This window comes from Arachis ipaensis, chromosome B1 (genome assembly GCF_059453495.1).
Source record: "Arachis ipaensis isolate K30076 ecotype BB chromosome B1, ASM5945349v1, whole genome shotgun sequence".
In the NCBI taxonomy this organism is placed as follows: Eukaryota; Viridiplantae; Streptophyta; class Magnoliopsida; order Fabales; family Fabaceae; genus Arachis; species Arachis ipaensis.
The window spans coordinates 64,132,376-64,276,554 of NC_142436.1; the positions used below are offsets into that span (position 1 = coordinate 64,132,376).

General features: G+C 37.2%; 3 protein-coding genes and 4 non-coding genes across 7 annotated transcripts; 4 read left to right on the plus strand and 3 right to left on the minus strand.

Annotated features, from left to right (window-relative positions):
* Nucleotides 1-11,189: 11,189 nt before the first annotated feature.
* LOC148576837 (small nucleolar RNA R71) lies at nt 11,190-11,297 on the plus strand. The gene has a single exon (XR_015903939.1). It is a non-coding gene; the product is annotated as a small nucleolar RNA R71 (small nucleolar RNA).
* A 16,184-nt stretch (nt 11,298-27,481) lies between these two features.
* On the minus strand, nt 27,482-27,589 carry LOC148576838 (small nucleolar RNA R71). The gene has a single exon (XR_015904666.1). It is a non-coding gene; the product is annotated as a small nucleolar RNA R71 (small nucleolar RNA).
* A 15,477-nt stretch (nt 27,590-43,066) lies between these two features.
* LOC148576839 (uncharacterized) lies at nt 43,067-44,253 on the plus strand. The gene is made up of 3 exons (XM_088502793.1): nt 43,067-43,482; nt 43,563-44,044; nt 44,144-44,253. Exons 1-3 carry the CDS (start codon nt 43,076-43,078, stop codon nt 44,251-44,253), a joined length of 999 nt encoding a protein of 332 aa, XP_088358919.1. The 5' UTR covers nt 43,067-43,075.
* Nucleotides 44,254-51,190: 6,937 nt separating this feature from the next.
* LOC107607309 (uncharacterized) lies at nt 51,191-52,612 on the minus strand. The gene is made up of 3 exons (XM_016309280.1): nt 52,574-52,612; nt 51,695-51,829; nt 51,191-51,613 (listed from the first exon to the last, which is right to left on the minus strand). Exons 1-3 carry the CDS (start codon nt 52,610-52,612, stop codon nt 51,191-51,193), a joined length of 597 nt encoding a protein of 198 aa, XP_016164766.1.
* A 6,931-nt stretch (nt 52,613-59,543) lies between these two features.
* On the plus strand, nt 59,544-59,624 carry TRNAL-AAG (transfer RNA leucine (anticodon AAG)). The gene has a single exon. It is a non-coding gene; the product is annotated as a tRNA-Leu (tRNA).
* Nucleotides 59,625-95,974: 36,350 nt separating this feature from the next.
* LOC148576840 (uncharacterized) lies at nt 95,975-96,550 on the minus strand. The gene has a single exon (XM_088502794.1). The coding sequence runs from the start codon at nt 96,548-96,550 to the stop codon at nt 95,975-95,977; it is 576 nt and encodes a 191-aa protein (XP_088358920.1).
* A 23,998-nt stretch (nt 96,551-120,548) lies between these two features.
* Nucleotides 120,549-120,655, plus strand: LOC148576841 (small nucleolar RNA R71). Its single transcript, XR_015903419.1, has one exon. It is a non-coding gene; the product is annotated as a small nucleolar RNA R71 (small nucleolar RNA).
* Nucleotides 120,656-144,179: the final 23,524 nt, after the last annotated feature.

Consider the following 144,179-nt stretch of genomic DNA (forward strand, 5'->3'; position numbering starts at 1 on the left):
GTCACCGCACGGCTAATCATCTGTCGGTTCCCGCTAGCGTCGAAATAGGACCATTGTCCTTTTGCACACTGTCACTTGTGCCCCCACATTCGCAGGTTTGAAGCTCGTCACAGTCATCCCTTCCCAAATCCTACTCGGAATACCACAGACAAGGTTTAGACTTTCCGAATCTCAGGAATGCTGCTAATGGTTCTAGTCTATACCACGAAGACTCTGATCTCATGGAATGGAATGCTCTGTTGTCAGGAGAGGCAACCATGCGTCGTGAACTAGGAGGCCAAGAGATACACACTCAAGCTATTGCAGATAGAACGGAAGTGGTTGTCAGGCACGCGTTCATAAGTGAGAATGATGATGAGTGTCACGGATCATCACATTCATCAGGTTGAAGTGTGAGTGAATATCTTAGAGAAGAAGTAGGCTTGAATTGAATAGAAAAACGATAGTACTTGTATTAATTCATGAAGAACAGCAAAGCTCCACACCTTAATCTATGGGGTGTAGAAACTCCACCGTAGAAAATACATAAGTGAAAGGTCTAGGCATGGCTGTGAGGCCAGCCTCCAAACGTGTACAATAGCATAAGATTCAACAAAAACTCGAAGAATATAAAATAAATCTCTAAAAGTAGTTTTTATACTAGACTAGTAGCCTAGGGTTATAGAAAATGAGTAACTAAGTGCAGATAGTGCAGAAATCTACTTCCGGGGCCCACTTGGTGTGTGCTTGGGCTGAGCATTGAAGCTTTCACGTGCATAGGCTGTTCCTAGAGTTAAACGCCAGCTTTGATGCCAGTTTGGGCGTTTAACTCCAATTCTGGTGCCAGTTTAGGCGTTTTACGCCAAGATATTTTAGGCTGACTTTGAACGCCAGTTTGGGCCATCAAATCTCGGGCAAAGTATGGACTATATTTCTAGAAAGCCGAAGATGTCAACTTTTTAACGCAATTGAGAGCGCACCATTTGGGCTTCTGTAGCTCTAGAAAATCCACTTCGAGTGCAGGGAGGTCAGAATCCAACAGCATCTGTAGTCCTTTTTCAGCCTCTGAATCAGATTTTTGCTCAGGTCCTTCAATTTCAGCCAGAAAATACCTGAAATCACAGAAAAATACACAAACTCATAGTAAAGTCCAAAAATGTGATTTTTGAATAAAAACTAATAAAAATATAATAAAAAGTAATAAAAACATACTAAAAACTATGTAAAAACAATGCTAAAAAGGGTATAAATTATCCGCTCATCACAACACCAAACTTAAATTGTTGCTTGTCCCCAAGAAACTAAAAACAAAATAGGATAAAAAGAAGAGAATATACAATGAATTCCAAACTTATCAATGAACTTAGTTCAAATTAGATGAGCAGGACTTGTAGCCTTTTTGCTTCTGAACAGTTTTGGCATCTCACTTTATCCTTTGAAGTTCAGAATGATTGGCTTCTATAGGAACTCAGAATTCAGATAGTGTTATTGATTCTCCTAGTTCAGTATGTTGATTCTTGAACACAGCTACTTTATGAGTCTTGGCCGTGACCCTAAGCATTTTTTTTCCAGTATTACCACCGGATACATAAATGCCACAGACACATAACTGGGTGAACCTTTTCAGATTGTAACTCAGCTTTGCTAGAGTCCCCAATTAGAGGTGTCCAGAGCTCTTAAGCACACTCTTTTTGCTTTGGACCACGACTTTAACCGCTCAGTCTCAAGCTTTTCACTTGACACCTTCACGCCATACACACATGGTCAGGGACAGTTTGGTTTAGCCGCTTAGGCCAGGATTTTATTCTTGTGGGCCCTCCTATCCATTAATGCTCAAAGCCTTGGATCCTTTTTCTACCCTTGCCTTTTGGTTTAAAGGGTTACTGGCTTTTTCTGCTTGCTTTTTCTTTCTCTTTCTCTTTTTTTTTTATATATTTTTTTTGCCATGTTTTTTTTTTCGCAAGCTTTTTCTATTCACTGCTTTTTCTTGCTTCAAGAATCAATTTTATGATTTTTCAGATTATCAATAACATTTCTCCTTTTTCATTATTCTTTCAAGAGCCAATAATTTTAACATTCATAAACAACAAATTCAAAAATATGCATTGTTCAAGCATTCATTCAGAAAACAAAAGGTATTGCCACCACATCAAAATAATTAAACTAATTTCAAGATAGAATTCGAAATCATGCACTTCTTGTTCTTTTGTAATTAAAACATTTTTCATTTAAGAAAGGTGATGGATTCATAGGACATTCATAGCTTTAAGACATAGTCACTAAACACTAATGATCATGTAATAAAGACACAAACATAAATAAAACATTAGGCATAGAAAACAAAAAACAGAAAATAAAGAACAAGGAAATTAAAGAATGGGTCCACCTTAGTGATGGCGGCTAGTTCTTCCTCTTGAAGATCTTATGGAGTGCTTGAGCTCCTCTATGTCTCTTCCTTGCCTTTGTTGCTCCTCCTTCATGGCGCTTTGGTCTTCTTTAATTTCATGGAGGAGGATGGAATGCTCTTGGTGCTCCATCCTTAGTTGTCCCATGTTGGAACTTAATTCTCCTAGGGAGGTGTTGATTTTTTCCCAATAGTTTTGTGGAGGAAAGTGCATCCCTTGAGGCATCTCAGGGATTTCATGATGAGGAACTTCCTCATACTCTTGTTGAGGTCCATGAGTGGGCTCTCTCATTTGCTCCATCATTTTCTTAGTGATGGGCTTATCCTCTTCAATGAGGGTGTCTTCCTCTATGACAATTCCAGCTGAATTGCATAGGTGACAAATGAGATGAGGGAAGGCTAACCTTGCCAAAGTAGAGGGCTTATCCGCCACCTTGTAGAGTTCTAAGGATATGATCTCATGAACTTCTACTTCCTCTCCAATCATGATACTATGGATCATGATAGCCCGGTCTACAGTAACTTCAGACCGGTTGCTAGTAGGAATTATAGAGCGTTGGATAAACTCCAACCATCCCCTAGCCACGGGTTTGAGGTCAAGCCTTCTTAGTTGAACCGGCTTGCCTCTTGAATCTCTCTTCCATTGAGCGCCTTCCACACAAATGTCCCTAAGAACTTGGTCCAACCTTTGATCAAAGTTGACCCTTCTAGTGAAAGGGTGAGGATCTCCTTGCACCATTGGCAAGTTGAATGCTAGCCTCACATTTTCCGGACTAAAATCCAAGTAGTTCCCCCAAACCATTGTGAGCCAATTCTTTGGGTTCGGGTTCACACTTTGATCATGGTTCTTAGTGATCCATGCATTGGCATAGAACTCTTGAACCATTAAGATCCTGACTTGTTGAATGGGGTTGGTGAGGATTTTCCAACCTCTTCTTCGAACTTTATATTGGATCTCTAGATATTCACTCTTTTTGAGCTTAAAGGGGACCTCGGGGATCACCTTTTTCTTGGCCACAACTTCATAGAAGTGGTCTTGATGGACCTTTGAGATGAATCTCTCCATCTCCCATGACTCGGAGGTGGAAGCAATTGTCTTTCCTTTCCTCTTTCTAGAGGTTTCTCCGGCCTTAGGTGCCATTAGTGGTTATGGAAAACAAAAAGCTTTAGCTTTTTCCACACCAAACTTAGAATAGTTGCTCGTCCTCGAGCAAAAGAAGAAAGAAAATAGTAGAAGAAGAAGAAACAGAGGAGATGGAGGGTTGGTGTAGGTTCGGCCAAGGTGGGTTGTAGTGTCTATGTTGTGTGAAATTGAAGGTAGTGAGGAGGGGTATTTATAGGGTAAGAGAGGGGGGGTTTGATCATGAAGGGGAGGGTTTGGGAGGAAAATGGTTTGAATTTGAATGGTGAGGTAGGTGCGGTTTTATGATGGATGGATGTGAGTGGTGAAGAGAGTATGGAGAAGAGGGTAAGATTTGATAGGTGAATGGTGTTTGGGGAAGAGGTATTGAGGTGATTGGTCAAGGATATTTGGGGAAGAGTGTTATGAAAAGGTGTGAAGAGGAGAGAAGAAGAGGTGGGGTAGGTGGGGATCCTGTGGGGTCCATAGATCCTGAGGTGTTAAGGAATTTGAGTCCCTGTACCATTCTGGCATCTAAACACCCATTCTGTGCCAATTCTGGCATTTAACGCCAGCTATGCTACCTTTCCTGGCGTTAAACGCCAGCCCTGCTATCTTTTCTAGCGTTAAACGCCACTCTGCTGCCCATTTCTGGCGTTAAACGCCAGCCAGATGCCTATTTCTGGCGTTAAATGCCCAGAGTGCTGCCCATTCTGGCGTTTAACGCCTAGAATGCTGCCAGGCTAGGCGTTAAACGCCTATTCTGCTATCCTTACTAGCGTTTAAACGCCAATAAGCCTGTCCTCCGGGGTGTGCTCTTTTTAATGCTGTTTTTCATTCTGTTTTTGATTTTTTCCTTTGTTTTTGTGACTTTACATGATCATCAACCTAAAGAAAACATAAAATAACAATGAAAAATAATTAAATAACATTGGGTTGCCTCCCAACAAGCGCTTCTTTAATGTCAATAGCTTGACAGTGAGCTCTTAGAGAGCTTCGTAGAGACTCAGAGCTTAATGTTGGCCTCCTGGTGCGCAGAAATTGTGATTACACTTTGATTATGTAAAATTCATCGCTCTTTCTTTCCCTGGTAATGGCGCCAAAAATATGATGCCAATACCATGGTTCACAACTTTGCACAACTAACCAGCAAGTGCACTGGGTCGTCCAAGTAATACCTTACGTGAGTAAGGGTCGAATCCCACGGAGATTGTTGGTATGAAGCAAGCTATGGTTACCTTGTAAATCTCAGTCAGGCAGATATAAAATAGTAATGGGGTTTTCGAAAATAATTAATAAAATAGTGATAGAAATACTTATGTAAATCATTGGTGAGAATTTCAGATAAGCGAATAGAGATGCTTTCGTTCCTCTGAACCTCTGCTTTCCTGCTATCTTCATCCAATCAGTCTTACTCCTTTCCATGGCTGGCTTTATGTAATGCATCACCATTGTCAATGGCTACTTTCGGTCTTCTCTCGGGAAAATGATCCAAATGCCCTGTCACGGCACGGCTAATCGTCTGGAGGCATCACCCTTGTCAATGGTTACATCCTATCCTCTCAGTGAATATGGTCAACGCACCCTGTCACGGCACGACTATTCATCTGTCGGTTCTCGATCATGCTGGAATAGGATTTACTATCCTTTTGCCTCTGTCACTACGCCCAGCAATCGCGAGTTTGAAGCTCGTCACAGTCATTGAATCATTGAATCCTACTCGGAATACCACAGACAAGGTTTCGACTTTTCGGATTCTCTTGAATGCCGCCATCATTCTAGCTTACACCACGAAGATTCTGATTAAGAGATCTAAGAGATACTCATTCAATCTAATGTAGAACGGAAGTGGTTGTCAGGCACGCATTCATAGGGAATGATGATGATTGTCACGTTCATCACATTCAGGTTGAAGTGTGAATGAATATCTTAGAAGCGAAATAAGATGAGTTGAATAGAAAATAGTAGTACTTTGCATTAATCTTTGAGGAACAGCAGAGCTCCACACCTTAATCTATGGAGTGCAGAAACTCTACCGTTGAAAATACATAAGTGAAAGGTCCAGGCATGGCCGAGAGGCCAGCCCTCAAAACGTGATCAATAGTCTCCTAAGATGAACAATGGATTAAAACTGAGACCAAAGATCCATAATACAATAGTAAGAGGTCCTATTTATAATAAACTAGCTACTAGGGTTTACAGAAGTAAGTAATTGATGCATAAATCCACTTCCGGGGCCCACTTGGTGTGTGCTTGGGCTGAGCTTGAGTGTTGCACGTGTAGAGGTCCTTCTTGGAGTTGAACGCCAGCTTTTGAGCCAGTTTGGGCGTTGAACTCCACTTTGCAGCTTGTTTCTGGCACTGGACGCCAGAATTGGGCATAGGGCTGGCGTTGAACGCCAGTTTGTGTCGTCTAAACGTGGGCAAAGTATGGACTATTATATATTTCTGGAAAGCCCTGGATGTCTACTTTCCAACGCAATTGAAAGCGCGCCATTTTGAGTTCTGTAGCTCCAGAAAATCCACTTTGAGTGTAGGGAGGTCAGAATCCAACAGCATCAGCAATCCTTCTTCAACCTCTGAATCTGATTTTTGCTCAAGTCCCTCAATTTCAGCCAGAAAATACCTGAAATCACAGAAAAACACACAAACTCATAGTAAAGTCCAGAAATGTGAATTTAACATAAAAACTAATGAAAACATCCCTAAAAGTAACTAGATTCTCCTAAAAATATACTAAAAACACACCAAACTTAAATTGTTGCTTGTCCCCAAGCAACTGAAAATCAAATAGGATAAAAAGAAGAGAATATACTATAAATTCCAAACTATCAATGAAACATAGCTCCAATCAGATGAGCGGGACTTGTAGCTTTTTGCCTCTTGAATAGTTTTGGCATCTCACTTTATCCATTGAGGTTCAGAATGATTGGCATCTATAGGAACTCAGAGTTCAGATAATGTTATTGATTCTCCTAGTTCAGTATGATGATTCTTGAACACAGCTTCTTTATGAGTCTTGGCCGTGGCCCTAAGCACTTTGTTTTCTAGTATTACCACTGGATACATAAATGCCACAAACACATAATTGGGTGAACCTTTTCAGATTGTGACTCAGCTTTGCTAAAGTCCCCAATTAGAGGTGTCCAGGGTTCTTAAGCACACTCTTTTTTTTTGCTTTGGACCTTGACTTTAACCGCTCAGTCTCAAGTTTTCACTTGACACCTTCACGCCACAAGCACATGGTTAGGGACAGCTTGGTTTAGCCGCTTAGACCAGGATTTTATTCCTTTAGGCCCTCCTATCCACTAATGCTCAAAGCCTTAGGATCCTTTTTAATTGCCCTTGCCTTTTGGTTTTAAGGGTTATTGGCTTTTTTGCTCTTGCCTCTTGGTTTTAAGAGCTTTTGGATTTTTCTGCTTGCTTTTTCTTTCTATTTTTTTCGCCTATTTTTTATTTTTTATTTTTTTATTTTTTTTTTCTGCAAGCTTTGTTCTTTGCTGTTTTTTCTTGCTTCAAGAATCATTTTTATGATTTTTCAGATAATCAAATAACATGTCTCCTTGTCATCATTCTTTCAAGAGCCAACATATTTAACATTCTCAAACAACAACTTCAAAAGACATATGCACTGTTCAAGCATACATTCAGAAAACAAGAAGCATTGTCACCACATCAATATAATTAAACTAAGTTCAAGGATAAATTCGAAACTCATGTACTTCTTGTTCTTTTGAATTAAAACAGTTTTTATTTAAGAGAGGTGATGGATTCATAGGACATTCATATCTTTAAGACAAAGTTACTAAATACTAATGATCATGTAATGAAGACACAAACATAGATAAGCACTTAACATAGAGAAAACGAAAAACAGAGAAAGTAAGAACAAGGAATGAGTCCACCTTAGTGATGGTGGCGTTTCCTTCTTGAGGAACCAATGATGTCCTTGAGCTCTTCTATGTCTCTTCCTTGTCTTTGTTGCTCTTCCCTCATTGCTTTTTGATCTTCTCTTATTTCATGAAGGATGATGGAGTGCTCTTGATGTTCCATCCTTAGTTGTCCCATATTGGAACTCAATTCTCCTAGGGAGGTGTTGATTTGCTCCTAATAGTTTTGTGGAGGAAAGTGCATTTGAGGCATCTCCGGGATCTCATGGTGATGAGCTTCATACGCCTCTTGAGCTCCATGAATGGGCTCTCTTGCTTGCTCCATCTTTTTCTTAGTGATGGGCTTGTCCTCTTTAATGAGGATATCTCCCTCTATGTCAATCCCAGCCGAATTGCATAGGTGGCAAATGAGGTGAGGAAAGGCTAACCTTGCCAAAGTGGAGGACTTGTCAGCCACCTTGTAGAGTTCTTGAGGTATAATCTCATGAACTTCCACCTCTTCTCCAATCATGACGCTATGGATCATGATGGCCCGGTCTATAGTAACTTCAGAACGGTTGCTAGTGGGAATGATTGAGCATTGAATGAACTCCAACCATCCTCTAGCTACAGGCTTAAGGTCCAGTCTTCTTAGTTGAACCGGTTTGCCTTTTGAGTCAATCTTCCATTGAGCTCCTTCTACACATATGTCCATGAGGACTTGGTCCAACCTTTGATCAAAGTTGACTCTTCTTGTGTAGGGGCGTGCGTTCTCTTCCATGTTTGGCAAGTTGAACGCCAACCTCACATTTTTCGGACTAAAATCTAAGTATTTCCCCTGAACCATTGTAACATAGTTCTTTGGATCCGGGTTCTTACTTTGATAATGGTTCTTGGTGATCCATGCATTGGCATAGAACTCTTGAACCATTAGGATGCCGACTTGTTGGATGGGATTTGTTAGAACTTCCCAACCTCTTTTTTGAATTTCATGTCAGATCTCCGGATACTCATTTCTTTTGAGTTTGAAAGGGACCTCGGGGATCACCTTCTTCTTGGCCACAACATCATAGAAGTGGTCTTGATGGGCTTTGGAGATGAACCTTTCCATCTCCCATGACTCGGAGGTGGAAGCTTTTGTCTTCCCTTTCCCTTTTCTAGAGGATTCTCTGGTCTTAGGTGCCATCAATGGTAATGGAAAAACAAAAAGCTTATGCTTTTACCACACCAAACTTAGAATTTTGCTCGCCCTCGAGCAAGAGAAGAAAGAATAGAGGAAGAAGAAGAAAAAATGGAGGAGAGGGAGAAGGGGTTGTGTTTCGGCCAAGAAGAGAAGAGAGGGTTGTGTTGTGTGAAAATGAGGAAGAATGGAAGGCTTTATATAGGGGAGGGAGGGGGTTAAGTTTCGGCCATATAGGGTGGGTTTGGGTGGGAAATTGATTTTGAATTTTGAAGGTAGGTGGAGTTTATGAGGTAGGTTTATGGGGAAGAGTGGATGGATGTGAGTGGTGAAGATGTGATGGGGAAGAGGGATGGAGGTGATTGGTGAAGGGTTTTAGGGAAGAGTGTTTATGGAATTGTGTGAAAGAGAGTGGTGAGGAATGAGAAGAAGTGAGTGGAGGTAGGTGGGGATCCTGTGGGGTCCACAGATCCTGAGGTGATCCTGTGGGGTCCTGTGGGGTCCACAGATCCTGAGATGATCCTGTGGGGTTCACAGATCCTGAGGTATTCAAGGATTTACAACCTTGCACCAAATTAGGCATGTAAAATGCCCTTGCACACAACTCTGGGAGTTCAGCGCCAGGTTGGTGCCCATTTTGGGCGTTCAACGCCCATTTGTTGCCCATTTCTGGCATTGAACGCCAGAACCATGGTTGTTCTGGGCGTTCAGCGCCCAGATACTACCCATTTTGGGCGTTCAGCACCAGAACCATGCTCTGTTCTGGCGTTGAACGCCAGGCAGATGCTTCCTCCAGGGTGTGATTTTTCTTCTGCTATTTTTGATTCCGTTTTCAATTTTTATATTTATTTTGTGACTCCACATGATCATGAACCTATAAAGACATATAACTAAGAAAAATATAGTTAGATAAATAAAAATTGGGTTGCCTCCCAACAAGCGCTTCTTTAATGTCAATAGCTTGACAGTGGGCTCTCATGGAGCCTCACAGATGTTCAGAGCATTGTTGAGACTCTCCAACACCAAACTTAGAGTTTGGATATGGGGGTTCAACACCAAACTTAGAGTTTGACTGTGGGGGTTTTGTTTGACTCTGCTTTGAGAGAAGCTTTTTATGCTTCCTCTCCATGGATGCAGAGAGAGATCCTTGAGTTGTAAACACAAGGTTGTCCTCATTCAATTGAAGGATTAATTCTCCTCTGTCCACATCAATCACAGCTCTTGCTGTGGCTAGGAAAGGTCTTCCTAGGATGATGGATTCATCCTCTTCCTTTCCAGTATCCAGGACTATGAAATCAGCAGGGATGTAAAGGCCTTCAACCTTTACTAACACGTCCTCTACTTGTCCATAAGCCTATTTTCTTGAATTGTCTGCCATCTCTAATGAGATTTTAGCAGCTTGCACCCCATAGATTCCCAGTTTCTCTATTACAGAGAGGGGCATGAGGTTTATTCCTGAACCAAGGTCACACAGAGCCTTAAAGATCATGGTGCCTATGGTACAAGGTATTATGAACTTTCCAGGATCCTGTCTCTTCTGAGGCAATGTTAGTTGATCCAGATCACTTAGTTCATTGGTGAACAAGGGAGGTTCATCTTCCCAAGTTTCAATACCAAATAATTTGGCATTCAGCTTCATGATTGCACCAAGAAACTTGGCAGTTTGCTCTTCAGTAACATCCTCATTCTCTTCAGAAGAGGAATACTCATCAGAGCTCATGAATGGCATAAGGAGGTTCAATGGAATCTCTATGGTCTCTGGATGAGCCTCAGAGTCCTTTGGTTCCTCAGAGGGAAGCTCCTTATTGATCACTGGACGTCCCAGGAGGTCTTCCTCCTTGGGATTCATGTCCTCTCCTTCCCTTACAGGTTCGGCCATGGTGCTTATGTCAATGGCCTTGCACTCTCCTTTTGGATTCTCTTCTGTATTGCTTGGGAGAGTACTAGGAGGGATTTCAGTGATCCTTTTACTCAGCTGGCCCACTTGTGCTTCCAAATTTCTAATGGAAGACCTTGTTTCATTCATGAAACTCACAGTGGCCTTAGATAGATCAGAGACTAAATTTGCTAAATTAGAAGTATTTTGTTCAGAGTTCTCTGTCTGTTGCTGAGTGGATGATGGAAAAGGCTTGCTATTGCTAAACCTGTTTCTTCCACCATTATTAAAGCCTTGTTGAGGCCTTTGATCCTTCCATTAGAAATTTGGATGATTTCTCCATGATGGATTATAGGTGTTTCCATAAGGTTCACCTAAGTAATTCACCTCTGCTATTGCAGGGTTTTCAGGATCATAAGCTTCTTCTGCATAAGAAGCCTCTTGAGTACTGTTGGATGCAGCTTGCATTCCATTCAGACTCTGAGAAATCATATTGACTTGCTGAGTCAATATTTTGTTCTGAGCCAATATGGCATTCAGAGTATCAACTTCAAGAACTCCCTTCTTCATAGGCGTCCCATTACTCACAGGATTCCTCTCAGAAGTGTACATGAACTGGTTATTAGCAACCATGTCAATGAGTTCTTGAGCTTCTGCAGGCGTTTTCTTTAGGTGAATGGATCCACCTGCAGAAGTATCCAATGACATCTTTGATAGTTCAGATAAACCATCATAGAATATATCCAAGATGGTCCATTCTGAAAGCATGTCAGAAGGACACTTTTTGGTCAGCTGCTTGTATCTTTCCCAAGCTTCATAGAGGGATTCACCTTCTTTTTGTCTGAAGGTTTGAACATCAGCTCTAAGCTTGCTCAGCTTTTGAGGAGGAAAGAACTTGGCTAAGAAAGCCGTGACCAGCTTATCCCAAGAGTTCAGGCTATCTTTGGGTTGAGAGTCCAACCACACTCTAGCTCTGTCTCTTACAGCAAAAGGGAAAAGCATGAGCCTGTAGACTTCAGGATCTACTCCATTAGTCTTAACAGTATCACAGATCTGCAAGAATTCAGTTAAGAACTGAAAAGGATCTTCAGATGGAAGTCCATGAAACTTGCAGTTCTGCTGCATCAGAGAAACTAGCTGAGGTTTCAGCTCAAAATTGTTTGCTCTAATGGTAGGAATGGAGATGCTTCTTCCATGTAAATTAGAATTAGGTGCAGTAAAGTCACCAAGCATTCTCCTTGCATTATTGTTGTTGGGTTCGGCTGCCATCTCCTTTACTTGTTTGAAATTTTCAATAAGGTTGTCTCTGGATTGTTGTAATTTAGCTTCTCTTAGTTTTCTCTTCAGAGTCCTTTCAGGTTCTGGATCAGCTTCAACAAGAATGCCTTTTTCTCTGTCCCTACTCATAAGAAAGAGAAGAGAAAAAGAAAAGAAGAGGAATCCTCTATGTCACAGTAAAGAGGTTCCTTATTGTTAGTAGAAGAAAAGAAGAAGAGAAAAATCTGAACTCAGAAAGAGAGAGAGAGAGGGTTCGGATTTTTGGTGGGTGGGGGAGAGATGTTAGTAGATGAATAAATAAATAGAATAAGATGAGAGAGGGAAAATTTCGAAAATAATTTTTGAAAAAGAGTTAGTGATTTTTGAAAATAGTTTTTGAAAAAGGTTAGTAATTTTTGAAAATAAAAAATTAAAATAATTAGTTAGTTAAAAAGAATTTTTGAAAAAGAGGGAAGATATTTTTGAAAATTAGAGGAGAGAGTTAATTAGGTAGTTTTGAAAAAGATAAGAAACAAACAAAAAGTTAGTTAGTTAGTTGAAACAAATTTGAAAATCAATTTTGAAAAGATAAGAAGATAAGAAGTTAGAAAAGATATTTTGAAAAAGATAAGATAAGAAGATATTTTTGAAAAGATATGATTGAAGTTAGTTTTGAAAAAGATTTGATTTTTAAAATCACAATTAATGACTTGATTCACAAGAAATCACAAGATATGATTCTATAACTTAAAGTTTGAATCTTTCTTAACAAGCAAGTAACAAACTTGAAATTTTTGAATCAAAACATTAATTGATGATGTTATTTTCGAAAATTATGTGAGAAAGATAAGAAAAAGATTTTTGAAAAATATTTTTAAAATTTTCGAAAATAACTAAGAAAAATGAAAAAGATTTGATTTTTGAAAAAGATTTTGAAAAAGATAAGATTTTCAAATTGAAAATTTGATTTGACTCATAAAAATAACTGGATTTATAAAAATTTTTGAAAAAGTCAAATCTAATTTTCGAAATTTTAAGAGAGAAAAAGGGAAAGATATTTTTTTGATTTTTGAAAAAAAATTTTTTTGATGAGAGAGAAAAACAGAAAAATGATGCAATGCATGAAATTTTTAGATTAAAACAATGAAAGCATGCAAGAATGCTATGAATGTCAAGATGAACACCAAGAACACTTTGAATGTCAAGATGAACACCAAGAACATATTTTTGAAAAATTTTTAATGCAAGGAAAACATGCAAGACACCAAACTTAGAATTCTTTAATGCTTAGACACTAAGAATTCAAGAATGCATATGAAAAACAAGAAAAGACACAAAACATGCAAATGCAAAGATCAAACAAGAAGACTTACCAAGAACAACTTGAAGATCATGAAGAACACTATGAATGCATGATTTTTTCGAAAAATGCAAGATGCACATGCAATTGACACCAAACTTATAACATGACTCAAGACCCAAACAAGAACACAAAAAATATTTTTGATTTTTATGATTTTCTAATTTTTTTGTATTTTTTTTTTCGAAAATTATTTGAAAAACAAAAATAAGGATTCCAAAATTTTTAATATGAATTCCAGGAATCTTATGCTCTTTAGTCTAAAGCTCCAATCAAAGGGTCAGGCATGGCTTAATAGCCAGCCAAGCTTTAGAATGGATTTACATCCATTGAGGTGCTTAGTTGAAGACCAATCCCAAAGAAGTTTGGGTATGGCTTTTCAACCAGATAGGATTCAACATGTTACCATGAAACTCTAGAATTCATTCTTAAAAATTTTGAAGCCATAGAATAATTTATTTTTGAAAACATTATATTTATTATTATTTTTTATTTTCGAAAACAAAAGAAAAATTTTTGAAAGATTTTTGAAAAATTTTTGAAAACAAAACAAAAAGAAAATTACCTGATCTGAGCAAAAAGATGAACCTTCAGTTGTCCAAACTCGAACAATCCCCGGCAACGGCGCCAAAAACTTGGTGCGCAGAAATTGTGATTACACTTTGATTATGTAAAATTCATCGCTCTTTCTTTCCCTGGTAATGGCGCCAAAAACATGATGCCAATACCATGGTTCACAACTTCACACAACTAACCAACAAGTGCACTGGGTCGTCCAAGTAATACCTTACGTGAGTAAGGGTCGAATCCCGCGGAGATTGTTGGTATGAAGCAAGCTATGGTCACCTTGTAAATCTCAGTCAGGCGGATATAAAATAGTAATGGGGTTTTCGAAAATAATTAATAAAATAGTGATAAAAATACTTATGTAAATCATTGGTGAAAATTTTAGATAAACGAATAGAGATTCTTTCGTTCCTCTGAACATCTACTTTCCTGCTATCTTCATCCAATCAGTCTTACTCCTTTCCATGGCTGGCTTTATGTAATGCATCACCATTGTCAATGGCTACTTTCGGTCTTCTCTCGGGAAAATGATCCAAATGCCCTGTCACGGCACGGCTAATCGTCTGGAGGCATTACCCTTGTCAATAGTTACATCCTATCCTCTCAGTGAATATGGTTAACGCACCCTGTCACGGCACGGCTATTCATCTGTTGGTTCTCGATCATGCTGGAATAGGATTTACTATCCTTTTGCGTCTGTCACTACGCCCAGCAATCGCGAGTTTGAAGCTCATCACAGTCATTCAATCATTGAATCCTACTCGGAATACCACAGACAAGGTTTAGACTTTCCGGATTCTCTTGAATGCCGCCATCATTCTAGCTTACACCACGAAGATTCTGATTAAGAGATCTAAGAGATACTCATTCAATCTAATGTAGAACGGAAGTGGTTGTCAGGCACGCGTTCATAGGGAATGATGATGATTGTCACGTTCATCACATTCAGGTTGAAGTGCAAATGAATATCTTAGAAGCGAAATAAGATGAGTTGAATAGAAAATAGTAGTACTTTGCATTAATCTTTGAGGAACAGCAGAGCTCCACACCTTAATCTATGAAGTGCAGAAACTCTACCGTTTGAAATACATAAGTGAAAGGTCCAGGCATGGCTGAGAGGCCAGCCCTCAAAACGTGATCAATAGTCTCCTAAGATGAACAATGGATTAAAACTGAGACCAAAGATCCATAATACAATAGTAAGAGGTCCTATTTATAATAAACTAGCTACTAGGGTTTACAGAAGTAAGTAATTGATGCATAAATCCACTTCTGGGGCCCACTTGGTGTGTGCTTGGGCTGAGCTTGAGTGTTTCACGTGTAGAGGTCCTTCTTGGAGTTGAACGCCAGCTTTTGTGCCAGTTTGGGCGTTGAATTCCACTTTGCAACTTGTTTCTGGCGCTGGACGCCAGAATTGGGCAGAGGGCTGGCGTTGAACGCCAGTTTGCGTCATCTAAACTTGGGCAAAGTGTAGACTATTATATATTTCTGGAAAGCCCTGGATGTCTACTTTCCAACTCAATTGGAAGCGCGCCATTTTGAGTTCTGTAGCTCCAGAAAATCCACTTTGATTGTAGGGAGGTCAGAATCCAACAGCATCAGCAGTCCTTCTTCAACCTCTGAATCTGATTTTTGCTCAAGTCCCTCAATTTCAGCCAGAAAATACCTGAAATCACAGAAAAACACACAAACTCATAGTAAAGTCCAGAAATGTGAATTTAACATAAAAACTAATGAAAACATCCCGAAAAGTAACTAGATTCTCCTAAAAACATACTAAAAATAATGCCAAAAAGCGTATAAATTATCCGCTCATCACCTCCCAACATCAAACTTAGAAGTTGAGTGTGGGGGCTCTGTTTGACTCTGTATTGAGAAAAGCTTTTCATGCTTCCTCTCCATGATTACAGAAGAAGATCCTTGAGTCTTAAACACAAGGTAGTCCTCATTCACTTGAAGGACTAACTCTCCTCTGTCCACATCAATCACAGCTCTTGTTGTGGCTAGGAAGGGTCTTCCAAGGATGATGGATTCATCTTCATCCTTCTCAGTCTCTAGGATTATGAAGTCAGCAGGGATGTAATAGCCTTCAACCTTCACTAAGACATTCTCTACAAGTCCATAAGCTTGTTTACTTGAATTGTCTGCCATCTCTAATGAGATTCTTGCAGCTTGCACCTCAAAGATCCCTAGTTTCTCCATTACAGAGAGGGGCATGAGGTTTATACTTGATCCAAGGTCACATAGAGCCTTCTTAAAGGTCATGGTGCCTATGGTACAAGGTATTAAGAACTTTCCAGTATCCTGTTTCTTCTGAGGTAATTTCAGTTGAACCAGATCATTCAGTTTATTGATGAGCAATGGGGGTTCATCCTCCCAAGTCTAATTACTAAATAACTTGGCATTCAGCTTCATGATTGCTCCTAGATATTGAGCAACTTACTTTTCAGCAATATCTTTATCCTCTTCAGAGGAAGAATACTCATCAGAGCTGATGAATGGCAACAGTAAGTTCAGGGGAATCTCTATGGTCTCTGTGTGTGTAACGACCCAATTTTCAATATGTCTAGATCATACCAGAAACTGAGCGCTACCAATTTGTCTTCCTAATTATTATCTACTATTTATCATATGAGCCTGATTCGTTGTTAAAAACGTAGTTAATTTGCGGGGTATTTTTTTTTTGAAAACGTTTGGATTAATAGACGGAATCATTCATAATCAATTCAGAACTGATAACAGATAAAACAGTTATAAACAACCACACATAAATACATCACAAGCAGTTAATAACATTCCGTGATCCAGCTTTTATTTAAGTATAAGCTTTTAGTTAGAACACCCCTAGATATAACTAGATAATAACTATATACATATATATACATACAACATCCCAGGGCCTGACCTGTTCAAGAAGTCCCTAAGCTGGCGCCAAGGCTAGCCTAGACTCTATACTCACCTAGTCCCTCTAAACAACTAAGGCGAGGGAAAGTATGTTCTAAGCCATCAAAATTCGAGTCGGGTCGAATGTCATCAAAGGGTGGAACATCATATACTACTCCTCTGCACGATCAGTCATTGCCATATGACGTCTCTCTGGTACTTCATCAAGTAGCTACATAACAGGAGTCTCGTACACAGGATTTAAGTTAAAGTTTGCATACAAACGGGGTGTAGACGTTGGCTGGCCTCACAGTATATACATATAAATAGGTAACGGAGTTCACTCTAGTCTCAGAAGACTACCTAGAGCGGAATCCTTTTTTTTTTTTGCGTACGATCGTCAGCGAATTACGGAAGGGAACTCTTGCTTCCATCTGAAGGGGGAAGGGAGAGAGAAGGGGTAAGAACTGGGGAGTTCTTAGTAGGGTCGGGGTTATTAGTTAAGTTCATTAATTCCGTGTTGTTTAGCAGACGAATAGCAAAACACCGAGAAGTAGTGAACAGAAAATATAGATAAATAGAGAAAATAAAAAAAAAACAGAAAGCAGAACGCAAACAAAAGAATACAAGGAAATAAAACACAAATACAAAGAATAGAATACAAACAAACAGAGCATACATTCATTCAATAATCATAACAGAGGAAATGCACAACCAAGTATGATGCATGTCTTTCCTATGCAGGCCATGAGCTCACGTGTCGGTTTACACCCTATAGCCCGACATTACCTAAGAACCAGTCTTAGATATGGTTTCCCTTTGTGTCCTTAGTGCATACGTGTCGGTGGTAAGAATACCACTCTTTCGTGACTACCAGCAGTCGGCACAAAGCTCGACCCCATAATATACACACAAGGGAAAATAGTGATCCTCAGTTCGTGGGCGTCCCCGAGATCAATTCACAAACAAAACAATGATCCTCAGTTCGTGGGTTTCCCCGAGATCAACATACAACAACAAACACGATCCTCAGTTCGTGGGCTATACCCGAGATCAATACTCAACATTACAGTAATCTTCAGTTCATGGGTTATACCCGAGATCAACATACAACAACAAACACGATCCTCAGTTCGTGGGCTATACCCGAGATCAATACTCAACAATACAGTAATCTTCAGTTCGTGGGTTATTCCCGTAATCAATGATTATCAGTTCGTGGATTTTTCCCACCTATAAAATAGTTAACAGTTTGTAGGTTTCCCCGAGATCAATGATCATTCAGTTCGTGGGTACTTCCCGTATTTAACCAATTATCCGTCCGTGGGTTTTACTACTCTTTTCGCTTTGTTTGTTTACTCTGCTCTGATTACTCTTTTCTCTGTATCTGTTTCCTCTGCTCACATTACTCTTTTCTCTATATCCCTATTACTCTTTTTTTTCTTTATCTCTTTACTTTACTCTGGTTACTCTATTCTTTGTGTTACTTTATTCTGCCCTGATTTCTCTGTTTAACATTTGTTTTTAAGGCTTATGTAAATTTCGGAATGAATAGTTAGCCTGTCCCAAGTATAGGTTCATTAAGTCTATACTGAAGTAGTTTAACTTTTCATATTATACCTAATCCTAGTTGCAACTCAAGTACTAACTAAGTTGCCCTAGTTCGTTCACTAGTCTCTGTCTGTTTTTCTGTCATTAAAATTTTACAGACTTTTTCTTTGATTTTTATCTTTTCTTTAACTTCTTATCTTTCCTTTATCTTTGCCTCACTAACATGTTATTACCACTCCCTAAGTGTTTTATGAAGGTAATTATGAGATTCTACGCTTAAAGTTTTCTTTCTAAAGCTTTTACAGAAAACTGCCTTTTCCGCATTATTTTATTAATTTTATTAAAATATTATTTTTAATTAAATATTATTATTTAATATTTTATTATTATTTATTATTTTATCATTAAATTTTCGAAAATTAACTTACTTTTACTTTTAACCTTTAAAATTCACTTTTTACCACTCGTAACTTTTAATATTTCTACTTTTACCACCCTAACTTTCAGAAATTACCAAATACCCCCCCCAAACACCAAAATATTTACTTCCTTGCCCTTTTATGGATCAAAAAGGTGTTCTTCATTGTTCTTCATCACACTCAAAGTGTTTTTCATGTTCTTCATAAATTCTTCCGATTCTTTCTCTGTTTTTACCCGTTTTTCAGTCTTTAATTTTCAGCAACCGATTTTTACCATAATTCAAAATAAAATTTCAGCCACTAAAATCCCATCTTTTCTACATGATTTCAACCCAAATTGATCCTCAATTTAAGCTTAGGGTTTCATTTTTCCAGCTGCCCATGTACATGAACTTTAAAGCTTGAATTTCATCAAATTTCATCAAAATTTCACCAAATTTTCACTAAGAATCAATCATATATGAAACCAATTTTTAGCACAGCCAATTTATACAACATTCACACAACTCAAACACAAATAATCAAGATTAATTTTGTGACACCCTACCTGGTTTTGCTGCTCCTCATTCAATTAAACTTTCAGGTGGTCCTTAAGTACTTTTTCCTCCTAAATCACATCAGGAAAATACATATTTAAGTATGTTTCCTTGAAACCGAATCAAAAGAGAGATGGTGCAGCCAACTCACCTTGATTCTAGCCTTGATAAGTCATATGATTATGTAGAGAAAGAAGAGAGGATCATTTTGGTCGGATTGGAATTTTGATTTGAGTTTTAGTTCAGCAGAAATCAAGCTTTGAAGATTTGGAACTAAGAACTTTTCTCTCTTTTTCTCTCTTGAGAATTTCGGCCACAAGGTGAAAATGAACCAGACTTGGGGGTTTTGGGGGTGTAGGGTGAGTTGTGATTGGTTGGCTTGGAGGTGGATTAAAATAATATTAAAATATCTCATGTGTATAACTACTAAAACTAGATGTATCGGAACACTTGTAAAAAATCTCTAAAAATTATTTTCTGAGCTACTAGCATAAATGACACTAGTAACATATTTAATATGAGAATAAAATATGAATAATGAGGCCTTAGCATTGCTAAAGTCATCAGAGAGTGCTGGTGCTAAGCTACACCAGTAAATTGTGAACCCAATTAAACCAGTTTTCTGTTTTTAACTAAAACAGACTAGGTAACCTTATAATATCATTCAAGAAGCTTCTAATACTAATATAATGATAATGTTATCTTATTATCTCGCTTCTCTCATAAATCAAGTCCGGTTCATCAAACTGAGATTATTTACGAAAAATAGGATCAAAACTCCAAACCAATACGGTTTAAAAACTAGGTTCTTCGTGATTGCATTATCGAGCTTGCCTCAAAAAGTTCTAGCTTAAAGAAGACGTAACGACAATGAGGATCAAGATACTTGATGATATAGAAGTGGTTCTCCCCTTACTGATCTTCCGGAGAAATCAGTACTTTCAGAAAAGATCTCACGTACTCGAAAATCAGGGTTGTTACAATGTGAGCCTCAGATTCTTTTGGTTCCTCAATAGGGAACTCCTCAGAGGCCAGTGGATGTCCATTAAGGTCTTCCTCATTGGAAATCATTGCCTTTTCTTCCTCTCCAGGTTCGGCCATGTTGGTTATAGTTATGGCCTTGCACTCTCTTTTTGGATTCTCTTCTGTATTGCTTGGGAGAGTACTAGGAGGGAGTTCATTAACTCTTTTACTCAGCTGACCCACTTGTGCTTCCAAATTTCTAATGGAGGACCTTGCTTCAGTCATGAAACTGAGAGTGGTCTTAGATAGATCAGAGACTACAGTTTCTAAGTCAGAATGGCTCTGCTTAGAATTCTCTGTCTATTGCTGAGAAGATGATGGAAAAGGTTTGCTATTGCCAAACCTATTTCTCCCACCATTATTATTATTGAAGCCTTGATTAGGCTTCTGTTGATCCTTCCATGAGAGATTAGGATGATTCCTCCATGAAGAATTGTAGGTGTTTCCATAGGATTCTCCCATGTAATTCACCTCTTCCATTGCAGGATTCTCAGGGTCATAGGCTTCTTTTTCAGAGGAAGCTTCCTTAGTACTGCCTGTTGCAGCTTGCATTCCAGACAGACTCTGAGAAATCATGTTGACTTGTTGAGTCAATATTTTATTCTGAGCCAATATGGCATTCAGAGTATCAATCTTAAGAACTCCTTTTTTCTGAGTTGTCCCATTATTTACAGGATTATTTTTCAGAAGTATACATGAACTGGTTATTTGCAACCATTTCAATGAGTTCATGGGCTTCTGCAGGCTTCTTCTTCAGATGAAGAGATCCCCCAGCAGAGTGGTCCAATGACATCTTGGACAATTCAGATAAACCATCATAGAATATACATATGATGCTCCATTCTGAAAACATGTCAGAAGGACACCTTCTGATCAATTGCTTGTATCTTTCCCAAGCTTTATAGAGGGATTTACCTTCCTTCTGTTTGAAGGTTTGGACTTCCACTCTAAGCTTGCTCAACTTTTGAGGTGAAAAGAACTTGGCCAAGAAAGTATTGACCAACTTTTCCCAAGATTTTAGGCTATCTTTAGGTTGTGATCAGTCCAACCATGTCCTAACTCTGTCTCTTACAGCAAAGGGAAAAAGCATAAGTCTGTAGACCTCAGAATTAACCCCATTGGTCTTAACAGTGTCACAAATTTACAAGAATTTAGCTAAGAACTGATGAGGATCTTCCAATGGAAGTCCATAAAACTTGCAATTCTGTTGCATCAGATAAACTAATTGAGGCTTAAGCTCAAAGTTGTTTGCTCCAATTGCAGAAATTGAGATGCTCCTTCCACAGAAGTCAGAAGAGGGTGCAATAAAGTCACCAAGCATCTTCCTTGCATCTCCACCATTGTTGTTGGGTTCGGCCATCTCTTCTTCTTTTTCAAAAAATTATGTCAGGTCCTCTCTAGAGTGTTGTGCTTTAGCTTCTCTTAGCTTCCTCTTTAGAGTCCATTCAGGTTCCGGATCAGCTTCAACAAGAATGTTCTTATCCTTGCTCCTGCTCATATGAAAAAGAAGAGAACAGAAAAAAATAGGAATCCTCTATGTCACAGTATAGAGATTCCTTTATGTGAGTAGAAGAATAGAAGAGTAGAATGAAGAAGAGAGAAGTTGAAGAATTCGAACACAGAGAGGGAGAAAGGGTTCGAATTATAAGAAGAAGAGAAGTGTTAGTAAATAAATAAATAGATAGAAAGAGATGAGGGAGAGAGAATTCGAATTTTAAATTAAAATAAAAGGAAAATATTTTTTTTTATTTTAATTATTGGTTAGTATTCAAAAATTAAGGGAAGAAATAAAATAAAATTTGAAAACTAAATAAATTAATTAATTAAAAAGATTTTTGAAAAAGTGGTTAGTGATTTTCGAAAATTGGAGAGAGAAAAGTAGTTGGGTCGTTTTGAAAAAGATATGATTGAAATAGTAAACTTTTAAAATCAAACAAAAAGTTAAGTGGTTAATTGAAAAAGATTTGAAAAGGAAATTAAAAAGATTTGATTTTTTTTTAAATTAAAGTTGATTACTTGACTAATAAGAAACTAAAAGATATGATTTTAGAATTTAAAGATTGATCCTTTCTTAATAAGCAAGTAACAACTTGAAAATTTTTGAATCTAAACATTAAATGTTAGCATTAATTTCGAAAATATGAAGCAAAATTAAGAAAAGATTTTGAAAATTGATTTTGAGAATTTTCGAAAATAATTAAAAAAAATGAAAAAGATTTTATTTTTGAAAAAGATTTGAAAAAGATAGGATTTTGAAGTTGAAATTTTGACTTGACTAATAAGAAACAATCAAATTTTAAAACTTTTGACTAAATCAATTCAAAATTTTGAAATTTATGAGCAAAATAAAGGGAAGGATATTTTTTTATTTTTGAAATTAATGAGGAAAGAGAAAAACATAAAAATGACACAAAACATAAGAAATTAAAATCAAAACAACTAATGCATGCAAGAACACTTTGAATGTCAAGATGAACACCAAGAACTTATTTTTGAAAATTTTTAAGAAAAGAAAAATATGCAAGACACCAAACTTAAAAATTTTTAAACTTTAGACACTAATAATTCAAGAATACATATGAAAAACAAGAAAAAAATACAAACAAGAAAAATATAAAGATCAAATAAGAAAAATCATCAAGAACAACTTGAAGATCAATGAAGAACGAAACTCAATGCCTAGATTTTCGAAAACTTTTGAAGAAAGATTAAAAAGATGCAATTGACACCAAACTTAAAATTTGACACAAGACTCAAACAAGAAACACAAAAAATTTTTTTAGTTTTTATGATTTTATTAAATTTTTTTTTATTTTTCAAAAATTAATTTGGAAAAAGAAAATAAATAAATTCAAAATTTTTAATAGGAATTCCAGGAATCATGCAATGTTAGTCTAAAGCTTCGGTCCAAAAATTTAGACATGGCTTAATAGCCAGTCAAGCTTTATGTGAAAGCTTCGGTCCAAAAGATTAGACATGGCCAAATGGCCAGCCAAGTTTCAACAAACAAATCAGACATACAACAGCCAATTAGATGGGAATCCAAAGGCTCTTGCAATGATAAGTGGAAGCCTCAGTCCAAAAAAAAAATTAGACATGGCTTAACAGCCAGGCTTCAACATATCATCTGAAACTCTAGAATTCATTCTTAAAAATTTTGAAGAACAAATATAAATTATATGTTATTTTTATTTTTATTTTTTTGAATTTTTCGAAAATAAAAAGCTTAAAATTAAAATAAAATCACATAATCTGAGCAACAAGATGAACCGTCAGTTGTCCAAACTCGAACAATCCCCGGCAACGGCGCCAAAAACTTGGTGCACGAAATTGTGATCTCTAATAATGGCGTCAAAAACTTGGTACACACAATCTTAATCTCAACTCTTTTTCACAACTCCGCACAACTAACCAGCAAGTGCACTGGGTCGTTGATGAGCGGATAATTTATACGCTTTTTGGCATTATTTTTACATAGTTTTTAGTATGATTTAGTTAGTTTTTAGTATATTTTTATTAGTTTTTAAATAAAATTCACATTATCTGGACTTTACTATGAGTTTGTGTATTTTTCTGTGATTTCAGGTAATTTCTGGCTGAAATTGAGGGACTTCAGCAAAAATCAGATTTAGAGGCTGAAGAATGACTGCAAATGCTGTTGGATTCTGACCTCCCTGCACTCAAAGTGGATTTTCCGGAGATACAGGAGTCCAAATGGTACGCTCTCAATCGCTTTGGAAAGTAGACATCCAGGGTTTCCAGCAATATATAATAGTCCATACTTTGCCTGAGTTTAGACGATGCAAACTGGCGTTCAACGCTAGCTCTCTGCCCTATTCTGGAGTTAAACACCAGAAACAGGTTATAAACTGGCGTTTAACTCCAAAAAGATCAGAGTCTCTACACATGAAAGCTTCAATGCTCAGCCCAAGCACACACCAAGTGGGCCCGGAATTGAATTTCTGCATCATTTACTTAATTCTGTAACCCTAGTGACTAGTTTAGTATAAGTAGAACTTTTTACTATTGTACTAGGGGTCTTTTTCCCTATTTTCGAATTCATATGCCATTTGGGGAGGCTGGCCATTCGGCCATGCCTAGACTTTGTTCTTATGTATTTTCAACGGTAGAGTTTCTACACACCATAGATTAAGGTGTGGAGCTTTGCTGTTCCTCATGAATTAATGCAAAATACTATTATTTTTCTATTCAATTCAAGCCTATTTCTTCTATAAGATATTCATTCGCACACAAGAACATGATGAATGTGATGATTATGTGATGCTCATCACCATTCTCACTTATGAACGCGTGCCTGACAAACACTTCCGTTCTACATGCAAACAAGCTTGAATGCATATCTCTTAGCCTCCTGATCGTGAGATAAGAGTCTTCGTGGTATAGGCTAGAATTATTGGCGGCCATTCTTGAGATTCGAAAAGTCTAAACCTTGTCTGTGGTATTTCGAGTAGGATCTGGGAAGGGATGGTTGTGACAGACGCAAAAGGATTACTGAATCCTATTCCAGTATGATCGAGAACCGACAGATGATTAGCCGTGCGGTGACAGCTCATTTTGGACCATTTTCACTGAGAGGACAGGAAGTAGCCATTGACAACGGTGATTCCCTACATAAAGCTTGCCATAGAAAGAAGTATGAAGGATTGGATGAAGACAGTAGGAAAGCAGAGATTCAGAAGGAACAAAGCATCTCCATACGCTTATCTGAAATTCTCACCAATGAATTACATAAGTATCTCTATCCTATTTTACGTTTTATTTATCTTTTAATTATTAAAACTCTATAACCATTTGAATCTGCCTGACTGAGATTTACAAGGTGACCAGAGCTTGCTTCAAGCCGACAATCTCCGTGGGATCGACCCTTACTCATGTAAGGTTTATTACTTGGACGACCCAGTGCACTTGCTGGTTAGTTGTGCGAAGTTATGACAAAGAACTGAAATTATGAACGTGCGCATGAAGTTTTTGCCGCCGTTACCAAGGAATGAACTATCACGATTTTGCATATCAAGTTTTTGGCGCCGTTGCCGGGGATTGTTCGAGTTTGGACAACTGACGGTTCATCTTGTTGCTCAGATTAGGTAATTTTATTTTAATTTTAAGTTTTTGCTTTTATTCTTTTTATTTTTGAAAAAAAATTTCAAAAAAAATTTAAAAATTAAATTATTCTATGACTTCAGAATTTTTAAGAATGAATTCTAGAGTTTCTTCATGATCTGTTGAAGCCTGGCTGGCTGTCAAGCCATGTCTAAATTTTTGGACTGAGGCTTCCACTTATCATGGCAAGAGCCCTTGGACTCTCATCTAATCAACTGTTATATGCCTGATTTGTATCTGCTGAAGCTTGGCTGGCCATTGGCCATGTCTAGTGTTTTGGACCGGAGCTTTCACTGAAAGCTTGGCTGGTTAGTAAGCCATGTCTAATTCCTGGACCGGAGCTTTAGACTAACACTGCATGATTCCTGGAATTCTCATTAAAAATTTTGAAATCCTTATTTTTCTGTTTCCAATTAATTTTTGAAAAATTTTCAAAAAAGAAAATTTTAAAACCATAAAACCAAAAATAATTTTGTGTTTCTTGTTTAAGTCTTGTGTCAATTTTTAAGTTTGGTGTCAATTGCATCTTTTTAATTGTTCTTTAATTTTCGAAACTCATGCATGGTATTCTTCATAATCTTCAAGTTGTTCTTGATGATTTGCTTTGTTTGATCTTTGCATTTTTATGTTTTGTGTCTTTTCTTATTTTTCATATGCATTTTCAATTTGTTAGTGTCTAAAGTTTGAAAATTTCTAAGTTTGGTGTCTTGCATGTTTTTCTTTTCTTAAAAATTTTCAAAAATAAGTTCTTGGTGTTCATCTTGACATTCAAGGTGTTCTTGGTGTTCATCTTGACATTCAAAGTGTTCTTGCATGCGTCATGTGTTTTGATCTTGAATTCTCATGTTTTGAGTCTTTTCATTGTTTTTCTCTTGCATCATTAAAAATTCAAAAATCAAAAAATATCTTTCCCTTTTCTTCTCATAAAATTCGAATATTTGAGTTGACTTTTTCAAAAATTTTTAAAATCTAATTGCTTCTTATGAGTCAAGTCAAATTTTCAATTTAAAAATTCAATCTTTTTCAAAAATCAAATCTTTTTCATTTTTTCTTTCATAATTTCAAAATTTTCAAAATTTATTTTCAAAATATTTTTCTTATTTCTATTTCATATTTTCAAAATTAATGCTAACAATTAATGTGATTGATTCAAAAATTTTAAGTTTGTTACTTGCCTAGTAAGAAAGGTTCAATCTTTAAATTTTAAAATCATATCTTTTTGTTTCTTGTTAGTCAAGTAATCAACTTAAATTTTCAAAATAAAATCTTTTTAAATTTTTTTTTCAAATCTTTTTCTAAATAAATTTCAATCACATCTTTTTCAAAATCAATTTCAAAATCTTTTCTAACTTCTTATCTTTTCAAAATTGATTTTCAAATCCTTTTCAATTAATCTTATCTTTTTGTTTGATTCTTATCTTTTTCAAAACTACCTAACTAATTTTCTCTCTCTAATTTTCGAAAATCACTAACCTTTTTTTTTCAAAATTCTTTTAATTAACTAATTGTTTCAAATTTTAATTTTAATTTTATTTCTACTCTTAATTTTTGAATTTTAACTAATAATTAAAATAAAAATAAAAATATTTTTTTCTTCTTCTAATTTTCGAAATTCTCTCCCCCTTATCTCTTTCTAATTATTTTATTTATCTACTAACACTTCTCTTCTTCTTAAAAATTTGAACCCTCTCCCTCTTTCTGTGTTCGAATTCTTTTTCTTCCCTTCTACTCACATAAAGGAACCTCTCTACTGTGGCAAAGAGGATCCCTATTATTTTCTGTTCTCTTCTTTTTCATATGAGCAGGGACAAGGATAAGAATATTCTTGTTGAAGCTGATCCTGAACCTGAAAGGACTCTGAAGAGGAAGCTAAGGGAAGCTAAAGCACAACTCTCTGGAGAAAATCTGACAGAAATTTTCGAAAAAGAAGGAGACATGGCCGAAAATAATAACAATGATGGAGATGCAAGGAAGATGCTTGGTGACTTTACTGCACCAAATTCCAACTTACATGGAAGAACCATCTCAATCCCTGCCATTAGAGCAAACAATTTTGAGCTAAAGCCTTAATTAGTTTCTCTGATGCAACAGAATTGCAAGTTTCATGGACTTCCATCAGAAGATCATTTTCAATTCTTAACTGAATTCTTGCAGATCTGTGATACTGTTAAGACCAATGGAGTTAATCCCGAGGTCTACAGGCTTATGCTTTTCCCGTTTGCTGTAAGAGACAGAGCTAGAATATGGTTGAACTCTCAACCTAAAGATAGCCTGAACTCTTGGGATAAGCTGGTCACGGCTTTCTTAGCCAAGTTCTTTCTTCCTCAAAAGCTTAGCAAGCTTAGAGTAGATGTTCAAACCTTCAAACAGAAAGAAGGTGAATCCCTCTATGAAGCTTGGGAGAGATACAAGCAACTGACCAAAATATGTCCTTCTGACATGCTTTCAGAATAGACCATCCTGGATATATTCTATGATGATCTGTCTGAATTATCTAAGATGTCATTGGACTTTTCTGCAGGTGGATCCATTCACCTAAAGAAAATGCCTGTAGAAGCTCAGGAACTCATTGACATGGTTGCAAATAACCAGTTCATGTACACTTCTGAAAGGAATCCTATGAGTAATGGGACGCCTCAGAGGAAGGGATTTCTTGAAATTGATACTCTGAATGCCATATTGGCTCAGAATAAAATATTGACTCAGCAAGTCAATATGATTTCTCAGAGTCTGAATGGATTGCAAGCTGCATCCAACAGTACTCAAGAGGCATCTTCTGAAAAAGAAGCTTATGATCCTGAGAACCTGCAATAGTAGAGGTGAATTACATGGGGGAACCCTATGGAAATACCTATAATCCCTCATGGAGAAATCATCCAAATTTCTCATGGAAGGATCAACAAAAGCCTCAACAAGGCTTTAATAATGGTGGAAGAAACAGGTTTAGCAATAGTGAGCCTTTTCCATCATCCACTCAGCAACAGACAGAGAATTCTAAGCAGAGTCCATCTAGCTTAGCAAATATCGTCTCTGATCTATCTAAGGCCACTCTAAGTTTTATGAATGAAACAAGGTCCTCCATTAGAAATTTGGAGGCACAAGTGGGCCAGCTGAGAAAAAGGGTCACTGAAACTCCTCCTAGTACTCTCCCAAGCAATACAGAAGAGAATCCAAAAAGAGAGTGCAAGGCCATAACCTTACTTGGTGTGGCCGAACCCAGAGAGGAGGAGAAGGACGTGAATCCTAGTGAGGAAGACCTCCTGGGACATCCATTGACCTATAAGGAGTTTCCCTTTGAGGAACCAAAAGAATCTGAGGCTCATCTAGAGACCATAGAGATTCCATTGAACCTCCTTTTGCCCTTCATGAGCTCTGATGAGTATTCATCCTCTGAAGAGGATGAAGACATTACTGAAGAGCAAGTTGCTAAATACCTTGGTGCAATCATGAAGCTGAATGCCAAATTATTTGGTAATGAGACTTGGGAAGATGAACCTCCCTTGCTCACCAATGAACTGAATGCATTGGATAGGCAGAAATTACCTCAAAAGAAACAGGATCCTGGTAAATTCTTAATACCCTGTACCATAGGCACCATAACCTTTGAGAAGGCTCTGTGTGACCAGGGGTCAGGCATTAACCTTATGCCACTCTCTGTAATGGAGAAACTTGGGATCTTTGAGGTACAAGCTGCCAGAATCTCATTAGAGATGGTAGACAACTCACGAAAACAGGCTTATGGACTAGTAGAGGACATGTTAGTAAAGGTTGAAGGCCTTTACATCCCTGCTAATTTCATAATCCTAGACACTGGGAAGGATGAGGATGAATCCATCATCCTTGGAAGACCCTTCCTAGCCACAACAAAGGCTGTGATTGATGTGGATAGTGGAGAGTTAGTCCTTCAACTGAATGAGGACAACCTTGTGTTTAAAACTCAAGGATCTCCTTCTGTAACCATAGAGAGGAAGCATGAAAAGCTTCTCTCACTGCAGAGTCAACCAAAGCCCCCACGGTCAAACTCTAAGTTTGGTGTTGGGAGGTCCCAATAATGCTCTGAACATCTGTGAGGCTCCATGAGAGCTCACTGTCAAGCTATTGACATTAAAGAAGCGCTTGTTGGGAGGCAACCCAATGTTATTTAACTATATTTAATTATTTTCCATTTCTATTTTATATTTTTTTAGGTTGATGATCATGTGAAGTCACAAAAACTACTGAAAAATCAAAAACAGAATGAAAAATAGCATTAAAAACAGCTCACCTTGGAGGAAGAACTTATTGGCGTTTAAACGCCAGTAAGAAGCATCAAACTAGCGTTTAACGCCAGAAAGAAGCATCAAGCTAGCGTTAAACGCCAGAAACAAGCACCAGACTGGCATTTAACGCCAAAACAGAGCATGGAAGTGGCATTAAACGCCAGAAACAAGCAGCAAGGTGGCGTTTAACGCCAGACATGCACTATAAGGGCGTTTTGCACGCCCAATTGGAGCAGGGATGCTAAGTCATTGTCCCCACTGGATCTGTGGGCCCCACAGGATCCCCACCTACCCCACCTTTTCTTCTCTCCTCTTTACACCTTTTCATAACTCTCTTCCCCAAATACCCTTCACTAATCACCTCCATACATCTTCCTTAAATACCCTTAACCACTCACATTCATCCACTCTTCCCCATAAACCCCACCTACCTCCAAAATTCAAATTCATTTCCCACCCAAACCCATCCTATGACCGAACCCTAAACCTCCCCCCACTCCTATATAAACCCCTCATTCCTTCTTCATGTTCACACAACACAACCCTTTCTTCTTCTCCTTGGCCGAATACACACCCCTCTCCCTCTCCTCCATTTTTCTTCTTCTTCTCCTTCTTTCTTTCTTCTTTTGCTCAAGGACGAGCAAACATTTTAAGTTTGGTGTGGCAAAAGCATTGCTTTTTGTTTTTTCATAATCATTAATGGCACCTAAGGCCAGAGAAACCTCAAGAAAGAGGAAAGGGAAAGCAATTACTTCCACCTCTGAGTCATGGGAGATGGAGAGATTCATCTCAAAGGTCTATCAAGACCACTTCTATGAAGTTGTGAACAAGAAGAAAGTCATCCCTGAGGTTCCTTTCAAGCTCAAAAAGAATGAGTATCCGGAGATCCGACATGAGATCCGAAGAAAAGGTTGGGAAGTTCTCACCAACCCCATTCAATAAGTCGGGATCTTAATGGTTCAAGAGTTCTATGCAAACGCATGGATCACTAGAAACCATGATCAAAGTGTGAACTCGAATCCAAAGAATTGGCTTACAATGGTTCGGGGGAATTACTTAGATTTCAGTCAGAAAATGTAAGGTTGGCGTTCAACTTGCCAATGATGCAAGAAAACGCACGCCCATACACTAGAAGGGTCAACTTTGATCAAAGGTTGGACCAAGTCCTCATGGACATATGTGTAGAAGAAGCTCAATGGAAAGTTGACTCAAGAAGCAAGCCGGTTCAATTGAGAAGACTGGACCTTAAGCCTGTAGCTAGAGAATCGTTGGAGTTCATTCAACGCTCAATCATTCCTACTAACAACCGATCTGAAGTTACTATAGAGCGGACCATCATGATCCATAGTATCATGATTGGGGAGAAAGTGGAAGTTCATGAGATTATACCTCAAGAACTCTATAAGGTGGCTGACAAGTCTTCCACTTTGGCAAGGTTAGCCTTTCCTCACCTCATTTGCCACATCTGCAATTCGGCTGGAATTGACATAGAGGGAGACATCCTCATTGATAAAGATAAGCCCATCACTAAGAAAAAGATGGAGCAAACAAGAGATCATGGACCTTAACAAGAGCATGAGGAAATTCCTCACCATGAAATCCCTGAGATGCCTCAAGGGATGCACTTCCCTCCACAAAACTATTGGGAGCAAATCAACACTTCCCTAGGAGAATTAAGCTCCAACATGGGACAACTAAGAATGGAGCACCAAGAGCACTCCATCATCCTCCATGAGATTAGAGAAGATCAAAGAGCTGTGAGGGAGGAGCAACAAAGACAAGGAAGAGACATAGAGGAGCTCAAGAGCACCATTGATTCTTCAAGAAGAGGAAGACGCCACCCTCACCAAGGTGGACCCGTTCCTTAATCTCCTTGTTCTTATTTTTCTATTTTTTGTTTACTATGCTTTATGTTTTATTTATGTTTGTGTCTTTACTATATGATCATTAGTGTCTAAGTGTCTATGTCTTAAAGCTATGAATGTCCTATGAATCCATCACCTCTCTTAAATGAAAACTGTTCTAAAAACAAAAGAACAAGAAGTACATGATTTCAAATTCATCCTTGAAATTAGTTTAATTATTTTGATATGGTGACAATAATTTTTGTTTTTTGAATGAATGCTTGAACAGTGCATATGTTTTTTGATATTATTGTCTATGAATGTTAAATATGTTGGCTCTTGAAAGAATGATGAAAAAGGAGAAATGTTATTGATAATCTAAAAAATCATAAAATTGATTCTTGAAGCAAGAAAAAGCAATGAATACAAAAGCTTGCGAAAAAAAAAAGAGAAAAGAAAAATGGCGAAAAAAAAGAGAAAGAAAAAGAAAAAGCAAGCAGAAAAAGCCAAAAGCTCTTTAAACCAAAAGGCAAGAGCAAAAAGCCAATAGCCCTTAAAACCAAAAGGCAAGGGTAATAAAAAGGATCCAAGGCTTTGAGCATCAGTGGATAGGAGGGCCTAAAGGAATAAAATCCTGGCCTAAGCGGCTAAACCAAGCTGTCCCTAACCATGTGCTTGTGGCGTGAAGGTGTCAAGTGAAAACTTGAGACTGAGCGGTTAAAGTCAAGGTCCAAAGCAAAAAAAAAAAAAAAAGAGTGTGCTTAAGAAACCTGAACACTTCTAATTGGGGACTTTAGCAAAGCTGAGTCACAATCTGAAAAGGTTCACCAAGTTATGTGTCTGTGGCATGTATGTATCCGGTGGTAATATTGGAAAACAGAGTGCTTAGGGCCACGGCCAAGACTCATAAAGTAGCTGTGTTCAAGAATCAACATACTGAACTAGGAGAATCAATAACACTATCTGAATTCTAAGTTCCTATAGATGCCAATCATTCTGAACTTCAAGGGATAAAGTGAGATGCCAAAACTGTTCAGAGGCAAAAAGCTACTAGTCCCGCTCATTTAATTGGAGCTAAGCTTCATTGATATTTTATAATTTATAGTATATTCTCTTATTTTTATCCTATTTGATTTTCAGTTGCTTGGGGACAAGCAACAATTTAAGTTTGGTGTTGTGATGAGCGGATAATTTATACGCTTTTTGGCATTATTTTTACATAGTTTTTAGTATGATTTAGTTAGTTTTTATTATATTTTTATTAGTTTTTAAATAAAATTCACATTTCTGGACTTTACTATGAGTTTTTGTGTTTTTCTATGATTTCAGGTAATTTCTGGCTGAAATTGAGGGACTTGAGCAAAAATCAGATTTAGAGGCTGAAGAAGGACTGCAAATGCTGTTGGATTCTGACCTCCCTGCACTCAAAGTGGATTTTCTGGAGCTACAGAAGTTCAAATGGCGCACTCTTAATTGCGTTGGAAATTAGACATCCAGGTTTTTCCAGCAATATATAATAGTCCATACTTTATCTGAGTTTAGATGACGCAAATTGGCGTTCAACGCCAGCTCTCTGCCCTATTCTGGAGTTAAACACCAGAAACAGGTTACAAACTGGCGTTTAACTCCAAAAAGATCAGAGTCTCTATATGAAAGCTTCGATGCTCAGCCCAAGCACACACCAAGTGGGCCCAGAATTGAATTTCTGCATCATTTACTTAATTCTGTAACCCTAGTGACTAGTTTAGTATAAGTAGAACTTTTTACTATTGTACTAGGGGTCTTTTTCCCTATTTTCGAATTCATATGCCATTTGGGGAGGCTGGCCATTCAGCCATGCCTAGACCTTGTTCTTATGTATTTTCAATGGTAGAGTTTCTACACACCATAGATTAAGGTGTGGAGCTCTGCTGTTCCTCATGAATTAATGCAAAGTACTATTATTTTTCTATTCAATTCAAGCCTATTTCTTCTCTAAGATATTCATTCGCACACAAGAACATGATGAATGTGATGATTATGTGATGCTCATCACCATTCTCACTTATGAACGCGTGCCTGACAAACACTTCCGTTTTACATGCAAACAAGCTTGAATGCATATCTCTTAGCCTCCTGATCGTGAGATAAGAGTCTTCGTGGTATAGGCTAGAATTATTGGCGGCCATTCTTGATATTCGAAAAGTCTAAACCTTGTCTGTGGTATTTCGAGTAGGATCTGGGAAGGGATGGCTATGACGAGCTTCAAACTCGCGAGTGTTGGGCGTAGTGACAGACGCAAAAGGATTACTGAATCCTATTCCAGTATGATCGAGAACCGACAGATGATTAGCCGTGCGGTGACAGCGCATTTTGGACCATTTTCACTGAGAGGACGGGAAGTAGCCATTGACAACGGTGATGCCCTACATAAAGCTTGCCATAGAAGGAGTATGAAGGATTGGATGAAGACAGTAGGAAAGCAGAGATTCAGAAGGAACAAAGCATCTCCATACGCTTATCTGAAATTCTCACCAATGAATTACATAAGTATCTCTATCCTATTTTACGTTTTATTTATCTTTTAATTATTAAAACTCTATAACCATTTGAATCCGCCTGACTGAGATTTACAAGGTGACCATAGCTTGCTTCAAGCCGACAATCTCCGTGGGATCGACCCTTACTCACGTAAGGCTTATTACTTGGACGACCCAGTGCACTTGCTGGTTCGTTGTGCGAAGTTGTGACAAAGATCTGAAATTATGAACGTTCGCATGAAGTTTTTGGCACCGTTACCAAGGAATGAACGATCACGATTTTGCATACCAGTCGTCCAAGTAATAAACCTTACGTGAGTAAGGGTCGATCCCACGGAGATTGTCGGCTTGAAGCAAGCTGTGGTCATCCTTGTAAATCTCAGTCAAGCAGATTCAAATGGTTATGAGGTTTTGATAATTAAAATCATAAATAAAATATAAAATAAGATAAAGTTACTTATGTAATTCACTGGTGGGAATTTCAGATAAGCGTCTGGAGATGCTTTGTTGCTTCTGAACCTCTGCTTTCCTATTGTCTTCTTCCAACCATGCGTTACCTCCTTCCATGGCAAGTTGTATGATCCTCTCGGATGAAAACAAATCCATATGTGCTGTCACCGCACAGCTAATCATCTGTCGGTTCTCGCTAGCGTCGAAATAGGACCATTGTCCTTTTGCACACTGTCACTTGTGCCCCACATTCGCAGGTTTGAAGCTCGCCATAGTCATCCCTTCCCAGATCCTACTCAGAATACCACAGACAAGGTTTAGACTTTCCGGATCTCAGGAATGCTGCGAATGGTTCTAGCCTATACCACAAAGACTCTGATCTCACGGAATGGAATGCTCTGTTGTCAGGAGAGGCAACCATGTGTCGTGAACCAAGAGGCCAAGAGATACACACTCAAGCTATTGCAGATAGAACGGAAGTGGTTGTCAGGCACGCGTTCATAAGTGAGAATGATGATGAGTGTCACGGATCATCACATTCATCAGGTTGAAGTGCGAGTGAATATCTTTGAGAAGAAGTAGGCGTGAATTGAATAGAAAAATAATAGTACTTGTATTAATTCATGAAGAACAGCAGAGCTCCACACCTTAATCTATGGGGTGTAGAAACTCCACCGTAGAAAATACATAAGTGAAAGGTCTAGGCATGGCCGTGAGGCCAGCCTCCAAACGTGTACAATAGCATAAGATTCAATATAAACTCGAAGAATATAAAATAAATCTCTAAAAGTAGTTTTTATACTAGACTAGTAGCCTAGGGTTACAGAAAATGAGTAACTAAGTGCAGATAGTGCAGAAATTCACTTCCGGGGCCCACTTGGTGTGTGCTTGGACTGAGCATTGAAGCTTTCACGTGCGTAGGCTGTTCCTGGAGTTAAACGCCAGCTTTGGTGCCAGTTTGGACGTTTAACTCCAATTCTGGTGCCAGTTTGGACGTTTTATGCCAAGATGTTTTAGGCTGACTTTGAACACCAGTTTGGGCCATCAAATCTCGGGCAAAGTATGGACTATTATATATTGCTGGAAAAACCAGGATGCCTAATTTCAAATGCAATTGAGAGCGTGCCAATTGGGCTTCTGTAGCTCCAGAAAATCCATTTCGAGTGCAGGGAGGTCAGAATCCAACAGCATCTGCAGTCCTTTTTCAGCCTCTGAGTCAGATTTTTGCTTAGGTCCCTCAATTTCAGCCAGAAAATACCTGAAATCACAGAAAAACACACAAACTCATAGTAAAATCCAGAAATGTAATTTTTGAATAAAAACTAATAAAAATATAATAAAAAGTAATAAAAACATACTAAAAACTATGTAAAAACAATGCCAAAAAGGGTATAAATTATCCGCTCATCAGTTAGATTACCCATTTTATATGTTAAGGTTTTATATAATTATGCTTATTTGTTTTAGAATGCTTTATGTTGAATCATGTGATGGATATGAAGTCTAGGATTGCCTTTGGCATCCCGGGGTCTTATATCCTACATCACTGGGCACTGTTACCATACTGAGAACCTCCGATTCTCATACCATATTTCTGTTGTGTTTTTCAAATGCAGGTCGCAACCCACCTCGGTGAGTTGCTTAGATGGTGACAGAAGCGAAAGATCCGGATATCTTTTGAGTCTTTTTAATTTATTTTGCATCTGTCTCTCACTTTTGTATTTTGTTTGCCTAGAGGCATGTATTGAGAGAACAAAACTTGTATAAACTATTTTTACTGTCTAGTTCTGTATATCTGTATATGGCTAGCCGGCTTAAACTCCGCGAGCCGTGGCTAGATTCTTATGATATTTTACTATTATATTTTGATATATCTTATCAGTTTCTTGTGCTTTAAGTTAGAAGCTTCGTTAGTATGTTTTGCGCTTTTCAAATCCTCTTTTTGAGATATATCCTTCATCGGGCTTCTAGATTATATTATTTCTTCTTTATATTTTATGTATGAGCTTTAGAACTATTGTAACCTCTGATTAACTTTTGTTTTACGGCACGAGATAAGGCTTAGGTTAATTAGGGTGTTACAAGAGCCGCCATCACTGTCGAGTTACTGAGAGAGAGAGATAGAGGCTGCCGCGTTTTGCTGTTGCCGCCACCGTCGCCTCATCGTGAATCACCGTCGTCGCCGTCGTGGGGAGAAAACCGGAGCTAAAGTAGAAAACAGCGTGAGGAGGGGGAGTTGCTGCTGTCGAAGACGCGAGTTGAGGAGCTGTATCCAGTCACTGTCGTCGCGCTAGTCACCGCTGCTGACGTAGATAGAGGCCGTTGCCGTCGTCGTACACGTTGTCGCCAGAGGACTAAAATTCAATGGAGGGGAGGAAGCCGTTCTGGGTTCGCAGTCACTGCCGAGTGTTCTGTAGCCATCGTCGTTCGGCTGTCTGCTGCGGGCACTGCCATCGTTGCTGGTAACCGCCAATGGAATCCCTGTCTCATCGGTAAGCATTTCGTTCTTAAGCCCTTGAAATCAATATTCTGTTATAGCATGGTAGATTTTCTGAGATTTTGATAACGTAGGGTTGAGTTACAATCATTACACGTTGCGATTAGAGTTGCCGTGGTTGCTACAAAAGTGGTATGGAGTTGTGGTTGCGGCTGCCGCTGATTGCGGGCTGAGAGAAAAGGGTTTCTTAACGCGTTTGGTTTATGGGTTTCAATTATTCGAGGTAGGGGCGCTTTTCTTAAACTTATTTTACTTTCAAGAATTGTTACATGTCAATATTAATGTGAAATGTATATTTTTGTGATTTCGTAAGTTACATCAAAGAGTGCATGACACCAGCAAAGTTCAAGACATGCACCGAGTAACCTCGAGAGACAACTTCTATCATTCCCGAAACCCGTGATATGTGTTACCTATAACTCATATATCATATATAATAATCCATTAGTGTTCCTATATACATAACCATTAGTGTTAAGCTGGCCAAACTTAATACTATGAAGTATGCAATGATAAACTAACGACTTTAATCAATAGACCGTCATGTACATAAAGCTCTAACTCTTGTCATCCGAACAAGACCTACTACACGACAGATGCTCAAAGTATGCAATTGAAGCATAGTCAGTCCATTCCTCAGGCTCTACAGGAAAGATTGCTCTAATACCATAATGTAACATCCTTACTATCAGAATGACACGCTTCCAGCTGCGCCACACTGATAACAAGGATATTACGATTACTTCTATATATTTAGTATTAAAATAGGAGCCTTTTACTCTAAACCGTATCGCTGTTTTCTTTGAAAAACCAAAAGTTCTTTTCACTTCTTAGTTCTTACACACATGCATATACAGATATACAAACACTTCTTACACGAGTAACTTAAAAATATTATATACATACATATCATTACAACTCCTATCCTTCTTACAAAAATATAGTAATAACAAAAGTTAGGGAAAAACTATAATTAATATATCCAAACAAAATCAGCATAGGCTAAAACTTAGCAAAAACTTCATAAGCTTCTTCGTCCGTCCTAAAAAGAGAAGTCTATAAGGGGAGAACATCGTCTTCGCAGGTTTTCAGTAGAGTGTCTAAGAATTGTAATAAGAGGATATATATAAAAAGAAGAATGAATTTCAAAAGCAATGATCATTATTCGTCTTATGAATCTTTCTCAAAGATCACAACAATTAATTATTTAAAGTTAATGTTCGAATTGCACCTATAAGAACCCAAACAAGCTACCATTCCATGACATTTCAATTACAAGGAGTTCAGTCTCCAGTACTATCCCATAACCAAAGCAATACATACCTAACTTACCAACCACGGCCTCCAGCTCAAATAAAACAAACCATGGCCTCCGACTCAAATAAAACAAACCACGACCTCCGGTCCAAATAAAACCAACCACGGCCTCGGGCCCAACATATAATCAATCAACCACCATAATTTTGAACCAACAGCCATAATCACAAGTAACAAAGTTCAAACACAATCAAGAGCAATTACAGCAAGTATGACAATTAGCAGTTAAACAAAAATATTCACATAGACAAACCAAATATAATATACACACCCAAATAATGTCACATAAATGCATATGAAGCATGCTTGTCCTACTGGCCTTGAGCTCACGCGTCAGTTATCTTGTCAGAACCCGACACATCTAGTTTCTGACCCAGATATGGAACACCATAACACGAAGTAAGTGGGACTAACCCACAACCTTACATCTTACCTGCTTAACCTGGAGCAAGTAGGACAAATCTCAACCCTTGCATCTTACCCAGACGACTGTTCACGATCTCAATTTGGAGCAAGTGAGAATACGCCACAACCTTTGCATCTTATCCAGGTGTCTCAAAACTCAACCCGAGCAAGTAGGATAAAGACACAACCCTTGCATCTTACCTAGGTATTTCGAAACTCAACCCGGAGCAAGTGGGACTATGCCACAATCCTTACATCTTACCCAAGTATCTAAAAACTCAACCCGGAGCAAGTGGGACAATGCCACAATCCTTGTATCTTACCTAGGTATTTCAAAACTCAATCCGGAGCAAGTGAAACTATGCCACAACCCTTGCATCTTACCCAAGTGTTTCAAAAGTCTCTATCTTATTCTATCATAATCACAATTCAAATTCATCAATTTTACCAATCATATCATCAATCATAATCTCATCATTATCATAATCAACATCAAGCATAATCAATATCATAATCAACCCCACAATACTATGTAATCCTATCAAACATAACCCAACCAGAATCAAAACTAATTTCAACTCGATTCTCAAATTTCAGGCCTTTACAAAGTCTCGAAACTCATTACATTCCGCCAAAATGAATCTAAATACTTTAAATTCACTAAACTTGTTCTAAAAGATTCAAAAGTCATTTTATTCTTAAATACACATTTACTTCACTTTATTTTTAGCTTGAAACATTCCAAAATATAATAAATCCTTTTCAAAGTTAATCAAACCAAAACAAATTAAATCTTCAATTCACTTCCAATACTTTAGTTTGATCTAAATTACTCAAAACATAGTCTTTAAACCAAAATTAATCAAACAAACTCATTTCATTTTTCCGATCAATTCCAATTATTCAAATTCATTTAAATGCTTTTAAAAATTTCGACAGCATCTTCTCTAAAACTCTTACTTTGCCACCCTTCAAGGATTCCCTCACTTTCATAAATTCTCAAATTCATTTTTATCCAAAACAGAAGTCAACCCAGAAATAACCAACTCAAGGAATTCAGGTAACCAATCCCATTAATCCCAACAATTCAGCCGCAATTATCATAATGCATTCAAACACTCGATAATCATTCTATCATAATCCAAAAACCAATTTAAAGAAAATAGACCAACAACGACCAACTCAACAAACAATCAACAAATTGGAATAACCAACCTTCTCAATAATTCAATAACCAATCAAATAAATATTCACATCCATTCAAAACAGTTCAGTTCAATTTATAAGACTCACGTAATCATAAAAATATATCTTCCGTGTTAATATCGACTTGTAACAATTTTTGAAAGTAAAATGAGTTTAAGAAAATGCCCATACCTCAATTGTCGAAACTCGGAAACTCTAAACACGTCAAAACTCGTTTTTCTCCTGGCCCGCAACAGCGACAGCTGTAACTATAGCTTCATACCACTTCCGCAACAACAACCGCAACTCCAATCGCGACATGTAACAATCGGAACTTGACCCTACGTTCCCAAAACCTTAGGATATTTAACAAACCATGACAGAATACTGATTTCAAGGGTTCCGGAACAAAAATGCTTACCATAACTAAAGAGGAACAACTGAACCGGACAACAGCAGCTCCGGTAGTGACTCTGGTGGCCACAGTGCCATTCTCGGTGGCCACAGACACGGAGACAACCTTCAAGCAACTCCAGTGAGCTTCGTCAGTGACGGTGGCTGATCTGACGGCGATGCGAGTAGCTCAACACTGGTGGGAACGAGCTGCTCCTCTCTCCCTCGCGTTCTGACTCCTGGTGGCGATGGGGTACAGCAGCTCAATGGCGACATAGCTGGCGGCGATTGTACAAATGACGACAATGCCTTCCCCTCTCTCTCTCTCTCTCTCTCTCTCTCTCTCTCTCTATCTCTCTCTCTCTCTCTCCCCCCTACGAGCTCCCTCTATCTCCTCCTTGTCAGCGACGGCGGCGAGCAGTTTGGCAACGACAACGACTGCAATGGCGACGGCAGCGACATCCCTTCTCGTCGGCACTGTCTCCTCCTTCTTCCTCCTCTTCTCCCTCGGTTCCCCCTTCTCTCTTTCCCTTTCTTTCTTTCTTCCTTTCTTTTCTTTTCTTACCATTGAGGAAAGGATGTGTGTGTGTGTGTGTGTGTGTGAGAGAGAGAGAGAGAGAGAGAGGAAAGGATGGCGACGAGAACAATGGGGTGAGGTGAGTGTGAGTGTGAATTGTTGTATTAGGGTTAGGGTTAGGGTTTTAATTTGGGGGAAAAGGATGAGGTTAAGTTGGTAATTTCTTATAAAAATAGGGATAATGTAATAATTGAAAACCAATTTTTAATCCAACCAATTATCTTTAAAGATAATATTATTTATTCATCAAATTACAAGTTATTCTCAAATAAATACTCTAATTCAAGAATTAGAGATAATAAAATTAATTTCATTTTATTTATAAAATAATGTTCAAAATCTAAATATTCAAACTAAAGTATATAAAATTCTCATTATTTTTCAATTACTAAAGCTTTATTTGAATACGAAAATCGCCCAATTAATATAAAAATCTCTGAAAATATACTCTTAAATAAATATAATAAATCATAAATAACTTATTATTTAATTTCTAAAAATTTGGGATCTTATAGATATAAGTGAATGAACCTTGACATTGATTTTGAGTGCAACGTTTGCCAAGTACTATCTATTAATCTTGAACATGCTTTGTAAGACAACACTGAGAAATCAACATGAGATCAATTTCACAGATTCTTTTGAGATCACTTGAAACTTTACCACAACTGAGATTTGGAATATCTGAACTAACTGTTGGCAAAATCCATGAGCTATGCTTTCTTGAACACTTCTTGAGAAATTGATACATGTCCAATATCTTACAGTGCTTCCATTTATTACTTTCTACATTCAAAATCACCAGAGTTATAATCCTTTAGGAACAACAGTTAAAAATAAATTATGACTAATCTTCATATCTGTACTTTAAAAACTCACCTTGCTCAACATATTCCACTGACCAACTTGTGGCAATTATACTCTTTCTCTCTTCCAATGTCATGATATTTTAACTACAAAGAAAATAATAACTAAAAATGCACTATTAGAAGATTCAAAAAACAAACAAAAGCACATATTATCAATTTAAGCATGAGAATTAGTTAATTAATACCCATGGAGCAGGAAGAACCCGAGCATCAACTGATGCAAGCTTGCTGTCACTTATACCAAACTCTTTTGGATATTGATTATATTCATAATCATTTTCTTGAATTGTCTGCAACCATATTCATAACAAGTCCTACATTAATTTAAACCAAGCTACACCCTCAAATGACTAAGAAGAATGATTTCAATCCAATGATGGAAAACAAGAGCATATGTCTTAAAGTTAGGACCATGCCAAGTAGGTGTTTACAAACATTTATCATGCAAATTCTGTTTCCTATAAACTCTGACTCCAAGAAACAAATTAATAAGAACATAACCAAAACCCTAAACCAAAAATCATAACCAAGAACATAATTATCAATAAGCCACTCAACATATTCCAACAAATTCTAACAAATTTCAAGCGCCCTTCTAACAAAAAAATTGTACTTCCAATCATTTATTCAATACAGAAAAAGCCTTTCATGATAACCCTTGTGCTGGAAAAAAGAACTAATAGCAAAATTTGCATTACCTACCAGTATTTTTAAATGGCGGTTATGGCAGCGCTATAACGGTATGGCGTGGGGGGTTTTGACCATGCCGCCATTTACTGGGCGCCGCGATGGAGTTGTAACGGGGGGCACCATGGCGGCCGCAATTGCGGTGGCGCCATGGCGGAACGCGATCTATATGGCAGAAATAGCAGGGGTTTTTCGGGTTTTCCAAAAAAATATGACGGTGATTTGGGTAATTTAAGAAACCTAAGACAGATCCCACTAACCACTAACCCTAACTATCAGCTCTTCATTCAAAAACTCCATCCTCTGCCTCTTTTTTTAAAAAAAAACCCTTTCTTCATCTCTGTTCTCTCATCTCTGCGACCCAGATTTCTACACCACACTGCCATCCATCGCCGCCGCTCATCTAGCCACCCGTCACGCCACTCGTCGCGCCGTCCGTCTCTGTTCTCTCGTCGCTACTGCTCATCACCTGTTCATCACTACTGGTTCGTACAACGTGTTTCATCTTCTCTGCTTTTATTTTTTTTTCTCTCTTCCCTGCTGCCCCTTCTTTATCAATAATCAGTGTTAAACTTCTCTTTTTCTATTTTTTTCCATTCAGTTCACTATGTCCACTTCTAGATAAGCCCTTGATTCTAAGGTTCCTACCCCTACCTCTACTAGTCCTACTATTGATGCTGTCCCCTGTTGGTCTTGCAGCTCCTATCCGTTCTAATAGAGTTAACTCAGGCTGAAAATATATATATTAGTACAGTAGAAGAAGGAAATACCAATGATAACGTATGTAATTTTTGTGGAAAAATTATGAAAGGAGGAATCACACGGGAAAAAGAGCACTTAATGATCAAGCCAGGAAACATTGCTGGATGTAAAATGGTTCCAAAACATTGCTGGAAACACTTAATCATGTCGAGTACACCCTTAAGATTATGGGCCCTCTTGTTCGGGTGCTTAGACTTGTTGATGGGGAGAAGAAGCCACCAATGGGATATATTTATGAAGCAATGGAGAAGGCAAAGGAATGCATCATAAAAATATTTCTTAATGATGAAAGCAAGTATAATGATGTTTTTAAAATCATTGACAACAGATGGAATTGCCAACTTCATCGTCCGTTGCATGCAGCCGGTCATTTTCTAAATCCTGAGTTGTTTTATGACAACCCTCAAATTGAGCTGCATTTAGAAGTTACAAAGGGTTGGTTTGAGTGCATCACTAGATTGGTGCCAAGTCAAGCTGTGCAACAGAAGATATTGGAGGAGCAAGCATTATACAAGGCTGGCTATGGACGTTCTGGATCAGATTTTGCAAAATCTCAAAGGAAAAAGATTTCACCCGATAAGATTGTTATAAATTTTACAAAGTTTAATAAATTTAGTTTGATTAAAGGTTTAGACAAATTTATTTTAATTTTATGGCATTTTGGTGGCGGACATATGGGCATGAAGCTCCAAACATGCGAGACCTTGCTATCAAGATCTTGAGCTTGACTTGTAGTGTTTCTGGATGTGAGCACAATTGGAGTATATTTGAGCATATTCATACTAAGAAAAGAAATAGGCTTCATCATGAAAGGATGGAGAGTTTGGTGTTCATAAAGTACAACCAACAACTCATCGAGATGTACAACCTTAAAGATGAAGTTGACCCTATTGCACTCAAAGATATTGATGAGTTTAATGAGTGGTTAGTAGGAGAAATTGGGACTATCACCTTTCGAGATGATGATAATGTGGATGATGATGCTGATTTGGTTCATCAAGATGACAACACTTTGAGTTGGAACCTTGTTTTTGAAGCAATGGGAGGACATGAGCCTACAAAAAATACTAGAAGACAACAAAATAAAAAAAGAAAAGAACCTGCAAGTGCAAGAGGTGGTGCAATGGGTGGACCAAGTGGGTCTAAGGCTTCAAAAAAAGAAAAAGGAAAGGCAGTAATTGTGGAAGAGGAAGAAGAACCAGAATTTGAAGATGAAGAAGATTTTGAAAATGAAGAAGAACAAGAAGAGGAGATTCAATTCAATGATGCCGAATCAGAGGATGATGAAAGGGCAGAGGGACACGATACTAATCGTGTTCATTTGGATGAATTTGATGAGAGTTAGAATCTAGATGGTCTATAGTTTTTATGTTTTATGTCTTCTATTTTATGGCTTGCTTATGACTTTTGAGTTATGATTTGAACTTGATGTCATGTTTATTTGCTAAATATTCTACTATATTTGCTATATTAATTGGATGTTTTATTACTAGAAAGTTGCTTATATAGATAGATTTTATAGTTTATTATATTTGCAATTTTTCTGCATATTTTTTTGTACATATATGTGTATTTTTTAGGTAATCCGCCATTTCCACCATTTTCTGCAACGCCATCCGCAATCAAAAACTATATTACCTACATAGAAAAAGGTGTTTAGTTACAAGGAGATTGCTCCCTCTTATCCATAACTAATGTAAACTATAGTAAAAAATCACAACTTATTAAACAAATTCACAATTCAAGTCACAAATCAAAACACAAATTCACAACTTACATTTAAATATCAGAGTGAAGCAAATATAAAATATCTTGATTCAAGAGCAAGATTGAACCTTAGAACAATTGAGCATTCAAAAGCACAGTAAAGAATACAAATATTTTAAAAGAAAAATAAATTAAAATAAGAAATCTGCACAAGTTAATCTTTCTCAATCTAATCCAAAAATTCTCAATTAAAAATGAAACTAACTAAACCCAATCATAGATGATGACAAGTCATCTTATGCTAGATTTTCAAGCATTTTTCACTTGTTTCATTAGGTTTTATGCACTTTCTTGCATTGTAAGTAAGTGGTTTGGAGTGGAATTGCATGGTTTTGTTAAATCAATCAACCATCCTTTATTTGACACTAAATCATGAGGTTTAAGCTAAAATTAATTGGTTTTTGAATGATTTATAAACCTTGTGAATTTGGTGATACTTTGATTGGTTGTTTTGATTAATTATAGGTGAAGAAAAGAAGAAAACAAGAAAGTGTGGCTTAGGAAGCGTAGCTAAAGGAAGAAAAGTGTGGCACAACAAAGGAAAGAAAGCATAGCGCTCTATCAAAGAGCTCAGTGCTCTCCACGAGAGCGCTACTCAAGGCCAAGGAAGCAAAGGAAAAGCATAGTGCTCGGTTAACGCCAGCAAATTTATCGGGCTCCATTCCAATTTAATTCAAGGTGAAATGTTTGCTAGTAGAGACCCCAAGGATCGAACCCACGAGCCAAGGGACCAAGGGAAGTACTCCTTGCAAGGAAAATAAGCCAAAATTGGCTAAAATGCAATCATGGAGGTTCGAACCAAGGAGCAAGAGGAGCGTTAGCCTTGTTTCCTTCACAAAGAAAATGGGCGCCCAAATGCCTCCACTAAGGCTCGAAGCTGGGACCCCGTGACAACCAAAGAGCGCTCAGCTCTCCACACTCACCGAGCAATGCTTGACAAGGCTGGGAGGGCAACATTGACACGGTCCAAGGAGCTTGTCACGCAAGGGAGGCAGTGCCAAGGGAGTTTGGTACGCAACACACAAGCAACATGGATGCTGGGCTCTCATGGATAACCGAGTGCTACCCTGATTGCTGCCCAAAGGAGCATTGGCACGCAACAAAACAAGGCAAGGCCAAAGCCTAGGGAGAGCTGCGCTCACTCCACCAACCGAGCTTGACCCTGGGAGTGGACCATGATTTAAAATTCAACCAAAATTTCATTTAAAATCAATTCTTCACCAAATTAAAAATCCCACTCCAAATTCTAAAATCCAAAAATAGGAAGTGTATAAATAGAAGTTAGTTTGATTTAGAGAGGACCTTTTACTGACTTTTGAATTTTCAATTTTATTTTCCAGCTTTGGGGGTTTGGGAATTGAGAGAGAAGTAAATTATCTTGCTCTTTGTTCCTACTTCTACTCTCTTCATTTTTAGTTTTGAATCTTGGATTGAAAATTGAAGGAATTCTGTTTCATTCTTGATCTAAGATTTCTTTTGTTTACTTTCTGTATAATTTCAAGAAATTGTGATTTGGATCTAAGTTTCCTTTACTGCTTTAATCTTTTACTTCTTCTGCAATTGTTCTCTGTTGGATCAAGAAAGGAATTGAGATCTAGACTTATTATCTAGTCTCCTTCAACCCCTGAGATCTTCAATTTCTCTTTTAGTTAATGCAATTGAATTACATTTACTTTCTGTTTTGCTTCTTCAAGCTATTCTACTTGTCTGTTTAGATCTGCTGCTCTTTAATTCATCTTTTACTTCTCTGTTGAATGTCATTTACTTTCTCTTGTTTAATCTCTGAAATCACAACTCCCTAAGCCCTTTATGATTCAAGCAATTTACATTTCTTGCACTCTAAGCTTCAACTATTTACATTTCTTGCAATCTAAGTTTCTGTCATTTACATTACCTGCACTTTAAGATTCAGCTCCTTTACTTCTTTTGTCCTTTAATTTACAGTCAATTACCCCTCTCCCTTTAAATTTCATGCAATTTAGCTTCTGTTGAATACAAATCACTCAAATCAAAACTTGTTTGCTTGACTAAATCAACCACCTAACTAAAATTGCTCAATCCTTCAATCCCTGTGGGATCGACCTCACTCACGTGAGTTATTATTACTTGATGCGACCCGATACACTTGCCGGTAAGTTTTGTGTTGGATCAATTTCCACACATCAATAGACAAGGGTTAAAATGTAGAGGCTGACTTACCAGAAGGAAGAGCTGCCAACGACGAAGAGGCTGACGACGACAATGAAGAACGATCTTGCTAGAGGCGAAAAACGAGACCGGACTTCAACGATTCTATCTCTGATGATCTTGATGGATGGAAACACGATGAATACGATGATGCTTCTACCTCTGCGGAAGACGATTCGGCCTCTGATGGAGACGATTTTCCTTTGACGTGATAAAGATGGCACGCATCTGCCTCTGTCGCGACGATTCTCCTCGAGCTGGGTGTCAGGTGCGCGACGACGGTTTTACGGTGACCTTGAGATGTTGCCCCTCCTGGTTGTCCTTTCACTAGACCTGGGGAAGATGAAGAAGAGCTTTTTTTTACATTTTTGGTTTTTTTATATGTGTTTCGTTTTTTTGTTTTTTTTTTTATGAGTGGCCATGAAAAATTAGGGTTCTTGAGGATCAACTAGATGAATAATCAAATGTATTTCTGTTTTATTTTTGTAAATTATTTGAATTTAAATGTATAAATTTAAAGTTAGTTGTTTTACAATTTAATTAATTTAAAAGCGTAATTTTGTCTAACATAAAAAAAAGGTATTTAAGTATTTTTTATAAAATTAAATAATAAATATTTTTATTTTTGTTAAAATATAAGAATATTTTAGTAAAAAAATGATATGATATATATTTAAAAAAAATTTAAATATTGACGTGAAAAATATAATTTACGTGTTGTGTTTTAATTTGTTTACGTTTTAATTTGTTCACGTTTATTGGTTTATGTATATTATATGTATCAATTTATCATCGTATTAAAGTAAACACCAATATGTTTTTCTTTTTTTGCCTTGTCTTCTTTCTTGAGCTTTGGACAGTTGCTCTTGAAGTAACCTGTCTCTTTGCAATGATGACATATGACTTTACTTAGATGCTTCTTTTGCTCCTTTGAACTTGATCCCTTATACTTGCCTTTACTCCTCATTAGCTTTCTCAATCTCCTAGCAAAAAAAAAATTCATCATCCGAAACATTATCATTGGAATCATCATCCAATGATTTAACTTTTGATTTTAGGGCCACTCCTTTTTTTTTTGTGTCTTGCCTGGTGTGTATGGTTTCATATGCTAGAAGTTTGCCTCTCAACTCATCATAGGTTGAAGAGCTTAGGTTGTTGCTCTCGGCCACCACAGTAGTTTTAGTTTTCCACTCTTTTTATAGGCATCTAAGGACTTTTCTCATAAATCTTTGTTCAGTGTGGGTCATACCCATAGCATCCAAGCTATTTATGATGATTGAGAACCTCTTAAACATTTCATCAATGGTTTCTTCATCCTTCATGAAAAATATTTTATACTCTTTTCGCACCATATCAATCCTTATTTCTTTGACTTGTTTGGTACCTTCATTTGTGATTTGGAGTTTATCCCAAATCTCCTTTGCCGTCTTGCATCTAGATACTTTCCGATACTCTTCGAAGCTGATAGCACGGTGCATCAAGTTAATGGCTTTTGCATTTAACTCCATGTAACACCCTAAGTTATATCCTATCTTTGAGGGTCTTTAAATAAGATGGCACACTTGATAGAGAAAGAGACTGAACTTAATCGTTACGCAAGGAAGGGAGGAAGTACGTGTGAAGAGGAAAACAAGTAGTACTAAAACGATGATAAATATGAAATAATAAACTTATCCATGAGTACGGTTCAAAATAAAATGCTTAGAGGTAATTAAACAAAGAAAAGAAACTAATACGTCCTAACTAATTTCGTTGGAGAGGCTCCCATACTTGTGTCCTATCCTATCCTTGGTCAGGACCCTTCAGTTATTCACGTATCGAGGTATCAGTGGTTTTCCTCCAACACCTTTTCGCGCAGTGAAGATCTGGTTTCGTTGTGTGGGATGAACTAGGACTCGATGGGCAGCTGGGATTCTCCTTCCACGAACTCTCGACCTAAGTAGATAGTTTGGAGTACGGTAGTAGTGGTCGTAACTACCCACGCGTGCTTCGAGGGGTCACACTCAGAAGTTACCTTCGGGGGGCACTGCCTCGTCTCTATCCGCTGTGCCATGTTCCTCTGGAGACAGTATGGGAAAAGAAAAAGGGATGAGAACCTAACGTCTCAGTAGGAGTGCTATGCAACACCTCCATATCTATCTCCAACCCACGTGCGGGATTTTAAAAGAAAGTCGTACGATATGGCATGTAATATGAACCTCTTGTAAAGCGTAAAACATATAGGTAAAAAGGAAAGAACAAAGAAAGAGAATAGAAGGATAACATCTTAAGTAACATCAACATAATCATAAATATATCTTAAAAAAAATATAATCAAACTTTTCATTCATGCTTTCTCCTTTCTTAACTTATAACTTTTATGAAAGGTATTGAGCTCAAACCAGTATAAAAGGTGGGAGTCCCCTTCCCTTACCGAAGGTTCTTATCCCAAACGTTTTGGCGATCACCTTCCCTTACCGAAGGTTCATCTCGATCGATCACCTTCCCTTACCAAAGGATCATTCTCTCAGTTTAATTTACAATTAGGTTTTGTTTAACCATACACGAGAGGAAAATCATATAAGAAGAGATAATGCAAGAAAAGGGACAATTATGATGATAAAGGGATATATGAAAAACATGAGACTCTGGCATATGTATGAATTTTCTAATTAAAAGATCTTGGTAGTATAATAGCATGGATTGAAAGATGTCATATCAAAGTACAAGAAATAGGGCATTTTAAATAATTGCACAAAATATTAAAGAAGTTATGTATTCTCGATCCTAAGGGAATAATATAATGGTGCAAACGATCATATACATAATAAGAATAAGGTATATTAAATATTTGAATAACATATTGAGAAAACATGTACTCTTGACTTTAAAGGAGTATTAATAACATAATGATATAAGAGGTCACATAGATGCACATAATAGAATAGGATATATTAAATATTTGAATAAAATATTGAAAAAGCATGTACTCTTGATTTTAAAGGAGTAATAATAACATAATGATATAAGAGGTCACATAGATGCATATAATAGAATAGGGTATATTAAATATTTGAATAAAATATTATAAGAAAGTATGTACTATTGACCTTAAATGAGTAATAATAATATAATGATATAAGAGATCACATATATAGATATAATAGAATATGGTATGTTGAACAAGACATTATAAGAAGGCATGTACTCTCGGCCCTAAAGGAATATTAATAATATAATAATATAAGAGAGCACATAATAAAATGGCGTATATTAAATAGCTGAATAAGCATTTTAAAAAGGCATGTACTCTCGACCCTAAGGGAATATTAACAATATAATCATATGAAAGAGCACAAAAATGGGTATAGTAAATAATTGAATGAATATCATAAGGAGACATGTACTAATGATTTAAGAAGACATGAATAACATGATGGACAGACATGATCAACATGGATAAAGGATGAGTGAAAAATAATTAATGCCATGATAACATTCGTGAATGGAAGAAAATAAAAATGGAACATAACACATGCCAAGCATTAAAAAAACATAATCCCCTACTATTTTTTTTCTAACGCTTCTTTGAGCTTGCCTCTTGTATTTGCACACAGAATATATTTTGTAGAGAGATAAGGGAGAGGTTTTGGTATTTTAGAGAAGTGATTTTCTACCTATAGGTGCACCCCTATTTATATTCATTTGGGGATAGGGTGGTTGGGATAATTTTAATTTCAAATCGAGGGTGGTTACTAGATTCCTATCCATAAATTTAAAATTCTAAGCCTATCTCCTAACTAATTTTCAAATTTCAAATTTAATTTTGTTTATAGAAGGGTGGTTGTTACATTATCACCCCCATAAAAAAAAAGAATTTGTCCCCAAATTCTACATCCTAATTCAGTCGATAAAGGTCATTAGTAGGATGCATAGTGATTTGGACATGGGTTAGCTAATCTTACTAGTAGCGGAGAGAGATATGAACAAAAGAGAAGCACCAGTATCATCTAGGATGGTTAAAGGATTCCATTAATTGTGCATTTACCCTCGATTCGATCTTCTGACTCGTGGACTTCCTCGCTGCTGAGGGCAAAGACTCGCCCTTGACGCTGTGGTGGATTGGCAGGGGGTGGGAGAACTGCTGGCCATTTTCTGGCGATATGCCCCGGCTGAAAATACCGGAAACAGACATTTTGTCCGGCAAGGCACCTACCCCTATGTTGCTTCCTACATGAAGCACACTCCTTGAGTTCGGTGGTCTTTGGTGAGGCATCAGTGGGAGGTTTTTGGCGATCCGTGCCCTGTTGAGGTTGCCTCCCTGTAGGTTTCTCAAGAAAGGCCTTCTTCTACGGCGGCTGCTGAGATGATTCTTGATTCAGTTGGCTTTTCTTGAAAGCCTCGCTTCTTTCCGACGCTAGTTTTTTGGTACATTCTTCGATCACTTGGCACTTGCTAACGAGGGAGGAGAACTCCCGGATTTCCAGTGGGGCTATAGCGGTTAGGACTTCTGCCTTGAGCCCTCCTTGATACTTCATACACTTCCACTTTTCATCTGGATTAGCCTTATACATGGCGGAAAATTTGCAGAGTCTCTCGAACTTCTCTGTGTACTCTGCAATACTCATCCTATCTTGCCTCAGCTGAAGAAACTCCATCTCCTTGGACTCTCGAACAGAAAGGGGAAAGTACTTCTTGTAGAAAGCTTCTTTGAAGGTGGCCCAACTGATATTTGTTCTCGCATCCTCCAACAACCATCTTGCTCCATCCCACTAGAACTCGGCATCAGCTTTGAGCATGAAGGTAGCGTAGCTCACTTGCTGCTCCTCAATGCACGGAAAAATTGTGAATACCTTTTCCATTTCAGTCAGCCATTCTTCTGCCATATCAGGGTCGAGGGCTCCACGGAACTCAGGCGGACCAATCTTCTTGAAGTCAGCAAAATTTGTACGGGTCTGTCGCACCTCCAGCTTGGGAATATTGGGATCCTTGTCCCCAGTGGAAAGTTGTTAGGCCATCAGAGTGGTGGCTTGGGCCTGCTCCTTCATTGCCTTGGCCATCTCCTTCATGTGCTTTGCTAGGTTTGATGAGCTCGAGCTCGAGCCACGTGGGCGTCCACGGCTTGCCATAGGTCCCTTGTTTATGGATAACCATAGGAAGAAGTTTTATTAGCCATACCTCCTGAGACAGAATCCCTAGGATCGACTTTGCTCTGATACCATTAATGTAACACCCTAAGTTATATCCTATCTTTGAGGGTCTTTAAATAAGATGGCACACTCGATAGAGAAAGAGATTGAACTTAATCGTTACGCAAGGAAGGGAGGAAGTACGTGTGAAGAGGAAAACAAGTAGTACTAAAACGATGATAAATATGAAATAATAAACTTATCCATGAGTACGGTTCAAAATAAAATGCTTAGAGGTAATTAAACAAAGAAAAGAAACTAATACGTCCTAACTAATTTCGTTGGAGAGGCTCCCATACTTGTGTCATATCCTATCCTTGGTCAGGACCCTTCAGTTATTCACGTATCGAGGTATCAGTGGTTTTCCTCCAACACCTTTTCGCGCAGTGAAGATCTGGTTTTGTTGTGTGGGATGAACTAGGACTCGATGGGCAGCTGGGATTCTCCTTCCACGAACTCTCGACCTAAGTAGATAGTTTGGAGTACGGTAGTAGTGGTCGTAACTACCCACGCGTGCTTCGAGGGGTCACACTCAGAAGTTACCTTCGGGGGGCACTGCCTCGTCTCTATCCGCTGTGCCATGTTCCTCTGGAGACAGTATGGGAAAAGAAAAAGGGATGAGAACCTAACGTCTCAGTAGGAGTGCTATGCAACACCTCCATATCTATCTCCAACCCACGTGCGGGATTTTAAAAGAAAGTCGTACGATATGGCATGTAATATGAACCTCTTGTAAAGCGTAAAACATATAGGTAAAAAGGAAAGAACAAAGAAAGAGAATAGAAGGATAACATCTTAAGTAACATCAACATAATCATAAATATATCTTAAAAAAACATAATCAAACTTTTCATTCATGTTTTCTCCTTTCTTAACTTATAACTTTTATGAAAGGTATTGAGCTCAAATCGGTATAAAAGGTGGGAGTCTCATTCCCTTACCAAAGGATCATATCGATATCTTGTCTTTAGGGGTCACCTTCCCTTACCGAAGGATCATTCCCTCAGTTTAATTTACAATTAGGTTTTGTTTAACCATACACGAGAGGAAAATCATATAAGAAGAGATCCTGCAAGAAAAGGGACAATTATGATGATAAAGGGATATATGAAAAACATGAGACTCTGGCATATGTATGAATTTTCTAATTAAAAGATCTTGGTAGTATAATAACATGGATTGAAAAATGTCATATCAAAGTACAGGAAATAGGGCATTTTAAATAATTGCACAAAATATTAAAGAAGTTATGTATTCTCGATCCTAAGGGAATAATATAATGGTGCAAACGATCATATACATAATAAGAATATGGTATATTAAATATTTGAATAACATATTGAGAAAACATGTACTCTTGACTTTAAAGGAGTATTAATAACATAATGATATAAGAGGTCACATAGATGCACATAATAGAATAGGATATATTAAATATTTGAATAAAATATTGAAAAAGCATGTACTCTTGATTTTAAAGGAGTAATAATAACATAATGATATAAGAGGTCATATAGATGCATATAATAGAATAGGGTATATTAAATATTTGAATAAAATATTATAAGAAAGTATGTACTATTCACCTTAAATGAGTAATAATAATATAATGATATAAGAGATCATATATATGGATATAATAGAATATGGTATGTTGAACAAGACATTATAAGAAGGCATGTACTCTCGGCCCTAAGGGAATATTAATAATATAATAATATAAGAGAGCACATAATAAAATGGCATATATTAAATAGCTGAATAAGCATTTTAAGAAGGCATGTACTCTTGACCCTAAGGGAATATTAACAATATAATCATATGAAAGAGCACAAAAATGGGTATAGTAAATAATTGAATGAATATCATAAGGAGACATGTACTAATGATTTAAGAAGACATGAATAACATGATGGACAGACATGATCAACATGGATAAAGGATGAGTGAAAATTAATTAATGCCATGATAACATTCGTGAATGGAAGAAAATAAAAATGGAACATAACACATGCCAAGCATTAAAAAAACATAATTCCCTACTCTTTTTTTTTCTAACGCTTCTTTGAGCTTGCTTCTTGTATTTGCACACAGAATATATTTTGTAGAGAGAGAAGGGAGAGGTTTTGGTATTTTAGAGAAGTGATTTTCTACCTATAGGTGCACCCCTATTTATATTCATTTGGGGATAGGGTGGTTGGGATAATTTTAATTTCAAACCGAGGGTGGTTACTAGATTTCTATCCATAAATTTAAAATTTTTCTAAGCCTATCTCCTAACTGATTTTCAAATTTCAAATTTAATTTTGTTTCTAGAAGGGTGGTTGTTACACTCCACCTTCTTCTTGTCATCAATATTCCATTTGTCCTCTTCTTTTGGAGTCACTACTCCTTCAACACTTGTCTTGGTAGGAACTTGAGGACCATTTACAATGATCTTCTATATGTTCTAGTCAATGGATTGAACATAGATCCGCATCCTTTCCTTCCAGTAGGCATAGTTCTTCTCAAAAAAAGGCCTGTTGTTTGACTGACACTCTGTTAGAGTGTAGACCACTACATAGCACCCAAGTTGTTAGTCATTGGACCTTTCCTCCAAGTTGTAAAGTTTGATTCTTGAGACCTAGTTTTTGATACCAATTGAAGGTTCTTGATGGCTTAGAGAAGGGGGTTGAATCTATGGCTTTCTTTTAAACTTAATTAATTGTTCCCAACACTAGAAATTGAAACTTAACTTCTGTTTTGTCTGCGAGATGAATTATGCAGGAGATCATTTTATTTTATCTCATAAATATCGTGAAAAATAGAATCAGAACAGAGAGAAAGAAGATGACATAGCCATGTATCCTGGTTCAGTTGCCTCGTGCAATACAACTTACATCCAATCTCCACCACAACAGTAGTGAAAGTTTCACTATCATATTAAATATTACATACACCAATTCCTTAGGATTCACCCTAATCATATCTGAGACAAATCAAGCTTCAACCTAAACTTGACTTGGCCAGGCAACTTCCTAAACTCTCAACACACTAAGTGATTATCCAACTTAATAAGGGATACAACTTAGACATCAGAAACAAAATAGAAATACAATCAAAGGAGATCTGAAATAAAGGTATCTCTCGCATTCTTTTTTCTCAATGACTTTTTTTTTTAAATGCCTCTCTTTTATGCCATTTACTACTTAATATAAACAAAGAAAGATACAATATTAAAATAGAATACTCAATGATAAACCATGAAGGAGATGATGTTTAATAGTCTTGACGCTATAAGATGAACCAGATTTAGCACTTTCTGATGAAGCTCTCTATATATCTTGGCAAAATATTTTTTGATATAAAGACACTATCCAAAACGTTGAACCCTTACAAGAAAGCTCTCAATGAAACTCAAATTCTGGTTCTCTCCTTGAGGAGAAATAAAGATTATGTTCCTGCTGTTTATATGAGCTCTGTTTCCTCAACTAAAGTTTGCTTCACAAGTCAAGTTCTTGAATCTTGAACCAATTGAGATCTTACCTCTTTTTTCTTTAATCAGCCCCAAAAATCAAGAATTTGAATTCAGAAATAAGTAATGTTGTGAAGGATGAATAGCGGTAGTTTTATGAATCTTTGATTCTTCAATGGATTTGTCACATCCAAGTCCTTAATCTTGTGTTTTAGCTCCAAAAAATAATTTTAACCATTGATTCACAGCAGAAAAAAATAGCCATCACTTTTTTTATATTATCCAAAATAGTGGTGAAAAAAAAAAAGAAAAAACAGCAAACAATTGAATTACATATTAATAGAAATAAATTACTTTTTCTTTAATTGTGCTTAACTTATTTTTGTTGATCTTGATTTGACATGACTTCCTTGATTAGCTTTTTCTTTTTTCCTCTTTGGTGTTAGAATGAAAAAATAAAACTCCTTTTTTTTCTTTTTTTGGTCAGAACTCCTTTTTTTTCTGTGTATTAGCTGAAGACACCAAAGTTCCACCATCATCTATTTGCTTCTTCTCTTCCTGAAGACAATAGACTGGACTAGTGGTTTAGTTCATTGTGCTGTGATTTTGGTTTGGGCTGCATACTAATATTTTTTACTTGAGCCTACATCACTAAATAACACATCAAAAACACACTTGAATTATCAACTCAAATAATACTATATTTATCATCATCAAAATGTTTTTATTTGTTTGTTAAACTCAACGATAATTTATCTTAAGTACTAATTAGCGTCTCATTCGAAAGTTTCTCTTGAAAGTACCTATGCCAAGTGTCAACCAAACCTTGTTGGTCAACTCTAAACCACCCTTAGCCATGCGTGGATTCCTTAGCCACAAGAGACCCAGCCTAACACTAAAGAGTAAACAATTACAATCATATAACAGTAATATATTTTTATAAAGTGTTAGTTAATATTAACTCTCTAATATTTCTCATCGAAGTTTTGTAACTTAGAAACGTGTGTGAAACTTTGTGTTACTAATTATACTTAATAATCTTCATATTATCATTTTTTCATATTTCTTAATATAATAAACAGTAGAAACTACTAAATAAAATTAGTGTGATAACGTACTTATCACAATAGCTTGCGCAGATGTCAACAGTCATATCTTCATATATCCATGGGAGGTTTGAATTTTCAGTCACTTGAAAACGAGTGACGAAACCATTTATAAATCACATAATAATAAAATCAAGAGAAAAAGAAATACAAATTTAAAACAATAAATAAATATATAAGAAGAAGAATATGTCATGGGATATACCAAAAGACCAAGATTTTGTTGCCATTTTTCTATAGGCTAAACAAGGCATCTCTACCCTAGCCTCCACAGGATTAGAACCCTTTTCCACAGTGTTCCTCGGTGGCCCATCTCCAAAACACAGCTGAGAAACATTTATATATGCAAAGAGAAAGCTGATTAGAATCTCTAACATTGATTATTGGGGTAAGAATTTGATGAGGTCCTTTCTTTTCATAGAAATTAGAAAGCCTCATTCTTATAGCTTCCATGGAATGAGTTCAAAGCATATCCTTTAGCATATGCTGCTTCTTTGGTTCATATATAAATGCTTCTTGTAGCTATGTCACTTGCATCAAGAAGCCGGCTGTGTTTAAGAACTACTAAGCAAATCGGCTGCGGGGCAACTCTCCTTTGGCAAAATTCATCATTAGACAATGAGTCATCGAGTTTTTGCCAAAGGAGAGTTGCCCTGCAACTGATTATCTCGCTTAATTATTGGAATCTTTGTGACATCCGGATTACAGATGTGAGCAAAGGTTAGCATCCCAATCCAAAGTCCTATAAATGCACATATAGTTTCTGCTTTATTAATTTCTTAGTTATTGGTGAGTAAGTATATATGGGTGTTTGTGTTCAAATGCATGTTTATTGCAGTGACATTATATATGTACGAAGCTAATAGTTCTAACTGATGAGATATTTACTGTTACAGAATGTGCCATGAATTATTTATACGTACCAAGAAAATAAGATAGAAGACAACAAAGTATATGTTTTCGCGTTAAAAAAGATAGAAGACAACAAAGTATGTTAAGATGACGGATGAAATTGGAGTTGGAAAATGCATCAAAGAAGACATAGTTACGTTGTGGATTATCTATTCCACTTTCATCTGTTTTGTTTTAGTAAAATTTGTTTTGGTTTTAGATGTTCATTTGAATATTTAAAAAATTTAATTAATATTAGCTTATAATAGTTAGTTCCTAATTAGACTCAATTATTTAATATACTAGTATGCATGTCTACCTAAATTTGTTGCATCTAAATAATTCTTGTTTAACGCATTTGAATTTGAAGGCAAGCGAACATCTGATGAGGAGAATGTTGTACTTGCCTCCTCTCTTGACTTTTAAGTTTATCTCTCTACATTCCAACTAGGATTATTTTGAAACTATAAGATCCAAATCAAACAGTTTTTTTTTTTTATTCCCAAACACATCCATAATATTTAGCTTTTTACCTATTTTATTTCGGAATCACACCCTTATTTTATTACTTCCCTTCAAAGTCCAGCTTGTAATATTTTATGATGAATGAATGATATCAGCCTTTGATAAATAAAATAAAACAAAATAAACATGCTTGTTGTTCTGCAAATCATCTAAAATTGGTGTAGTTGGGCTTAAATGTAAGGTCTAAATTCTTTTTGATGAAAGTTTTGATGTCTTTTTTAGCAAAGTGAAACTATTCAAAGTCTTTGAGTGAAAATGGATGATATCTACAAAAAATTCTGATATTTAAGTCAGAAAGAATTTTGAAAAGATTTTTTTTTTTTGAATTAAAATTTAAAAATATATGTGTATGATAGAGTATTTTTATAAATGGAGTGATGGCCTAATTATCACTTTGTAACTCTCCCACCACCTATAAAAATGGATAGTTATTTCTCTTATGTTTTATAGTTTGTTGTGTTTCCATATTTTTTAAATAGTAGGCAAGAATTTAGACACGCACGTTGGTGCAGTTGGGATCCTTTTCTCATCGCCAAGTCAGGTCGGATAAGTGATCAAGGAACCACACTTTCACTTAAGTCAAACAATCTGGTCATGTGGATCTTTTAGACTCTTTTGAATTTTGTAGATTAGACTTTTATTTTGATTCTGACTCTAATATTGAACCACGGTATGAACACTTGCATATACTGATATGTATACATCTCAAATCTTTAAGAATTATTTAAAAAATTATTACCGTTGGTTAGTATTACAAATCTGCATGGTTTTAGTTCCTTTGCATAACCTTTCTCCAAATATTCCTTTTTATAGAATAAATATGTACAACAATAACCAACTTGAGTTGATCGAGTGATTAGCTCATTCGTTCGTTTAAGCAAGTATTGGAGGTTTGAATCTTATTTTGTATATGTAGTAATTTATTGACGATAAACACTTAAATAGAGTTCAGATTCGCAATATTTAATTCTTGACTTATCGAGTTGAAAGATAATAAAAATATTTAACTAAAATTTTAGATTCAAATTTTTGAAATATAAAAATATATTTTCTATATATAAATTATATATAATGAAAACTATTTTAAAAAAACTTCGTACACTAAATTTCTTTGCATATTTCTTTTATATATATATTGGGATTAAACTTTTTAAAGTGAGATAGATATTAGTAAAATGAGAAAGTAAGTATCTATTAATAATAATTATCATTACATTAAAATAATAAAATTCACATATGATGTAAATTATAAAATCAATAATAGTTAAATTCTTAGATTTTTTTTACTTTAGATATTATTTTATTTATCGGTAAATAATAGTCAAGCTATCAAGTTTGAACATGTCATTTGAGTTAACTTAATTATTTCATGCTTTAGTAACAAACTACTATACTACTACTCAAATCAAGGAGTTGACAAGTTGACTAACTAAATTCAGTTTAACATGATCATCTATGGAAGTCTTGTAGACATTTCTTCTTACAAAGTGCTTTTATTTATTTACTTTAAAGTAATGCGAAATATGTAGCATCAAAAGTTGAGATGGCCGAGTTGGTCTAAGGCGCCAGATTAAGGTTCTGGTCCGAAAGGGCGTGGGTTCAAATCCCACTCTCAACATTTTCTTTTATTTTGTTTTCTATGATTTATAACAACTTGTTTCGGCCATTCAAGTACATCTCAGTTACAAGGAATCATATAACAAGCAATAGTAATATGGATAGACAAAATCAAATAATATACTAGAAATAATTAAAATTTACAATATTCACTTATATACAATAATGTAAATTCACTTATATACAATAACCAATAACAAGTGTACATTTGCAATTCTCCGACAACGACGCTAAAAATTTGATGGAGGAAAATTATCGGTTAGAAATTTTTACAAAATAATTCTGTCGAAGTATAGATCCAAACCAACAATCAACCCTCAATTAAAGTTTAATTTGTTTGTCATAAGTGCAAACCCAATAAAAACCGAGAGTATTTAAACCTCGGATCGTCTCTCAAGAAATTACAAGGAAGTGTGCATATTACTGGTTATGGGGTATATTTTCTAATTAAAGTTACTTATTTGCCCATATTAAAAAGGGAATTTTTTAAATAAAATAAATAAATATTTTATTTATTGAAAAAGACAATTTGTAGCATTTTTACCAAAATGTATGATATCTTATTTCTTTTACAGTGTAAACAAATTAATACTACACTTATTTCGCTTACATTATAAACGAGATAAGGCATGAAATGGGGAATGTGAATATTTCGTTTACAGTGTAAACGAAATACGTGTAGTATTAATTCGTTTACACTGTAAACGAGATACGTGAATAACTATGACGTATACAGTGTAAACGAGATACTTAATGACAAATTTTTAACAACTATAAAAGGAAGTGTAACCCTTTGTATTCTTCACAAATATTTCACTACTTCTCTACCTTTTTTTTCCGAAAATAAACCAAAATGTCCAGTAGTAGTGGATATTTGGTTGTAAGTGTGTATCCCAACTGTCATATGAGAAACATTGATAATGAGGTGATATTTGAGTGTGAGAATCCCATTCTGTTGTATACCCGACGAGTAAGTTCTTTGTCCGAGTTGAAGAATCTAATATTGAGTAGCGTCGGTGGTAGCGGGAGAAAAGAAATCGGAAGGGTGGAGTATAGGATGCTAGCACTAATGAAAAACGGAGTTTTTCGGTTTTTTCTATGGGAGAATCATGGCAGAACAAGTGATGGAGCTTTTTATGGAGGTTGGCGATGTCGGTGGTGGTAGATCTGGATAGTTGGACTTTGTGCTAGATGATTCACATCTTGCACCACCACCGATACACGTGGCTAGTCCAATGGAAGACATGGACGTTGATGGTGAGGACTCAGACGAGGAGTATGCTGCGGATAGCAATGAGAGCAGTTCTTCTGAAGATGATAACGAGGAGGAGTTTGTACCAGAGACCCCGGTCGAGCCATCACGTTGGTATTTTCTGACTGTCCCGCACCCAATTTCGGCCTTGTCATCCGTCCCTAGTCACTATCATACATTGAATCTGGACGCGATGCAAGACAAAATTCATTTTCTAACACGGGTTAAGACGATTACAACTTAGACAGTGGTGTGTAGTTTTGGGTTGGCCAAGATTCAAAAGTAGAGATGCAGTGCTGCAGGATGTTAAGAACTACGACATTCGCAAAAGTGTTGAGTACCGAGTTTTAGAGTCGGATAGTACCATGTGCATTGCCGACAATATGAATTAGGCTACCCTTGGAGTCTCTGTGTTGCTCTCCGACAGAATCTCGGATATTGGTAAATTCAAGTTTAATTGTATTCTGTATTCTCAATTATCATTGTTATGCTTGTTATACATGTCAATCATGGTTGTTCTATTCTGTTAAGGAGGTGCATAGGGTGGGAGAGCGCACATGTGTTTAGCCCCTACTATGTCTCAAGACTACTGCCAGTTGGACAGTAGTCTCGTTTGCCGTGTCATCCTGCCATTGATACAATCCAGCCTATCCTTCGGCATCTCTGTCCTACAAGGTGCAGTTAGATAAAGCTATCACTTTAAACCGTCGTACAGAAAGGTATGGATGGCGAAGTAAAAGGCAATTGCACAGATATACGGTGATTAGGAAGAGTCATGCAATAAGGTGCCTAGGTTGCTGCAAGTACTCCAGAGTTGTTGTCCCGGAATGATATGTGAGATCAGTGTTGTACTGTACTATGATGGGCACCTCATGGTGCGTGATTGCAGCATGTTTGATAAGGTATTTTGGGCATTCCCTGCCTGTGTAGAGGATTTTGTGCATTGCAAGTCGTTCGTCTCCGTCGATGGTACGAACCTGTATGGCAAATATGGTGGTGTTTTGCTTATTGTGGTGGTACAAGACGATAATAGTAATATCCTTTCTGTGGTCTTTGCAATTATTGAGTCTGAGACAATGGAGTCATGGTCTTTCTTCTTGACTAATCTGAGACGACACATCACCCCACAGGAAGTCCTGTTGATTATTTCAGATAGATCTCAGGCGATCAAGTATGTATTGAGAGCAGACTATAGTAGTTGGCATCATCCTAGAGCATTTTCATACTTACTGTGTCTGGCACATGGTGACGAACTTCATATCTTGTTTCAAGTTTGCCGAGGAAAAGAGATATCTAATAAATGCTGCTTACAGTCCAAGCAAGGCTAGGTACGAGTGGTACATGGATGCATTAAGGGATTTGTCACGAGAGATGGCGGATTGAGCTGGTAGGTTCAACAAAGAGATCTGACTCTAACACTACGATAGGATCGCCGATTTGGGCACATGACGACAAACCTCTCCAAGTACATGAATGTCATGCTCAAGGGTACACACTATCTACCGATTTCAGCCATCCTGTGATGCACCTACGAGAGGCTACATCAGTTGTTCGTCAAGAAGGGACGAGAGGCACATGGACAATTAAGTTTACCAAAAATTTTTAATAACTAAAATAATAAAAAATGCTTAATAATCCACATTAAAGAAAAACAATTCTAAATAAATATTTAACTACTAAATCCATGTCAAAGTATACCTAACATCACATCGTATCATTTAAATCATTCCTAACAATATATTCATACGCCTAACATCTACTGCATACTACTTCTATAAAAATACCCTAACTATGAAAACACATCTTTATTTTAACATAAACATAAAACGAAGAACAACACCAACTCAAAGTCGGCTGTCCCCGCAATATACCATTTCACGTTTAGTCGGTTAATGTCCGCATCGTGATTATCGGTGCGCGCCATAATCTTGAAGTAAGTCGTAAATTTGATTAGAGAAGGGTAAAAGTGGGAGAAAAGTTGAAGAAATAGATGGTTTAAGGTACAAACAGCCGCTGTAGACGAAATACATATATATAGGCGTTGTCCAGTCTTATTTTGTTTACAATAATACTACACATATTTTATTTACACTGTAAACGAAATTAGAGCATTACACACCATGTGTATAAACGTCATACGACCACATCGTTTTGTAGCTTATTTCATTTACAATAAACAAAATATATGTAGTATTAATTTGTTTACACTATAAACAAAATAAGATATAGAATATATTTTTATAAAAAATATTATAAATTGTCTATTTGAATAAATAAAATATTTATTTTATTTAAAAAATCCATTAAAAAGGTCATTTGAATTTTTTTTATCGAAAAAAGTCATTTGAAGTGGTTACATGGACTAAAATGTTATGAGCTGGTAGGTGAACTAATCATCCTTGATAGTAGAATAATGGGCCATTATTATGGACAAAAACAACAAATAAAAAATGGATCATATTAACTAACTTGGTTGTTCAAGTGGTCAGTTCACTTGTTCACTCAAGTAAGTATTAGATGTTTGAATTCACGATTAATTAGTCATTAACCTGTCGAGTTAAAAAAATACCGTGCACAAAAAAAATAAATCATATTAACAAGTATTTTTAGAGGATTTTTTTGGGTGTCCAAATGTCTTTAGAGTTACTTATGATAGAAATGTTTAAAAAATAAAGGAAAAAGAAATTAAAAAAAATTCTTTTTTTTCATTTTCAATAAAAAGTTGTTATATCAAAATCTTAACAAGTGTCTTCAAGATTCTTTTAGCAAAATTCTAAAAAAAAAGTATGTAAACGGAAAAGAAAATACATTTACAATTTATCAAATTTTGAAAAAACACATTAAGTTAGTTCTTTGAGAATTTGTGCAATAAGTTTTTTATGGAAGGTTTTTCTTTTCTTTTTGGATGAACTAATTTCTTATGTAAGTAAATGGAGGTTATAGATTGACTCACAAAAGTTAATAGCCATTACTTGGGTTAGAACTTAAATTTGTTTTTCCATATTAAAAATGTCATTCGCTACTATATATGCTTCTTATTTTTCTTCTGTTTTGATATGAAAAAGTCATTTGGAGTATTTAATTTGCCCTTAAATGTTGTGAGATGGTAGGTGAACTAATATTTCTTGAGAGTAGACTAATGAGTCATTATGAAAAATAAAAATATTTTTTATAATAAATACATTTAAAAAGTATTGAAACTTACAATTTTTTAAAATTTTTAATAAAAAAATTTATATATTAAACACCTTGGCAAGTGTCCGTAAAACATTTTTTTTAGCAAAACGCTAAAAATATTGAGGTGGAGAAATGCATTTTCAGTTTATGGAATTATGAGAAAATCATTTAAATTAATGTTTTGGTACTTTCAAAGTAGCTAAAATCTTGATTTATTCATGCTTGCTATGATCAAGTAACGTTTCACGAAGCAATACAACAAGTTTTTTTTTTTTCTTTTTTTTTTTTAAATGGAAATTATTATTCTCTCTTTTTTTTCTTTTCTCCGTTAAGTGTACTTCTCATCTTAGTTGGAAAAGAGGCTAATAATGGTAAGTCATCTACTTTAAATTGCTACGAATTGATTGGACCAGCGAAGTCTTTGTCTTAGAGAGTTATTTTCAACGATACGATTTCTAATCTCATTATTGCGGATCCAGTTGACCTCTCCAGTGCTATCTTTGTCTACTCACTTAGAGAGTGATTTTCAACGGTAAGACTACTTCCAACCTCATTAATTAATGCAATGGGACGGATCAATTCGATGCATTAATTGAAGCTTAAAAGGATTTAGTTAATAAGTATTATAATTCTAAGAGTTTATCTATCTTGGATTTAAAGAAGTGTTTGACTAGTGTTTTCTACATTTATATATGATTATAAAAAAAATACACAATTATATATAGACATAAAAATATACAGTGTTTTTTTATTGTATTTGATAATAATACATAAGATATAATAGTCTAAATAAGATATTAATTTTATCCTTCAAATTGTAATCACTGCTTCACCACCATCATCACCAGTTTATTATATATCACTGTCATTTCTTTCTACCATCACCACTACTAATTTTCAATTTCAGTCTAAAATACTATTATCAACGACTCTAATTCAATAATTAATTTAACAAACAATTTTTGAAAAAAAAAATTAAAACCAATAATCAATTATTTTTTATAAAAAGAAAAAGAAACTAAAAGAGAGATTGAAGAGATTGAAATGGTGATGGAAAGGTTGGGATGGTTCATCCTGTAGATCTGTAAAATACGATGGAAACAAATGCGGAAATTGTAATTGTCCAGACCACCCACTAGCACGATATTGTCTGCTTTGGCACACAAGACTTCACGGTTTTATCTTTGACAATAGAGATGATAGCCAAAACCCCCCACACTCACTCGTCAAAATGTGTCATACTAGGATTAATTAACAGCTAATTAACCCATAAATTAGAATTTATTCTAGAAAGTCAAAAATGTGATTTTTATGGCTTAATATGATAGAGGAGATTAAAACGAGAATTTCGATACCAATTTTAAAGAAATCGGCCCAAGATTGGACCAAAACGGGCCAAATCGGACCAACTGGACCCATATTGAGCCCTTGCCCCAATCAAACAAAACCTAAAACCCTAAAAACAGTACTCTCTCTCCTCACTAAAACCTCACACACGCTAAAAATGGAGTAAGGGAAGGGAAGAACACTCTTCCAAAGTTCTAACTCTCATTTGATTTTTAAACTACCATAACTTTTGATCCGGATCTCTGATTGCCGCACCGTTTGCGGCTACGCGTTCACTGCGACAAGCTCTACAAAACTCACTACTTTGTTATTGAGGTAAGCCATGATTTTAGTCCAATTTTCTCAGTCTTAAATTCGAATTTTTATGGAAAAAAAAGTGTTGAGATTTTGGGCTCTTTGATGTTATAAGATCCAACTAGCTTGAAGGAGAGGCTTATACTTGTCTCCTTGATCCTTGGGTGTGGTAAGATTCTCAACCCTAGTAAAATTTGTAGGTTTATGATGTGTGGGTATTGAGTTATTGTATTTGGATGTGATAATTGTGGTTAGGAAGTGCATATATGTGTGTTGGAGCTTGATTAAGGTTTTGGAAAGCTTGAAAAAGGGCTTTGGTGTGCTAAAAATCTGTTCTTGGAGGTGTTAAAACTTTGAGAGCTTGTGGAAAGGTGATTTGAAAGTATTCCGGGTTGAGCGGGAAAATCGGCTAAGATATGGTCTCGATTTTCTATATCTAAAATGTAATGTGGTGTGAAAATTTAGAATAGATGCCCTAAGATAGGAATTGAATTATTGATGTTGCTGAATGTAACAGCCTAGACCACCCGCTAGCACGATATTATCCGCTTTGGCACACAAGGCCTCACGGTTTTGCCTTTGACCATAGGGATGATAGCCAAAGCCCCCCACACTCATTCGTCAAAACGCGTCATGTTAGGGAGAGGTATCCCCACCCTTATAAGGCATGCTTTGTTCTCCTCCCTAACCGATGTGGGACCTTACAGAGACGAGTTAGATCATACAGATTTGAAGATAGAAAGGCCAAGGAAGACAGACGCAAAAACAAGGCAGATGATAATGACAGCAGCGCTGGTGAGAGGGAGGTGCGACGCAAAGGAGGAAGAGTGACGCGACGAACATAGAGAGAGGTAAGACGTGAAGGAAAAAGAGTGCGTGATGAAGATAGATAAACGTACAGTAGAAGAGAGGATGACGAGGCGCACAGAGGAAGGACTCCATGACAGCAATGTCGATGGTATAGGAACAAGCACCAGCAAAGTAATAGGGGTGGGATGGTAAAAAAAGAGGAACAAAGAAAGGGAGAAGGAAAGAGGAATAAGAGGGATTAGGTTTAGGTTAAGAACAAAGTTAAAATTTTGAAAAATTGCTAGGATAAAAGTAAAAAAATTCATGTGTCATAAATTGTGTTTTAGTGTCAGCTTTAAAAAAGAAGAGCTATATTAAAATTTAGGAAGGGTTAAAAATTAATTTTACAATAAAAAGAGAATAAAACAAAATTTTTAAAGGGAGCTAAATTAAAATTTGTACGCAATTTATAAAAAAAAATTAAAATTTAGAAGACTATTATTCCCTTTAGTTACATGAGGCTCTGCTCCTGTTTTATGCAGTTTTGTGTCTCAACTCTCAACAAATAAATATGGACATGTGCTATTATGTATATATCTCTTATAGATATAATGTGTCTCAACAAATAAACATAAATATGTGCTATTATGTCTATATTTCTAATAGATATAATGGACACCATCTAAATACTATCTAAAAGTATATGTTAAAATTATAAATTAAAAATATAAAAAATTTAAATTTTTAATATATTTATTTTATATTTATTAAATAAAAAATTTAAAATCTTCAACTAATAATAAATTTATCATGTGTCTTAAAAATATATATTAGTTAAATCCTAGTTTTAATTATGAATATTTTTTCTCCTTTTTATGAGAAAGTGTAAAAAATATATTTTTTAGTTACCTATTGACTTAAAAATTATTAATTACCTAAATTCTCTCATAACAAGTGCCTGTTTTTATTTTAAAAAATTTACTATTTAAAAATTTATATAATAATAAAAAAATTATATTTTTGTGTATTATATTATGATTTGTTAGTAAAAATAGAAGTTATAATGATGTGCATGAGAAAAAAAATAAAACATAGTATGTAACTTTTATTTTTTATTAGTTGAGATTGTTATATTTTTTTATTTAGAGAAAAGGATAAATAAGTCTCTGATCTTTTGCCTCGTGGACATTTTTGTCTCTAACTATTGAAAAATACTTTTAAGTCCCCTGACCTTCACAAAACTTGGACGGATCAGTCCCTCCGTCCAAATGCTTCCGTCAAGGACTGATCCGTCCAAATGCCTCTGTCAGGGATTGATCCGTCCAAATTTTGTGAAAATTAAGAATTTAAAAATATTTTTTCAAGAACAAAAATGTTCACAGGACAAAAAATTAGAGACCTATTTATCTTTTTTTCCTTTATTTAAAATAACGGTTACTTTTTGGATTTCTAATTTTTCATTGTGATCACCACCACGCGCAGGTTCATTTTTCCTGGACAGACCTCTTCTGTTTCATTCATGGTTTTGTTGTGGTACACTGTTACTCTGTTAGTCTCTTTCTTTTCATTTTCTTCTTGTGTTGTTTTTATTTATTAATTTATATTAATAAAATTTTTTGGGACTCAGCTCTTCTGCTCCATTAAAAAGCTTCGCTGATCTTACGGTCATTCTTTAACTTTTCAATTATTATTATTATTATTATTATTATTATTATTATTATTATTATTGACTTAACAATCACCAACTTTTTTTTATTGAATTTAAAGTTGATTAATCTAATAATTTTTTAAATTTTAAATTCAAATAATATAAAAATAATAATATAGAGTAGTCAATAATAATATAAAAATGATAAAATTAAAATAAACATATATCATCTATCTATAAAAAATGACAATATGAAAAAGATTAAAATTAAAATAAACATACATCATCTATCTATAAATAACATAATTCATAAAATAGTTATCACAATAGTATTTTATTTTCTTCTATCTAACTTAAAGTAAAAAAATAAATATAAAAATATGATTGTTTGTAAAAGATGAACTATATTCAAAAGTCATATATATTTATTTTTGTTTAGAGACTTTTTTTTAAAGTGGTAAGCCAAAATTAGATCTGTATTTAAAAAATTTTTCTTGTGCCTACAAAAAATGCAGAGAAAAAAAATAATTATATCTTTTTTTTTTTTTACAATTATAGATCAAACTATAAGTAAAAACATTAAGATAAACCTAAAGTAATTTCTGAATTTATACCAAGTAAAAATCTTTCGTAATTCCTCATACATCTGTTTATTAATAAATTCTTGAGCTTTGAAGAACTACAAAATTTAAAAATCAATAAATATATCATATGCCAATACTAATTTCATTATATTTGAATGACAATTTAACAAAAAAAAAAAAAAATAACAAAAACCTGTAAAATTGAAATTTCTTTTTTAGCATTGAATTTTTTGCATATGCAAAACAAAAGAAGCCATTAAGCCCTCTGTGGAGCATTCAAATATATTTTTATCCGATATTATCTTTATTTTTGTGCGGTTTCTTAATTTAATAATAGGTACTTGTGATAGTGAGAATTTATACTGGTTCAAAATTTATAGCAAAATAATTTCGTTGTGAGCATAGCCCAAACTGATAATCAATCCTCAAATCAAATTTTAAAAGTATTGGTTGTCACAAGTACAAACCCCAATGAAAATTAACCGAAATATTTAAACCTCGGGTCGTCTCACAAGGAATTGCAATGAAAGGCTCAATTATTGGCTATGAAGATGCAAGGGGGGATTTGATTTGTAATTGGTAAGAAAAGTAAATAACAAGAAAGTAAATGACAAGTACTAATAAAGAAAGGGAAAGAACTCTTGGCTAAGACATGGGAATTGAGATCACCATCCTTGTCTACAAATCATGTATTGACAATTATGAGGGACCAACCCATTAAGTCTACTTCTATGCTTGAAGTAAGTCAAATAGACTTGATCAACATCAATCCATAAGTCCTAACCTAGCTACCAATAGGCTTAGTAGTAGGCTAGTGTCAATGGTTATCAAATTGGTCACATAGGGTTCTCAAATCACCAATTTAATGAGACCCAATGACTCAATGTCACTCAATTCCCTTAGCCCAGGCGAAGAGTAAAGAAACTACTCAATAACTAGAGAAAGCATTTTAACAAACACCTAGTGTCCAATAAAAGTAAACATTACAAAATACAAGAATTAATGGAACCCATAACTAACACAAACAAGAAATCAACAATAGTAACTAAGGAAAACATAAAAAGACATGGAAACATAAAATTGCATTAAAAGGAAATTAAGATTACAAGAGTGCATCAACATAAAAATGACACGAAAAGGAAATTAACAACAAGAACTAGAAGAATAAAGATGTAACAACAAGAAATTAAAAGGAAAAACTAAATCAAAACAAGAATTAAAAGTTAGATCCAAGAAGATTTAACCTAAACTACCCTACATTCTAGAGAGAAGGGAGAGCTTTTCTCTCTAGAATTCTACCCTACACCATGATGAAAACTAAATTATGATTGCTCCCCCCTCAATCCCTTGCCATCCTTGGGTTTAAAAGCATCAGAAATGAGTTGGATTTGGGCATCCTTCAGCTCAGAAATTGTCCCCAGCGTTTTGTCTTTAAGTGAGTCATGTGACCAACATCACGCGTGCGCGTGGGTGACGCGTGTGCGTCGCTGGCAAATCTCCTTCTCATGCGTACGCGTGGATGACGCGTGCACGTGGCCTTGAGTTCAGTAAATCCCCATTTCTTCATGAATTCTTCATTTTTGTATGCTTTTTCTTCATTTCTTCAACCCAATCTTTGCCTTCTAATCCTGAAATCACTCAACAAACATATCAAGGCATCAAATGGAATTAAAGTGAATTAAATTTATCAATTTTTGGGCCTAAAAAGCATGTTTTTACTCTTAAGCATAAATTAGGAGAAATTCACGCAACCATGCTATTTCATTGAATAAATGTGAGAAAAGATGATAAAATCCCCTAAAATCAACACAAGATAAACCACAAAATTAGGGTTTATCAAACCTCCCCACACTTAAACTAAGCATGTCCTCATGCTAAACCAAGAAAGACAAGAAAAGGGGTATGGACATTTATTCAATGCAAATAAACTATATAAACCTATCTACATGCATGCAACTAAATGTAAGATGCTTCTACCTACTTGGTCAAAAGTAAATTGATCTCCAAGAACACATATAAACAAGTAGGGCTAAGATCATATGACGATTCATGAATCCTATCAATTCAAATATCAAAATAAAATTCAAATAGACTTGCAAGAAGAAATCTCGTGAAAGCCGGGAACAAGGAATTGAGCATCGGACTCTTACCGGAAGTGTATCCGCTCTAGTCCCTCAAGTGTATAGGGTTGATTCGTTCAATTCTCTTCTAATCACGCTTTCCATGATTTGGTTTTCATCTAACAATCAATAATTATTTAATGCATACATACATTTATCATGAGGACTTTCCCATGGGTTGTAATAGGGATAGGGTCAAGGTAAGGATGCATATGGTCAAGTGAGCTTGAAATTTGAATCTTTGATTAACCTAAGCTCTCACCAAACACATATAACAACCTATACAATTCTAATACAATACCTAACTACCCATAATTCTCACTTTTTTTTTCACATATTCATGCATTCTCTTCAATTCACATTCCATATGCATTGTTATTATTACTTTGCTTTGGGGTATTTTTGTCCCCTTTTTATTGCTTTTCTTTTTCTATTTTTCTTTTTCTTTTGTAAAATTTTTTTCCTTTTTATTTTTCTTTATCATTTTTTCTTTTTTTCTTAAAGTATATACAAACGTATCAATGCATATGGTTTTACATATTTAATGCATGAGTATGTATCCAATTCCCAATATCTTCAACAAAAATACAAAGTACACTTTTACCTCAACCAATGCTCCCAAGTTTTCCATACCCAAATGATACACACCCTCACTAGCCTAAGCTAATCAAAGATCCAAATTAAGGGAAATTTATTATTTTTCACTTAGGGGTAGTGATGTGCTAAAATTAAGAATAAAAGGGATTAAATAAGCTTAAAATTGGCTAACAATGGTTGATGAAAGGTAGGCTATTTGGGTAAGTGAGCTAAATGAAATGATGACCTCAATCATATAAATGCATTCAGACATGGAATAATGGACATAAAGAATAAAACAAATCAAAGATTACAATCATAGAAAGAGAACAATGTACACAAGAATGGAAATAAGTGGTTAGAAGATGTAACCACACAATTGAGCTCAAAACTCACATGCTTATGTGTTCTTAGCTTAAAAACCATGTTCCAAAATAAATTCTTCAAGCAAGTAAACACAAAAAATTTTTTCAAATTGGTAGGGTGCCCTAAAAACAGTTTTCTTGGAGAAGAAATCATCACTCTAACCAAGTAGTCCTAACAAGAAAGAAGTGGTAAAATATGTACAAATTCTAACTAACATGCAACCTATCATGCAATGCAATAGATAACTAACAAAAAAAATTAAGAATTGGTGTTGAAAAAGGAAGTGGTTACCCACGGAGGTCGGTCGGACGAACTCCCCACACTTAGAAATTTGCACCGTCCTCGGTGCATGCAAAGAAGAGCAAGGTGGACGGGTTGCTACAACTGCTGAGCTCCTTCAAAAGGTTGTACGGATGAATTTGTTTGTTGCCCCATTTAGAAGCTTTTTCTTTCCTCTTTTGGTAGCCAGCCTAAAAGAAGAGAAAACAAAAGATAATTAAGCCCACAATAAAGATATTAAAACAAATAGAACATAGGCGGGGCTAATGCCAAATAAGAGTGAGGTTCTCCACTTACATAGTAGCTACAACATGTGAGTGAGAAAGCAATGTAAGCAAAGGGCATATCAACTACTAATTGATGCAAGAGTAAAGTCAAAGCATGAAAAGCACTCGGAAGCATCAAGTTCAAGCAAGAATTGACACAAACAAGATTAGTGATAAGCATGAGAGCATTTAGTCCTATCCTAACTCAATGATAATGAGGTACAAAAACAAAGAATAATGATTTAGGAAAGACTAAAGCACTAATCTTGTGTGTTGATGAGTGGATAATTTATACGCTTTTTGGCATTATTTTTAGGTAGTTCTTAGTATAATTTAGTTAGTTTTTACTATGTTTTTATTAGTTTTTAAATAAAAATAACATTTCTGGACTTTACTATGAGTTTGTGTATTTTTCTGTGATTTCAGGTATTTTCTGGTTGAAATTGAGGGACCTGAGCAAAAATCTGATTCAGAGGCTGAAAAAGGACTGCAGATGCTGTTGGATTCTGACCTCCCTGCACTCGAAATAGATTTTCTGGAGCTACAGAAGCCCAATTGGCACGCTCTCAATTGCGTTGGAAAGTAGACATTCAGGACTTTCCAGCAATATATAATAGTCCATACTTTTCTCAAGCTTTGACGACGCAAATTGGCGTTTAACGCCAAGTCTTTGCCCTATTCTGGCGTTAAATGCTAGAAACAGGCTACAACCTGGCGTTTAACTCCAAGAGAAGCCTCTATATGTGTAAATCTCAATGCTCAGCCCAAGCACACACTAAGTGAGCCCCGGAAGTGGATTTCTGCACTATCTGCATTTAGTTACTTATTTTCTGTAACCCTAGCTACTAGTTTAGTATAAAAATAACTTTTAGAGACTTACTATGTACCTCATGACATTTTTACACTTCATATTGTATTTCTGACGGCATGAGTCTCTAAACCCCATGGTTGGGGGGTGAGGAGCTCTACTGTGTTTCGATGAATTAATGTAATTACTACAGTTTTTCATTCAATCACGCTTATTTCTATTCTAAGATATTCACTCACACTTCACCCTGATGAATGTGATGATCCGTGACACTCATCATCATTCTCACCTATGAACGCGTGCCTGATAACCACCTCCGTTCTATCTGCACTAGCTTGAGTGTGTATCTTTTAGCCTCCTGGTTCACGATCAGAGTCTTCGTGGTATAGGCTAGAATTATTGGCGGCCATTCCTGAGATCCAGAAAGTCTAAACCTTGTCTGTGGTATTCCGAGTAGGATCTGGGAAGGGATGACTGTGACGAGTTTCAAACTCGCAAGTGTTGGGCGTAGTGACAGACGCAAAAGAATCAATGGATTCTATTCCAACATGAGTGAGAACCGACAGATGATTAGCCGTGCGGTGACAGCGCATTTGGACCATTTTCACTGAGAGGATGGATGGTAGCCATTGACAACGGTTATCCACCAATATACAGCTTACCGTGGAAGGAGACCTGCGTGCGTGAAGAAGAAGACAGTAGGAAAGCAGAGATTCAGAAGACAGAGCATCTCCAAAACCTGAATCTGTTCTCCATTACTGCATAACAAGTATTATTTATTTTCTGTTAATTACTTTTCATAAACCCAACCATTTTTATTATTAATTTCCTGACTAAGAATTACAAAATAACCATAGCTTGCTTCAAGCCGACAATCTCTGTGGGATCGACCCTTACTCACGTAAGGTATTACTTGGACGACCTAGTGCACTTGCTGGTTAGTGGTACGAGTTGTGAAAAGTGTGATTTACAATTCGTGCACCAAGTTTTTGGCGCCGTTGCCGGGGATTGTTCGTGTTTGGACAACTGACGGCTTATTTTGTTGCTTAGATTCGGAAAAATTTTTCTTTTTGGTTTATAGTCTTCTATTATTTTTTTTTTTGGTTAAAATTTTTTCTAAATCCTTATTTTCTTTTTCAATTTTTTTGAAAATTTTTATAAACTAGTAATTGAGTTTTTCTGTTTGAGTTTAGTTTCATATTTTAATTTTGGTGTCAATTGCATGATTTTATTTTTCTTTCAATTTTTTTCTCGAATTATTAGTGTTCAGAATATAAAAATTTTTAAGTTTGGTGTCCTTTGTGTTTCTGCTTCTTAGAAATTTTTCAAAAGTTGTTCTTAGCGTTCATCGTGATATTCAAAGTTTTCCTATTTGTTTCCTTAGTTTTGATATAAAAATTTAAGTTTGGTGTCATTTTTACTGTTTTTCTCTTTCTTCATTAAATTCAAAAATATATTTTCTCTTTATTTTAATTAATTTTTGAATTTTCCTTTAAAAATTTAGATTTTTATTTTAAAACTCTCTATTCTATCTTATCTTAGTTTTGAAATTTCAAAATTCAAAATCTTTTTCAAAAATCATATCCAAAGTTTTTCAAATCTTCTTAATTAAGTAATTATCTTCATTTTCAAATTTATTTTTCTCTTAGTTTTCGAAATTTACATTTTAATTTCTAATTATTTTATTTTATCTTATTATTTTTATTTATTCTTAATAATTCGGTTTGTTTCTACTTAAATAAAATAAAAATAAAAATATATTTTATTTGCAATTCATATCAATTCCATTTTATCCAGCATGGACCTAAATAGAAATGAACAGTCCAGAAGGACTCTGGGGTCATATGCTAACCCCATTACTGCTGCATATGGGAGTAGCATCTGTATACCTCTCATCAAAGCAAGTAGTTTTGAGCTAAATCCTCAGCTCATTGTCATGGTGCAGCAAAATTGCCAGTATTCCGGTCTTTTACAGGAAGAACCTACTGAGTTTCTGGCGCAGTTCTTGCAAATTTCTAACACAGTGCGTGACAAGGAGGTAGATCAAGATGTATACAGGCTGTTACTGTTTCCATTTGCTGTAAAAGATCAAGCTAAGAGGTGGTTAAATAACCAACCCACAGCAAGCATAAGAACATGGAAACAGTTATCAGACAAATTCCTGAATCAATATTTCCCTCCAAAAAGGATGACACAGCTAAGGCTGGACATCCAAGGCTTTAAACAAGAAGATGATGAATCCCTTTATAACGCCTGGGAGAGGTACATAGGGATGTTAAGGAAATGCCCCTCTGAAATATTTTCAGAGTGGGTGCAATTAGACATCTTCTACTATGGGCTTACAGAAAAAGCTCAGATATCTCTAGACTACTCAGCTGGTGGATCTATACAAATGAGTAAGACTATTGAAGAGGCTCAAGAGCTTATTGATATAGTTGCTAGAAATCAGCATCTGTACATAAGTAATGAGTCCTCCATGAAAGGAGAAGCTAAGGCAGTATCAACTGACTTTAGTCCTCAGGAACAAGTTGCTGAACTCAATCAGCAACTATCTTCTATAACAAGGCAGTTAGCAGAATTTGAAGAGATGCTACAAGAAACCAAAATTGCTAACAAGGATATGGAATCACAATTGAATCAAACAAAACAGCAGTTATCAAAACAGATAACAGAGGAGTGCCAAGCAGTTCAATTAAGAAGTGGAAAAACATTAAATATCTCAACTCAAGGTAGCAGAAAGCCAAGAAAGGAATAACTGACAGAGGATGAGTAACCTGCTACCCAAAATCCCTCTGAGAACAGTAAGAGCCCAGAGAGGAATAAGTTTGGCATTCAAATGCCAGAAAAGGGTGAAAAATTGGCGTTAAACGCCCAATCCATGTCTAGTTCTGGCGTTCAAACGCCAGTGAAGGATCAGACACCTGCAAGTACTGATAATAACTCCCTCAAGAAGGCTTCTCAACCTACCTCTATAGGAAATAAACCTGCAGCAACTAAGGTTGAAGAATATAAAGCCAAAATGCCTTATCCTCAGAAACTCCGCCAAGCAGAACAGGATAAACAATTTGTCCACTTTGCAGACTATCTCAGGACTCTTGAAATAAAAATTTCGTTTGCAGAGGCACTTGAGCAAATACCCTCTTATGCTAAGTTCATGAAAGAGATCTTAAGTTATAAGAAGGATTGGAGAGAAACAGAAAAAGTTTTTCTCACTGAAGAATGCAGTGCAGTTATCCTAACAAGCTTACCAGAAAAGCTTAAGGATCCCAGAAGCTTTATGACACCATGCACATTAGAGGGTGCTTGTACCAAGACAGCTCTATGTGATCTTGGGGCAAGTATCAATCTAATCCCTGCATCTACTATCAGAAAGCTTGGCTTGACTGAAGAGGTCAAACCAACCCGAATCTGTCTTCAACTTGCTGATGGCTCCATTAAATACCCATCAGGCATAATTGAGGACATGATTGTCAAGGTTGGGCCATTTGCCTTCCCTACTGACTTTGTAGTGTTGGAAATGGAGGAGCACAAGAGTGCAACTCTCATTCTAGGAAGACCATTCCTAGCAACTGGACGAATCCTCATTGATGTCCAAAAAGGGGAGATAACCCTGAGAGTCAATGAGGATGAGTTTAAGTTGAATGTTGTTAAAGCTATGCAGCATCCAGACACATCAGAAGACTGCCTGAGCGTTGATATTATTGACTCCCTGGTGGAAGAGGTCAATATGACTGAGAGTCTCGAATCAGAGTTAGAGGACATTTTTAAAGATGTTCAGCCTGATCTGGAGGAACCAAAGGAAATAAAAGAACCTCTGAAAACTCCTCAGGAAGAGGAGAAACCTCATAAACCCGAGCTCAAACCACTACCACCATCCTTGAAATATGCATTTCTGGGAGAAGGTGACACTTTTCCTGTAATCATAAGCTCTGCTTTAGAGCCACAGGAAGAGAAAGCACTAATTCAGGTGCTAAGGACACACAAGAAAGCTCTTGGGTGGTGCATAAGTGATCTTAAGGGCATTAGCCCAGCCAGATGCATGCACAAGATCCTATTGGAGGATGATGCTAAGCCAGTGGTTCAACCACAGAGACGGCTAAATCCCGCCATGAAGGAGGTGGTGCAGAAAGAGGTCACTAAATTACTAGAGGCTGGGATTATTTATCCTATTTCTGATAGTCCCTGGGTGAGCCCTGTCTATGTTGTCCCTAAGAAGGGAGGAATGACAGTGGTTCATAATGAAAAGAATGAACTGGTTCCTACAAGAACATTTACAGGGTGGCGTATGTGTATTGACTACAGAAGGCTCAATACAGCCACCAGGAAGGATCACTTTTCTTTACCATTCATAGACCAGATGCTAGAGAGACTAGCAGGTCATGAATATTACTACTTTTTGGATGGCTATTTATGTTACAACCAAATTGCAGTAGATCCTCAGGACCAAGAGAAAAAAATATTCACATGTCCTTCTGGAGTGTTTGCCTACAGAAGGATGCCTTTTGGTCTGTGAAATGCACCTGCAACCTTTCAGAGGTGCATACTCTCTATCTTCTCTGATATGGTAGAGAAATTTCTGGAAGTCTTCATGGATGACTTTTCAGTATTTGGAGACTCATTCAGATCTTGCCTTGACCATTTAGCACTTGTTCTGAAAAGATACCAAGAGACCAACCTAGTTTTAAACTGGGAAAAATGTGGTGACTGAAGGAATTGTCCTTGGGCATAAAATTTCAAACAAGGGAATAGAGGTGGATCAAGCTAAAGTGGAAGTAATTGAAAAATTACCACCACCTGCCAATATTAAGGCAATCAGAAGCTTTCTGGGGCATGCAGGATTCTATTGGAGGTTTATAAAGGATTTTTCAAAAATTGCAAAACCTCTTAGCAACCTGCTAGCTGCTGACACGCCATTTGTGTTTGACACAGAGTGTATGCAGGCGTTTGAAACTCTGAAAGCTAAGCTGGTCACAGCGCTAGTTATTTATGCACCAGATTGGACATTACCATTCGAACTAATGTGTGATGCCAGTGACCATGCCATTGGTGCAATATTGGGGCAGAGGCATAACAAGCTTCTGCACGTCATTTACTATGCTAGCCGTGTTTTGAATGACGCACAGAAGAATTACACAACCACAGAAAAGGAGTTGCTTGCAGTGGTTTATGCCATTGACAAGTTCAGATCTTATTTAGTGGGATCAAAAGTGATTGTGTACACTGACCATGCTGCTCTAAAATATCTCCTCACAAAGTAGGATTCAAAACCCAGACTCATAAGATGGGTGTTGCTTCTACAAGAGTTTGATATAGAAATAAGAGACAGAAAAGGGACAGAGAATCAAGTAGCTGATCACCTGTCCCGGATAGAACTAGTAGCAGGAGCGTCCCTTCCTCTTACTGAGATCTCTGAAACCTTTCCGGATGAGCAAATTGTTTACTATTCAGGAAGCTCCGTGGTTTGCAGACACTGCAAACTATAAGGCTCAGTAATGTCAAGCTATTGACAGTAAAGAAGCGCTTATTGGGAGGCAACCCAATCTTATTTATCTATGTTAATTACTTTTTCATTTCATTTTCCATTGTTATTCTATGTTTTCTTTAGGTTGATGATCATGTGGGGTCATAAAAACAGCTGCAAAATTAAAGCAAAATAAAAAACAGTATAAAAAATAGCACACCCTGGAGGACAGACTTACTGGCATTTAAACGCCAGTAAGAAGCATCAGACTGGCGTTTAACGCCAGAAAGAAGCATCAAGCTAGCGTTAAACGCCAGAAACAGGCTAAAGCTTGGTGTTTAACGCCAGAAACAAGCACCAAGTTGGCGTTCAACGCCAACTAAGGGGGAAAAGCTAGCGTTTAACGCCAGAAACAAGTAGCAGTCTGGCGTTAAACGCCATGATTGCACTCTAAGGGCATTTTGCACGCCTCAATGGAGAAGGGATGCTAAGTCCTTGACCACTCAGGATCTGTGGACCCCGCAGGATCCTTACCTACCCCACCCTCTTCTCCACACTCTCTTCACCATTCACATCCATCCATCATAAACCCTCATACACACTGTCACCCTCCCTTGGCCGAACCCACCACACATCTCCATCTCCTCCTTTCTTTCTTCTTTTGCTCGAGGACGAGCAAACATTTTAAGTTTGGTGTGGAAAAAGCCCCGCTTTTTAATTTTCCATAACCATATGGCACCTTCCATGAGATTAGAGAAGATCAAAAAGCTATGAGGGAGGAGCAACAAAGGCAAGGAAGAGACATAGAGGAGCTCAAGAGCACCATTGGTTCTTCAAGAGGAAGAAGACGCCACCCTTACTAAGGTGGACCCGTTCCTTAATCTCCTTGTCTATTTATTTTTTCTGTTTTCGTTCTCTATGCTTTATGTTTATTTATGTTTGTGTCTTTATTACATGATCATTAGTGTCTAGTGTCTATGCCTTAAAGCTATGAATGTCCTGGGAATCCATCTGCTTTCTTAAATGAAAAATGTTTTTAATCACAAAAGAACAAGAAGTACATGATTTTGAATTCATCCTTGAAATTAGTTTAATTATTTTGATGTGGTGACAATACTTTTTGTTTCTCTGAATGAATGCTTGAACAGTGCATATGTCTTTTGAATTTGTTGTTTATGAATGTTAAAATTGTTGGCTCTTTAAAGAATGATGAAAAAGGAGAAATGTTATTTGATAATCTGAAAAATCATAAAATTGATTCTTGAAGCAAGAAAAAGCAGTGAAAAGCAAAGGCTTGCGAAAAAAAATGGCGAAAAAAATATAATAAGAAAAAAGCAAGCAGAAAAAGCCAAGAGCTCTTTAAACCAAAAGGCAAGGGTAAAAAGGATCCAAGGCTTTGAGCATCAGTGGATAGGAGGGCCCACAGGAATAAAATTCTGCCTAAGCGGCTAAACCAAGCTGTCCCTAACCATGTGCTTGTGGCGTGAAGGTATCAAGTGAAAAGCTTGAGACTGAGCAGTTAAAGTTGTGATCCAAAGCAAAAAGAGTGTGCTTAAGAACCCTGGACACCTCTAATTGGGGACTCTAGCAAAGCTGAGTCACAATCTGAAAAGGTTCACCCAGTTATGTGTCTGTGGCATTTATGTATCCGGTGGTAATACTGGAAAACAAAGTGCTTAGGGCCACGGCCAAGACTCATAAAGTAGCTGTGTTCAAGAATCAACATACTGAACTAGGAGAATCCGTAACACTATCTAAATTTTGAGTTCTTATAGATGCCAATCATTCTGAACTTCAAAGGATAAAGTGAGATGCCAAAACTGTTCAGAGGCAAAAAAAAGCTACTAGTCCCACTCATCTAATTAGAACTAAGTTTCATTGATCTTTTGGAATTTATAGGATATTCTCTTCTTTTTATCCTTTTTGATTTTCAGTTGCTTGGGGACAAGCAACAATTTAAGTTTGGTGTTGTGATGAGCGGATAATTTATACGCTTTTTGGCATTGTTTTTAGGTAGTTCTTAGTATAATTTAGTTAGTTTTTACTATGTTTTTATTATTTTTTAAATAAAAATCACATTTCTGGACTTTACTATGAGTTTGTGTGTTTTTCTATGATTTCAGGTATTTTCTGGCTAAAATTGAGGGACCTGAGCAAAAATCTGATTCAGAGGCTAAAAAAGGACTACAGATGTTGTTGGATTTTGACCTCCGTGCACTCGAAATGGATTTTCTGGAGCTACAGAAGCCCAATTGGCGCGCTCTCAATTGCGTTGGAAGTAGACATCTAGGGCTTTCCAGCAATATATAATAGTCCATACTTTTCCCAAGCTTTGATGACACAAATTGGCATTTAACGCCAAGTCTTTACCCTATTATGGCGTTAAACGCTAGAAACAGGTTGCAAACCAGAGTTAAATGCCAGAAACAGGCTACAACCTGGCGTTTAACTCCAAGAGAATCCTCTACACGTGTAAAGCTCAATACTCAGCCCAAGCACACACCAAGTGGGCCCCGGAAGTGGATTTCTGCACTATCTGCACTTAGTTACTTATTTTCTGTAACCCTAGCTACTAGTTTAGTATAAAAACAAATTTTAGAGACTTACTATGTACCTCATGACATTTTTACACTTCATATTGTATTTCTAACGGCATGAGTCTCTAAATCCCATGGTTGGGGGTGAGGAGCTCTGCTGTGTTTCGATGAATTAATGCAATTACTACTGTTTTTCATTCAATCATGCTTGTTTCTATTCTAAGATATTCACTCGTACTTCACCCTGATGAATGTGATGATCCGTGACACTCATCATCATTCTCACCTATGAATGCGTGCCTGACAACCACCTCCGTTCTATCTGCATTAGCTTGAGTGTGTATCTCTTAGCCTCCTGGTTCACGATCAGAGTCTTCGTGGTATAGGCTAGAATTATTGGCGGCCATTTCTGAGATCCAGAAAGTCTAAACCTTGTCTGTGGTATTTCGAGTAGAATCTGGGAAGGGATGACTGTGACAAGCTTCAAACTCGCGATTGTTGGGCATAGTGACAGACCTAAAAGAATCAATGGATTCTATTCCAACATGAGTGAGAACCGACAGATGATTAGTCGTGCGGTGACAGCGCATTTGGACCATTTTCATTGAGAGGATGGATGGTAGCCATTGACAACGGTGATCCACCAACATAAAGCTTGCCATGGAAGGAGACCTGCATGCGTGAAGAAGAAGACAGTAAGAAAGCAGAGATTCAGAAGACAGAGCATCTCCAAAACCTCAATCTGTTCTCCATTACTGCATAACAAGTATTATTTATTTTCTGTTAATTAGTTTTCATAAACCCAACCATTTTTATTATTAATTTCCTGACTAAGAATTACAAAATAACCATAGCTTGCTTCAAGCTGACAATCTCCGTGGGATCGACCCTTACTCACGTAAGGTATTACTTGGACGACCCAGTGCACTTGCTGGTTAGTGGTACGAGTTGTGAAAAGTGTAATTTACAATTCGTACACCATGTGTGGAACAAATATTACAATTAATGCTAAACAAGTCACGAAGCACCCAAAATAATCCAAGAAATTCTCAACAATTGAGTATGTTCAACACCAATATTAAAATAACATATTTACAAAAGAAAGGAAGAATGAGCTACAAAAACAAAATTAGAATGCTATAAATGAAAATAAGAAAATGCAACATATAAAAGAAAATAAAAAATAAGAAAAATAAGAAATAAAATTTTGAAGAGAGGAAGAAGAAGAAAGTAAGAAAGGAAGAAGAGAGAAGAAGAAAGGAAGAAAGAAAGAAGAAGGAGAAAGAAAGAAGAATGGGAAGAAGAAAGAAGAAGGAAAGAAGAAGAAAGAGAAAGAAAGAACAAAAGCAGTGCAACTGAGGTGTGAAAGTCACGCATGCGCATGGGTGATGCGTGAGCGCGAAAAGCAAAAAGTGAAAGTGACGCATAAGCGTCAACCATGCGTACGCGTGGGATGCAGAAAAGGGAGATGATGCGTACGCGTCATCCACGCGTACACGTGGAGCTAAATTGTGCTCCCAGCACAAACGCAGTACTACACCAGTGCAACTCTCTGATTTTTTTACTAGGAGTCCCAACATCAGCTTTTTGACGCATATGCGTCGCTCTCACTCACGCGTAGGTGTGCGAGAAAGACCAAAAGACACCCCATGGTTACTCTCTTCTTCATTTCTTACCAAGGGTATGGGATTGGAGGTTGTGCACATTCTTCTATGGTCTCCATATCAAGTTCAATGGGAGAGGATTCAATTGTAGATAGAAATTCATCAATGATTGAATCCATCTCTTGATCAACCTCTTCGAAGTCTTTAACCATGATATGCCTTGGAGGTTTTACACCCTCCTCAACATCAATATCAAGCTTCTTGGAAGAGGGCTCTCTAATTCTACATTCCCATGGACTTTCATCATCTCCTAAATCTTCAACCAATCCTTCCAGCTCAATTGTCTCAACTTCCTCCCCTTGTTACAATTCTTGCTTCAACTCCTCTTCTTTACCCTGAAGATCCAAATTCACTCCCTCACCATGCTCCTTAATTTCTTCTCCACATTCAACAATGGGAGTGCCTGGATCGTATATGCTTAGGTGGGAGGAGACCATGTTGCTAACGGCTTCCGCCATGGTAGCAATCATGACTTCTAGCTTCTTGAACTCCTTTTGCGTCTCTTCTTGTCTTTGGATATAAGAGCTAATATCTCTTTGTTGTTCTAGCATGAAGGCATGGAGAGATTCATCCATTGGAGGTGGTATGGGAAGAGAGGGTTCATCGTTATTGAGAAAGGGCTCATAATTGGAAGGTGGTTCATCTTGGTAAGGGTATGAAAATAGTGTATATGGAGGTGGTTCTTGGGAGTAGTTATGTTGGAATTGTTGTGGTTCTATATATGGTTCATATGGTTCACAAGGTGGTTGGTATGGTGGGTAAGGATTAAGGTCATATGGAGGTATTTGGTGGTAGGGGGCTTGTGAGTATGGTGGTTCAAAATCATGTTGAGGAGGTGGTTCGTAGGCATATGGTGGTGGTTGTCAACAACCACAATGAGGATCACCATATCCATTAGATTGATATGCATTAGGATTGGAATTATACCTATAAGAGACCAGAGGAGGTTGTTGCCAAGAAGGTTGATCAATCCCTTGAGGCTCCTCCCATATTTGATTGTTCTACCCTTGATGCATGTTGTCATTGTAGTTTCCATTACCTACAACATAATTTGAACCAAACTCATAGCCAAAGTGGTGAGAATTCATAGTAGCAAATAAAAATAAAAGTTAACAAAAATAAGCAACAAAGTCATAAAGCTGACAAAAACTAATTAAATAAGTAAAAGGCAAACATATTCATAATATTCACATATTCACAATAGCCAATAATATAACACCATTGCAATTCCCCGGCAACGGTGCCAAAAATTTGAAAGAGCAAAACCGTCGGCTAAAAATTTCTTCTTGGTAAAAGAGGAAATAACTTCGTTGCAAGTATAGTACCAAACCGACAAGTAATTCTCAAATCAAATTTTAATAAATTGGTTGTCACAAGTACAAACCCAATGAAAATTAACCAAAGTATTTAAACCTCGGGTCGTCTCACAAGGAATTGCAATGAGGTGCTCAATTATTGGCTATGAAGATGCAAATGGGGGTTTGATTTGTAATTGGCAAGAAAAGTAAATAACAAGAAAGTAAATGATAAGTACTAATAATGAAAGGGAAAGAACTCTTGACTAAGACATGGGAATTAAGATCACCATCCTTGTCTACAAACCATGTATTGACAATTATGAGGGACCAATCCATTAAGTCTACTTCTATGCTTGAAGTAAGTCAAATAAGCTTGATCAACATCAATCCATAAGTCTTAACCTAGCTACCAATAGGCTTAGTAGTAGGCTAGTGTCAATGGTTATCAAATTACCACATAGGGTTCTCAAATCACCAATTCAATGAGACCCAATGACTTAAGGTCACTCAATTCCCTTAGCCTAGGCCAAGAGTAAAGAAACTACTAAATAACTAGAGAAAGAATTTTAACAAACACCTAGTGTGAAATAAAAGTAAACATAACAAAATGCAAGAATTAATGGAACCCATAACTAACACAAACAAGAAATCAACAATAGTAACTAAGAAAAACATAAAAAGACATGGAAACATAAAATTGCATTAAAAGGGAATTAAGATCAACAAGAGTGCATCAACATAAAAATGACATGAAAAGGAAATTAACAACAAGAACTAGAAGAATAAAGATGTAACAACAAGAAATTAAAAGGGAAAACTAAATCAAAACAAGAATTAAAAGTTAGATCCAAGAAGATTTGACCTAAACTACCCTACATTCTAGAGAGAAGGGATAGCTTCTCTCTCTAGAATTCTACCCTACAACATGATGAAAACTAAACTATGATTGCTCCCCCTCAATTTCTTACTATCCTTGAGTTCAAAAGCATCAGAAATGAGTTGGATTTGGGCCTCCTTCAGCTCAGAAATTGCCCCCAGCGTTTTGCCTTTGAGTGAGTCATGTGACCTATATCACGCGTGCGCGTGGTTAATGCGTGTGCGTCGCTTGATGATTCTCTGGTCATGCATCCGTGTGGATGACGCGTGTGCGTGGCCTTGAGTTTAGAAAATCCCATTTCTTCATGAATTCTCCATTTTTTGCATGCTTTTTCTTCATTCCTTTAACCCAATCTTTGCCTTCTAATCCTGAAATCACTCAACAAACATATCAAGGCATCGAATTGAATTAAAGTGAATTAAATGTATCAATTTTTGGGCCTAAAAAGTATCTTTTTACTCTTAAGTACAAATTAGGAGAACTTCACACAACCATGCTATTTCATTGAATAAATGTGAGAAAAGATGATAAAATTCCCTAAAATCAACACAAGATAAACCACAAAATCAGGGTTTATCAACTTGCAATATTATTCTTTACTAACATGAGTTGGTTTCGCTCTTGTGAGTTTGTTGCTGGAAAGAGAAAAAAAATTTAATTTACTATCACTCGTATAAAATTATTTTTTGTAACTTTATCAACATGGGAACTTAATCTCCATTGCAATCACAAAGCAGCCTTTTAACATTTTAGGCATAAATTTTTTCCCTTTTTATAATAGAAGTAGATAGAAGGGGATAGATAATAGGCATATCTATAACATTCTGATTATGGTGATTGCATTACCTTGCATTTTTTTGGAGCAGAATTTCCTTTATTATCATTTTCCATAATTGAGTCTTGTTCGTTTTAACCGTACCTCCCGAATCAATAGAATAATTTCAAGGGAATGAACCTATTAGATAATATATGATTATGATTACTAACATAAAAATAGAAGCATGTATATTTAATGCAATTTTCGCAGTAATTAATTAAAAAATTACTTTATTGTCTATTGGTTCGATTGATGTAACTGATTGCTCATCTTTTCATGTACTTCAGAGACTTTGAAATCCTTATTTCTGTAATTGATATTTGTTAATATATTTATAGTATAACTCAGTTAATGATAATTAGTACGAACCTGTTGAGTAAACAGATGTTCAAGTTCCTTGTCCTTATGTCCTAACATATATTGATGAGCTCCTTTAAAATCAATTTGTCTATTAAAAATATAAGTTATTACTCGTTAATAAATTGAAGTTTGTACACAAAAATATCTGTATCAACAAAAAAATTTAAAGATTAAAATTATATAAAGACTGAATTATACCAAAAAGTAATGACGGAGGAAAATTGTCGGTAAAGAATTTCACAAAAATGTCGCGTTGCAAGTATAGTTCTAAACCAACAAATTTTCCTATGTCAACGTTTAAATTGTTTGTCACTTAAGCAAACCCAATAAAATTAACCGAAGTATTTAAACCTCGGGTCATCTCTCAAAGGAATTGCAGCGAAGTGTAGTTTATTATTGGCTATGAAAAAGTATATTTTTGGGTTTTGTAATAAGAAACAAGAAAGTAAAATGGCAAGAAAATAAACTAATAACTGAGAAAGCTCTTAGCAGGAAAGAGAATTAGAAGTCCTATCCTCATTATCATCATCAATTGTGATGGTAAATGTAAATTACTTTCACTTAGTTATCCTCTAACAAATGAAGCAAAGTCAAGCGAGCAAAATCGACTTAAGTTCACAAGTCCTAATCAAAGACTAGATTTAGTGACGCTCAAGCCAACTAGCAACTTTCATCACCAATCAACAAAAGAATTTTGATAACTTAAGAGTCTCTAATTAATCAATCCAAGTCAAGAACATAAAAATCTAAATTAAAATCTTCCCAAGCATTTTATCAAACACTTGGAAGGCATAAAATAAAAACATAGAAAATTGACAAGACATAGGAAATTCTAAGACTAACCAAAGCAAAAAAATAAATAACAATTACAAAGCAATTGAACAATAAGAAACAAGAAACATAAATTGCATTAATGAAAATTGAAAGTAACAAATGAACTCATAAACTAAATTAGCAAAAAAAAGGAATCAATAAGAGAAGTAGATAACTAAAGTGCTAGAACAAATAAAAGTAAGAGAAAACTAAAAATTAAAATAAGACTGAAACCTAAACCTAAGGAGAAATTGGAAGAAGAAACCCTAAACCTAGAGAGAGGAGACAACCTCTCTCTCTAGAATTCTACATATAAAACCTAAAGTATGAATGAATGAAAAGTGAATGAATCATTCTTCCAGCTTCACTCTGCAGCCTATTGTCCTCATTTTCGGGCCTGAAACTGGGTCAAAAGCAGCCCAGAAATCGCCCCCAGCGTTTTCTCGTAACTAAGGCCACGTGACGCTTGTCACGCATACGCGTCATCCACGCGTGCGCGTCATTTGTCTGCTGCACCAGTCACGCGTACGCGTCGTCCATGCGTGCGCATCGGCTCCAGCTTCTCAAATCCTCAATTTCTTGTGTTCCTTCCACTTTGGCATGCTTCCTTTCTATCCTCTAAGTCATTCCTGTCCTATAAAACCTGAAAACACTTAACACATATATCACGGTATCGAATGGTAATAAGAGAAGATTACAAATTAGCAATTTTAAGGCCAAAGAAGCATGTTTTCAATCATAGCACAAAATTAGGAAGGAAACTTAAAAACATTCAATTTATATGGATAAGTGTGAGAATAATTAACAAAATCCACTCAATTTAATAATAAACCATAAAATAGTGGTTTATCAATCTTCCCACACTTAAACATTAGTATGTCCTCATGTTAAGCTCACGGGAACAAAAAAAGTGAAGAGGGATGGTAGGACTTATTAAATGCAACCTATCTATATGAATGCAACTACATGCAAAAATGCTTCTACCTACTTGGTTAAAAGTAAATAAATCTTTCAAGAACAAATATGAACTGGATTTCCTTAATTCAAATCTCAAAATAAAGTACAAGTAGACGTGCAAGAAGAAAGCTCGTGAAAGCTGGGAACAAAGAATCGAGTATCGAACCCTCACCGGAAGTGTATACACTCTAATTGCTCGAGTGTTTAAGGGTCAATTCTCTTGGTTCTCTACTAATCTTGATTTCTAAGCATTGATCTTCTTCTACCTATCAACAAAAATTTAATGCATGAACACACATATCAAGAGGTCTTTTCAAGGGTTGTAATGGGATTAGGGTCAAGGTAGGAATGTATTTAGTTAAGTGGACTAAAATCCGAATCCTTGATTAACCTAACCTCCCCACCTAACCAAAGAAAATCCATGTAATCAAAATACAAAATCTAACTAGCCATTAACTATGTTTTCCACATATTCATGCAACCCAAATTTGAGTACAATACATATGCATTGCTACCACCATTTATTTTGGGACATTTTCTCCCCTTTTATTGCTTTTTTTCTTTTTTCTATTATTTTTGGTTTTTTTTTCTTTTGGTTTTCTCAATGCATATGATTAAGGTATTGAATGCAAGAATATGTGCTCAACTATCTTTTTCACATTTTCACTAAAAATATATAATACTCAATTCCCAAATCAAATGTTTTCAAACTCAACTTTTCCATACTTAAATCATGAACACTCTCACTAGTCTAAGCTAACCAATGATTCAAATTAAGGACATTCGTTGTTTTTCGCTTAGAGTTAATGATGTGCTAAAATAAAGAATAAATGGGGTAGTTTGCAAAGGATGATGAAAGGGTAAGGCCATATGGGTATGTAAGCTATAGTGAAACAAGGGCCTCAATCATATAATTGCATTCATTCATCAAACAATAGAAATATAGAATCAAGCAAGACAAATATTACAATCTTAGAGAGAACAACACACACCAAAACAAAATATTAGTTGATAAGATGCAACCAATCAAATAAGCTAAAAATCTTACTGGGTTTGTGTGTTCTAGCTCTAAAACCATGTTCCAACTTAAATTTCTTCAAGCAAGTTCAAAAAATTTTAATTCAAATTAGTGAAATACCCTAAAACAGTTTTCTTGGAAAAGAAATTATTGCTTCAACCAAGTAGTACGTAAATGCAAGCAACTAACTACACATACAATCTATCATGCAATACAACAACTAACTAACAAAGAAAATTAAGAATTGGTGTTGGACAAGGAAGTAATTACCCACGGAAGTCGGTCTCGACCTCCCCACACTTAAAGATTGTACCGTCCTCGGTGCATGCAAAGATGAGCAAGGTGGATTAGGGTAGTGAGCTACAACTGCTGAGCTCCTTCAAAAGATTGTGCAGAGGAACTTGTGTGTTTTCCCATGTAGAAGCTTTTCCTTTTCCTTCGTGGTGGCCAACCTAAAAAGAGAGAAAAAGGAAGAAGAATAGCCCACAAACAAAGATATCAAAATGAATAAAATATTAGTAGGCTAATGCCAAATAATAATGAGGTTCTCAACTACATGTTAGCTACAACATGCAAGTGAGAAAACAATATAAGTGAATGGCATATCAATGGTGCAAGAATTGCAACAATGAGGAGGAAAAAGTGGGTCATGAAAGATAATGTAAGTTCGTATCAATGCATAAAGAATGCAAGTAGCAATAGAGATTAAGCATTGACCTAAAAATTTTATCACCCAACAACGCAAGACAAGTCACGAAGCACCAAAATAATGCAAGAAATATTCAACAGTTGAGTAAGAAAATTCAACACTGATGTAAAAACAACAAATATAGAAAAGAAAAGAGGATCAAACAACAAAGTTAAAATGCAATGAATGTAAGAATGAAAATGTAATAAACAAAAGAAAAGAAAGAGGATAAAAATGAGAAGTGGAAATGTGAAGAGAGGGAGAAGAAGAAAGTAAGAAAGGAATGAGAAAGAAGAAGAAAGGAGATAAGAAAGAGGAAGAAAGGAAAAAGAAACAAGGCAGAAACAGGGCGCGAATGCGATGCGCGCGCATGGGTCATGCACGCGCGTGACCAAGAGGAATAAAGAAGTGACGCGTACGCATCCATCACGCTTACGCGTGAGTTGACGGTAAGCTATCGACGCGTACGCGTTAGGCACGCATAAGCGTGAGGTCTGTGCACAGCACCCGCACGGTTCCATCACAAGTCTCTGGTTTTTGTACCAGCATTGCAGCATTGTGATACGACGCGTGCGCGTCATCCACGCTCACGTATGGATGTCCAAAAAAGTAATATGACGCGTACGCATCAGCAAAGTGCATGCGTGGGGTGGGTTGTGCGCCTAGCACCCCACCTGCATGGTTCCAGCACAACTCTCTGGTTTTTGTACTAGGGATTGAAGAATTAGCATACGACGCGTACGCGTCGCCCACGTGCACGCGTTGGTTGCCTTTTTTTTTTTTATAATAAACTAACAAGCTTAAACACAACTTAAACTAAATAAACATAACTAAAATTGAAAATTCAACTTATTATCAATATAAAAAAAGGAAAAATAGAAAGAATTTACCATGGTGGGGTATCTGCCACCTAGCACTTTTAGTTAAAGTCCTTAAGTTGGACATTTGGTGAGCTCCTGGTCATGGTGGCTTGTGCTTGAACTCATCTTGAAACTTCCACCAATGCTTGGACTTCCAATAAGCTCCAAAGTTCAAAATGAATAGCTCCAAACTTTGATGAGTTCCACACAAGCTAAGGGCTCCCAAAGTTGATGCTCTTGTATGTTGGGATCCAAAATCTTATTTCTACACCCGTCTTCAAGTTGATCATCATTATCCCATCCGGGTGGCCAGCAATCCAAATTCTCACTGAGACATCCAAACAACTTTCTAGACCTAAGAAATCTAGCTCTACACTAACCTTTGCAATTAGAATTTGAGCTTTCAACCACAATAAACCTTACATGACAACTCCAACCACTAACCATCTCCCTTTTTCTCTTAAAGCCACAAAGAGCTCTAAGTTGACCATCCGTCTCAAGAAAACCATATTCAAGTGGGAAGGTAAAGGTTAAGGATAATAATTTTACCCACTTGAATGTTGTGTTGGATGGTAATGGCTTGGGGAGAGGTGTTTTTAATGACCTTGCAAGCTCCTCTCCCTTGTGCTCTTCCTTGACTATTTTCACATCTTGGCAAGCTTCTTCAACTTCAACCTCTTCCTCTTGGTAGCTTTCTCCCAATTCAATTTCATGCTCACCAACTTCTTCTATACATTCCTCATTGTTCAAGTCATGTATTGGAGGTTGTGCTCTAGCCTCCTCAACATCAATTTCACAACACAATGAGGAAGGTTCAACAATCTCAAATAGCACATTAGTTGGTGTGGAATCATCTTCAATAATAGGATTTATCGCTTGATTAACCTCTTCTAATCTCTCATCATCCATAATTTGCCTAAGAGGTTGCACATTATCCTCTTCAACATCAAATTCATGCTCAATAGAAGAAGGTTCAACAAATTCCACAACATCATCAATAACACCACTTGGTGTGGAAGTATTCTCAAGCTTGGAATCCATCTCTTGTTCAACTTCGCCTAGGTCTTCAACCAATTTTTCTTCTTCTTCAACAATCTCTATAGTTTTCACTTGTTGTACAACACACTCCATCTCCTTATTCTCATGTTGAGATTCTAAAATCTCCTTCATGCTCCTCTCGTCGGTTGATTTTCCATATTCATTCGTGGAACTACTTTGCTTGTGGCATGTATCCCATGAGTCCACGGTGGCTTGAATTTTAGCAATGTTAGCCATGATAGTTTTGCGCGTCCTTTGGGCTTCCTCTTACTCTTTTTGACGGATGGTTGCTTGGAGCCGATCTATTGCTTCCTTGAGACGATCCATTGGCTCTTATTCCACTTGGCTAATGTAAGTAGGATCATATTGCTCTTGCAATGATGGATATGGATACTCTTCCATGGAGGGTTGTGGTGGGATGGAGAGATAATCATGTGGTTAAAAAGGAGATGCATTAAAGCTTGAAGTTTGGAAGGTGCTTTGGTTGTTGGTAGAATGTGGAGGTATATGGGATATAAGCTCTTGGAGGGTAGAGGTGAAACTGTTGAGGGTAGAGGTGAGTGTGGTTTGAAGCTCTTGTTGCTCTTGAAGAATGATGCCAAGTGTATCATCCATAGGAGCTTGGTTGGAGGAAAAATAAGGGTTGTGAGGGTAATGATGTTGGAATTGCGGTGGTTCAATGGGTGCTTGTTCACAGAGCTCATATGGTGGTTGGTATAGGGGATATGGATTATGGTCATATGGAGGTGTTCGGTGGTATGAGGCTTGTGAGTATGGTTGGGGACTATATTGAGGAGGAGGTTCATAGGCATATGGTGGAGGTTGTTGATAATTATAAGGAGGTCCACCATAGCCATTAGATGGGTATGCATCAAAGGGTGGTTTTTGCTCATAGTATGTTAGAGGAGGTTGTTTCCAAGAAGGTTGTCCATAAGCTTGAGGCTCTTCCCACCTTTGATTATTCCATCCTTGATGCATGTTCTCATTGTAGCTTCCATTCCTTACAACATAATTTGAACCAAACTCATAGCCAAAGGGGTGAGAATTCATAGTAACAGAGAAAATATAAACAAATACTAAAAAAACTAATGAAAATAAACTCCTAAAACTAGCAAAAACTAACAAACACACCAAAAATCAAGATATTCTCAATATTAACATATAACCAATAACAAGGCACACATTTGCAATTCCCCGGCAACGGCACCAAAAACTTGACGGAGGAAAATTTTCGGTAAAGAATTTCACAAAAATGTCGCATTGCAAGTATAGTTCTAAACCAACAAATTATCCTCGGTAAAAGTTTAAACTGTTTGTCACTTAAGCAAACCCAATAAAATTAACCGAAGTATTTAAACCTCGGGTCATCTCTCAAAAGAATTGCAGGGAAGTGTAGTTTATTATTGGCTGTGGAAAAGTATATTTTTAGGTTTTGTAACAAGAAACAAGAAAGTAAATGGCAAGAAAATAAACTAATAACTAAGAAAGCTCTTAGTAAGGAAAGAGAATTAGAAGTCCTATCCTCATTATCATTGTCAATTGTGATGGTAAATATAAATTGCTTTCACTTAGTTATCCTCTAACAAATGAAGGAAAGTCAAGCGAGCAAAATCGACTTAAGTTCACAAGTCCTAATCAAAAGACTAGATTTAATGAGGCTCAAGCCAACTAGCAACTTTCAATCACCAATCAACAAAAGAATTTTGATAACTTAGGAGTCTCTAATTAATCAATCCAAGTCAAGAACATAAAAATCTAAATTAAAATCCACCTAAACATTTTATCAAACACTTGGAAGGCATAAAAAATATAGAAAATTGACACGACATAGGAAATTCTAAGACTAACCAAAGAAAAGAAATAACAATAACAAAGCAATTGAACAATAAGAAACATGAAACATAAATTGCATTAATAAAAATTGAGAGTAACAAATGAACTCATAAACTAAATTAGCAAAATAAAGGAATCAATAAGAGAAGTAGATAACTAAAGTGCTAGGACAAATAAAAGTAAGAGAAAACTAAATTAAAATAAGACTGAAACCTAAACCTAAGGAGAAATTGGAAGAAGAAACTCTAAACCTAGAGAGAGGAAAGAGTCTCTCTCTCTAGAATTCTACATCTAAAACCTAAAGTGCGAATGAATGAAAAGTGAATGAATCATTCTTCCAGCTTCATCTCTGCAGCCTATTGTCCTCATTTTCAGGCCTGAAAATGGGTCAAAAGCAGCCCAAAAATCGCCCCCAACATTTTCTCGTAATTGAGGCACATGACGCTTGCACGTGTACGTGTCAGCCACGTGTACGAGTCGATGGATATTGAACTGGCCACGCGTACGCATCATCCACATGTGCGCATCATTTGTCTGCTGCACTAGTCATGCGTACGCGTCATCCACGCGTGCGTGTCGGCTCTAACTTCTCAAATCCTCAATTTCTTGTGTTCCTTCCACTTTGGCATGCTTCCTTTCCATCCCCTAAGTCATTCCTGCCCTATAAAACCTGAAAACACTTAACACACACATCACGACATCGAATGGTAATAAGAGAAGATTACAAATTAGTAATTTTAAGGCCAAAGAAGTATGTTTTCAATCATAGCACAAAATTAGGAAGAAAGCTTAAAAAACATGCAATTTATATGGATAAGTGTGAGAATAATTGACAAAATCCACTCAATTCAATACAAAATAAAACATAAAATAGTGGTTTATCAAGTAACTACACACACTTAGTAAGAACATAAATTACATGTGGGGAAGGTAATAAAATTTCTTTGAAAACCACATTTTTGGTAAATTCTCCACTTGTTCCATCTATTTTTCCTTCTTTGACTAAAATTTTTGTAGTTGACTGAGAAACACTGCGAGATAGAGCAACATATAATTAGCCATGGCTAAACACATGTTTAGGGAGATAGATCCCTACTTTAGGAATGGTCTGTCCTTGTAATTTATTTATTATTATTGCAAAACTTAACCTTACAGGAAATTGCTTCTTAATAAATATAAAGGGCAGTCCTGAATTCTCTGTTGTTTTGTGTTTTATCCTAGGCAAGAAAGCTCTTTTTCCACAGTGATGGCCAGCTAAAATTTCTACATCCAACATATTTTAAAAAGTTTCACGACATAATAACCTTGTACCATTACATAAGCCGGCCTTAGGGTCTATGTTTCTCAATAACATCAAAGGTGCACCATTTTTTACCATCAACACATGAGGTGGTAACCTGCCTGTAGAAATTGTGTTAAGGTATTCTTGTTAATATAAATTATTAGCATCTCCTTCTACCTCATCAAATGATACTAAATTTTGTTTTTCTCCTAGAAACTGGTTGATAATTATATCGTTAAGCTATTACACATCATGATTTCTTGGCATCAATAAGCCCTTTCTACCATATAAGAAGTGTCTCACCCATGAGATTGTAAGTTTGGAAATATTTCTTCTATTAACTTGTGTAATAATATTTCACCTTTTCACAGAATTGTCATATTTGCTTGTATCCGTACAAAGTCTTCATGTATGGTAGGCTCAATTCTATCACCAATGCGCATAAGATACTCAACAAAAACATGATCATTAGAAGATCACATATTTTGTCGCGAATGGAGAATTTGAGTGCATGCCCATAAATGAGACTTAACTATAGAAGCTAAACTCATTTGTGACATACTACCTTTTGGTATGACAGGCAGTGCTTGGCAGAAATCTCCTCCCATCACCATCACTTTACCTCCAAATGGCATATCATTTGCTAATGTGTCTATTAAAGTGTAATGATTACACGATTCTTTATTTGCCATCAGTGTTTCATCCTAAATTATTGCCGTTGTTTGTCTAATCAGCTTTGCAAGATCTGATTATTTGTTTATGTTACAAATGGAGGATGGTTTTGCATTAATTGGGATCTTAAACCTAGAATAAGCTGTTCGACCCTTAAGCAATAATGTTGCAGCTATTCCTGATGTTGCAGTTACCAATACAATATGACCTTTACTTCTCAATTCTACAATTATAGCTCTGTAAAGAAATATTTTGCCTACTCCTCCCGACCCATCAACAAAGAACACTCCACTTTCTCTTCGATTAATTGTATTCATAATGCACTTGAAAGCTTTAGTTTGGTCATTGTTCAATCTTTCTATGTAACACAGGTCTTCCCGGGGTACTTCGACGGACAGTTCTTCTTGGATAAATCTGGGTATCAAGTTGTCATTGTCATTTTAGAAGTTAGAGCTGGCAAATCGTATTGTGTAATCTATTTTTTGTGCTGAAGGATGATATCATTTATATCCCTGAGTAGCTGATTTGTTAACACTAAGGCTGTTATAAGGCTGGTTGACGGATAATCATCCACCATATATGAAAAAAATTCATCCCATAGGCTTCTTACATATGTAGGCTCACAAAATATTAAGATGGTTGCAAACAACTTTCGTAAAGCACATGGCAATCATAAAACAGAAGCCTCAACCAAACACGCATAGATGCTACTGTCACTCTCTAACAATCTTCGGTATTGAGCAAATTGCTTGAATGATGAATATTTGACCCCATTCACTATTAGCAAGTCATCCCAACTGGTTGGTCCTATAACATTAGATAACAGAATACGCAAATAGAATTTTTCTCCTTCTGAAGGTGATACATTATAAATTCGACCAATGGATCTCCTCTGTGTCTTGCACCAACACCATTCCTTTTCCTTGTTGTGCCAAGTATAATACTCTGGAATTTTTCTGTACAGAAGATACCTAGATTGTTGGTTCTCCTCCCGATTTAGGGCAAAGAATTTAGTGAGCATTGTTCTAGAGAAATAATCATCGTTAAGTATTTCAGGAATGGTTTGGTGATCATAGAAGCTCACTTGATGTTGATTTGGCAAATGAATTTGCAACCTTTCCATAGATGGATACATTTGGTAAAAGTTAAATTTAAATATTCTCCAACATGCCTCTCGAGCGGCAATCCATCTTGCATCAACAAACTGTTGGACCTCATCAACATGAGAAACTTTGTGAACTTCCATTGCAACCCGGTCTGGATCCTTGTAGCAATACTTGTAGAGATATTTTATACTCTTGATGCTACTACATATCTCAACATTAATATGGCAATCATACTTTAGTAGTAGCCAAGGGTTGTACGGAACTACCCATCTATTGTCAATTATGATATTTTGGTTAATCGGTACTGGAGTGTCGAATCATCGCTTATATTGCGGATATGAGTCGTCACCTCTTCGTGTCTCTACTGCGAACTCTTTTGGGTAGTTGCATTTACATTGGCCATTTTTCATGTAGGGTGACCATTGATCAAGTGTTTTGCAAGGACCATGGATCATATGTTTTAGCACTGCATCATGTAGGTGTGGTTCTACTTTTTCAGATGGTATCTTTGCATGTATCAAACTATCATAATGCTCCGGGTCAATTAACTTGTCATTGTTTTCTAAGATTAGCAACATATGTACATGTGGCAATCCTCTTTTTTGAAACTCAATGATATAAATATAATTTTTCACCTTTTCCAAGACACCCTTAGTAATTACATCCACTTTTAGTTGTTCAAATTTGGCTCAAAAAATTCCAGTTTTTAGATCTGGATGATCCTGTGGAGTTTGAACCGGGTTAAGTTCTGAAGTTATTTCAACCCAAGATAGATTGCATGTCATTGTGAGGAAAATATCTGGCTTGCCATCTTTAAGAACAATAGCCAAGCATAAGATTCAACTTATAAAAAAATTAATAAAATCCTCAAAAGGTTCTCTATCTTAGGGATTGTCTATTATAAAATTTATACTGCTGTTCCACAGCTTTAGCTAGCCTATCCTCCATGTGATCCCATTGCTACCACCTATCGAGCCTCCTCAAACCCAGTAGAAAGTGTAGCACCCCGTTATCCTAAGCCTTACCTCTAGCCATAAAGCAAAGGATAACAAAGTGTCACGACAGTTCTAAAGCTCATACATTACTAAATATAGAAAGAAGTAATAATACTAGGAGCCTGATGAAGGAATAAAGTTCAAAATTGCATAAAGCGGATTTACAAAACGCAAAGCATACACACGATAACTAAGAGCGTAAGACACAAGATACAATGTGAAACTTAATAATAATAGTCACTATATATATAAGTATAATAACCATAGAGTACTAGCCGCAGCCCGCGGAGTTTAGGCCGACTAGTCATAATACAGACATAATAGAGTTTTAAAGTTAAAACAGCTTATACAACTTATCTCTCAAAGTAAGCCTCTAGGAAAATAGAGTATAATAACAAAAGTGAGAGAGCTACATCATAATAACTAAAATACAAGATAACAAAATATCCTCCGCTCTGTCATCATGCACAAACTCACTGAGGTAGGTTGCGACCTGCATCTAAAAAACAACAACAACATATGGTATGAGAACCGGAGGTTCTCAGTATGGTAACAATGCCCAATATATAAGATATAAGGTTCCGGAATGCCAAAGCCAATCCTAGAACTTCACATCGAAAATAGATATTCAAGCTTAACAAAAATAAATAATTTAAACTATGAACCATAAACCATAAATAGAGTTATCTAAATTTAGGAAATTTCTAACTAATACCAAACCACACCTCTGTATCCCACAACTTTTGCCAACCTAACCTCCGTGCGATCCCATTGCCACCGCCTTCTGATCCTCTTCAACACCAGACAAACACAAGTATATGCAAACAAGTAATACACATGTAATAATCATGTATAGCAAGTAATTCAAGAAGCAAGCAGGCATATTATACACTTAGGCAAACTGCAAGTAATCAAATCAAACAAGCACATAAGAGATGCATATGATGAATGCTTGTCCTATTGGCTCGTGATATCACTTGTCGGTCCATCAATGCTAACTCGACACATCCTTTCGGATGTCACCTTTCTGCCACGACTGAGGATATAGCACCTAGTACGCTTTTGTATCGTTTCGAGGATATAGTGCCTAGCACACTTGCATGCTCAATGATATAGTGCCTGGCAAACTCTTGCGGCAGAGAAGAAAAACAACAACAACATATGTTTCATCATAAATCGTTCTAGGGATATAGTGCCCAGCAGACTATCATTCTAAGGATATTGTGCCTGGCACACTGTCCACATCCAACAAGTCCATCAAGCTTAAATTATCATCAGTCATCACTATTTTCTCATCTCAATCCACTTTCAATTCTCAAGTTTCAACATTCCAAGGATATAGTACTTGGCACACTCTCCTTCAATATCTATTAAGCTCATCATAACCATCATCAGTTCTTAATTCCACAAGTTACCATCCACTCACAAGTTCTAAAGCTATTGCTAATAAAACACTTCGCTAGTTCACCCACAACTTCAGAAATCTAGGTTTCTGTCTTCTAAACTCATACAGAAAATTACCGATTTAGCTCACTAACCGATCTCTATTAAAATTAAGGTCTAATTACTAGTTAGAAATCTTAAACAGTAGATAAAGAAGTTTGGCTAGAGAACCCTTGAAAAATGAAGAAAAATCATTTTTCAGCAAAATAGGGAGTGTGCGTACGCACACCCCTGCCATGCATACGCATAGGGTTAAAAAAAAGTACGTCCGCGTACGCATACAATACGTCCTCGTACGCATACAAGGAGATTGGACTATTTCGCGTACACATACCAGGGCCGCATATGCGGGAGTGCTGGAGAGAGGCCACCGTCTATGTATGGGGGTGCTCGCAAACGCATACACCTCAGTTTGTAGAAAAATATCGAGTTGCAGAATTTTCAATTTTAAACACTAAACTTTAAATGTTCATAACTTCCTGTTCAAAAATATATTTTCATCAAATTTTATATCGATTTAAAGATCTTTAAATGAACTTTAATTTAAGATAAATTTCAACCAATTTTGAAAACTGAGGATCAAGTTATAATCTGTCAAAGTTCACCAAAAACTGGTTTTTACCAAAATTAGCTAGGTTCTCGAAATTCCAAAATTCACAACGAAACCAAACCAAGGCATACCCAATTCATCACAAAACAATACCACATACTACACTTTACCATTTCATAGCTCTTCAAACAACTCAACACCCATTTCACTCAATCTTTCCCACCATAAATTCTCATAATTATCATTATTCAATCTCAATCTCAATAATTAATACCATTCACCAACAACAAAATCATAATTCATCAATATCCTTTACCAATCATTATAATTACAAACAACAACAATAATCATCATTTTATCATCATAATTCATATATCACACATTTCAACACTCCATATCATCCTCTTCATCATCAAACATAAATTCACATATAATTAATCATGTACCAACATCATTCAATCCTATCTTAGAGTTCACTAGCCTAAGTATCCAGAAACATTACATATTACATAAAAGAAATTGAAACCTTACCTTGGCAGATTATTCTCCATGCACAACCACTTTACCACAAGCGTTCAAGCCCTCACCCAACACCAAACAACACCAGGAACACTCTATATCATGAAAAACAACAAGAATCAAAGCTAGGGTTTATAACATTCAACTAAACACAAAGGTTTAGTGATATCTTACCTTGTCTAATGAGTTTTGGGGTAAAATCCACTACTCACCCAAGCTACATTACACCTAAACAACAAGAACACAAAGAAACTTAACAACCCAACAAGCCATCTTTGAAAATGACATAGGGCAGAGAAACTTGGAAGAAAAGAGTGAGTTTCTTACCACTTTTTCCAGATAGAAATGAAGATCTTGACAAAGTCTTCGCGTGGCCGCAAACGGCTTGTTAATCAGAGCTCTGTAACTCAAGATATGGCCAAAAGAAGGAGGAGAATAGTGCTCTTCTTCCTCTTCTCTTCTCTCAAAACCAGCGCCCCTCTCTTCCTCTATGTGCTGAAAATGAGCTTTCTTGACTCATTTAAGGCTTTATGTATGTTGGGCCTGGGTCCAATTTGGCCCCAGTCCAACTTGTTAGCGTTTTTAGCCCGTTTGGCGCACTTTGGGCCAAAACCTTTAGAATTAGTGCCCGGTTTTCAATTCTAAATTATTTTTGTCTTTCTAAAACAAGAATTTAATTTTTAAAATCTTTTTTTCTCAGTACGCAGTACCGGACAGACTAGGGCCAGTACTGCCGGCTTAAGCACCGGTACACATTTTTACAAAAATCTTTGGCAAAAGATACATTTTCCAACTCAGAAAAATTCATTGGATTCGAATTTCACCTTTATATTTCAAAGAGAATATTTTTATATTTTTAAACCTATTTCGAGCAATTAAATTATTATTTATTAAAATGGTTATTCCGGTTCTTACATTCTCCCCTCCTAATAAAATTTTCGCCCTCGAAAATTTGAATCGCGCGATACTTTCCTCCATGAAGCGTTCTACCACCAACATTATCAACACAATCGAGTCGTCAAGGCATTTCGTCCATCATAGTCCTACCGTATCGAAGTTTTCTCGCGCCTTTCGCTGCGTCACTCTGATTATTGGTCACTAAGAACCTGAATTACTCCGCTACATCGAACATAAATTTTTCCTTTAAACCAAATACCGATTTTGTAACATTTTTCAAAACCTTCAAAACAAGTTCAATCAAAACAAGTTTAATGTTAAACCCTTTTCAAAAGACTCAAAAATCATTTATTCGTAAATCAGTCATTTTAAATAATGATTTCCTTAAATTCATTAAAATACTTAAATCGTAGCTTTTCAATTTGAATCCCTTTCAATAAAATAAATAACAACCAAATTCAAAAATTAACAAAATTATAGAACTCGCTTTTCTTTTAAACATATCATTTAAACCAAGAGTTTCAACGTAGTTTCAAAACAAAAGCATTTAAACCAAAAGTTTCTGTAACATCCTACCACACAGAGTCTTATGCTTAAGTAAAAAAAATAGAGGTGGTGAGGTATTACGATCTCTAAAATAAAATTTAGTATATATATTAGTGTGAAAAAAATTTATAACTAGGAGCCTTTGAAGGAAAAGGGATAAACAAAATCGTTAAACAGAAAAGCGCAATACTCACGAGTGAGATAACGTAAGCAAAGCGGGGTAAAGGATAAGTTAACACAAATATATGTACAATAGAGTGCCATGATACAGCTAGCAAAGCCCAGGTCTCGGTTCGAGAAGATAACCGGTCCGAGCACATAGTTATACATACATATATAAAGTAGGAGAACCCAAAAGAAATCCAAAAGACAAGTTACAGAACTTGTTTCTCCAAAATAACCTCTAAGAGGAGTCAATACAGTATATACATATACAATGGAGATAATAAGTATCTAACTAAGTACATATAACCAAAATAAAGTCTCGAGAGCTAAGGATCTTCGCTAAATCAGAAGTCTCCAGCATGTCTGATGAATGCGATAGTCAATTCGCATATAGGATTAGGAACTCGGTTATCCAAAAAATGGAATTAGCGTTATAAGTATAGTCCTAACCCAACAAGTTGGCCACCGATCAAATTGGAGGTTCACAAGATGCGTCACAATTCAAAACTAATTTAAAACCGAGAGTATTTGACTCCCGAGTCGTCTCCCAAGGAGTACTTCTAGAACAATGAGTGTGCAAATCCGGTTGTAGAGATCAAAGGTTTGTCAATGAGGAAATGAAAATATAAAACAATAAAAGAACATGAAAAATAATAATGATTGAACTAATGAAGAAATTAAAGAACTGATTATGTAATATAAACAAGTAAAGTATAAAAGAGATCAACATAGAAATATATGGAAGATTAAAAGCATCAAAAAGAGTCTTGGCTTGGAGTGAGCTAAGGGTCCTTTCCTTGTTGGAACCACAACTATGACAATGATGATGGGTTAATCTCACTTGATCAACCCTCACATCGGAAGGTAAGTTAAATGAGCATAAGTGTTCCCAACCCACAAATCCTAAATTACTTGCTAATTGGCTTAGCAAAAAATTAGCGTTAGTGGGAACAAGAACAATTAACAATCCAAGAATTAAAACTAAATGCTGGACATTCCAACTCTAGAAACCCAATTGCTCACTTTATCCAAGGCAAGAACCAAAAATTTAGCCTAAAACCATGTTTGACATTTTGTCAAACACTTGGTGGGCAAAAAACCTTAAACATGGGAAAAAAGAGAAAAGGCTTGAAAATAAAAGCAACAATTGATATCAATCAACAAGAATAACACAAGGAAGCATGAAACAAACATCAAATATCAAATTCATCAACAAGAAATTAAAATTGCAAGAGAGAAGCAAAACTGAACTATAACTTGAATTAGAAGAAAGAGTAATGACAATGTAATTATAAAAAGTAATAACAAGAGAATACTTACAATGAAATCTAGCAAAATCCAAGATAAAAAAATGAAAATGGCACTTGAATGTAAAACCCTAATATAAACCCTAATAGAGATGATGAAAAACTTAGAGAAAAACTAACTAAAGCTTCTTACTACTACTCCTAAAACTATACTAATGATATGCTATGTTATCTTCCTCATTTTCCCCCCCAATATGAGCTAGGAGACTTCAGAAATGGGCCTCCAAAGCCCCCAAATCGTGAGTCATGTGCTATTTTAATGAAGTCATGTGCGGACACCTGTGCGGACGCACAGATGCATGTGTCCGCACACCTCGCGAAAAATCTCGTCCTGTGCGTACGCACAAGTAGCTGTGTGCACGCACACTAGGCGATGCTTGAATAGACGCGTGACGCACTCGAAGCAATCCACGCACTCTGATTGGGCAGCTGTGCATACGCACAGGTAGCTGTGCGCACGCACATGTCTCTGAGCTCATCTCCTTTGATTCTTCATGTTTCCTCCACTTTGCATGCTCTTCTTCCATTTTCTCCAACCCATTCTTACCTTATACACCTGAAATCACTCACAAACAATATCAAGGCATCGAATGGAAGGAAGATGGAACAAAAATAGTTTAAATAAGTACAAAAGAGCATATTTTCATAATCAAGCGCAATTTGGAAGGAAAGTTCAAAAGCATGCTATTCAAGGGAATAAGTGCAAGTTTATATGATGAAAATCCATCCAATTCTAAAAAATCATCATCAAATATGGATTCATCAATTTTCTCATACTTAAACACTAGCATGTCCTCATGCTAAACACACGCAAAGGAGATATATGAAAGGGAAAATGACTTATGCTATATACTATTTAAATGCATGCAACTATCCTAAGACTAATCATCAATATGTACTATGATGAGAGTTGGTAGAAACAAACCATAAAATTCCAATCCATCACAAGAACTATAAGGCCAATGCAAAGAGTTCATGCATTAAGATCAATGTCTAAAGAATTGAATTGAAGTTGTCAAAACTATCCAATCAAACAACTTGCAAGAAGATGTAATATGAAGCGTAAGAACATGGAATTGAGCGATCGAACCCCTCACCGGATGTGTATCCACTCAATTCGCTCAGTGTTTAGGGTTTAACCACTCAATTCCCCTTTTATCATGCTTTTCAAAGATTTGCAAGTCATCTAATAATCAACTAGTATTTAATGCATGAATAACAAGTATCATGAAGTCTTTAGAGGGATGTAATGGGGCTAGGTTAGGTAGGATGAAATATGGTTAAGTGGACTTAAAGAATTAGTTCTTTGATTAGCTTGAATGTCCACCTAATCCTACATCACCTATGTACACATAACAATACAACCTTTCTACCCATTTTCTCTTTCCTATCTCACTTCACTCATGCATTTTCTTTTCAAACATGGAATATGCACCCTTTATTTACTTTTTTTATTCATACTTTGTTATGCACAAGTTTTTTTTTAATTGAACTATGAATACATATGTTTTAATTAGTGAAATGCATGAGCATTACCTAATTGCCCAAAATTTTTTTCACAAAGAGTTCATGCCTTTATCACCAATGCTTCCCAAAATTCTCCCACACTTAGAATTTACACACTAATTCACCCAAGCTAATGAAAGAGTAATTCAGGGACATCAATAGTTTTTCGCTTAAGGGGATTAATGTGCTATCATTAGAACAGAAGGGAATTCATAGGCTCAAAGGGATTCACAAAGGTGAATGCAAGGGTTGGCCATATAGGTTAGTGAGTTTATCATCAAAGATGGCCTCAATCATGCTAAATGCATCCAAACACAAATACAGGACATAAAGAATCATGCAAATCAATGATCACAATAAAAAAGGAGTATAATCACACACAAGAACAACATTATGGCTGAAAAGTGTAACCATCTATTAAAGCTCAAATCTCACAAGGTATGTTGTTCTAGCTCGTTTCCATGTTCTACAAACAAAATGCTCCAAGCAAGTTGGTAAACACAATTTTTCTTCAATTCAATCAATGGTATGCCCTTAAAAAGAAAAGGTTTTATGGAAATTTCTTGGTATTTCACCAACTTACTTGTTCTATCATGCAACATGAAAATATTAACTACCAAATATCCATAAATGATAAAGAAATATTTACAGGAAACCAAACAAGATGCAATAGAAATAAAGCTACTCAAAATGGAGAAAAAGTACTACGAGAAACATTGCAAAGTGTCTTTAAGAGAGAAATTTTTACCCCCCTTGAAGTCATCGATCCTTCCTCACACTTAATTTGTGCACGGTCCTCCGTGCATGCTCACGATCCGGGAGGATGAAGAGAGGCCACCTTCAGCTGGTGGACTCATGAGTGGGATGGTCAACTGCATCATGCTCCTCCCTAGCTAGCTCGGATGAAGCTCTGGGAATCAGGCCGGGGTCTCTTCCTTCTAGCTTTGCCGCTATCCACTTAAAACGTTTGCACTTCAAATGCTCCATATAGTGGTCATCGTGCAAGATGTCTCGGAATAGATCTGGAAGAGGTCAGAGAAATGGTAAAGCAGTTGATGAAGTTGGTAGAGTTGATGGTAGTGCTGTGGGTGTCTTCCTCTTGGAGGGTGTAATGTTTGTCGATCTTTCTAAATCTCCCCTCGGAATGAACTTGTTGCCTCTAGGATCCGGAACATAATGTCCGTTGGTCACCTCTCTTACCCCGCTGCGTTTACTAAGCGCATCACCATCGATGGAAATGGAATGTTGATATTCTTCTTCTCAACCAATTTCCAAATTGATTTGCACAATAAAGGCAAGATGGCTATATGCTTTCCTTGCATAATAGCCCAGAGTAGCAAAGTAGTTCTAAATCTCACTTGGGTAGTGTGGGTGCTCGGGATGATGTAGTCCGCCACAATCTGATGCCATATACAAGCTTCTGCATTCAAATCAGAGTATGCAATACTAGTGGGAACAGAATTCCTCCCCTTGCTATACTCCCAAGATGCACCAGGACGGCCTATTCTCTCAAGAATGGGAGTCAGAGATACTCTTCCCTTGAAGACATCCACTTTTATCTTGGAATACTCATCTTTCTCAAGTGGAATATGGGGGATGTCCAGAATAGCTTCTAGAGCTTGATTGGATGTATCCAACATCTTTCCCCGGAGGAAGACTGACTTCGCTTCCCAAGCTTGGTAGTTTTCATAGAATTTCCGCACCATAGTCTCATTGACTTCAATGGGTTCTCCCTCGAGAAACTCCCAATGAAGCGAGGCAATCCTTTGGTGAATATTCACCTTGTATTGGCTTGGAACCTTCAACAGCCGCTCCCAATGGATTGTACGCTTCTTAATAGCCTTGTACTGAAAGTCGGCTCTCCGGTTAACCAAGGTATCCGGTCTATGACCTTGGCGATCCCACCAAACATCAGGAAATGGAGCGATAGTTTGCTCAACCGGTGAAGTAACCGGTGTCTTACCATTCTTCCTCATTCTAAAAATACAAAGAAAAGAGCTTCGAGATCATAGGGCAACAATAAAATAAAATCATTGAGGAAGCATTAACAATGTTAAAAGAGCTGATAGAAGTAGTGTGATTTACAAGAAATACGGTGTGTATTCCAATGTTGCGCGCAGTTCGAACACACACACCGGCCGGATATCACGGCAATCACACCCTTAAGGAATTTATAGCTCAAAGCTTCATGATTTAGTGCTCAATTTGCAAATATAGAACAGAGAAATGCAAACAATCTTCAAGCAAGCACCAGAACGAGATTGTCCATTGTTCATCCTCAAAAAGTGGTAATCACACATACAATGTTCTCAATTGGAAGTCCAAAAGATGTTTGATCAAGACATCATCAAAAGTTGAACATTTGTAAAGTGGTTACTCAATTTAAATTCCAAGATGAGCAATGAAACTTAGATTACACCAACACAATGCATTCACAACCAAAGTTCCGCATCAACAAACAAGGAAATGCATTGGTGATTTCAATTTCCTACCACTAAAAGTCATAATAGAATTTGCACCATTCATACAATATGCCTAACAAGAAATAAATTGAGCACATATGATGGCCAAGTCATATGAATCAAACAAAATGTTCATTGAGGCATTTTATCGAACATGTGGTATACAATGTGCAAGTTCATCACAATTAAGCTTAAATTTGATCATAACCAACCCAACAATCAAGCAACAACACTTTGCAATACAAAGAAACAATAAAGAAAGCAACTAATGAAATCTAAGCAACATAAAAGAAATGAAAGCAATTGCAAAAAAATATTAACATAAAAAGAAAGGAAAAACAAGAACCTGAGATATAAAGGTTGAATAGGACAAGAATGAGGGAGGAACAATGGCACTCCTTATAGCCACTGCGAAATCACAGCGTTTGGATTCGCTGGAAAAAGAAGCACCGGAAGAGAGGACTCACCGGTGGTGGATAAAGAAAGGAGAAGGGAAAGAAAGAAAGAAATAAAAGAGAAGAGAAGTAAGAGAAAGAGAAAGAGAGAAGGGTCGCCGGCGGTGAGCTGACGGCGGCAGTGGCCGGTGATGACAAGTCATCTTAGCCTAGTTTCACTAGTCTTTTTCTTTTGTTTTCAATTGATTTTATGCACTTTCTTAAGCCATAAGTAAGCCAATTGGGTGGAATTTCATATTTCCTTTGATTCAATCAACCATGGATGAATTAATGCAATTTCATGAGACTTTGTGCTATAATTGTCATATATTATGAAAGAATAACAAACTCATGATTTTGAGCATAGCTTTGATGTGTTTGGTTGATTGATGATAGGTGAAAAGAGCTTTGAAGAAGGTTGAAGAAAGAAGAAAGGGCAAGGAGCAAGAGAGAACAAAAAGCTTGAGCAAAAGCTTGCCTCAAACTTTAGCTCAAGCTTTTGGAAGAGTGAATGCACATTGGTTGGAGCAAAAAGCTTGCGCCAACGTTTGCCTCAAGCTTTTTGGCAAACGTTGGCGCCACACACCAACACCCTGGAGGAGAAAAGCTTGCGCCAACGTTTGCCTCAAGCTTTTTGGCAAACGTTGGCGCCACACATGCACACAAGGGGATCAACGTTTGGCCTAAAGTTTGACCTCAAACTTTAGCCCAAACGTTGGTAGCAGCAAATGGGGGTAGCTGATATGAAAAGCTTGGGCCAAAGTTTGCCTCAAACTTTGACTCAAGCTTTTATGATTTATAGCCCGGTTCACAATGGATTTCTCTCCAGCTCCAAGAGCAATCAACCGAGGCCTTTATCAACCCAATTCCATCAAGAGCAAAGGCCCAATCCAAGGCTTGAAGACCATTTGAAGAAAGTGTATAAATAGCTTAGGATTTAAGTTTTTCGGAGAGCTTTTCCTTTAGAATTCTTAGAACACTTACAGAGAGCTCACCTTTACATTTTTGATTTGTTGCTTTAGAATTCTAGAGAATTAGGAAGGAGAATTGATCTCTCTTCTTCCTTGTTCTTGCTCAGCACTCTTTACTTTTCTTGCTTCGGATCTTGGGTGAAGAATTGAAGAACTTCTGTTTCAATTTCACCTTGAGATCTTGTTAAATTTTCTGCATAATTGAATTTCCATTTCTGTTAATTGCTTCTTCCTCTACTCTTTCTGCAATTTACATTTCTTTATTTCCTTTGCAATTGTCTTGCTGGATCTAGGAAGGCAGTGAGATCTAGACTCAGCTATCTAGTCTCTTGAGTCCTGAGATCTACAGTTTTAAATTTCAATTTCCTTATTTCATTGCTACACCAAGCCTTTTCTCATTTCCGTTTAGATCCGCTTTAATTCAAGTCATCTTCTACTTTTCTGTTTATTGCATTTTACTTTTTCTTGTTTAATTTCTGCAAATCCAATTCCCAATTCCCTTTACAATTCAAGCCATTTACATTTCTTGCACTTTAAGATTCTGCAATTTACATTTCTTACAATCTAAGTTTCTACAATTTATATTACTTGCACTTTAAGATTCAGCCTATTTAATTTCTCTGCGCTTTAAATTCTTGCCAATTGTCCCTCTCGTTTTTAATTTCATGCAATTTAGCTTCTGTCGAATACAAACCACTCAAATCAACTCTTGATTCGCTAGACTAAGTCATCCACTAAACTAAAATTGCTCAATCCTTCAATCCCTGTGGGATCGACCTCACTCCCGTGAGTTTTATTACTTGATGCGACCCGGTGCACTTGCCGGTTAGTTTCGTGTTGGATCGTTTTCCACACATCAAGTTTTTGGCACCGTTGCCGGGGATTGAAATAGATTGACAGTGATTAAGTGAAATGGAGATCTAGATCTAGCATTTTTATTTTCTGTTTCTCTAACTTTGGACTAACCCACTAACTGTTTGAATTTTTGCTTAAGCTAACTACAATTTCATCATGGATTGAAGTATTGCTATCCTTCTGGTTTGGTACGATTTTTATGTCTTGTTTGCATGTCAGGGACAAGGAGAGCTATACCAACCTTTTGTGAACAAGACGAAAGAACCCTCAGGAGATTAAGAAGAGCTGAAAGAGGGAAAAACATTGTTGGAGAAGAGGATTCGGAAGAAGAAGAGTTCCAAGATATGGAGGAACATACAACAATTCCAACTAATCCACAAGGAGGAGCAGCTAATAACAACAACAATCCACCACAGAGAAGAGTTCTGGCTTCCTACACATTTGCAAATCCTAGACATTGTAGGAGTAGCATTCATACCCCAAATGTTAATACAAATAACTTTGAACTAAAGCCACAACTCATCACATTAGTTCAAAACAATTGCTCTTATGGAGGAGGACCACTTGAAGATCCAAATCAACACTTATCCACTTTCTTGAGGATTTGTGACACTGTTAAAACCAATGGAGTGCATCCTGACAGCTATAAGCTACTGCTGTTTCCATTCTCTCTCAGAGACAAAGCCACCCAATGGTTGGAATCTTTCTCAAGAGACAGCATTGACAATTGGGATGATCTAGTGAGCAAATTTCTTGCCAAATTTTACCCACCTCAAAGGGTTATCAGATTGAAGACTGAAGTACAAACATTCACCCAAATGGAGGTTGAACCATTATATGAGGCATGGGAAAGGTACAAGGCTCTGATCAGGAAGTGTCCCCCTGGAATGTTCAATGAGTGGGATAGATTGCAGAATTTCTATGAAGGCTTGACATTGAAATCTCAAGAGGCCTTGGATCATTCAGCTGGAGGCTCTTTGCAACTCATGAAAACTGCAGAAGAAGCTCAAAATCTCATTGATATGGTAGCTAACAACCAGTATTTCTTCGCTCACCAAAGGCAACGCCAACCATCACAGAGGAAGGGAGTGATGGAGTTGGAAGGAGTGGACTCAATCCTAGCTCAAAAAACAAATTGATGCAGCAGTAGATTCAACAACAATTTGAGCAAATGGCCAAGAGGATTGATAGCCTCCAAGTTGCAGCAGTAAGCACCAATCAACCATCAACCACATGGGGAACAAATGAAGAAACTCAAGAGGAGCAACAGCAGGAGCAAGTCCAGTACATGCACAACCAAAATTCTGGGTCAAATGAAGTCTATGGTGATACTTACAATCCTTCATGGAAGAATCATCCAAACCTAAGGTGGGGAGATAACCATAACCAAAACCAACAACCATGGCAAAGAAATTCAAATCAAAACACTTCAAGAAACAATCAAAACAACAACCAGCAGCAAACCACCCAAAACCCTTACAGAAAACCCCAAAACAACTACCCCAACTCCAACCATTATCCATCCAATAACTAACCCACAAACCAAAACACTTACCCCCAACCCTCAACACCCCATAACCAGCCAATTTCACATGACTCTCAAAGAATCACTAACTTGGAAACCTTGATAGACAAAATGTGGAAACACCAAGAAATGACAACCAAGAACCATGAAGCCTCCATGAAGAACCTAGAGAGGCAGATTGGGCAAATCTCCAAGCAGATTTCTGTTGAGAGACCATCAAGTTCTCTGCCAAGTGACACAATTCCAAATCCTAAAGAAGAATGCAAGGCAATACAGTTAAGAAGTGGGAGAACATTGATGAGCAACAATGACACTACAAGGAAGCAAATGGAGAACATCAAGAGGCCAATAGAGGGGGAAAAGCCAACACACGCAGAAGAAGCCAATGGTGATGATGCAATGTCAAGCAAGCAAACTCAAGAAAAGGAGGAACAATCAAAAATTCAAAAAAAGGGGAATGAAGCAATTGAAGAGCCAACCAAGAATCAAAAGCAACAAGCAGAGAAGAACTTTGTACCTCCACTGTCATATCCCCAGAGATTCAACAAGGAGGCTAAGGATCAACACTTTCATAAGTTCCTTGAGACTTTCAAGAAGTTGGAGATAAATATTCCCTTAGCTGAGGCACTGGAGAAAATGCCCCTATATGCCAAGTTCATGAAGGAGTTAATCAACAAGAAGAGAAGTTGGCAAGAAAAGGAAACTGTGATGCTCACTGAAGAATGCAGAGCACTGATTCAAAAGGGACTTCCCCCTAAACGTGAAGATCCTGGGAGTTTCTTTCTACCCTGTGCCATTGGTAACATGACCATCAGCAAGGCGCTGTGTGACCTAGGGGCTAGTATCAATCTGATGCCCTCCTCTCTAGTGAAAAAGCTGTGCATGAAAGAAGTGAAACCAGTACAGATGTCTTTAGAATTGGTGGACAAATCAGTAGTGTACCCAAGGGGTATAGTTGAGAACCTTCTAGTCAAAGTAGACAGATTCATTTTCCCTGCTGATTTTGTGATCTTGGAATCTGATGAGGATGATAGTGACTCTATTATACTGGGAAGGCCATTCTTGGCCACTGCTAGGGCCATTGTAGATGTAGAAAAAGGAGAGTTGACCCTTAGGTTACATGATGAAAGTGTCACACTGAGTGTCTCTCCAGAAATAAAATTCATCAATGAAAAAGAAGATAGCATGGGATCTGACGAGATAGAACTGCAGAGGAAGGAAGAAATTGACAAGATGATCAGCAAGCACCTCCCAAAGCAAGAAGTAGATAATGCAGCATGGGAAGAAGAAAAAGAACTTGTACAGAGCAATGGAGAGATTCATGAAAGCATTGATGTGTTAGTTATCAAGAAGAAGAATCTCAAAATGAAGCCCACTTGCAAGCAGAAAGGATCAATAAGCAGAAGGAAGAAGAATGAAAACAGAATAAAAAAGGGTTGGAAGAACAAAAAAATTCCAACAGAAGGGCTCTCCAAAGGTGACAAAGTGCAGTTAGTCTATCAACAACTGGGAGCAAGCCAACAGATTGATGATTACTATATTGTGAGCAAAATACTCTCACTAGAACATGCTGAGATAGAACACCAAGGAACAAAGAAGAAACTCACAATCAGGGGAGACAAGTTGAGGCACTACAATCATCAACCACCATAAAAGAAAGCCCCAGTGTCAAGCTAGTGACAATAAAAGAGCGCTCCATGGGAGGCAACCCATGATTTAAGATTTCTGCCGTTTTAAATTTAATAAGTTATGATCACCATAGCATGATTTTTTTTATAAACGTACTTAATGAATGCATACACTGCTGTGAAACATATGCTAAGACTTCTAAGTTTGGTGTACCTTCAAGTACACCAAATCAGTTTTTCAAACACTTTTAGACCATATGCTTAGTCATCTTGATGAAGTATATGACTAAACATTAAGTTTGGTGTCTGCATATGTAGATATTTTTGGAAGATCAATTTTTATTCATGAAATTTAAAAATCATGCACCGATGATCATACGTTGTTACTTTCTGGGACTTTACAATTGAAAAGAAATTATATTCTGTGATGAAGGCATCAATTGTGATTAACTGTTGGCATTTTACATTGACCCCTTAACGAGAGACAAGTTTGGTGTTTATCAAACCTTGATGTACTAGTTAAGGGACACAATTGATTCTTCATGAATATATATATATATATATATATATATATATATATATATATATATATATATATATATATATATATATAATATATAATAAAAGCAGTTCTTATGAACATTTAACCAAGAGTGACATTGAGATTTCAAAGAACACTAGTTGGAGGAAGAAACATTTTAGACTATATGACCAAACATTAAGTTTGGTGTCCTCCAAGAAAAAAAAAGAGGGACAAGTCACGGTTAAAATGGATATAAGGAATGAGAATTCACCTAGTTGTTTAATAAAAAGAAGTTTTCTTGCCACGGTTTGATAATGTTCATCCTTGTTGTCTTGTTGTGATGGTTAGGTGGTCAAAGAACACTCAATGAAAGAGACAAGACAAAAGGGGAGCATAGCATGAGGACAAACTCCCATCACATGCTTCAAAAAGTGAATCTGCACACTCCTTGGAATGAGCACGTTGAAGACCCTTGAAGAAGCAAGTTTTGTCCTCATTCACCCTCACATGCACACCTTTGATTTGCAAAGTATCCAATTGCATCCCAGCCCTCCATTGTTCAATTAAGTCATTATAAAACACCACCTTCAAGCCATGCACATAACCGAAGAGTTGCACACTTCCTGCACTCCAACCATTCAAACTCCATTCCCTTCATCATTCTTCATCATATAAGCTCAGCCTCAAATATTTTCTTTTCCAAAAATACATCAAAACCTCCAATATTCTTCACAAACCCATTAACCTCAAAGAAGATCAACCAATCAAGTGATCATGGCCTCTTCCTCAAGAACCAAACGGAGAAAAGGAAATGAACCCGAGGTGGAAGAGAATACACCGGAATATGACCGATGGAGATTTAGATCTTGGTACCATCAATTACAACTTCAATGGATGAATGAGAAGAAGATATATCCAGAGGTTCCACTCTTGCTACCAGATGAAGGGTGCCAAGAAATGAAGGATAAGATTAGAAAGAGGAAATGGGAAGAACTCGTCTCACCCATCACTCGAGTCAATGCAAATATCATAAGAGAGTTCTATGCCAACATCCCAAGACTTAACACGGGTGAAGCCCCAACATACAAGAGCTATGTATGGGGGATGGAAGTAGACTTTAGTTCAGATGCCATCAAGAAAGTCTTGGGACTAAAAGCAGTCCGCTTTGGTGAACCGGGATACCACCAAAGGGTAAATGGAGATCCGGATTATGATAGAATTTCTAGAGATATTTGTATGGTAAACTCAGAGTGGGAAGGAGATGCCAAAAACAAATACAAGTATCTGAGGAGAGGAGACCTTATCCCGGAAGCAAAGGGATGGTATGAGCTATTGAAAAGATCAATTCTGGACACAGTAAATACCTCAGAAGTCAACAGGAAAAGAGCTGTTATGTTGCATTGCATCATGGTGGGAGGAGAGGTGAAGGTTCATGAAATCCTTGCAAAGGATATTCAAAAACTTGCAGAGAAGAACTCGGCTGGGTCTTGGTTATACTACCCAAGCACCATTATGCGGTTGTGCGCAAGAGCTAAAGTGCCAATGGAGGACGATAACCCAACATGGTTGAACCCGGGCATGCCTATAACCATTGAAAGAATGATGATGGTTACTGAAGCGCAGCAGAGCCGAAGACCACACGAAAGAAGGCAAAGAGAAGAACCAATGGAGGAAGAAGAGTTACAAGAGGAAGAAGAGATACAAGAGGAAGAAGAACAGCAACACCCCCAATCACATAACAATCTGGACATGACTCAGATGCAGGAAGCGATTGGGAGATTATCACAACAGTACATGAGAATTCAAGAAAGGCAAGAAGAGTATCATTCACAATACATGAAACACCAACAAGAACAAGAGGAATGGCAGCTGAGAATGATGAACAAACAAAGTGAGTTTGAATCAAAATTCTTCGTGATGCAAGAGGAGCATGCTTTTCAATCTCACGAATCATTTGGAAAGTTAGCACAAATGCAAGCTGAAAACATGAGGGCTCTCAAGGAGTTCACGGCCCTTCAAGATGCAAGATATGAAGTCCAAGTTGATTACAACATAAACAGTCAAATCAAATTGAACTATATTGGAGAGCATCTGCACAATATGGATCCAGCGTTTCCAACTTTCGATGAGTTCTTCAACGGGAAAAGTGAGATAGAAGTGAGCAAGGCTATGAGACTTGAAGATAGAGTAGAGGAGGCGATGAATAGAGCTGGGTTCTGGCGGGGTCAACAGACAACAGACATGGACACAGGGAATACCAACAACCAAGTGTATGAAAGAAGAAAGAAAAAGCATGACAAATGAAAGGTGGACTTGCTCCTTGTTCATCACTACAAAGAAAAAAAAAGCATGCATCCTATCTGTTTAAAATAGTCTTTGCATTATGTTTGTTTCCCTTAAAATAAATAAGCTAGTCTAAGTGTATGCTTGTGTGTCTACTTTCATTTAACAAAAAGCATGCTTTGTCCCCTGCATCTTTAATTCAATAAAAGAAATGTTTGAATGTGAAGTAAGATAGTCTCTGTTAGATAGAAGTACAATAAAAGTAAGTGGTGGTATGTATGTGTGATTGTATGATAGCTCACTTTTAGTGAATAAGAGAACTAGGATGTCTCCTTCTAAGTAGAAAGTGGCCTACTGTTTATGAATCTCAATCAAATAAAAGTCCTTGGTTAAAAAGAAAAACAAAAAGAGAAAAGAAAAAAAAGCCAAAAATTGGCAATAGAATAAAAGAAAAATAAAAAGAAACAAAGCTAGACACCAATAGCTTGAACTTTAGAATATATGCCTGTGGTGTCTTTGTACTAGGATCTGCTTGGATTATTAAGTTCTTTGGAGTGCATCAACACTTGGTAACTTGGGTTAACTAACCCGGGATTATCAACTGAAAGTCCACTATCAAGAGCAACCTAGTTACAAGGCATTTAGTAACCCAAAGAGGTGATGGGCATCAATGTTCTAAATAGGAATGTGAGCCAAGTGTCTATAGTGAATAATGTGTCAAGTATAAAGAAAGAAAAGAACTTGTTACACATGACACTGAACTAAAGCTTATAGAGAAAAATAATAGTCAAGGACAAAGTAATAATGAGAGGTCATAGCAGTGTGTTGCTTGATGCTTGAAGGAGACTTTCTAGGCCTAAAAGTCAATAAGAAGTGAGTGTTTACATATCCACATAAAACCCCATGAACTACCAATAATACTCTGCTAGCATGAACATTTTCTTCCATTTCATTCTTTCTTCTCAATAATTCTTTTCTTGCTTGGGGACAAGCAAGCTTTAAGTTTGGTGTTGTGATGACAAGTCATCTTAGCCTAGTTTCACTAGTCTTTTTCTTTTGTTTTCAATTGATTTTATGCACTTTCTTAAGCCATAAGTAAGCCAATTGGGTGGAATTTCATATTTCCTTTGATTCAATCAACCATGGATGAATTAATGCAATTTCATGAGACTTTGTGCTATAATTGTCATATATTATGAAAGAATAACAAACTCATGATTTTGAGCATAGCTTTGATGTGTTTGGTTGATTGATGATAGGTGAAAAAAGCTTTGAAGAAGGTTGAAGAAAGAAGAAAGGGCAAGGAGCAAGAGAGAACAAAAAGCTTGAACAAAAGCTTGCCTCAAACTTTAGCTCAAGCTTTTGGAAGAGTGAATGCACATTGGTTGGAGCAAAAAGCTTGCGCCAACGTTTGCCTCAAGCTTTTTGGCAAACGTTGGCGCCACACACCAACACCCTGGAGGAGAAAAGCTTGCGCCAACGTTTGCCTCAAGCTTTTTGGCAAACATTGGCTCCACACATGCACACAAGGGGATCAACGTTTGGCCTAAAGTTTGACCTCAAACATTAGCCCAAACGTTGGTAGCAGCAAATGGGGGCAGCTGATATGAAAAGTTTGAGCCAAAGTTTGCCTCAAACTTTGACTCAAGCTTTTATGATTTATAGCCCGGTTCACAATGGATTTCTCTCCAGCTCCAAGAGCAATCAACCGAGGCCTTTATCAACCCAATTCCATCAAGAGCAAAGGCCCAATCCAAGGCTTGAAGACCATTTGAAGAAAGTGTATAAATAGCTTAGGATTTAAGTTTTCGGAGAGCTTTTCCTTTAGAATTCTTAGAACACTTACAGAGAGCTCACCTTTACATTTTTGATTTGTTGCTTTAGAATTCTAGAGAATTAGGAAGGAGAATTGATCTCTCTTCTTCCTTGTTCTTGCTCAGCACTCTTTACTTTTCTTGCTTCGGATCTTGGGTGAAGAATTGAAGAACTTCTGTTTTAATTTCACCTTGAGATCTTGTTAAATTTTCTGCATAATTGAATTTCCATTTCTGTTAATTGCTTCTTCCTCTACTCTTTCTGCAATTTACATTTCTTTATTTCCTTTGCAATTGTCTTGCTGGATCTAGGAAGGCAGTGCGATCTAGACTCAGCTATCTAGTCTCTTGAGTCCTGAGATCTACAGTCTTAAATTTCAATTTCCTTATTTCATTGCTACACCAAGCCTTTTCTCATTTCCGTTTAGATCCGCTTTAATTCAAGTCATCTTCTACTTTTCTGTTTATTGCATTTTACTTTTCCTTGTTTAATTTATGCAAATCCAATTCCCAATTCCCTTTACAATTCAAGCCATTTACATTTCTTGCACTTTAAGATTCTGCAATTTACATTTCTTGCAATCTAAGTTTCTGCAATTTATATTACTTGCACTTTAAGATTCAGTCTATTTAATTTCTCTGCGCTTTAAATTCTTGCCAATTGTCCCTCTCGTTTTTAATTTCATGCAATTTAGCTTCTGTCGAATACAAACCACTCAAATCAACTCTTGATTCGCTAGACTAAGTCATCCACTAAACTAAAATTGCTCAATCCTTCAATCCCTGTGGGATCGACCTCACTCCCATGAGTTTTATTACTTGATGCGACCCGGTGCACTTGCCGGTTAGTTTCGTGTTGGATCGTTTTCCACACATCAGCCGGGACCGGCAGTGCTGGGCAGACAAGAGGGAGAGAGAGCAGCGAAGAAGAAAAAAGAAAAGAAGAAAGCTGCCTCTCAACAGGGCAGGTTGCCCTGTTATTGCCCAGAATGTGTCGTGTGCGGACGCACATGGGCCTGTGCGGACGCACAGAGAGCACAACTAAGAAAGGTTGCGAATGCATACAGCGTGCGATCGCTGCGACCAGAGAGGTTGCATAAGGACGTGCGAACGCACAAAGACGTGCGACTGGACAGACATGCTTTTTTTTATACTTGGGGACAGAGGCATGAGTGCGTGTGCACACAGGTCCGTGCGCACACACAGGGGTTAGAAATGGCAGAGGTTGTTCATGCGCACAAGCCGTTCCCTCGCTCCCACCAGAGGGGCTATCAAGTTGCGTGAGGGCGCACAGGTCTGTGCAGCAGCACAGATAAAGTATGAGAGGGGACGTGTGCGTACGCACGTAGATGTGCGCACGCACAGATCAGAGAAAACAGGGTAGCGCGCATGCACAAGCTGCACTGGCGCTACGACCAGAGGGTACATTAAGTCGTGTGCGGACGCACAGGTGCGTGCGGCCGCACAGGTGGCGAAAAACACAGTTTTGTGCGCACGCACAGATGCCCTGTTTCAGAAAATTCTTTTCTTTTCAAAACTAAGGTTCCTACCCTTAGCATATCAACATACCAACCCCAAATCATTCAAACAAGCACAATTTCATGATCCACAAGTAAGTTTACTCATTTAACTCAAAATCATCAAACCAAACCTAAACTACTCATTATATCACAAGAAAGCAATTAATTCAAAAGGTTATAAACAAGAGATAAAATTGAAACAATGTTACCATGGTGGTGTGTCTCCCACCGAGCACTTTGGTTTAGAGTCCTAAGTTGGACTTGCATGGCTTCATTTGTCACTTGGAAACTTCACCAAGGAGGAAAATCTCCAACTCCTTGGCATTTTTGGGTTGAGTGTGATCCCTTGAATTTGACTTCTTGGCAACATCCTTTTTTTCTTGTTCCTTCCCATCCTCAATCACTTGATCTTCAACGATGTCACACCCAAAAATAGAATAAGCTTCAAGAACGGGCTTGCTTGACTCCTCCAAAGTGAACTTGACCAACTTGCCATCTGACTCGAAAGAATAAACTCCCGAATGTGCATCTAGCTTGAAACGGGCCGTCTTTAAGAATGGCCTTCCAAGGAGTATGGACGATGGCTTGTTAGAGTCAATGGGAAGGGTCTCCAAAATGTGAAAATCAACTGAAAAGAGCAACCCTTGAATATTAACTAGCACATTCTCTGCAATCCCCACAACTAACACAATACTTTTATCAGCTTGCACAAACCTCGCCCTAGACCTCTTTAGGGGTGACAAATTCAATCTTTCATAAATGGGGAGTGGCATAATGCTTACGCACGTCCCCAGATCACACATACAGTCCATAAATTTCATCCCACTAATTAAGCAAGTGACCAAACATAGGCCGTGATCATTGCATTTTTCAGGAAGTAAAGAAGAGATAGAATCATCTACCGGCCTTGTGTTGAGGTTGCCAAGCTTGTCCTTGTGAGTACAAACATCTTTAAGGAACTTGGCATATTTGGGCACTTGTTGAATGGCTTGGAAGAGGGGAATGGTGACTTCGATCTTCTTAAAAACTTTCACCATATTGGGGTCAAGCTCTTCTTGTTTCTTAGCCTTCTTGGCTAAAGTTGGGAATGGAACGGGAAAAGGCTCTTCAAGCAAGGTCTTTCTCTTTGGCTCCTTGACCTTGGGTGGTTCCTTCTCGCTTTTATCAACACCTTCATCTTCATCCCTCATCACCTCCACTTTATCTCCTACCTCTTCATTGTTTGTCTCTTCACTCAACTTTGTAGGCATAGCAACATTCTTATCAAGTTTAGTGCCGCTCCTAAGGGTAATGGAATTAATGCTACCCTTAGGGTTGGGTTGAGGTTGGGAGGGTAAACTACTTGATGTTGAAGCTTGTTGGGTGTTTTGTGCGGTTTGAGGAGGGATAGTTAAACGGGAAAGGGCATCGGCTATCGTAGCCATATACGCCTCTTGTTTCTTATGGAACTCTCGTTGCTCTTGCATGAAGGTGTGAATTGTGTCATTCATGTGAGGTTGATTGGAAGGGATGGCTTGGTTAACTCGAGGAGGGCTAGGCCTACTATGTGGGTGTTGGTACTTCCCTTGAGGTTGAGATTGTAGGGGTTGTTGATAGGGTTGTTGGTATTGTGGTTGACCTTGGGGATATTGATGGTAGTAGACTTGAGCATTTTGGTTGGGTTGAGTTTGAGGGGCTTGATTCCACTTTTAGTTTGAATTATCCCTCCACCCTTGGTTTTGATTGCCTCCATGTTGGTAGGAGCCTTGATTATAATTTGGTCTTTGTGGATAAGGGTTGGCTACTGCCAATGTAGTGTCCTATTGGAGTTGAGGGCACTTATCGGTGTAATGAGTGTTAGAAGCACAAACACCACATATCCTTGATGGTCCTTCGATCCTTGGAGGTTGAGGTGGAGCATTTATCAAAGCTTGAGGAATTTGTTGCCCTTGGGTGATTTGTCGCAACAAGATTGTCATTTCACCTAGGGTCTTGGTCAAAATAGCATCTCCGGAGGGAGAAACTTCACTCAAAGCTTTCGGTTGTGGACTTCTTTCCCTTGAGTGCTGAGTTGAGTCCGCCAAGTCTGATATAACTTTCCATGCTTCTGCGGCGCTCTTGTTTTTGGTCAATGATCCTCCACTCGCGGCATCTAGGAGGAGCTTGTCTTGGTGGTGCATTCCTTGACAGAAATAAATGATAAGAACCAACTCATCAATCCTGTGGTGAGGGCAAGCCTCCAGCAACTTCTTAAATCTCTCCCAGTATTCATACAAAGTCTCCCCATCCCGTTGCACAATTCAAGAGATCTCTCTTCGCAACTTGTCTGTTTTCTGAGGAGGGTAGAATTTTTCCAAAAATTCCTTACGCAACAAGTCCCAATTGGATCTAACTTCACCCGGTTGAGTATAAAACCACTCCTTCGCCTTTTTCTCCAAAGAGAAAGGGAAAGCGAAGACCAACACTACGGCTTCATCCGCCCCATGTCTTCTCGCAGTTGCACATGCAACTTGGAAATCCTTTAGATGCTTCGGAGGATCTTTCCCAGGCAGTCCATTGTATTTGGGAAGCAAGTTTATCGTGCTGGACTTGAGCTCAAAATTTGGGTCTAAAGCCGGATACAAAATTTGAAGCGGTTGCAAGTCAAGATCAGGAGCTCCGACCTCCTTCAAGGTGATTCTTCGAGGTGGGTCCGCCATGACTATGTCACCTGAGTTACTCAAAGAGAGTTCAGTACTCCCCACAGATGAATATAGAGTCTCCTCGTTGATTGGAGAATGATAGTCACGGATGGGTGGTGATAGTGAGCGGGAGGTTTCCCCAAGGGGTCCCGATTCACTATCCACAAAAGCTAGCCGACACCGAGCTTGCCTTAAATGAGTTAAAGTTCTTTCGATTTCCGGATCAAAAGTGGTCAAGCTCGGGTCTGGAAGCGACCGTGTCATTCAACTGAGGAGGCAATGAAAACCATGCAATTATGAAAAGCAAAACAAAGATATGCAAGTAAACAAAAACCACTTGACAGTCAACAACTATTAAAACTAACTAGAGAGAAAATTAATACCTACAATTAGTTCTAAGTAGCAAATCAAAAGTCAAATATTCACACTATTCACATATTTACAACAACCAAAATTGTAGCACTCATTGCACTTAAAGTGAACTCCCCGACAACGGCGCCAAAATTTGTTGAATGTGATGGCCAATTCGCATATAGGATTAGGAACTCGGTTATCCGAAAAATGGAATTAGCATTGTAAGTATAGTCCTAACCTAACAAGTTGGCCACCGATCAAATTGGAGGTTCACAAGATGCATCACAATTCAAAACTAATTTAAAACCGAGAGTATTTGACTCCCGAGTCGTCTCCCAAGGAGTACTTCTAGAACAATGAGTGTGCAAATCCGGTTGTAAAGATCAAAGGTTTGTCAATGAGGAAATGAAAATATAAAGCAATAAAAGAACATGCAAAATTGAAATGATTGAACTAATGAAGAAATTAAAGAACCGACTATGTAATACAAACAAGTAAAGTATAAAAGAGATCAACATAGAAGTATATGGAAGATTAAAAGCATCAAAAAGAGTCTTGGCTTGGAGTGAGCTAAGGGTCCTTTCCTTGTTGGAACCACAACTATGACAATTATGATGGATTAATCTCACTTGATCAGCCCTCACATCCGAAGGTAAGTTAAATGAGCATAAGTGTTCCCAACCCACAAATCCTAAATTGCTTGCTAATTGGCTTAGCAACAAATTAGCGTTAGTGGGAACAAGAACAAGTAACAATCCAAGAATTAAAACTAAATGCTGGATATTCCTACTCTAGAAACCCAATTGCTCACTTTACCCAAGCCAAGAACAAACAATTTAGCCTAAAACCATGTTTGATATTTTGTCAAACACTTGGTGGGCAAAAAACCTTAAACATGGAGAAAAAGAGAAAAGGCTTGAAACTAAAAGCAACAATTGATCTCAATCAACAAGAATAACACAAGAAAGCATGAAACAAACATCAAACATCAAATTCATCAACAAGAAATTAAAATTGCAAGAGAGAAGCAAAACTGAACTATAACTTGAATTAGAACAAAGAGTAATGACAATGTAACTATAAAGAGTAATAATAAGAGAATACTTACAATGAAAGCTAGCAAAATCCAAGATAAAAAAATGAAAATGGAACTTGAATGTAAAATCCTAATATAAACCCTAATAGAGATGATGAAAAACTTAGAGAAAAACTAACTAAAGCTTCTTATTACTACTCCTAAAACTATACTAATGATATGCTATGTCATGTTCCTCATTTTCCCTCCAATATGAGCTAGAAGAATTCAGAAATGGGCCTCCAAAGCCCCCAAATCGCGAGTCAGGTGCTATTTTAATAAAGTCATGTGCGGACACCTGTGCGAACGCACAGATGCGTGCGTCCGCACACCTCGCAAAAAATCTCGTCCTGTGCGTACGCACAAGTAGCTGTGCGCACGCACACTAGGCAATGCTTGAATGGACGCGTGATGCGCTCGAAGCAATCCACGCACTCTGATTGGGCAGCTGTGTGTACACACAGGTAGCTGTGCGCATGCACACGTCTCTGAGCTCATCTCCTTTGATTCTTCATGTTTCCTCCACTTTGCATGCTCTTCTTCCATTTTCTCCAACCCATTCCTACCTTATACACCTGAAATCACTCATAAACAACATCAAGGCATCGAATGGAAGGCAAATGGAATAAAAATAGATTAAATAGGCACAAAAGAGCATATTTGCATAATCAAGCACAATTTGGAAGGAAAGTTCAAAAGCATGCTATTCAAGGGAATAAGTGCAAGTTTATATGATGAAAATCCATCCAATTCTAATAAAAAATCATCATCAAATATGGATTCATCAATGCCTCAATGAGGAGCCTCATGTCCTGCATCTGAAAACCACAAAATCCGCATGGGTGAGAACCAGAGGTTCTCAGCATGGTAACAGTGCCCAAATATCTAACATATAATGTCCTAGGAAAGCCGAAGGCAATCCTAGAACTCCCAAATTCATAATTAAAGCGTATAAACATGACTAAACCATGAGAAATAAAAATAGGCAACTAACTAAGATCTTTAGTCTAACTAAAACTCCCCTTTCCAAATCCTTCGAACTGCCCAACCGCCACCAGTAATTTGATATCGTAAACACAATTATATCAAGCAAGGAAATTCACAAATAAGAAGCAGATACAACAGTTGGACAAATAGCAAGTAATTATAAAGTCAATTAGGCATTCCAAACAAATCACATATAATGCATATGATGTATGCCTGTCCTAGTGGCTGATGAGTCTCATCTGTCGGTTATAAAGCCAACCCGAAAAGTCCTGGTAGGTAACCATTGGATTGTCCCTCTGTCGTGCATCCCCAACTCGAGTTATTCTCAATCATAATTATCAATATATATACACAACACCCACACTTGTGTTTATTCACAGAGCGAGCTCATCCGGAACTTTCACAGTGTCCGGCCACACTTACCATATAGAGTTAGCAGAGTATCGAGTCTCAATCTGGAGCACGTGGTGGCTAGCCATTGCTTTCACCCAGGAAACTCGTATATCAGATAGGTGGAAGTGCAACAATCAAAATATCAATTAATCAGCATATATGCATTCATTCTCAGCTATAAATCAACATTTATCTCAGCCGTCTGGCTTAAAATCATAATTCATAACTAGCCATAATCCATCATCACATGCAGCCATTCGGCTCATATCATACACAGCACTCCCACCATCCTCCTCAACAACTCATACAATCATCATTAGTCATAATTACTCAATATTTCCCTTTTCTTCATCCACAAGTTACCCCCTTCCCTAGCTTCTTCTTAATTACTAGGCCTTCTATATTGATTTAGGACTTAAAGGATGACAATAGGGGCTTAGAAGCTTGAAATTTAGTTTTAAAAACACAAAAAGCATACTTGCTGGAAATAGGGTGTAACACCCTACCATACAGAGTCTTATGCTTAAGTCATAATTCAGAGATGGCAAGGTATTACGACCTCTAAAACAAAAATTTAGTACGTATAGTAGTATGAATAATTGATTATAACTAGGAGCCTTTGTAGAAAAAGGGGGTAAACAAAAACCGTAATCTCGAACGCGCAACACTCCGGTCGATAACGTAACGAGCAAAGGATAAGCTAACGCAAGATCATATGTATACAAAAGAGTGTCAAAAACAGGAATATCAAGACTCAAAATCCGGCCGCGAAGATAACCGGCCTGAGCATAGCAATATATACATATGATAAAATAAGGAAACCCCAAAGGAAACCCAAAGGGACACAAATACAGAAAACATATTCTCCAAAAATCCCCTCTAGAAGGAGTCATCACAGTTTGTATTATTTAATGGAGATAAAAGTATCTAAACAAGATATATAACCCAAAACAGAGTCCCGAGAACAAAGGATCTTCGCTAATCCAGAAGTCTCCAGCATACCTCAACGAGAAGCCTCGCGTCCTGCATCTAAAAACCACAAAATCCGCATGGGTGAGAACCAGAGGTCCCCAGCACGGTAACAGCTTCCACATATATAATACATAATAATAGAGGAAAGCCGAAGGCAATCCTAGAACTTCCTCCAGATAATATCAAAGCTTATAAACAAGCTAAACCGTAAGTGGCAACTGACTAAAGATTCTTCAGTCTAACTAATACTTCCCTTTCCAATTCCTTCAGACCTCCCAACCACCAGCAGGAGTATAATATAGCAAACACAGTTATATCAGACAAGAGATTTACAAATAGGAACAGATAAGGCATTTAGGCAATTAGCAAGTAATATGCAGTCAAATAAGCAATCTCAAACAATTCATGTAGTATGCTTATGATGCATGCCTGTCCCTAGTGGCTGATGATATCATCTGTCGGTTATAGAGCCAACCCGACAAGTCCTGGTAGCTAGCCATTGGACTGTCCCTCTGTCGTGCATCCCCAACTCGAGTTATACTCATCATAAACTTGATCATAATCATGATCCATATCCATCACCCTCACTGGTGAATATTTATCCATCACCATCACTGGTGAATATTTATGGGGGCGAGCTCATCCGGGCCTTTCACAGTGCCCGGCCACACTTACGACATTGGGTTAACAGAGCTTCGAGTCTCAACCTGGAGCACATGGTGGCTAGCCATTGCTACTACCCAGGGAAACCCTCATCTCCAATGGTGGAAGTGCCAACATTCACAATTCATTCAACAACATATATGCATTTATACTTAGCCATAAACATGGCTCCGCCGCCACACGGCATAATCCAGCCATCCGGCTCACGGTTAAATCCATAACCAGCCAATTCATTAACAATTACGGCCATTCGGCCCATGGCATAACAAGAACTTCCACCGCCATCCTCCACATCTCACATAATCATCTTTGATCCTCATGATCCTCATGGATCATTCATTTTTCCCTTGCTTCACTCGCAAGTTACCACATTCACTAGCCCTTTTTTCTCATGCTAGGCATATCATAATGATTTAAGACATAAGTGGTGAGATTGGAGGCTTAGAAGTATGAAGTTTGGCTTTTAAAACTCAAAAATCAACTTTGGAATGAAAACAGGGCCACGCGTACGCGCACTCCACGCGCACGCGTGGATGATGCTTTCTCGAAGAACGGCGCATACGCGCCAAGTGCGCCTACGCGCGAGGGGTCATTCTGCTAAAAATTTTCTAAGTTAAAAGCTGCAGAATTCACAGATTCAACCCCCAATTTTCCGACGGTCATAACTCTCTCATTTTAAATCATTTTTCACCCGTTCTTCGAACGGCATGGACATCCCGGATCCAATTTCATTTCTAAACAGATTTGGCACAAATCAAAGATCCGTATTCCAAGTTATGTCCCGTCAAAGTATGCCCAAAAACCATATTTTCATTCAAAACCACAAAGTGCCATTTTCAAAACAAGCCACTTTCAACTCTTTTCAAAATCAATTAAAACATGCCAATTTCATCCCTTTTCTTTGAAATCAATCAAAGTGTACCAAATTCAACAACAAGCCATCCTCAACTCACGCATTGACATTTTACCAAAATTCTCAAAACTACCTCCAACCATTTTAACACTTCTCAATCAAAAGGCCAAAGGATAAACACAATATTATGTCATACATCCTTCTCATCCCAATTTCTAACAATATCAATTTCCAATCAACCATCATTATACATAATCATCATACTCACCAACAATATGGCACCACCCATCAATTCAACCTCAAACATTCATCAAGCATATATCACAACATGCATTTTCTCACATATCACACAATCAAGGCATCAATATTCATAATCACACATATGATCACATCATATATCTCAACCATTCCACAACATCATCAATTCAATGCCTATCTTAGGGCCTCTAGCCTAAGTATTTCCTACCACATTACATATTAGATATGGGAAACCGAAACCATACCTTAGCCGATTTCCCAAGCTCAACCGGAGCACTTCCAAACCACTTGTCCACAAGCTCTCAAGGTATCAACACCTCCAAGAACAGATTTTATCACACAAAACCCTCTTCCAAGCTTTCCAAAATAACCAATCAAGCTCTAATATTCACATATACACAACCTAAGCCACAATCATTGTACCCATACACAACATCTCAATACCCAAACATCATAGAACAATAATTTACACTAGGGTTGAGAATCTTACCACACCCAAGGTCCAAGGAGACAAGATTAACCTTCTCCTTCAAGAGAGTTGGGTCCTATAACATCAAAGAACCCAAAATCTCAACATTTTTACTCATGAAACTCGAAATCAAGGGCTGGAATTTCGAACAGTAAAACGTGGCTTACCTCAAGATTAATTGTATGGGTTTTGTAGAGCTCTCCGCGGTGAACACGTGGCCACAAACGGAGCGGCAATCGGAGCTCTAGATCAAAAGTTATGGTGGTTTGAAGATCAAGTGAGAGATAGAACTTGAGAGAGTGTTCTTCCCTCCATGGCCTCCATTTCAGCGTGTTTAGTATCTCAAATGAGGAGAGAGAGTGCTGAAAACTAGGGTTTTGGTTTAGTTTAGTTGGGTCAAGGGCCCACTTTGGGTCCGGTTGGCCCAGTTTGGCCCGTTCGGTCCAATCTTGGTCCGATTTCTATAAAATTGGTACCGAAATTCTCGTCTCAATTTCCTCTATCATATTAAGCCATAAAAATAACATTTTTGGCTTTCTAGAATAAATTCTCATTTATGGGTTAATCAGCCGTTAATTAACCGGATCTTACATAGGGTCACGCGTACGCGTGGGTCATGCGTACGCGTGAGCGCCAAAGAAATCCCAGTCACTCGTACGCGTGGGCGACGCGTACGAGCGTGCATTTTAGCCCATTACGCGTACGCATTACTCTTTCTCGCGCACGCATGTGGACCAGGCAGAATCGACTGGTCGCGCATGAGAGTTTTGCGTACGCAAAATTCCGATGTCACGCGTACGCGTGGGTGACGCGTACGCATGGGCATACGATTTTGCCGGCGTACGAGATGCATGCGTACGCATATTATGCAGTAATACAAAAAGCTGCTAAGTCCATTTTTCCAATTTACGCACCAAACTTCGATCGAGCATAACTTCCTAAACATTTTTCCTCCGTTCTTCGAACAGCATAAACATCTCGGACCCAATTTTATTTCTAAATAAATTTGATACAAATTAGGGGTCTGGAGACTTAGTTATACTCTGCCAAAGTTGGGCCAAAATGAAAGTTTTCAACAAAAACCAACAAGCTCCAATTTTCAAACATGCACTTCCCAATCCTTTTAAAACCAACCAAAACCTACCAATTCAATATCAATTATTCTCAACCTATATAATCAACTCCCTCATTATATCCACATCCAACCAAGACTCCATTTTCATCAATTTCTAACCCAATATTTCCAATTTTTCAACAATCAATATAACTCATTAAATATCCATATCAATTACAATATCAACCTCAATTTCACCAAATCATCATACACAACCTAATATGTCATAAACAATTCATACACTCATCAGCAAGAACACTGACGTGACAAAAATTGGTGATTTAAGAAATTATTAGAAGAGATACGTTGCAAGTACAGTTCTTAACCAACCAGAAATTCGCTTATCAATTTAAAAGGGTTGTCACAAAATTTAAATTAAAATACTGGGAGTATGAGTCCCAGGTCGTCTCCCAACGAGTTGCAGAAAGGTGTGCTATTTTATTAATTAGATGTTTTCAAAAAATGGTTTGAGTTGAATAACAGGAAATTAAATTAGAGAATTTGTGTAATTTTAAATAAAAGCCTTGACTGGGAGTAGATTAGTTGGAAGCCCTATTCTTGTTGGAGTACTCTCAAGATTAATTGATAATTGAGGGTTGTTCTGTTTAATTATCCCTTACTAGGTAAGGAAAAGTCAAGCAAGTTGGAAAGCTGTTTCTATTCACAAGTTCCAATCCGCTCAATTGAAAAGGATTGGTGTCAGTGACTAGAGGGCAATCCAACAATAAACCCAATTACGATTTTTCTTTTAAGCATTCCAACTCAAGGTTGTAACAACCCTGATTTTCGAGTACGCGAGATCTTTTCTAAAAGCACGGATTTCTCCGGAAGATCAGTAAAGAGAACACCTCTTCTATATCAACAATTATCTTGATCCTCATTGTCATTATGTCATCCTTAAGCTAGAACCTTTTCTGAGGCAAGCTCGATAACGCAATCACGAAGAACCTAGTTTTTGGATCGTACCAGTTAGGAGTTTTAATTCTGATTTTCGTAAATAGTCTCAGTTTGATGAACCAGACTCGATTCATGATAGAAGAGAGATAAAAGTATAATATTAGTATTATATTAGTATTAGAAGATGATTGAATGATATTATAAGGTTACCTAGTCTGTTTTAGTTAAAAACAGAAAAATCGGTTTAATCGGGTTCACAGTTTACTGGTGCAGCTTAGCACCAGTACTCTCTGATGACTTTAGCAATGCTAAGGCCTCATTATACATGTTTTACTCTCATAATAAATATGTTACTAGTGTCATTTATACTAGTAGCTCAGAAAATAATTTTTTGAGATGTTTTTACAAGTGTTCCGATACACCTAGTTTTAGTAGTTATACACCTGAGATATTTTAATATTATTTTAACCCACCTCCAATCCAACCAATTACAACTCACCTTACACCCCCAAGACACTCCAAGGCTGGTCATTTACTCCCTTTGGCCGAAATTGAAAGGAGAGAAAAGAGAGAAAACTTCATGAACACTTAATCTTCAAAGCTTGATTTCTTCTAAACCAAAACTCAAATCAAAACTCCGATTTCACCAAAATGATCCTCTCTTCTTCCTCTACATAACCATGTAACTTATCAAGAATGGAAATAAGGTGAGATGGCTGTTCCTTTCCCCTTTCAATTCGGTTTTCAAGGAAACATGCTCAAACATGTGTTTTCTTGATGTTCTTCCTTAGGAATCATGCTTAACTTGACTTGAGAGCCAAGAAACGTGACTTTCCAGCAATTCTAAGGTTAGAAATCACCTCCTAACATGCTGGGGAGATTTGGTTAGTTGAGGGTTTTTAGATTTAAAGTTGTTCTTGATGTGATTTAGGAGGAAAAAGTGCTAAAGGACCACCTGAAAGTCTAACTGAATTAGGAGCAGCAAAACCAGGTAGGATTTGACGAATTTAATCTTAATTGATTGTGTTTGAGTTGTGTGATTATGATATGGTTTGGCTGTGCTTGAAATTGATTGTTTGTATGAGTAATTCTTGTTGAAATTTTGGTGAAATTTTGATGAAATTTGATGAAATTCAAGCTATGAATGTGTGTTCTTGTGGCTACTGGAAAATGAAACCCTAGAGCTTAAATTGAGGTTCAATTTGTGTTGAAATCATGTGGAAAAGATGGGGTTTTAGTGGCTGGGAATTTATTTTGAATTTTGGTAAAAATCGGTTGCTGAAAAGACTGAAAAACGGGTAAAAACAGAGAAAGAATCTGAAGAATATACGAAGAACACGAAGAACACTTTGAGTGTGGTGAAAAAAATTGAATAACACCTTTTAGATCTTAGAAAGTATAAGGAAGTAAATATTTTGGTGTTTGAGGGGTTATTTTGTAATTTCTAAAAGTTAGGGTGGTTAAAGTAGAAATATTAAAAGTTACCGGAGTAAAAAGTTAATTTTAAAGGTTAAAAGGTAAAGGCAAGGTAATTTTCGAAATTTTAGTAATAAAATAATAAATAATAATAAAATATTAAATAATAATATTTAATTAAAAATAATATTTTAATAAAAATAATAAAATAATACAGAAAAGGCAGTTTTTTGTAAAAGCTTTAGAAAGATAACTTTAAGCGTAGAATCTCATAATTACCTTCATAAAACACTTAGGGAGTGGTAATAACATGTTAGTGAGGCAAAGATAAATGAAAGATAAGAAGTTAAAGAAAAGATAAAAACCAAAGAAAAGTTTGTAAAGTTTTAATGACAGAAAAACAGATAGAGATTAGTGAACGAACTAGGGCAACATAGTTAGTCCTTGAGTTGTGGCTAGAGTTAGGTATAATATGAAAAGTTAAACTATTTCAGTATAGACTTAATGAACCTATACTTGGGACAGGCTAACTATTCATACCGAAATTTACATAAGCTTTAAATACATACGTTAAGCAGAAAAATCATAGCAAAGTAGAGAAACACAGAGAACAGAGTAATCATAGTAGAGGAAAGAGATAAAGAGAAGAAGAGTAACATAGATATAAAGGAAAGGGTAATCAGAGAAGAGTAAAGAGATTACAGAGAAAAGAATAACCAGAGCAGAGTAAAGAGATACCGAGAATATAGTAACCAGAGTAGAGTAAAGTGATCAAGAGAAAAGAGTAATCAAATCAGAGTAGAAAGACAAAGAGAAAAGAGTAATCTGATAAAGAGAAATGGTTTGAGTTAAGATGTTGTAAAAGTAAAAGCTGTAAAGTTTGTATAGTATGATTGAACGGTGAAAGAAAGAGGTACTGCATAAAAATGTGAAAGTGATGATGAATAATGAGAATGATTATGTAAGAATCTGCTGCAGAGAGGCAGTCAGATAAATGGTGGTACAACCACTTAGAGTGCTTTCCTGGGATACCTTGCCATAATGCTTTGCTATAAGACAGAAGTTGCTTACAGAGGTATCGAGATCAGTGTGCTCCTGTAAGACGGAGGTTGCTTACAGTAAGTGTGCTGTTGCTCCTGTAAGACAGAGGTTGCTTATAGTGAATGTGTTGTATTCATGTAAGACAGAGGTTGCTTACAGTGAATGTGTTGCGCTCCTGTAAGACAGAGGTTGCTTACAGTGAGTGTGTTGGGCGTATATCGGCTAATAAGTGCTGCCCTGCAAGACAAAGGTTGCTTGCAGTGGGTATTGCCAACAGGAAAGCTTTATCCAGACAGAGGTTACTGGGTAACGTCGGGAGAGGGTATGTAACCGACAAATGAGCTCATTACCTGCATTAAGGCTAGACATGCATCATACTTGGTTGTGCATTTCTTCCATTATGTTTTTTGTATGAATGTATGCTTTCTTTGTTTGTATTCTATTCTCTGTGTTTGTGTCTGTGTTTTACTTTCTTGTATTCTTCTGTTTGTGATCTATTTTCTTTTTTCTCTATTTTCTCTATTTATCTATCTTCTGTTTACTACTTCTCTATATTCTATTATTCGTCTGCCAAACAACACGGAATTAATGAACTTAACTAATAACCCCGGCCCTACTAAGAACTCCCCAGTTCTTACCCCTTCTTTCTCCCTTCCCCCTTCAGATGGAAGCATGAGTACCCTTCCGTAGTTTGCTGATGACTGTTCTGCAAAGAGGATTCCACTCTAGGTAGTCTTCTGAGTCTAGAGTGAACTCCGTTACCTGTTTATATGTATATACTGTGAGGCCAGCTAATGTCTGCACCCTGCTTATCTACAAACTTTAACCTAAGTCCTCCGTACGATGTTGCTATTATGTGGCCACTTGATGAAGTACTTGAGAGACGCTCTTTGATGATATATGATCGTGCAGAAGATTAGTAGACGACCTTCCACCTTTTGATGACGATCCACCTGACTTGTGTTTTGAAGACCTAGAACGTACTTTCCCTCGCTTTAGTAGTTTAGAGGGACTAGGTGAGTATAGAGTCTAGGCTAGCCTGGGTGCCAGCTTAGGGACTTCTTGAACAGGTCAGGACCTGGGATGTTGTATATATATATATATATATATATATATATATAGTTATTATCTATCTTCTGTTTACTACTTCTCTATATTCTATTATTCGTCTGCCAAACAACACGGAATTAATGAACTTAACTAATAACCCCGGCCCTACTAAGAACTCCCCAGTTCTTACCCCTTCTCTCTCCCTTCCCCCTTCAGATGGAAGCATGAGTACCCTTCTGTAGTTTGCTGATGACTGTTCTGCAAAGAGGATTCCACTCTAGGTAGTCTTCTGAGTCTAGAGTGAACTCCGTTACCTGTTTATATGTATATACTGTGAGGCCAGCCAACGTCTGCACCCTGCTTATCTACAAACTTTAACCTAAGTCCTCCGTACGATGTTGCTATTATGTGGCCACTTGATGAAGTACTTGAGAGACGCTCTTTGATGACATATGATCGTGCAGAAGATTAGTAGACGACCTTCCACTTTTTGATGACGATCCACCTGACTTGAGTTTTGAAGACCTAGAACGTACTTTCCCTTGCTTTAGTAGTTTAGAGGGACTAGGTGAGTATAGAGTCTAGGCTAGCCTGGGTGCCAGCTTAGGGACTTCTTGAACAGGTCAGGACCTGGGATGTTGTATATATATATATATATATATATATATATATATATATATATAGTTATTATCTAGCTATGTCTAGGGGTGTTCTAACTAAAAGTCTATATATATATATATATATATATATATATATATATATATATATATATATATATATATATATATATATACATTGATAGTTATTATCTAGCTATGTCTAAGGGTGTTCTAACTAAAAGTCTATACTCTAATAAAGGCTGGATCACCGAATATTGTCAACTGCTTGTGATGTATTTATGTGTGGTTGTTTATAATTGTTTTATATATTATCAGTTGTGAATTGATTATGAATGATACTGTTTGTTAATCCAAATGTTTTTTTAAAAAAAAGTATCTCGTAAAATAACTACGCTTTTAACAACGAATCAGGCTCATATAATAAATAATAGATAATAATTAGGTAGACAAGTTGGTAGCACTCAGTTTCTAGTATGATCATGACGTACCAAAAATTGGGTCGTTACAAAGGTCTTCCCTTCAATCAACTCCCATCCAAGTTATGGAACTACTCGCTCATTGTAAATGTAGAATTCATAACATAGAAAAGGGAAATATAGAAAGACATGATAAGTAATAATCAAAGGGATTAATTAAAAATAAAAATAGTTCTTGTATTAATAAATTCTAAAAATAATCCAATAATATTTCTGAGTAAACAAAGGACATGAAAGAGTAAGAGACATGTAAAGAAAACAAACTAGAATGATGAAGTCTCGCTGAGGTAATAACTCTTCTCAATATCCCAATGAGAAAGGCAATAAAAATAAAATCCTAAGAACTATGAATGTGTAGAGAGAAAACCTAGAGGAGGAGTAAAAACTAGATCTAAAACTGAGAATTGTCTGTAATGAATTGTTCTCTTGTTTCTCCATGTTCCTTGGCTCTAGTCTGCTTTTCTGGGCCGAAAATTGGGTCAAAACAGGGCCCAAAATTGCCCCCAGCGAATTTTGCAAATTCTGCAGATCGCGCATGTCACGCGATCGCGTCATTCATGCGGATGCGTCATTCGGCGTTTTGCCTTGCCACGCGTGCGCGTCGTTTAAGCCTCCGCGTCACTTGTGTAGTTCCAATCCGCGCGGTCGCATGAGCCATGCGTCCGCGTCACTGCGATTTCCTTTATGTCGCGCGGTCGCGTGAGCCATGCGTCTGCGTCACTTCTCGCTGGTCATCTCCTCAATTTCTTGTGTTCCTTCCATTTTTGTAAGCTTCGTTTCCAATCTCCAAGTCATTCATGCCCTATAAAGCCTGAAACACTTAACACACAGATCACGGCATCTAATGGAATGAAGGAGAATTAAAATACATAATTAAAAGTCTTTAGGAAGCAAATATTCAATCATGTAATAATTTTAGGAAGGAAATATAAATGCATGCCAATCATATGAATAAGTGGGTAAAGAATTGATAAAACCATACAATTAAGCACAATATAAACCATAAAATAGCGGTTTATCAACCTCCCCACACTTAAACATTAGCATGTCCTCATGCTTAGTTGAAGGAGATAAAATAAATGAGTAGGAACATGTAAAACTCACGTAATGCAGTGCAACCTATATATATGAATGCAACTATATGATTCTTGTCTACTTGATCAAAAGTAAATAGGTTCTTGAAGACAATTACAAACCAAACTCCTCTAATTCAATTCTTATACAGTAAGAACAGATAAAAAATGCAAGAAGGTAGCTCATGAAAGCAGAGAACATAGAATCTTAAGCATTGAACCCTCACTGATGATGTATGTACACTCTAATCTCTCTAGTGTATAGGGCAATCACTCTATCCTTCTCTAATCATGCTTTCTAATTTTTTTTGTTCTTCACCTAATCAATCAACAACAATTAATATATCAATGCAAACATCATGAGGTCTTTTCAAGGTTGTAATGGGGCCAAGGTAAGGGTAAGGGCACATATATGGCTAAGTAAGCTTATTTAATTAACCCAAGCTTTAACCCAACATATATGTATTCTATATAACTTAAAATTCACACCTAGCTACCCAAAATTTCTCTTTCACATTCCATACTCATGTATCAACTTTTTATTTTAATTTTATCATATATGCATTGATCTTTGAATTCTTAACTGAGCATTGGGGTAATTTTGTCCTCTTATTTATTTATTGAATATTTTTGGATTTTTTTTTCAACATAAACATAAAAAAATAGACATAGCTAATCAATGCACATAAATATATTTATTCTTATAGTTTCACATGAGTAGATACCCAAATTCCTATTATATTATCATGATACATTCCCTTATTATCTTTTGTTCCCACAATTTCCCATACTTAATTAACACACATAATTCTATCTTAAGCTAACCAAAGATTCAATTGGGGTATAAAATTGTTTTTCCGCTTAAGGCTAGTAATGTGGTAAAATACAGAACAAATGGGATTTAAAGGCTCAAAGTGGTTAACAAAGGTAATTGAAAGGGTAGGCTTAATTTGGATAAGTGAGTTTAAACAAGTAATGGCCTCAATCATATGCAAACATATAAATATATTAAAAATTGGACATATAGGATGAAACAAAATGTAGATTACAATCATATAGAAGTAAACACACAAGAATAAAATAATTATGGTTAAATAATGTAACCATGCATTTGGGCTCAAATCTCACAAGTTGTGTGTTCTTTAGCCCAAAAATCATGTTCCAAATACAACTTCAAGCAAATTTCAACATAAAAGTTTTGATTAAGATTAGTGAAATTTTGTTCTAAAGATAGGGTCTTAGAAGAAACTTATTGTCTTTTCAATCAAGTAGAACATGCATGCAACTAATCTATTACTATGTAATTTATCCTATTCTACAAAAGAAAAACTAACTAAATATCCTAATATATTGGTGTTAGGGAAGAGAAATTACCTCTGAAAGTCAGGTACTGACCGACCTCCCCACACTTAAGGCTTTGCACCGTCCTCGGTGCCATCTGTCAGGAACAAAGGTGGGCTGGTGGCAGTATCTCCACAGTCGGGACCGTCATGGCTCCCTGTGCTGGTAAAGGAAGTGGAGTCCGGGGTGTCTGAGTCCTTGAATTTTTCCATAATCAGCTCCTTAAGGTATGTGAATCGGCGCTTGTTACGGTGCTCTCTTAGCTTAGCTTTCTGTTCCTGCCAATCCAACTTTTCAAGTATCTGATGGAGCAGTTGGGTTATTGTAGGTGCTTGTGGTGCGGAAGGAGAAATGTCCTCAGCCGGTTCGGTAGGCTGGCTAGTAGTGGCTGCTGGAAGTCTAATATATTTCCCATTAGGGACGTACTGATCATCCCGTGGAAGCATGGCTTTGGTGTCCCCAGCTCTGTAGGCGACTCCGGCTGCTGAGATGAGATCTGAGACCAAGACGGGAAAAGGTAAGTAGCCCGCAATTTGTACGTGTCCCATGGCATTCCGGATGTGTCTTGGTAGGTTCAGAGGCTGGTCTGTAAGGATGCACCATAGTAGAACGGCCATGTCTGCAGTGAAAGAGGATTCGTGAGTGCTCGGAAAGACGTAATGGGACATGATCTGTGCCCATACGCGAGCCTCCAAGGTAAGTGCTGAAGCCGATATTCCCTTAGGACGGGAACGGTGGTATCCGTAGATCCATCTGCTGCCAGGTAGTGCGATAACTCTGAGAACGGCATCCCAGTCAAATTGGTACATCTGGCGCTTGAGTGAGGCTTCTTGAAAGGCGTCAAATCCTTCTGGAGCAGGGGGAAGATTTAGAGCTTGTTGAATGGCCTCTTCTGTAATGGGGACTTGCTTCTGACGTACATAGACAGACTGCAGGGTTGGCAGGTGGAAATTAGAGTAGAACTCAACTACCCAAGAAAGATTAACCTGCCTTGGCTGTCTCTGGAGGAAACCCCATTGTCTTCGTTCAATTTGCGACTCAACAAAGGTAGCAATATTGGGTGGGAGGATAAGAAGGTATTCGTTGTTGTAGCTCCATTCTGCCAGGATAGGGAACATCTGCTCACAGTAGCGATTGAGAAATCGCGCAGTGTCCTTTGCTGGGAAGGCTTTCTCTTTTTCATCAACCTTTATAATCCTCTTAATTCTTTTTGTTGAGGGCTTGACTGCAGTTGAAGAAGGCTCTGCCACTAATGCTCTTTTTGTTCCTCTTCTTGCTGGCGGTTTGGGAGTAGCTTTCTCTTTTCCTTTCTTGGTGGCCATCCTGAAAAGGGAAAAAGAAAGTAACATGAATTCAAAGGGACAGAGCAAGGAAGATGATGGTATAAGTGATAATAAATGCACTGTAAAGAGGATGCCGTTAACACATGGTCATGACTACATGTGAAAAGTTCACCAATGGAAATATAGAAAGTGCATTTGATGACAATTAAATGCAAGGTGTTTATTGGCATGTAGGCAAAGGCATGAGTAGTATAGATCAAGCATTTAATTTGTTAAATATATTATCACTCGCAACAAACTAACCATCACGTTTGTATTGACAATTAAATTAAATTAATAAAATAGTAAAGGAAATTTATGAAAAGTAAGCATTGAATAGTAGAATAGAATAATGTAGAAAATGCACCATGCCATATGAGCTTTTTTCACAAACACGTAGCATGCATGATGAATAAACTATTGAAAATAATAATTTGAACATGCAAGCAACCCTTTAAAAAGTAATATATAATTGCCAAACAATTTTGTAACAATCTACAAGCATATAATGAGAAATAATGACTCAATTAAATTTCTAACACCAATTAAAAGAAAAAAAAGAAAGAAAAAGAAAATATGGATAACGAAAGTAAAAAGAAAAGAAAAGAAGAAAACATAAAAATAAGAAAGATAATGGAAAAGTAAGGAAGGAAGAAGAAAAGAAAAACCTTGTTAATGGTGGTGAGAAAGTAGAAAGTGAGAAAGAAGGAAGAAGAAAGAAGGAAGAAATAAGGAAGGAAAAGAGAAAATAGGATTTGGGGAAAAGATAGATAAGATATTTTGGCAATTTAGGGTAAGCTGTGCCGCGCACGCGACGCGGACGCGTAGGTGACGCGTTCGCATGAATTGCGCTTATTCGAATTGATGCGGTCGCGTCTCGCACGCGGTCGCGTGACATGTTTTATGCTACTGGCGCGAGAGCAGCCTCGCGCTCGCACAAGTCTCTGTTCGAAATCTTATTTTGCCAAAATATGGGTGACGCGATCGCGTGGGTCATGCGATCGCGTGAGTGGCCAATATTGAGATATGACGCGGACGCGTGGGGCACGCGTTCGCGTGGTAAGGGCTGTGCGTCCAACGCTAGTCTAGCACCACTCCAGCATAACTTTCGGCTATGCACCCTTTTCATGTCGATTTTCAGGTCACGCGGCCGCGTAGGTGACGCGGTCGCATGGGAGGTAATTTTCCACCTGACGCAGACGTGTGGGGCACACGGTCGCGTGGGACGATTTGTGCCAAAGGCATGCCTCCAGCCACGCTCTCGCGTGACTTTCTGTTCGCTTTCTTATTCTTTCTGAGCCACCTGCGATGCGGACGCGTCATTGATGCGGTCGCGTCACGTGAAATTTTTTTATTTTTAATTAAAAATAAAAAAATGCAAATGCAGATGCAAGCTAAATATGCGAATAAGGAGAAGAGTTATTGAAAAAGAAAACTGCGAATAAAGAAAAGAACGATCATACCATGGTGGGTTGTCTCCCACCCAGCACTTTGCTTTAACGTCCGTAAGTTGGACGCTCCACTAGCTCAGTCTTCGGCTATGTGTGGATCTTCCAAGTGGAAGATCTCGAGCTCCTTGTTTTTCTTCAACTTCTTACCATGGTACAGCTTTAAACGATGTTCATTAACTTTGATGAGTTCAGAGCTTGAAGGATGACTTAGGTGAAAAACTCCATACGGCTCGGCCTTCTCTACTTTATATGGACCTTCCCATCTTGATCTCAACTTGCCTGGCATGAGCCTCAGTCGAGATTTATAAAGGAGGACTAAGTCCCCAGGTTGGAACTCTCTCCTCTTGATGTGCTTATCATGTACAGCCTTCATCTTCTCCTTGTACAGCTTTGAGTTCTCATAAGCGTCCAGGCAAAGGTTTTCTAATTCTTGCAGTTGCAACTTCCTCTCAGCCCTGGCTGTTTCAAATCCCATATTGCATTCCTTTACTGCCCAAAAGGCTTTGTGCTCTACTTCAACTGGGAGATGGCAGGCTTTTCCATAAACTAAGCAGAAAGGACTCATCCCAATGGGTGTCTTGTATGCTGTTCTGTATGCCCAAAGTGCATCTTGTAGCCTGGTGCTCCAGTCTCTCCTATGAGGTTTGACTATCTTCTGCAATATACACTTTATCTCTCTGTTTGACACCTTGGCTTGCCCATTAGTCTGAGGATGGTAGGCTGTTGAAACTTTATGAATTATCCCATGCTTCTTCAATAATCCTGTTAGTTTCCTGTTACAAAAATGGGTGCCTTGATCGCTCACAATTACTCGTGGGGATCCAAAGCGACAAATAATGTGGTTTCTAACAAAGGAAACAACAGTGTTAGCATCATCAGTGCGGGTAGGAATTGCTTCCACCCATTTGGAAACGTAATCCACAGGTAACAATATATAAAAATGACCATTAGAATTTGGAAATGGACCCATGAAGTCAATGCTCCAAACATCAAAAAATTCACAGAAAAGCATAATTTGTTGAGGCATCTCATCCCTCATGGATATATTACCAAATTTTTGGCATGGGAAACAGGATTTACAAAATTCAGTAGCGTCTCTAAAAAGAGTAGGCCACCAGAATCCACAGTCTAAGATTTTTCTAGCTGTTCTTTGAGGACCAAAGTGTCCTCCACTCTCAGATAAATGGCAGGCCTCTAAAATAGATTGGAATTCTGATTGAGGTACACACCGTCTAATTACCTGGTCAGCGCCACATCTCCATAAATATAGGTCATCCCATATATAATATTTAGACTCACTTTTCAGCTTGTCTCTTTGATGCTTAGTAAAGTTTGGAGGAAAAGTGCGGCTAACTAGATAATTAGCTACAGGTGCATACCAAGGGACTACCTCAGATACTGCTTGCAGGTTATCAAATGGGAAATTATCAGCTATAGGAGTGGAGTCATGCTTAATGTGCTCAAGGCGACTCAAGTGGTCTGCCACTAGATTCTGGTTACCACTCCTATCCTTAGTTTCTAAATCAAATTCTTGTAGTAGCAGTATCCAACGTATAAGCCTTGGTTTGGATTCCTTTTTAGCTAATAGATACTTTAGAGCTACGTGGTCTGAGTACACTACTACTTTCGTACCAAGTAAATAGGCTCGGAATTTATCCAGAGCAAAAACAATAGCAAGAAGCTCTTTCTCAGTAGTAGTATAATTAGACTGAGCGGCATCTAAAGTTTTAGACACATAAGCAATTACAAAGGGGTCCTTACCTTCACGCTGAGCCAGTGCTGCACCTACTACATAGTTGGAGGAATCGCACATTATTTCAAATGGCTGGCTCCAGTCTGGTCCTCTCACAATTGGAGCTTGAGTCAGGGCGGTCTTCAGCTTATCAAACGCTTATTTGCAATCCTTACTGAACTCGAACTCAATATCTTTCTGTAGTAGTCTGGATAAGGGAAGAGCTACTTTACTAAAGTCCTTAATGAATCTCCTGTAAAAACCTGCATGGCCAAGAAACGAACGGACTTCCCTCACAGAGGAGGGGTAAGGTAAACTAGAAATAACATCCACCTTTGCTGGATCTACAGAAATTCCAGTATTAGACACAACATGTCCTAGTACAATCCCTTGTTTAACCATAAAGTGACATTTTTCAAAATTCAATACAAGGTTTATATTGACACATCTATCTAATACTCTAGATAAACTATCCAAGCAAAGATTGAAGGAATCACCATATACACTAAAGTCATCCATAAAAACCTCCATACAGTCCTCAATAAGATCAGAGAAAAGACTCATCATGCACCTTTGAAAAGTAGCTGGTGCATTGCACAAGCCAAAGGGCATTCTCTTATAAGCATAAGTCCCAAAAGGACATGTAAAAGTGGTCTTTTCCTGATCTTCAGGAGCTATATGAATCTGGAAATAGCCTGTGTAACCATCTAAGAAACAATAATGTGATTTACCTGACAAGCGATCCAGCATTTGATCAATGAATGGAAGAGGATAGTGATCCTTATGAGTGGCCTGGTTTAGGCGTCTGTAGTCAATGCAGACCCTCCAGGCGTTCTGAACTCTGGTTGTCATGAGCTCTCCATGCTCATTCTTCACTGTAGTGACTCCAGACTTCTTGGGGACCACTTGTACTGGGCTTACCCATTCACTGTCTGAGATGGGGTAGATGATATCTGCCTCCAGTAGTCTGGTCACTTTCTTCTTGACAACCTCTAAGATAGTGGGGTTTAGTCTTCTCTGGGGTTGACGGACAGGTCTTGCTCCCTCTTCTAAGAATATTCTATGCTCATAAACTTGAGGGTTGATGCCTACTATATCTTCCAAACTCTACCCAAGTACCTTCTTATGCCTCCTCAGCACACTAAGTAGTTGCTCTTCTTGTTGAGAAGTGAGTTCCCTTGCAATGATAACTGGAAACTTCTGCTTATCCTCAAGGTAAGCATATTTGAGGTGTGGAGGGAGGGGTTTCAATTCTAACTTCTGCTCATGGTCAGGCTCTGGGTTGTCTGGAGCTGGTAACAATGGTAAAGCACTGTCATTGTCCTCAGAAAGTGTCCTCACACTCGGACCTTGTCCTATGTACTTTTCTTCAAATTCCTCCTGGTGAATTTCAGCCACGGTTTCATCTATGATGTCACACTGGAGGATAGAATGATCCTCCAGAGGATGCTTCATAGCTCCATTTAGATTGAAGATTACTACTCGGCCATCTATTTCAAAAGAGTATGTTCCTAAAAAAGCATCCAATTTGAACTTTGAGGTTTTCAGGAATGGTTTTCCGAGCAGGATTGATGATGGCTTCTCTGAGTCATTTTGGGGCATCTCCAGAATATAAAAATTAATGGGGAAGGTGAGCCCCTTAATGCCCACTAATACATCTTCAGCAACTCTAGCCACTGTAATAATGCTTTTATCTGCTAACACAAAACGAGCTCCCGACCTTTTTAAGGGAGGGAGCCTCAAATTATCATATATTGTGATGCCAGGGTATTTTGGCCAGTTTCACTGACCTTTTCTTTATTGTTTTAGGGTAGTTTCATGCATTTTCTTAGGAAATAAGCAAGTTTTGGGTAAAATTTCACTTACATCTTGATTCAAGAAAACATGGTGCACTTTACATAATTTCATGAGAATTTTGCATGAATTATATGACAAATTGGATGATGCATGTTTCATGACTTGGATTAGAACTTTGATGCACTTTATTGTTTGATTTTAGGACAAAGGAAGCAAGGAAGAATCACGTTAGCAGCCACGTTAGTCTAACTAACGTGACCACTAACGTAGAATGGGAGCTAGCTTGCAACGTTAATGAGAAAAGTAATCGCCAATAACGTCCTCGAAAGCCATAATAGCCCACGTTAAGAGTCACGTTAACTAAGTTAACGTGAACTCTAACGTGGAAGAAAGAAATAAGGCCAACGTTAGTGACACTCACCTTTGTCACTAACGTTGGACCAAGCTCATAAGTGGCCACGTTAAGAGCCATGTTAACTCAGTTAACGTGGACTCTAACGTTGGGAAGCAAAAGAGAAGCCAACGTTAGTGACACTCACCTTTGTCACTAACGTTGGCCAAGCCACAATAAGCCACGTTAGTTGCAACGTTAACTTAGTTAACGTGGAAGCTAACGTGGAGAAAGCAAGTGATCACCAACGTTAGTGACACTTACCTTTGTCACTAACGTTGGGATGTACCACCACAAGCCACTATGAGCAACGTTAGCTCCAACGTTAACTTAGTTAACGTGGAAACTTAGTTAACGTGGAAGCTAACGTGGATAAAGGAAATGATGAGCCAACATTAGTGACACTCACCTTTGTCACTAATGTTGGAGATGGCTATCAACACCACGTTAGAAGCCACGTTAGCCTAGTTAACGTGGACTCTAACGTGGGAAGTAGGGGCATCTTGGAACGTTAGTGACAAAGGTAAGTGTCACTAACATTCTCGAAGGATTGGCAAGCCTACGTTAAGAGCCACGTTAACTAAGTTAACGTGGACTCTAACGTAGGGGGAAGGGAGGACTCTCAACGTTATTGGAAAAGGTGAGTCCCAATAACGTGTGTGAAGGACTAAGAGGCAACGTTAGTGGTCACGTTGGTGCCACTAACATTGAAGTTAACGTGGATCATCCTTGGGTTAGGAACGTTAGTGAAAAAGGTGATTGTCACTAACGTTCTCGAACCCACACTCTCACTTAACGTTAACGCCACTAACGTCCTGAGCTAAACACCCTGCCTACTTCACACTTTCTCTCTGCAAGTAAAGCTAAGCCCACTGAAGAGGATAACTGCTTCAAACTCAAGATCCAAAGGCCCATATCCAAGACTTGAAGAACCAACTAGAAGATCAGAAGAGTAGTATATATAGGGGTAGTTTTGAATTAGAAAGGAGCTTTTTGGGGGAGTTGGAAATTGGAGAACTACTCTCTGTATAATTTTACTTTCTCTGCACTTCTAGTTTTACTTTTCATAATGTATTTTCCATCTTTGTTTTCGATTTCCAGAGCTATGAACAACTAAGCCCCTTTCATTGGGTTAGGGAGCTCTGTTGTAATTTGATGGATCAATATTAGTTTTCATTATTCTTCTTCTATCTTTTCTCTTGATTTTACTAGAAAGCTTTCAATCTTCATCCAATTGGGTAGTTATCTTGGAAAAGAAGCTACTCATACTTGGATCTCTTCTAAACCTTGGAAGAGGAATGAAGAGATCATGCTAGAAATGCTTTCTCATGTTGGACCAAATTGTGGTTGGATGGATATGGTGACTATAATTCTACCAACACTTGATTTGGGAATGCATGTGGTATAATCAGTGACCATAC

Bases quoted from the DNA above. Each gene is read 5' to 3' on its own strand.
- LOC107607309 (XM_016309280.1), bottom strand. From the start codon at position 52,612: ATGGCACAGCGGATAGAGACGAGGCAGTGCCCCCCGAAG. The intron at 51,830-52,573 runs GTAACTTCTGAG...ACTGGGGACAAG, and splicing joins CGAGGCAGTGCCCCCCGAAG to GATCCCAATATTCCCAAGCT. The intron at 51,614-51,694 runs GTATTCACAATT...GCCGAGTTCTAG, and splicing joins GGCTGACTGAAATGGAAAAG to TGGGATGGAGCAAGATGGTT.
- LOC148576839 (XM_088502793.1), top strand. From the start codon at position 43,076: ATGGGCCCTCTTGTTCGGGTGCTTAGACTTGTTGATGGGGAGAAGAAG. The intron at 43,483-43,562 runs CGATAAGATTGT...TTTTAATTTTAT, and splicing joins CAAAGGAAAAAGATTTCACC to GGCATTTTGGTGGCGGACAT. The intron at 44,045-44,143 runs GTGGGTCTAAGG...TTGAAAATGAAG, and splicing joins TGGTGCAATGGGTGGACCAA to AAGAACAAGAAGAGGAGATT.
- LOC148576840 (XM_088502794.1), bottom strand. From the start codon at position 96,550: ATGGAAGTTCACAAAGTTTCTCATGTTGATGAGGTCCAACAGTTTGTT.